This window comes from Pelobates fuscus, chromosome 4 (genome assembly GCF_036172605.1).
Source record: "Pelobates fuscus isolate aPelFus1 chromosome 4, aPelFus1.pri, whole genome shotgun sequence".
Classification (NCBI taxonomy): Eukaryota; Metazoa; Chordata; class Amphibia; order Anura; family Pelobatidae; genus Pelobates; species Pelobates fuscus.
The window spans coordinates 176,918,996-177,040,635 of record NC_086320.1 but is presented as its reverse complement, the minus strand read 5'-3'; the positions used below and the strand labels follow the sequence as shown (position 1 = coordinate 177,040,635).

The window sequence follows — 121,640 nt, the reverse complement described above, 5'->3', positions numbered from 1 at the left end:
ACACAGCACACACACACACACACCAGTGTGTGTATATGTGTGTGTGTGTGTGTGTGTGTGTTTGTATATATATATATATATATATATATATATATATATATATATATATATATATATTCAAAAACAGGGCCGGACTGGCCCACCGGGATACCGGGAAATTTCCCGGTGGGCCGTCGGCACCTGGGGCCGGGCAGACATGTGGGTATGCTGGCGGCCGCTGGAGGAACTTTTCTGGCGGCCGCAGGGGAAGCTGTGCTGTGTCTGCTCTCCAGCGCGCTACTGAATGAGACCGGGGCCGGAATATGACGTCATATTCCGGCCCGGTCTCATTCAGTAGTGCATGAGGGCGGGGGAGCAGACACAGCACAGCTTCCCCTGCGGCCGCCAGAAAAGTTCCTCCAGCGGCCGCCATCCCGAGAATCCGAGGTTCTCCCTCTCCCCTGCCGGCTAATGCAGGGCTGGCCTGTCCAAGCGCCAGCCCTGCAATGTGCCTTCATGGACCGGAGGGGAGATCAGAGATCTCCCTCTCCGGTCCGCAGGCACTGTTTGCTGGCCGCCGGCAGGGGAGGGAGAGAGAGAGGACCCGGGGGAGCTCAGTCTGCAGCTCCTCTAGGTCCCTCTCTCGCGAGCATGGAGCGTTGCCACGGCAACGCTCCGGATCTCGCGAGAGTGAACTCTAGCCCTGGAGACCGGGGCTAGAGTTCACTCTCACCACATGGACCACCAGGGATTCCCCCCGGACCACCAGGGATTGAGAAATGTCCCCCCTCCTCCCTTAACAAAGGTAAGAAGGGAGGGGGGACATTATGTATATTTAAAAAAAAAAAAAAAAAACATTTTATCAAATTAAGAAACAAACATTAAAAAAGCCCCACATCCTTATCACACACACACACACATTGTCCCCCAACTACATAGACTGCCCACATACACACACATACACTTCCCCCATACACACACATTGCCCACATACACTGCCCCCAATACACACATTGGCCCCCCACACACATACACTGCCTCATACACACAAACTTCCCCCCATACACACATTGCCCCCCACTCACACTGCAACGCACACACACACTGCCCCCTAACACACACTGCCGTCCTCACGTACACACTGCAACTTTCACACACACACACTGCTCACACAGTCCTTCTTACACAAACACACACACTGCACCCCTGCTCCTATGCCCTACTACAGCCCCATTTCGAAGCAGACCTCATGTAAGTTGTCAAACTGTTCTTAAACGGTTTGACTACTTACTCTGGGAGGGTGTACTGGCACCATAACCACTACACTGAGCTGTAGTGGATATTGTGTCTTGATTATTTCTCTAAATAATCTGCAAGTGCCCCTCCCGAGGTCAGGCTCTGGATCCGCCACTGCATCCCTGCTCCTCCAGCGGCCGCCATCACACTCAGCTCTCTGCCCTGCATGACCCCCCTGGCCGGTCACCCACAGGTAATATGTGTTATGCTGTCAGTGTGTGTGTGTGTGTCTGTCTGTGTCATGGTGTGTGTGTGTCTGTGGCATGGTGTGTGTGTGTCTGTCTGTGTCATGGTGTGGGTGTCTGTGTGTCATGGCGTGTGTCTGTGTGTCATGGCGTGTGTCTGTCATGATGTGTGTGTTTGTGTCTGTGTCACGTTGTGTTTGTGTCTGTATCATGGAGTGTGTGTGTCTGTCTGTGTCATGGTCTGTCTGTTGTGGTATGTGTGTGTGTCTGTGTGTGTTTTAAAAATAGTGTTTTTACTCACCTTCTTTTTTTTTTTTTTCCACGCTATGCTGGTCTCCCCTCGACTGGCCCTGCCTCTATGGCTGAGATCATCAAGCTTGCCATAGGATTGGCTGTAAAACGCTACACCATCAGCATCTTCTCATAGAGATGCATTGAATCAATGTATCTCTATGGGGAACCTTCAGCGTCTCCAAAGCGTGGAGGACCTGAATGTAGGTGCTGCACACTGTGCAGCACTGACACAGGAAGCACCTCTAGTGACCGTCTGAGTGGCTGTCACTAGAGGTGTCACTTGGAAGCAATGTAAACACTGCCTTTTCTCTGAAAAGTCAGTGTTTACATTGAAAAGCCTGCAGGAACAGGCTATAGACACCAGAACCACTACATTAAGCTGTGTGTTTGCGCGCCTGCTAGTGAGCTTGCTTGCTTGCATGTGTGTGTGTGTCTGCTACTGAGTGAGCTTGTGTTTTTTTTTTTTTTTTTTTTAATTCTTTATTTTATTTGTGCATGGTTAGACAGTGAGTATGCAGAGCCACGACAGCTGCTGCAGACAGTTTCATAGTATCACATTACGTGGCAGATTAAACAGCACAGTTTTTCTTTTTTCATCATGAAGTTAACAAGCTATAAGACAATTATGGTTTGTGATAAACATGCTAGGCTAAGTGTGTGCATAGTAGAGTCGTAATCGTTTGGTGTTACATTGTGGTAGGTGTCTATGCTTTACTTGTGAAGGAAGATGATTATAACTAGGGCAACATTGCAAGTAGACCTCGCTTGGTGGATTACATGAGCTAGGCTTTGTGTAGACAAGCTTTGTGTAGACAAGCATTTAGAAACTTAGATATTACATGCAGTGTGTCTACATCTAATGTGCTGCATCGCTTTCTCTGTTAACAGCGCTAGTGGAGCCTCTGGGGCAAGCCAAAATTTGCATACACAGGTTATGTGTGAGATACCACCAGGGAAACAGACAGGCTAGCTAAACATGGGGATATATGTATAGGAAAACCAATTCGGTCTAGCTGTCAACACCCAAACACTTTTGCTTATTTATGTGGAGTTACGTGGTATCCGCCCTTGAATGTGTAAGTAATCTAAATAATATAACATAACAAGGAGACAACAGGTCACCAGAAGTTAGAGACTGAGTCCATGCTGGCGTGAAGCAGTCATCCCCCTTGTTAGGGTGGATTATTTTGACTTGTGTCCTCAGCGTAGCCCGAAGTCAGCCAACTCCCGATCTGCCGAGCCGCAGTGGTTGCAGGTAAGCCGGGTGGGAGTTTCTGTGCCCATACGCTCTGTCCTTTGGTGCCCCTGCGGTGGTTGTTGTTTGCACCGGCGTCCGCCGACTGCTATAAGCTTGCAGGAACGTGGAGGCAAAGTCCTTCTGGAGGCTGGTTACGGCTGAGTAGTGCCATAAGCGGGTGATGCGCCGATATGCCTTCCTTGCGACTTCTGCCGACGGCCGTGTATAGGTCCGTCGGGTGTGTTTCCTTTGTAGTAGCGTGCTGTGGGGAGGTGATCTCCGAACCTGGCGGTGCTCGGGCTGATGATGTCGGGTAAGCGATGTGCGGCTTTGAGGTCCGGGCTGAGCCCTCTTTGCCCCCTGCTGTCGCACTCTGGTTGGTGGCTTGGCTGTGCGTTTTAGCGCCGGGCCATGTGCAGGTAGGATGGTGGACATTTGGGCGGCCTGTATTGCTGTTCGGGGCTGTGTCCGTGCGATATTTTCGAGTGGGGGCTCCTGCTCTGTGGGCCACTGGAGCGCCTCCAGCTTCTCCCAAAAGGAGCTGAATATGCCGTTGAGTCGTAGCTCTGTGGCCTTCCAGGCTGTGCACAGGGTTGCGTTGTGTGAGCCTTCCGCCATTTTGTAAGTTGCACTGTTGCCCTCCGAACTCGGTAAGCTTGTCGCTTGGGCGTCTCTTAATGTGGGGATCGTGTGGGGGTGGCCCGGGATAACCCCCGCCGGTCCAGAGGGGGGGGAACGAGGGCTCCAGGGCAGGATTCCAGCCGTATCCGGCGGCAGGAGAGCGGCCGTCTCTCCCGCGCCAGCCATGCTGGTAGGCCTCTCCAGGGTGGTCGGTGTGTGCCGAGGCAGGTGTCGCTTAAAGGGTATCATTGTGTGCTGCTCGGTTACTCCTTTCCCCAGGAGGCCTTTCGTCGCTGTTTTAATAGCTTTTCTGGGTTTTATTCTCGCTTTTTTTGCCCCAGTATGCAGGAGCCGTCGCGGTGAGCGTCCTCTTGGCTCGGCTGTCAGGCCCCGCCCCCGAGCTTGTGTTTTTATGTCAATGAGCTTATGTATATCAGTGAGATTGTTTGTCTATGAGTCTGTGTATCAATGAACTTGTGTGTGTCAGTGACATTGTCTGTGTCTGTATGTGAGTATGCTTACTGTATAATTAAACATTTTACTATGAAAGGACCAATATTTTATATTAGAAAAAGCAATATATATATATATATATATATATATATATATATACATATATATATATATATTTACTCAATCATCTGTGGTGGCAAGACATAGCCTTACATATTACATGCGACAATATATGGCGCATTGACTTATGGGGCTGGCATATATTTTTTTTCCAGGGCTGCTTTGTATCCCCAGTCCGGCCCTGTTCAAAAATAGTAAGTTCGGCACTCAACCCATATATAGCAAAAAAAGGACTTCAGCCAGGGTGCAAACCCGATATATATATTGAACAAAGGTGCACTCCTAGTCTAAATAACGTATTTATCTATTTACTGTGAAAAAAGGAACGACCAACGTTTCGACTTATTCAGGTCTTTCTCAAGATCTTGAGAAAGACCTGAATAGGTCGAAATGTTGGTCGTTCCTTTTTGCACAATAAATAGATAAATACGTTATTTAGACCAGAAGAGCACCTTTGTTCAATTTTATTTTATATATATATATATATATATATATATATATATATATATATATATATATATATACACACGCGGCGTGTGTTTGTGCTTTAGGGTGCACACCCTAATACAATATGCTGCACATGCCTATGCACACACACATACAGTTACAGACCGTTTCACAGACAGTCACAAACATACATACAGTTACCGGTAGTCACATACAGTAACACACAGTTACAGGCAGACAGTCACACACAGGCACACACATACATATTAAGAGGCAGACAGCCACAAGTCACACACACACATACATAGTTACAGGCAGACAGTCACACACATACAGTTACAGACAGTCACACACACACACACACACACACACACTTACAAGCACACATACATAGTTACAGGCACACAGTGAAACACAGTTACCTGCATTATAGGGGTGCTGTGTGTAGTCCCTTACACCTGTCACCTGAGGCATGTACAAACTTTGTCGGCAGCATTTCGGTCCCTTCTGGCATGGCACCCTGTGCACAGCTCGCAATCCCCTAAGGATGGCCCTTTGGGTGTATTACTTTATATGTTTGGTATTTATAATTTACATGTTAGTGACATTATTACATAATTTATGAGAGAGTCACTATAATTCATCATATTTGAAGTTAAAGTAACAAAATAGTCACCATAACAACTACAGCTTAATGTAATTGTTCTGGTTAGTATATTTAGTCCCTGCAGGATGTTTACATTACTGCTTATGAACACCTCTAGTGGCAGTCACTCAGACTGGCACTAGAGGTGCTTCCTGGGTCAGCGTCTCCACGCTCTGCAAGGAGATGCTGAACACCCCTCATAGAGATGCATTGATTCAAGCAGCGTTTTGACGCTCATGCACAATAGTCTCCCAATGTTTTCTTATGGGAAACAATTGGATTCGCTAAGTGTGTCAAATTTGATGATCTCAGCCGAGGAGGTGGAATGGTCCACCACAATTATGATGATATTGTATTCACGTGAGTTCAGAGGCTGCTGTTACATGACTCCAAACTGTTGTGAGACACTAAATTCACCCAAGCCGCTTCATCTCAATTAATTCAGTGGCCCTGTCTTTTTAATCCTGCAATGTAAAGCAGTTTTTTGTTTTTTTTAGGGAGGGTGACCTGGACCACTGGAATATGGGCGTGAAGGATATATGCACAAGGGTGTGGCATGGACAGAGGCGCTTGGGGTTTAGAGGAGAGTCATAAGTGGGGTGATATGAGACATGGACTCATTGGGCAAAATGTGAGAGATAAACAAGAGGGTGACATGGACCAGGTAAACCTAGGGGGAGATGAAGAAATAAAAAAAAGGGAGTGACCGGGGCAAGAGTAAGTAAAGGGTAATGGAGACAAAAGAAGGGTATGGTGGGAACAAACGTGGTGGTTCCGGAAAAGGACATAAGAGGGCGGGTGGAGTAAGGAAATTGAGAGTTATACATACTAGAGAAGACAGAGAAAGATACACAGAGGGTGGAGGAGTATAAACAAAAAAGAAAACTTTCAGAAACACATGCTGACACTGTACACATATATTCTTACATTCACACACACTATAACACTTTCTGCATCTACATACAAACACAGACTGACACTCTGTACAATTCCATTTCTCCATTTACACAATCTCCAATACACACTAACACACTGACACTTAATTATACCTAGACTCTAAAAACAAATGCACCTGCACTCCAACTCAAGTGATATAACTAGTAATGACTTTTTATTTTTTTAACCATGAAGGAAAATTATAATTTCTTCAATGACTCTGTGTCGCATATTAAGTGTTTCCTGGCAGTTCATTCTGCATTTGATGACTTCTCAGGCAGGTTTATTGAGGCATACAGTGCAACATTTTAGATACACAGAGCCTTTCTCAAGCTCTTCTCTCCTAGTAGTGAAGGGGTTTTTCGTCCAACATATCACAATAATAGATAATGTAGGTACATTGCAGAAGAAAGTGATATAACATATTATACAGAGTATACTTTAAAACTAATTGACATGTATTGATAACGGAGAAACTGACGGAAGCCAAGCACAGAGAGATGGACACAGGTTTCTTCAGGAAGGAAGAGATTCTTTATTGGATCACCGATCGGGACTCAGAGGGACTAATGTCACCAAAATACAGCAAGTTCTGAGCCCCGGACAATAGTGCAGGCTCCTGATATAGGCACATAACTCCTCCCATATTAAGCTCCACCCGCACATTCTCTTGACCAATCAATACAAATAAGAATTAACTTCCTGCTTGACCGCATGGCCTGTCCAGCACAATGGAGGAGGGGAATACTACATCCTGTATTCTTGCACATGCTCCGTACACTACTGATCGTATCTTGCCTCGTGCAACCAACTGATCGATACGTCAGCATATGCACGTACACATGCCACGTGGTAATCTCGGCCTACTAAATTTATTTTTACCGAGATTCCACCACAGTATATTTTGTGTAATTGACTATACATGATATAACTACTAGACACGTGCTTTTTAAGGGTGGTCTTCCTTAAAGAAATAAATTTGTTGGTAATTAATCATTTCTCCCTGCATTAAACCTCTTTCAATTGGTTGATTGCTCATTCTATGTAGGAATCCAAAGGGGTTTTATGCCAGACCAATTGATTCACCAGTGAATGGATCTATTATTTTAATGAAGAGTGCTCATGTTTACAAACCACCAACTGAAATATTTATTGGAACTGTCTAAGACCACGTTTTGTCTTAAAGAAAACTTGAGTTTAATTGTTGGCTAAATGTTGGCTTTTTTGCTAAATAATATAGAAACTGTTTAGTCAATAGTTAAGCAAACTTTTTAGTGGAAATATCTACCCATGGTGTGTATAAATAGTTTGGGGTTTTTTTCAGGGAGTCAGGATACCCTTTTAATTGTTTGCACACTGCCCAATGTATTTAATTATAAATTAGGGCATTTGTTTTTGAACTCAGATTTGGTGCTAATGCAAGGTAATTTAGATGGCAAAGAGATTTCTAATGCAAAATTATAAATATGGTTCAACTGAATTTTCATGTGATTCAAGAAAAAACAGCATTAGAGCTAATTGAACTTATGGCCAAGACCTTCATGGTCAAACAATCATTACTAAGACCTCTATATCCCCCTGCAAACAAAAATGTGGGGTTTCTCAGTGATCCCCTAATAACAAGATGGCCAAATTGAGCTTCCCAAAGCCCCCACCCCTCCCCCAGTCTTTAGGGTGCCTGGTAATAAGGTTTATGATGATCTAGGATGCATGGTAATAAACATCCAACGTAATATATATCAACTTGGGCTAAAGATTCTCAAAGCCTCTATTCCTAATACCAAGAAAGCAAACAAAAAAAGTCATTCCAATACATCGATCTGCAACATACCTATTAAAAACAAAATTCTGTTCTGATTCTGTTCTAAGTAATTATATGAGGACTTCCGTGCACAAAGAAAGAACTGAAAAGATTTTAAGTCTACGAATCCCAATTTGTTTACCACAAGACTTATACAATGCAATTACACATTTTCTGCTTATGTGATTGAAGTTAGATGGAAGCAGATGTTTTTGAGAATTTATAATTGGGGCAGAGTTGGTATTTTCTGTCAGGTTATTCTACATTTTTTAGCCTTTTAGTACAGAAAGCTAAAAAATGGAACAGAGGTTGTATAGGGGTGGAGACAGGTGGCGTGTGTATACTGCTAAAAATGTTTATTCTAACATATGCAATTTCCCCTCACTGATGTTTGCTTGGTGTCATACTTATGTAGGGTACGTACTCTCAAGAGTGACACAAATCTCCATCCATCAACATCATACCCAAATAGTCACACACTGCCAGTAGAATCTCTACTTAGATAAGTCAATCCTTGTGTACCTTGATTGCATAAGCAAGCTATATTAAATTCTGCCTGTCTATTGCTTTAATGGGACACTATAGTCACCAAAACAACTTTAGTTTAATGAAGAAGTTTTGTGCTCAGTTCTCTGAAATTTAGGAGTAAAACCTCCCCCGCCTGTGACTCAAACAGCCTACATTAAACAAAAATCAATCAGATGTTAACTTACTTAAGAAGTAAATTGAACTTTAATCACATACTGGGGGCTCCTGCAAGGTATAGTAAGCCTCTAACTGAGCAGGAGATAATAAATTCTAAATTAAACAGAATTTGCAGTAAAGGAAGTGTAAATATTAGCTGACTCTTTACAGGAAGTGTTTAGGAAGGCTGTGTAAGTAACATACAGGGAGGTGTGACTAGGGCTGCATAAACAGTGATGTAACTCATAAATTAAAGAGAACTGAGCAGTGAGACTGCAGGGGTGTGATCTATACACTAAAACTGCTACATTAAGGTAAAGTTGTTTTGGTGACTAGAGTGTCTCATTAATACATTTCTAAAGTTTAAGTTCCTTGATTGTAAAAACACAAAAATCAAAGAACCACCCTTATTGTTATTGGTTTGATGCATGTTTCAATGTTCCAATACACCATCATCAGGCACCCATATTGACCCCTTATTACATAGTTACATAGCTGAAAAGAGACATGTGTCCACCAAGTTCAGAAATTCTCACATCTGTCTTTGATCCAAAACAAGGCAAAAATCCATCAGCTGATATATATATATATATATATATATATATATATATATATATAATAATTCTACGCATATATTTATGTAATCATTTTACATAATTAGGTCATTAATTACAATTTGCGGGACCTGCCTGACAACCCAGGCCAAAAGTCCAGGGAATTTAATTTGCTAGCACTATATTTAACCCTGTAACTTTCCAAGACACCATAAAACCTGTACATGGGGGGTACTGTTTTATTCGGAAGACTTCGCTGAACACCAATATTAGTGTTTCAAAACAGTAAAATGTATTACAACGACAATATCGTCAGTGGAAGTGAGATTTTCTGCATTTTTCACACACAAATGGCTCTTACACGGACGATATAATTGTTGTGATACGTTTTACTGTTATGAAACACTAATATTTGTGTTCAGCAAAGTCTCCCGAGTATAACAGTACCCCTAATGTACAGGTTTTATGGTGTTTTCAAAAGTTACAGAGTCAAATATAAGGCTTGCGTTTCAGTTTTTTCACATTGAAATTCGCCAGGTTGGTTATGTTGCCTTTGTGACCGTACGGTAGCCCAGGAATGAAAATTACCCCCATGATGGCATACCATTTGCAATAGTAGACAACCCAAGGTATTGGGTCACAAACACTGGCCAAAATTGGCGTTCAAATTTGTTTTTTGCATTTTTCACACACACAAACAAATATTAACACTAACTTTGGCCAGTGTTTGTGACCAAGTGGCTACTAAAAAAGACTGGACATACCCCATTTGCAATACATTGGGTTGTCTACTTTTGCAAATGGTATACCATCATGGGGGTAATTCTTATTCCTGGGCTACCATATGGTCTCAAAGGCAACGTAACCAATCTGACGAATTTCAATGTGAAAAAACAGAAAAATGTAACCTGCTATATTTGACCCTGTAACTTCCCAAAACACCATAAAACCTGTACATAGGGGGTACTGTTTTACACACGAGACATTGCTGAATACAAATGTGTGTATTTTATTGCAGTAAAAGCAAACAGTATTATGACATTCACAGTTAAAATGTAGAACTAAAATATTTTTTTTAAATTTCTTATTTTCTCCTATTTTTTTTATATTTTATTCATATTGAATTATGTTTCATACCTAAATATTTGATGTTAAATGAAAGCCCTGTTTCCCCTGAATTAAATTATATATAATAAGTGAGGAATATGAAAGAGGCGAATTCCGCTTGAACAGACGTATAGCGCGTATAGTTTTTGTTTACGTTTTGTTTTTATCACATTGTGTACATTTGGCTCAGTACTTAAGGGTTTAACCCTTAAAAAAATATTTAGCCTACCTTCACCTGCTCTTGCTATTCCAATTATTTCCAATTTACTTTTTCCCAGTTTAGCAATGATCTGTCTTCTCCTCCTCTTTATTTCCTCCTTCTCACTCAGTATAAAAATCGCTCTTTACACCCACTTCACTCATCCCCCACCCACATTTACATATGCCCATCACTGCTACACTCCCCCCCCCCCTTCATTCATCTCATAGCTTGCACTCATTTTTCTACTCTCTCACTCCTACCCACAATTGATCTCATCCTAGACCCCATGCATACAAAACCCTTCACACCACCTGTCACTTTCTCTTCTTCTGCTTCTAGCAGCTGGTGATGTCTCTCCCAATAAAGGGCCATTCACCTTCTCTACACATATTCTTAGAAAACCAGAAACCCCACAAACCTCATCACAATATCCTGCTCTTTATCCTCACTTACCAACATTCAGTGTGCACTCTGGAACGCCTGCTCCGTGTGCAGTAATTTAAAATCAACAGCCATACACAACTTTTTAATTTCAAACTCACCCACACTACTTGCACTTACAGAGACCTGGCTGTCCCCTCTGATAGCGCTGCTCCTGCCTCTTTATGTTTTGGTGGGCTACAATTCTCTCACACAGGTGATAATTCCTCTCTTGCAACTGTCATTAGTCAAATACTATCCTTACCTTTTGTGTCACTTTACCCCACTCCCTCTAGCATGTAAGCTCATTCAGCAGGTTCCTCAACCCCTCTGTTCCTCTGTGTCTAACTTGTCTGGTTACAACTACAACTACATGTTTGTTTGTCCACCCAATGTAAAGCGCTGCGGAATTTGTTCGCTATATAAATAATAACATAATAATAATATTGGCCTGAATATATTTGTATAATGCTATCATATCCCCTCTGAGGCAAAGTTTTATCAAACTAGATGGATTTAAATTTGTTAACCTTTCTCCATAACAAAAATTTTCCATTCCATTTATTAATTTTGTAGCCCTCTGTCTGCACTTTTTCGAGTGCCATAATATCCTTGTTTAGAACAAGTGCCCAAAATTGCACAGCATATTAATAGTCTTACATAGTCTTACCAGTGATTTATAAAGAAGCAAAATTATATTCTCATCCCAAGAATTAATGCCCCTTTTTATACATGACAATACCTTACTGACCTTAGAAACGCTGATTGACATTGCACAGTGTTGCCTTGTTTGTTGTCTATAACAATTTCCAAATCCTTGTTTTTTATTCTACCTATTGGGGCTGATAATCAGCAATCATGGGGTTAATGCTGCTGCAGTCTGCCTTGGCGTTCAAGACAGAAGGGCAGCAGCCAACCCTGCGGTCCCTGCATATGTGATCGCTCTGACAGCCTGTGCGGCAGGGACTGCTAACCAACCTCCCTGCAATTCTGTGTTCAATGTGAAGTGCAAGGAGACGGATCAGCACTGATCCATTTCTGCCTGCAAAAAATCACAACCCCCCCCCTTGCACCTTTGCAATAAAGTTTAACCCTTTCCCTGCCCTTTGTTCACTATCTGCAGTGATCAAAATATAGAAAACACCTAATCTTGCCTGCTACTGCTATTATGGCACTGCAGACATGTCTGTCAAACTTTTCTGCACAACAAAACTAAAGAATTAAAAATAAAAAAAAATATAGAAAACAGTATTTTAGTGTGATCTACTTTTTTTAACTTCTGTGGGTTAGCTTTTATTTATTTTTTTATTAACCCTCAGGGGTTAGATTATTTATTTAGCTAGTGTGGGTGGAAATTAGTAAATTGCGGGATTTAAGGTTTGGTTAGTTAAAAGTAAAAAAGGGGGGCAGAGCTTGCAAGCAACCTGTGCAGATGCCATTTCAAACAACTACCCATGATTATCCTAAAATCTACCTTTTTCCCAAGCCCATCCAGCTCTACAACCCTCAATATTGCCTCTCAAGAACGGGCTGCATCAATAGATGCCTTTCTTTCATTCCCCGAAGCAGCACAAGCTCAGGCGCAAAATAGGGGCCTTCCTAATGCCGACCATACCCTACCTGGAGACACTCCTTGGTGGACCAGCTGCGGCAGGCCTGCCAGGTACGTCACCCACATCGCCTACCCTGCTAAATCACATGCCGGCCATGGGACGTCATTCACAGAAACCCGGCACAGGTCAGTACCGGCTAGAGGCCACAACAGACTCGCAGACTGGACAAACTCAGCCCACCAAGCCATTTGATCCACCACCAAAAACGACTTAAAAGCCCTGCTGACAGACATCCATAAAGTATGGGCAGCTGACCTGGCGCTTATTAAAACTAAAACAAACATCTAGGCTGTTACGGGCAGGGCCGGCCTTAGGGGTGTGCGAGCTGTGCGGCCGCACAGGGCGCCATGGAGCAGGGGGCACCGTGGATTTAAAAAAAAAAAATTTTATTTTTTTTTATTTGCAGCGGGGGCGGAGCTTACCGTGCGGCGGGGGCGGAGCTAAAAGCGCCGGAAAACTGCTGCAGGGGAAGCAGGAAGGAGTCCCTGCTTCCCCACCAAACAGTCACCAGGAGCTGCACTGCCTCAACAATGAACTCCACAGGTAACTGTGGGATTGTCAGGTGAGTGTGACTCTCTGCCTTTGTTTATTACTGTCTGTGTGTGTATGACTGTCTGCCTGTGTGTGTCTGTGTGTATGACTGTCTGCCTGTGTGTGTGTGTCTGTGTATGACTGTCTGCCTGTGTGTGTGTGTCTGTGTATGACTGTCTGCCTGTGTGTGTGTGTGTGTGTGTATGACTGTCTGCCTGTGTGTGTCTGTGTGTGTGTGTATGACTGTCTGCCTCTGTGTGTGTCTGTGTGTATGACTGTCTGTGTCTGTGTGTATGACTGACTGTCTGCCTGTGTGTGTCTGTGTGTGTGAGACTGTCTGCCTGTGTGTGTGTGTGTGTGTGTGTGTGTATATGACTGTCTGCCACTGTGTGTCTGTGTGTATTACTGTCTGCCTCTGTGTGTGTGTCTGTGTGTATGACTGTCTGCCTCTGTGTGTATGACTGTCTGCCTCTGTGTGTATGACTGTCTGCCTCTGTGTGTATGACTGTCTGCCTCTGTGTGTGTGATTGTGTGTATGACTGCCTCTGTGTGTATGGCTGTCTGCCTCTGTGTGTATGGCTGTCTGCCTCTGTGTGTATGGCTGTCTGCCTCTGTGTGTCTGTGTGTATTACTGTCTGCCTCTGTGTGTGTCTGTGTGTATTACTGTCTGTGTCTGTGTGTATGACTGACTGTCTGCCTGTGTGTGTCTGTGTGTGTGTGTGTGAGACTGTCTGCCTTTGTGTGTCTGTGTGTGTGTGTATGACTGTCTGCCTGTGTGTGTGTGTGGATGTCTTCCTGTGTGTGTGTATGGCCGTCTGACTCTGTGTGTGTGTGTGTGTGTCACATACAACCAATACACGCATATCACACACTGTTAATACACCCATTACAAATATCACACATAGCATACATATCACACACAGTCATCACACCTACTATCACATACACAGACAACACAAACATTACAGCATACATGGATGACGGGGGGGAGAAGGGGGGGGGGGGGCGCTGTGAAGATTTTTCGCACAGGGCGTCAAAATGCCTAAGGCCGGCCCTGGTTACGGGCAGAGTTAGAACCTCTGAGGGAGACATTGTAGATATCCAGACCGATCTTAAAGCTGTTAAAGAATCGGTGAAACTACTCCAAACCCACCAAATGACTACCATGGAAGACCGACAACGCCGCCACCACATAAAAATGTGCGCAATCCCAACCATTATTTCGGCTGAGGAGCTTACTCATTATATTAGGAGGATACAGTCAACAATCCTACCTCACACGGCTGCCAAAAAAATAACAGTTGGAGTCTACCGTGTGGCATGCCCAGCCAAATCATCACCTGCTCTAATCCGGGACGTTATCCTCCGTTGCATGACATCCCAAGACCAGTGCTAAATCCTGCTAGCCGTACGGGGCGAAACCTCGCTAATCTTAAGGCTCATCTCTGTCTTTCTTCCAAGACCTCACACGGGCCACTCTCCTTTGGCACAAGTCCCTAGGGCCATAGTGCCAATCACCTCCCAACTGAGCGCAGTGGGGGTGGCCAACAGATGCGGGACACCCGGAACCTTGATGGCAACGCACAACAAAACTATGCAAACACTCACATTTGGTGGCAGAAGCACCCACCTTCCTCACATCTCTGGGACTAACTGCTAACAATGCAAGTTCTTAGGGGAGCCTGGGACCCTGCCAACGTCGTCCCAATTATCCCGAGAACTGGGGGTATGCAAGCCTCAGGAACCTGACTGAAGGGGGTGGGGGGTGGGTGGTAGTGCTACTCCTATACAGTTGCATTGCTATCAGAGACCAACTTGTTGTTGCACGGATCATTTGACATGCAAATGATCTTCTGTTGCCTAAAATTCTGAGCATAAGTATAGTTATGTTTATATTATTTGTTACACTTCACTAATCGGCTACAGAGCTGGATATATCATTTGTATCTTCTGATAAAAACATATTTTTTTTTTACTTTTCATTTTGAACCCTCTTACTTTCCTGTACTTTTAATGCGGTCAAAATATGTATTCATGCAGACTGTAAATGGCATCAACTCCTTCACCCCCCTGCTGCCCCGTTGGTTAGGGGCACCAACACCAATAATGAGACATAACCCTGTTTTCTAGCCTAGCAGGTATCATCACCCTCACTTGTTCTAGTAAGTCAACCTAATAGGCATAGCTCCATCTTGTCTCATATTAGCACTCTAAGTCCCGTAAACCGGGGTTAATTACCCATGCAACCATAATCTCTGTGGCGAAAATGACCTCGCCACTGCTCTCTAGAGGGGCCTGGTTGCCAGCCTCCCACCCTGGGACTATGGGCCCTGTGATAACCATGTTCAAAAGTACTGTTTCTGTAACTGGAACAGATTTGAACACGTGGCGGGGGCCATCTTAAATTGTCGAACGGCCAGTGATGTTTTGTCGTCGAGTGTATGGAACTGTTTTGGGCATGGGACCATGTGCACGGTGGGTCAAAAGAGACTTCCAGGAATTTCCTGAACCCCTGCTCTGATCTAAGTGATTTTTGGATATGTTGTTCACCCAGATCAGGGCTATCCGTGGATGTGGGGATTTGTGGTGTTTTGAGGTGTTTTTCAGACTTTGTAAAAATTTATGTTTTTTCTGCTTAGAGTTAATTGAGTTAGTCTTAGTCCATTGTCTTTGTTAATTATATCACAGGCAGAGGGGAGGGATTGTGTACAGTGTATGGGAGTGACTGAATGTAAAACTACCGTATATACTCGAGTATAAGTCGACCCGAATATAAGCCGAGGCCCCTAATTTTACTCAAAAAAACTGGGAAAACATATTGACTCGAGTATAAGACTAGGGTGGGAAATGCAGCAGCTACTGGTAAATTTCTAAATAAAATTAGATCCTAAAAAAATCCTATCAATTTAATATTTATTTACAGTGTGTGTATATAATGAATGCAGTGTGTATATAATGAATGCAGTGTGTGTATGAATGCAGTGTGTGTGTATGAATGCAGTGTGTGTATGAGTGCAGTGTGTGTGTATGAGTGCAGTGTGTGTGTATGAATGCAGTGTGTGTGTGTGTGTTGCAGAGCCTTGGTGGGGGGGTGGGCATTTTTATTATTATTATTTTTTAAATTATTTTAATTTTTTTGTTGTATTATTATTTTTTATTTTATTATTATTAATATTTTTTTCATCCCCCCTCCCTGCTTGATACATGGCAGGGAGGGGGGCTCTCACTCCCTGGTGGTCCAGTGCATTGGCAGTTCAGTGGAGGGGGGCTGGCAGGAAGCACTTAGTGCGGCTCTCGCAAGACTTACACTGGGAGCTGACAGAGGTGCTGACCGGACCGGCGCGGAGGAGAAGGGAGCTGACAGGAGCTGCAGGAGAGGTAAGTAAGCGCACACAGCCCCCTGTCTTTATTATGGCAATGTAAATTGCCATACTACAGACCTTGACTCGAGTATAAGTCGAGTTGGGGTTTTTCAGCACAAAAAATGTGCTGAAAAACTCGACTTATGCTCGAGTATATACGGTATGTTTTCATTTGCTTGTTGTTCCTGTGTCCCTGTGCCGCACAAGGTCCACCTGGGTGGCAACCTTTTGGGGAAAACTGCATAAAAGGCAATGTGCCACAATATAAAAGTGGGTTCAGTCTCCGCATCAGTGGGTTCAGTCTCCCAGCCAAAACGGCTGCAAACAGTTTTGCGTCCGTGTTTATAAGGGATATCGGTCTATAGTTGCCCATCTCCTCACCTGGTTTGCCTTATTTGGGTAATAGGGTGATATTTGCTAGATTTGTGTCATCGGTGAATGGTGTGCCCCTTTTCACTATGTTAAAGAGAGTAGTCAGGTGTGGTACTAGTAATTCGCTAAAGGTTTTTTAATATCCTCCACTGAATCCATCAAGCCCCGGGACCTTGGAGCTCTTTAGGGCAGCTATCGCTGCTTGGATCTGATCTGGGGCAAAGTCGGATTTTAGGATGAGTTTCGATACCCTTGTGAGTGCTGGGAGTTTTAAAGAGGCAAGGAAAGTTTCCAGGTCTGTCCTATATTCTGGGTCAGCTAAAGTTTTAGTAGTCGAATGAATATAGAGTTTGGTGAAGTATTCCTGAAAGGCCAGGTGAATCTCCCTGGGGGTCGTGACCATGTGTCCCTTTGTTGTCTTTATGGCCGCTATAGGTTCCCGATGCATTCTGGGTTTTAATGCCCTTGCTAGGTGAGAGTCCATTTTGTCGCTCTTTTCAAAGAAAAAGCGCCTGGACCAAAGTAGGTGTTGTGCCATGTCCTCTAAGAGGGTGTCTTTATGCGAGTGCCTGGTTGCGTTAAGTTGAGCCACAATGGCCGTGGCGCTGTCTTGTGTGTGTTTTCTAGTCGACGTAAGGTCTCCTGTATTTCCCTAAGTTTTTGTCTTTTGAGGCGTTTCTTATGGGTCGCTACTTTTATGAAGTGCCCTCACATGACTGCCCTCACAAGTGGCATTGCCACTTCAGGAGATATGTTTTCTGAGAAAAATGTTGTACATGTTCGTGATGTTTCAGCTACTATCTGACTATTTCTCAAGAGGGAGGTGTTCAGCCTCCATGTCCAGTGGGAGTTGACGTTTGGGGCTTTCAAAGAGATCACCATGTCTGCATGATTCGACCAAGTGATCGAACCAATATCAGTAGACTGGACTGATCTCCTCAAAAGGGGGTTAACTAGGAACATGTCGATGCGGGAATAGTGTCAGGGTACTTGTGGTTACTGCCCTGGCAGGAATCCAGCCTGTGGGTCTTCTCGGCCATCCAGACGCCGGCAGCGGTAGCTCCGCCCCTTTTTATGACGCAGCGAAGGCCCACCAAAACCTTCGAATTAGGACGTTTTGGGGGCGTGATCATCACTTAAAGAGCCAAACTATAAAAAAGTACTCCTTTGCAATTAATCATTGCCCTGTCCTGGTTCTAGCTTGACTGTTCCTGTAGTGCATACTCGGTTTGATTTATTGGTATTTGACTTGGCTCTGATTTTGACTATTCTGTGTTCTCCTTCCCTTTGACTCGGCTTGTATATTCACTTACCTGTTTTCTGGCTCCCTCGACCTGTCCCTGACTATTCTCTATTCTTTCCTACGTCAGTCCGGCCATTCTAAGGCCCGGTATACGTTCTTCTATTTTTGCATTTCTGCGTATTGGATCCCTGTGGCGTTCCTGACAAATGGCTGCCGTGGGGTGCAGAATAAAAGGTGTAGTCGTGGGTTCCTGGGTGCTGGAGTCATGCATCCAGCAGGCCAGATCGCCGCAAAAATCCATGTAGCAATTTATCCTGTCCCCCCAAACCGTGTGAGTGCTGGAGCCCTGGCCTTGTCCCCCTGTCGATCCCAGGACATGGTGCTGCATTGAAGTTGCCGCCCATGAGAAGGAAGTCGTGTGCCCTAGACTGGCCAAGAGGAAGGAGTGACTAGAAGAAGTGAGGTCGTACCGATTTGGTGGGTAAATGTTAAGGAAATGGTACATGCGACTGTCCAGTGTGCCAGTGAGGAGTATGTGCTGTCCATCCTGACCATAGAGGCAGTTACACCTTTAAGGGGCAAGTTTTCCACAGTAAGATTGTACATCATTTTGTTTTCATAAGGAGCCAGAGAGGTAGGTCCTGTCAAATGTGTGATCAGTGAGCCTTAGGTGGGAGGATGTGTGTTTCTTGTATAAAGACTAGATCGTCCTTTTGTCTTTTTATTTCTCTCAGTAAGAGCCTCTGTTTTCGAGGGCTATTCAGACCTTTGGCGTTGATTGAGACAATTTTTAGAGTCTTAGGATGTGCCATGGTGGATGGGGGTCAAGGCAGCGGGGATCTACAATGGAGGTGCGGGTCGCTGCAGGCGTGCCGCATGGTATAAGGGTATGCTTATCCGCAGGGCCCCGCAAAGAAAAACACAACATATATACAAAAGAAGCCTGGTCTTACTCACTGCCAGGTCAAAAATGGAGAGGTTGACACAATTCCTCCTCTCTCTGTCCGACCCCATTCGCATAGCAAAGAGGGACAGCCAAGTGAAGGTAAGTGTGGTCCCTCCAGCACCCATTTGTTTGATTTGTACCATAATCTTAAAGGCAATCTGTATAGAGCGCACTCCAGGGAGCTAGATCAGTAAGAATCAACATGCTATATGGCTGTTTTTCTTTTTCCCCTCATTTATTTATATCGATTTTTTTTTTATATATATTTTGCAGATTTTGCTCCAATGATCGATAAACCACTTTTGATCTCAACCAAGTCCACCTGAAACCTAAAAAACATGGGTACATGGGTATGGTGCCGTCCCAGTTCACAGGGCCCCCCCTGCAATCCCGCCCAAAGGGGGTCGAACAGTCCAGGCCTCCCGTAGTGACAGAGGCTCTGTCTGGTGGCCTCTGACCCTTGTGCCCCGTGGCATTGGAGAAGGAGGGTAGCAGAAGGAAGGGGGTGGGCCCAAGAGGACCCGGCATGGGAATGGGACCTGTGTAGGCCGTCTACTCCCCCAGGAAGTCCCTGGGTTCCCCCTGTCTTTGGCAGCCCCGTCAGGGTATCCCCCCAATCCGTGGTCCCTAGCCCCCCCAAAGCCCTGGTGACTCCCCCAAGGAAGGGGCCCCACAACTTTCAAGGGTAAGGGACCCACTCAGTTTCGGAGGTGCCAGTTCAGGCCGGTCTGCCCTCTGTGGCAGTGTCTTCTGCCTCCTGACGCCACTCTCGGGGCAGGCACTGGATAGTGCACGTCGGCGGGTCTGGCAGTTTGAAGCCTTCCAGGGGCTCTATGTGCAGTGCCGCTAGCAACTTGGCAAGCAGGGTCGTGGGTAGCATTACTACCATGTTCCCTCTGTAGAAGGCCATGACTTTAAAGGGGTGACCCCATTAACTGGATTTCAGCTTTTATCTCCCTGGTGCTTTGGGAGATCACCTGGGTGAGGTAAGTCTTGAGGCCTCCCATGTGGCGTAGTAACCCTTCTGAGTCCTCTGGCTGCGGGGACAAGTCATCCAGATATACTTCACATGCCGGGGAGGGGAGCTCTCCATCGCGGGAGCCATCTTGAGAGCTCAGTCGAGGCCTGCTAGTCAGAGCAAAGAGGGTCGCCACTGACGCCTCTTTCGGTTTCTGTTTTTGGAGGGGGGTTTTGTAGACATCTAGTAGGCGTGTGTTGCAGGCTGATCTTGGCGTGTGGATGAGTGTGCCAGATCGCAGATTGGTGCAGATTATGGATGCTTGGAGCGGAGCCACAGAATCAAGCCACCATTCAGCTCGACGGCCAAGCCACGCCCCCTCTGATTATTATTATTATTTTTGTAAAATTAAAAAAACATGTATCGATGTATAATATTTTGAATACATTTTCTTACATGTGGTAAGTAGAGATGTCCCGAACAGTTCGTCGGCGAACATAGCTTGTTCGCGGTCTCTGCGGCGGGCGAACATATGCGATGTTCGGTTCACCCCCTATTCGTCATGGAGGTGGGAGGGTCTGGGAGGGAGGGTCTGCTGCTGATTGGCTGGAATGTGTCTGCTGACTGTGAGGTACAGGGTCAAAGTTTACTCAATGATGACGAATAGGGGGCGGACCGAACATCGCATATGTTCGCCCGCCGCGGCGACTGCGAACAAGCTATGTTCACTGGCGAACAGTTCCTGGCGAACTGTTCGGGACATCTCTAGTGGTAAGTTATTCACTGGGTTTTTAAAAAATAGTCATTTTTGGTGATGTCACTAGGGGTAACAAGAAATTCTAAAAAACAGGTTTGTTTTTAAGATAACATTTATTACATTCCTTATGAAGTAAGGCAAATACAATTTTTTTGAGTATGAGGAATATTTTAATTAATTTCCAGATTTCTTGTCATGCTTTGTGTTCTGTTACAATGGGCAAACACTAACATATATATTTTGCACGTAAATAGTAAAACTGACAACATACAGGGAGTGCAGAATTATTAGGCAAGTTGTATTTTTGAGGATTAATTTTATTATTGAACAACAACCATGTTCTCAATGAACCCAAAAAACTAATTAATATCAAAGCTGAATATTTTTGGAAGTAGTTTTTAGTTTGTTTTTAGTTTTAGCTATTTTAGGGGGATACCTGTGTGTGCAGGTGACTATTACTGTGCATAATTATTAGGGAACTTAACAAAAAACAAATATATACCCATTTCAATTATTTATTTTTACCAGTGAAACCAATATAACATCTCAACATTCACAAATATACATTTATGACATTCAAAAACAAAACAAAAACAAATCACTGTCCAATATTGCCACATTTCTTTGCAAGGACACTCAAAAGCCTGCCATCCATGGATTCTGTCAGTGTTTTGATCTGTTCACCGTCAACATTGCGTGCAGCAGCAACCACAGCCTCCCAGACACTGTTCAGAGAGGTGTACTGTTTTCCCTCCTTGTAAATCTCACATTTGATGATGGACCACAGGTTCTCAATGGGGTTCAGATCAGGTGAACAAGGAGGCCATGTCATTAGATTTTCTTCTTTTATACCCTTTCTTGCCAGCCACGCTGTGGAGTACTTGGACGCGTGTGATGGAGCATTGTCCTGCATGAAAATCATGTTTTTCTTGAAGGATGCAGACTTCTTCCTGTACCACTGCTTGAAGAAGGTGTCTTCCAGAAACTGGCAGTAGGACTGGGAGTTGAGCTTGACTCCATCCTCAACCCGAAAAGGCCCCACAAGCTCATCTTTGATGATACCAGCCCAAACCAGTACTCCACCTCCACCTTGCTGGCGTCTGAGTCGGACTGGAGCTCTCTGCCCTTTACCAATCCAGCCACGGGCCCATCCATCTGGCCCATCAAGACTCACTCTCATTTCATCAGTCCATAAAACCTTAGAAAAATCAGTCTTGAGATATTTCTTGGCCCAGTCTTGACGTTTCAGCTTGTGTGTCTTGTTCAGTGGTGGTCGTCTTTCAGCCTTTCTTACCTTGGCCATGTCTCTGAGTATTGCACACCTTGTGCTTTTGGGCACTCCAGTGATGTTGCAGCTCTGAAATATGGCCAAACTGGTGGCAAGTGGCATCTTGGCAGCTGCACGCTTGACTTTTCTCAGTTCATGGGCAGTTATTTTGCACCTTGGTTTTTCCACACGCTTCTTGCGACCCTGTTGACTATTTTGAATGAAACGCTTGATTGTTCGATGATCACGCTTCAGAAGCTTTGCCATTTTAAGAGTGCTGCATCCCTCTGCAAGATATCTCACTATTTTTGACTTTTCTGAGCCTGTCAAGTCCTTCTTTTGACCCATTTTGCCAAAAGAAAGGAAGTTGCCTAATAATTATGCACACCTGATATAGGGTGTTGATGTCATTAGACCACACCCCTTCTCATTACAGAGATGCACATCACCTAATATGCTTAATTGGTAGTAGGCTTTCGAGCCTATACAGCTTGGAGTAAGACAACATGCATAAAGAGGATGATGTGGTCAAAATACTCATTTGCCTAATAATTCTGCACTCCCTGTAGTGTCCAAAGCTGGGTACAGCTTGTTTTAGGGGCAGGTGTGTCCGGCACCATCTTACTTTCAGAGGTTAAACCATTTTGTAACATTTTCCCCCAAAGTTGGGGCTTTGATTTGTGACATTGTTGCCCCCCAGCTTCCTTCCTCTCTGCCCTGCAGTATGAAGAAGGTTGGGCCAGAAGGCCAGTGATAGTCTGTCAGGATCGGGACAGGGATCCAACACGCAGAGTACGAACAGGAGAGGAGTACGTATACCGGACCTTAGAATGGCCGGACTAACGTAAGGAGAAAGCAAAGAATGGTCAGAGACAAGCCGAGGTCGAGGGACCGAGAGAACAGGTAAGCGAGAGACAAGCCGAGGTCAAAGGACACGAGAGGTAAACAGGAACGATAGTACAAGCCGAGTCAAAACCAAATAGAACAATAGACATAAGAGCACTGAGGAACCAGACAAGCTAGAACCACGACAGGGCAATGAACCATTACACACATCCCTCTTTTATACCCTGGTTCTCTAATTGATGACTCCGCCCTTGCCGAGGCCTGATTCGTTGTTCCGAACTAGATTGACAGGTCGGGATGTGATTGCCGTCATGACGTCGGCTCCTGAGCGTCGTGTCATAAAAGGAAGCGGGGCTATCGCGGCCGGCGTGGGAATGACTAAGAGAGCTGTGAGGATTGGATGAATCAGCCCCCCTGAGAGAACGGCCGTCGGGAAGTCTAACCTCCTCCGAGGTAGAGACTTCAGGTACCCTGACAGTACCCCCCCCCCCCCTCAGAAACGCCCACCGGGCGGAAGGAACCGGGGCGAGACGGAAAGCGAGCATGAAAAGCCCTGAGAAGGCGAGGAGCATGCACATCCTCCTGGACCACCCAAGATCTTTCCTCAGGACCATATCCTTTCCAGTCAACAAGATATTGCACCTTCCCACGAGAAATCCGAGAATCGAGGATGGAATTGATCTCATACTCCTCCTGACCCTCAACCTGGACAGAACGAGGGGAAGGCACAGTGGAGGAAAATCTGTTACACACCAAAGGCTTCAATAAAGAAACATGAAAGGAGTTCGGGGTGCGTAAAGCAGGCGGAAGAGCCAGACGATATGCAACAGGATTTATACGACACAGAACCCTGTAAGGACCTATGTAACGAGGAGCAAATTTCATGGAAGGAACTTTCAAGCGGATGTTCCTGGTACTCAACCATACCCTATCACCCGGAGAGAATACCGGAGCCAGCCTTCTGCGTTTGTCAGCGTGTCGTTTGAACACCATGGAATTATGAATAAGAATTTGTCGAGTCTGATCCCACAACTTTCTCAGATTGGCAACATGAATATCAACCGACGGTATCCCCTGGGAGGGGGAGGCCGACGGAAGAACGGAAGGATGAAAGCCATAATTCATGAAAAAGGGGCTAGAACGAGTAGAATCGCAAACACTGTTGTTGTGCGCAAACTCCGCCCAAGGAATCAGACCGACCCAATCGTCCTGGTGTTCAGAAACAAAACAACGCAAGAACTGTTCAACCTTTTGGTTGGTGCGTTCGGCAGCCCCATTGGACTGGGGATGATAGGCAGAGGAAAAATTTAATTTGATACCAAGCTGAGAACAGAAGGATCTCCAAAACCGGGAAACAAATTGGGAACCTCTATCAGAAACGATTTCAGAAGGAATCCCATGTAAACTAAAAATCTCCCTCGTGAAAATTTCAGCCAATTCGGGAGAAGAGGGCAATTTGATCAGAGGTACAAAATGAGCCATTTTGGTAAACCTGTCAATTACTGTGAGGATAACCGTATGTTTTTTAGAAACCGGTAAATCAACGATGAAGTCCATAGCCAGACAAGACCATGGTTTCACAGGAATTTCTAGGGGGTGCAAAAGCCCACATGGAAGCGTATGAGGTTGTTTAGTCCTCATACAGACATCACATGCCCTGACGAATTCCTTAAGATCCTTACGTAATGAAGGCCACCAGAAATCTTTAGAAATCAGAGAACATGACTTGCGTATGCCAGGATGTCCGGCAAATTTACTGTTATGAAAACACTGCATAAGTTCCAGTTGGAGTTTAGGAGGAACGAAGTAACGGTCCCCCGGAATAGGTCCGGGTGCCAGATGTTGTAACTTCTTGATCTCATCCAGCAACGGAGAGTGAATCTTGATGCTAGTGCTGGCAATAATATTACGCTTGGGAACTATAGAAGAAAAAACCACATCAGGCATAGTAGAAGGTTCATGTTGGCGGGACAATGCATCGGCCTTAGAATTCTTAGAACCAGGTCTATAAGTGAGAACATAGTTGAAATGAGTAAGGAACAAAGACCAACTAGCCTGCCTGGCAGATAATCGCTTGGCTTCCCCTATATATGACAAATTCTTGTGATCCGTCAAAATGGTAACCGGGTGTAAAGTCCCTTCCAACAGATGTCTCCACTCCTTTAAAGCCAAAATTACCGCTAACAGTTCCCTGTCACCAATATCATACCTGCTCTCAGGCCCAGACAATTTCCTGGAAAAAAAACCACAAGGATGCAGTGGTTTATTCAAACTTAACCTTTGGGTCAGAATAGCGCCTACACCTGTCTCTGAGGCGTCTACCTCGAGTAAGAAAGGCAAAGATGTGTCTGGATGAACTAATATCGGTGCTGAGGCAAACTGTTCCTTGAGAGTACTGAAAGCAACAAGCGCCTCCGGGGACCATGTCTTAGTATCAGCACCCTGTTTAGTCATGTTGGTAATAGGAGCAATAATAGACGAGTACCCCTTAATGAAGCGCCTGTAGTAATTCGAGAATCCGATAAACCTCTGAATGGCCTTGAGTCCCTTGGGCAATGGCCAATCCAAGATAGATTAGAGTTTAACAGGATCCATCTTAAACCCCTCACCAGAAATAACGTAACCAAGAAAGTTTACCTGAGATTGGTCGAAGCTACACTTCTCCAATTTGCAATACAACCCATGCTGTAGGAGTTTGTGCAATACCCTTCTGACTTGTTTGTGATGAACCTCAGGCTCTTTAGAGTGTATTAGTATATCATCCAAATAAACTATAACACATTCATGTTGAAATTCCCTAAGAACCTCATTAATCAAGTCCTGGAATACAGCAGGGGCATTGCAAAGCCCGAAGGGCATTACGTGTACTCGTAGTGGCCATACCGGGTATTGAAAGCCGTTTTCCATTCATCGCCCTGCTGAATTCTCACCAAGTTATAAGCTCAGGATCGGGACAGGGATCCAACACGCAGAGTACGAACAGGAGAGGAGTACGTATACCGGACCTTAGAATGGCCGGACTAACGTAAGGAGAAAGCAAAGAATGGTCAGAGACAAGCCGAGGTCGAGGGACCGAGAGAACAGGTAAGCGAGAGACAAGCCGAGGTCAAAGGACACGAGAGGTAAACAGGAACGATAGTACAAGCCGAGTCAAAACCAAATAGAACAATAGACATAAGAGCACTGAGGAACCAGACAAGCTAGAACCACGACAGGGCAATGAACCATTACACACATCCCTCTTTTATACCCTGGTTCTCTAATTGATGACTCCGCCCTTGCCGAGGCCTGATTCGTTGTTCCGAACTAGATTGACAGGTCGGGATGTGATTGCCGTCATGACGTCGGCTCCTGAGCGTCGTGTCATAAAAGGAAGCGGGGCTATCGCGGCCGGCGTGGGAATGACTAAGAGAGCTGTGAGGATTGGATGAATCAGCCCCCCTGAGAGAACGGCCGTCGGGAAGTCTAACCTCCTCCGAGGTAGAGACTTCAGGTACCCTGACATAGTCTTATATCGTCAGTATACACTCTTAGCCTATTGCTAGCCTCACATTGAGAGAAATAGTAGGAACAATTCTGGTAAAATCTTTTACTGCAGCACAGAGATAAAGGAAGCAGACAAGCAGTAATTTAGGGTGTGGAAACCCCAGCTCAGGGGTTAAACCGTTTCAAAACAGTTTAATTCCAGAAGGAAAGACACCCCTGCCTCCATAAACGCTTAGATGAGTTTAAACTGTTATGGAGATGACCATGTTCACTTGAATATTCAGGATACAGCCCAGGACTCATTACACATGACAAACTGGTCAGACATCAGGAAACTGTACAAAAATTCACGTTATCGGAATTAAGGTCAAAATCAATATGACAACACATTTTTTTGTAACATAATACATTAATTCTGATTACAGATTGAGAATTAACAAACTCTGATAGCTATTAGCTGTAACTCTGTCATTAGTTTTTACCTGTATCACTAGTCTATGCATAGCATGTCTCTTCTAGTGCCTGTAATGGGCATCTGATGACACTCTTTGCTTTTTTCACACAGTAGGGAATGTGTATAATCTTTAACCATAGAACAATAAGCAAAATGCTGCCAGACTGGGTAGAAGGCTTTATTAATTTGCTGCTTATAAGAAAGAAAGAGCAAGAGAGTGTGCGTACGTGCGTGTATGTGTGTCTTGATTTGAGAGCAGAAATTATACTCCTTCATGCTTTCCATATATTTACTGTGTAGCCAAGGAATCCCTAGAATGTTACAAATGCATATTTTGAAAGGATCTATTTATATCATAGACGTTTATTACATTATGAGAGCCTGCTTGTGATAGGAGAGGTCCACATGAGATTTACTTTAAGTAAATATTTAACAAGGTAATGTATGGAAAAAGTCTTGTTATAAACCAAATGCATTTGGGAAAACAGTAGTAGATTCCAGAATGAATAGTTATATAGAGGGGTGACTGATATAAATATTATGCAGGTTTGCCATTTTAACCCCTTAAGGACGGAGGCAAATGGCAATTGTACAGGTTCTGATCTAAATATGTTAACAAAACCTGGAACCTTTGACTATATGTCTGTTCAACCATAATTTACCTCATTCAAACTAAGTGCACCCACACTTATTATATCTCATTTGTATTTATTTATTTATATTTTCTGGAGAAACAGGGCTTTAATTTCACATCAAATATTTATATATGAAACAATTTAATACGAATATAAATTGCAATAAACTACACATATTTGTTTTCAGTGAAGTCTCTCAAGTACAACAGTACCCCACATGTACAGCGTTTATGGGGTTTTGGAAAGTTACAGGGTCAAATGTAGCATGTTCCATTTTTCAGTTTATACACATTGAAATTTGCCACATTGGTTATGTTGCCTTTGAGACCGTATGGTAGCCCAGGAATAAAGATTACCCAAATTATGTCATTTGCATACCATTTGCAAAAGTAGACAACCCAAGGTATTGCAAATGGATTATGTCTAGTCCTTTCTTAGTAGCCACCTAGTCACAACACTGGCCAAAATTGGCGTTCTAATTCGTTTTTTGCATTTTGCACACACAAACAAATATTAACCCTAACTTTGGCCAGTGTTTGTGACTAAGTAGCCACTTAGTACCCCCAATGTACAGGTTTTATAGTGTTTTGGAAAGTTACAGGGTCAATATAGGGCTAGCCCTTTTCAGTTTGGTTTGTGATCCTATACTGCCTTTGAGAACATATGGTAGCCCAGAAATTTGAATTATCCCCATCATGGCATACCCTTTGCAAAAGTAGACAATCCAAGGTATTTGATATGCGGTATGTTCAGTCTTTTTTAGTAGCCACTTAGTCACAAACAATGGCCAAAGTTAGCGTTCATATTTGTGTGTGAAAATCCTATGTTCATCTCTGTAACTTTCCAAAACACCATAAAACCTGGACATGGGGGGCATTATTGTACTTGGGAAACTTCCCTGAACACAAATATGTGTGTTATAAAACAGTGAAACTTATCACGAAGATAATATCACCAGTAAAAGTTCAGTTTTTGTGTAAACAAAAATGCAAAAAACAAATATGAACGGTAAATTTGACTAAGTGGCTACTAAAAAAAACACTGGACATACCCCATTTTGAATACCCTGGGTTGTCTAATTTTTCAAATGGTATGCCATGGTGGGGTTAATTTTCATTTCTGGGCTGCCATTCCGTTTTAAAGGCAAATCTGGCAAATTTCAATTCGCAAAAACAGAAATTGGCAAATCTTATATTGGACTCTGTAACTTTCCAAAGCACCATAAAACCTGTACATGAGGGGTACTGTTGTACTTGTGAGACACTACTCTACACAAATATGAGTGTTTTAGAGTAGTATAATGTATAACACTGATGATATCGGTGAAAGGGCAGTTTATTTGTGGATAATGCAGAAAAACAAATATAAACGCTAACTTTGGCCAGGGTTTGTGACTAAGTGGCTACTAAAAAAGACTAGACATTTTGAATGCCCTGGGTTTTCTACTTTTACAAATGGTATGCCAATATGGGGTTAATTTTCATTCCTGGGATAACATCTCAAAAGCAACATAGGCCCAGCAAATTTCAATGGAAAAGGGGAAAGCCCTATATTTGACCCGTGTAAGTTTCAAAAAACTCATAAAAACCTGTGGGGTCCTGTGGTACTCGTCCGACATTGATGAATACAAATGTTTTTTTTTATTGCACTAAAATCTAACAGAATTATGACACTCACAGTTAAAATGTCATGCAGAACTTGAAAAATAACATTTTTCTTAATTTCACATACTTTTTCAGATTTTAATCACATTCAGTTAAGTTTCATATATACATATTTGATATGAAATGAAAGCCCTGTTTCTCCTGAACTAAATTATATATAATAAGTGTGGGTGCACTTAATATGAAAGAGGTAAATTACGCCTGAACAGACATATAGCGCAAATTCCAGGTTTTGTTTACATTTTGTTTTGATCACAACTTGTACAATTGGCTCTGTCCTTAAGGGGTTAAACTAACTACTTATGTTGCCAGTCCCCTTCCAATCCCATGGGAAAGTTACTTTTTCTTTTTACTCATCTTTTTTCCAACTCCGAGCTTTTCTCACAGTGGCCTCTGCCTCCATGGGTTATCTCATCAATCTTATTGGTTTCAGCCAATCCAATGCTTTCCCTTTGGACTCATAGGATAAAGTGTAAATAGAGTACATAATTTCAATATAATAATAGCAAATATGTACAGCCTTAACACAAGCCAAAGAAATTTCTTACATAAAATTTTAAATAAATTAGGTACCCCTTACTCAGCCCAGATAATCATTTGTGGCGATTTGAATCATACTTTTGACCATAAACTAGATCTTCTCACCCCTTGAAAATTAGATGTAATACTGTTAAAATACAATGTAAAGCTATGCTTAAACTTCTTACTGAATTTAACTTATATGATGTTTGGAGAACTCTTCATCCCTCTGACCGAACTTACTCGCATTACTCTTCTGCACATAAGCCTTATGCTGAGTCAGAGCCCCAGCAAACACATTTAAAGGTTGCCCAGGACTCACAGTCAGCAGGACTTCCAGCACAAAAGCCTTATGCTGAGGTAACATTTCTGGAAAATCTTCACAAGAATATCTGCACTTTTAGTCCTGTTTAATTTACTTTTGCTTTTCTATTTGCCTCCCTCCCCTATAGTCTATCTGCTTAACTGATAACTTGAATTTTATTTTGTATTGATTTTGTTAGTGTTTGGTTATTGAACTTACTGTCCTGTTAATTTATGTCCAACATTTGTTACTTTCACATATTTGAACTTTACCATGCCCTCCTATCTTTGAATCTCAAATGTCCTCTCCTCTGCTTTCTTCCCTTAATTGCCCTCTTTCACTTCAATACCTGCATGTGTCGCTCCACCATTGATGTTTTTTTTTTTTTTTCAGTCAGAGCCCAACAGACACATTTAAATGTTGCCCAGGACTCACAGCCAACAGGACCTGCAGCACAAAAACTTAAAGGGACACTCCAGGCACCCAGACCACTTCTGCTCATTGGAGTGGTCTGGGTGCCAACTCCCACTACCCTTAACCCTGCAACTGTAAATATTGCAGTTTTTCATAAACTGCAATATTTACATTGCAGGGTTAACTCCACCTCTAGTGGCTGTCTATTAGACAGCCACTAGAGGTCACTTCCTGGGTTCTAGCACAGGTTTCCTGTGCTAGAGCGTCGCTGGACGTCCTCACGCTGTGTGAGGACCTCCAGCGTCGCTCAAAACCCCATTGGAAAGCATTGAAATGATTTTTCAATGCTTTCCTATGGGGAGACGTAATGCGCATGCGCGGCATTTCCGCGCATGCGCATTAGGTCTCCTCGGCCGGTGAGCGAGATTAGTCTCGCCCACCGGCCGACGTAATCACTAGGAGGAGCGTCGCGGAGGCGGAGACAGCGGCGAGGGACATCGCCGCTGTCCCAGGTAAGTGACTGAAGGGGTTTTCACCCCTTCAGTAACCGGGGATTGGTGGGTGGGAGGGAGAGGGACCCTCCAGTGCCAGAAAAACGGATCGTTTTTCTGGCACTGGAGTTTCCCTTTAATATCAACAGATATTAAATGAACACCTGACTGCTTCAGCCAGAAAGCTTAAATTGGGCAGTGGTTGGACTTGAACCTGATGGAAAACCTGTGGGGTGAACTGAATTGCTAACCTTTTTGTGTTTCATATCCCCTCTTTTGAATGTCTTACCCCTTAATGTATCTTATCCCCCTTTGTGTGTTACACCACCCTTTAGTGTATCTTATCTCCCTTTTCCACCCTTATGTGTATTTTACTACCCCCCGTGTGTATCTCCTCCCCCAGCCCCTCTGTTTATCTCTTTCTCCCACACAGCTCCTCCGTGTGTCTCTTTTACCCACACAGCTCCTCTGTGTGTCTCTTTCCCAGGCCCTCTGTATATCTCCTTCTCCCCCCAGCCCCTTTTGTGTGTCTTTCTCACCCCAGTCCCCTGTTTGTCTTTTTCTCCCCAGCCCCTCTGTCTGTCTCTTTCTCCCCGTCCATCCCTTTATGTGTATCTTTCTCCCACAGAACCCCTCTGTGTGTCTATTTCTCCTCCACCAGCCCATCTGTATGTCTCTTTCTGCCCCCAGCACCTTGACTTTTTCTCACCAGCCCCTCTGAGTGTCTCTTCTCCCTCATCCAATTTTGTGTGTCTCTTCCACTCCCCCTGCAGTCTATTTGTAGTCTCCTCCCACCTATCCCCTCCTGTGCCTGCTCACCTCCCTCCTTGGAGTGTAACTGTGCGGGTAGTGGTAGAGGGTTTTCTACACGGTCTGACAGGAAGTTCAGCAGCTTCCTGTCAGACCAGGTACAGGATACAGAAGGTCTACAATATTGTCCCTGACATCCTTGGAAAGCTCTTTGGTCTTGGCCATGGTGGAGAGTCTGGAATTTGATTGGTTGCTCCTGTGGACAGAGGGAAGGAAGTTCTTTCACCTCTTATGGCCTGGGCGGAAATGAACTTGGAAGGCTTGAAGGCAATTTATCTACCAGGGAAGATGAATCAAATTGCGGACTTCCTGAGCAGAGTATCCCTGTATCCGACAGAATGGTCCCTCTCTTCAGAGGTTTTCCAGAGCATCATTCAACATTGGGGACTCCCTCAAGTAGACCTTATGGCGACCTGCCTGAACAAAAAAGTGACAAGGTTCTACTCGCGGTTCTTCGACCTTTTGGCGGAAGACAGGGATGCCCTGTCCTGCGAGTGGAGGTTTGTCCAAGGATATGTGTTTCCCCCAACCCTTTCTGATTTTTCCTCTATTAAAGAGGATTCAACTAGAACCAGTGATCACCATTGCGATCATTCCCCTTTGGCCGACGTCCATGGTTTCCACTTCTGAAGAAGCTATCCCAGGAACCTCCTTTAGATCTATCAGGCCATCCTCAACTTCTCCATCAAGGTCTGGTATTCCACCCAGCAGCCCAATTGTTAAAAAAAATTGGCATGGAAATTGAGAGGCAACGACTCTTAGGAAAGGGGTTTTCTGCCTCAGTCACTGATACCCTTCTTAAAGAAAGAAAAAAGTCTACTTCGTTAGCTCATCATCGGATATGGGGTATTTTCAGTGAGTGGTGTACAGGGTCGGACTAGGGATACAAAGCAGCCCTGGAAAAAAAATCTATGCCAGCCCCATAAGTCATTGCGCCATATATTGTCGCATGTAAGATGTAAGGCTATGTCTTGCCACCCCAGATGATTGAGTAATATATATATATATATATATATATATATATATACATATATATATATATATATATATATATATATATATATATATATTGCTTTTTCTAATATAAAATATTGGTCCTTTCAGAGTAAAGCGTTTAATTATACAGTAAGCATACTCACATGCAGACACAGACAATCTCACTGACACACACAGCCTCATAGACAAACACTCTCACTGATATATATAAGCTCATTGACATAAAAACACAAGCTCACTCACTAGCAGGCACACACACACACACACATGCAAGCAAGCCCACTCACTAGCAGGTGCGCACACTCAGCTAGTGGTTCTGGTGTCTATAGCCTGTCCCTGCAGGCTTTTCAATGTAAACACTGACTTTTCAGAGAAAAGGCAGTGTTTACATTGCTTCCTAGTGACAGACACTCAGACGGTCACTAGAGGTGCTTCCTTTGTCAGTGCGGATTGGCAAGCTTGATGATCTCAGCCATAGAGGCAGGGCCAGTCGAGGGGAGACCAGCACGACGTGGGAGGAAAAAAAGGTTAAAACACTATTTTTTTTTTCAATTCTTTATTTTTGAACACTCAGCATGTTGATAAGGCAATACGGCACAATATATGGGCTAAAGCCCTAAGAGTTCACATTTAACAATACATGTATAACTAGTGGTTGGGTTACTGTCTCATGCTGAGTGGGTTTTAGTTTTTTTTTAAAGTAGGACAACATTAAAGTGCAATAAATTGACAATCCCTTGAGCGCAGAAGTAGGGTAAAGGTAAAATGAGGGCATCATAAGTTGTAAACGCTGAAGTGCATCAGGGGAAGAGGAATCCCCTCCAGGGATTTATCACATTGAGTCATCTCGCGTTCTGGGATAAGGAGTTAGAGGAGGGGGGGGGGGTGTATCAGAGCTCGTGCCTCTACAAAACTCTCTGATCTGGGGCCTCTTTATAAGTGGGCACAATCACTATGGCTGCGTGGTATTTCCTGAGTTGCTGATACTATGGGGCCTCAGTCCCCTCTGGCATGCCTGGATGTGTACATTAATAAGGCTTACCATCTTGGGGACAGCATGCCAAAGAAATACTTATTAAACATAAAGAAAAAAGAACAACAGTAAAACAAATTAACTTGGTGAATATAGTCACAATTTTTTGTTGTGGAGTTTATGGCATCCTAAAGGGTTGCATTAGCATTGCTATCAGACGCCTCATATAGTGTGGGAGGTCTGCTAGCCCTATATCATCAGGCACCCCTCTAACCTTTAAGTTGAGTCTCCTTCTGTGGTCCTCCAAGGCCTCCACCCTCTCTGCTGTGCCCACTTGTTGTTTCTGGAGGTCGGACATTCTGTGTTCCAGGGTGGTTAGACGTGTGTCTTGGGAGGTAGCTTTGGTTTCCAAGTGGGTGAGCCTCGTGGTGGCCCCCTCCATTGCCTCTTTGAAGTGTGCTCGGTCGGCCGCCAGGTCTTGTCTGAGCTCCATAAACATTTTCGTTAGTAGGGCTGCAGTGACTGGTTCTCCTACCTGGGAGGTTTTGATTGTGTGCCCTGTGGGCTGGCTGAGCGATGCACCTGCTTCTGGGTCTGGGTAAAAATCTCCAGATGAATCAGAGTACCCATCGTCTCCCAGCGCCATTTTCCCCCATGCGGCCTTCTGTGAGTTCCGCAGGAGTTCGCCGATATCTTGGCTGAGCGGCGTTTTTTATTTTTCTTGCCCATATTCTTTGCCACGACCTGTGGGTCGGATTTGGGAAAGATAGGTGCCGGATTTCCACCGTTAATTCAGGTTTTTGCTCGTTTCGGCACGGAGCGTTGCACTATGCGTCCGTGCTGGTCTGCAGCTAGCTCTGCCCCCCCAAAACACTATTTTTAAAAACACACACAGACACACATGCCATGACCGACTCACACATACTATGACTGACACACACACACCTTGACTGACACACACACACCTTGACAGACACACACACACCATGACAGACAGACACACACACACCATGACAGACACACACCATGACACAGACAGAAACACACACACACCATGACACAGACAGACACACACACCATGACACACACACCATGACACAGACAGACACATACCATGACAGACACACACACACACCATGACACAGACAGACCGTGACACAGACACACACACCGTGACACAGACAGAAACACACACACCATGACACACAGACACACACCTTGACACAGACAGACACACAAACCTTGACACAGACAGACACACACACCGTGACACAGACAGACACACATTACATGACACAGACAGACACACACACACCATGACACAGACAGACACACACACCATGACACAGATACACACACACACACACCATGACACAGACAGACAGAAACACACAATGACACAGACACACCATGACAGACACACACACACCATGACACAGACACACACACACACCATGACACACACAGACAGACACACACACACCATGACACAGACAGACACACACACCATGACAGTCAGACAGACACACATACCATGACACAGACAGACACACACACACCATGACACAGACAGACACACACACACACACCTCATGACACAGACAGACAAACACTCACACTGACGCACATAATTGCTACCTGTGTGCAGACAGCTGTCTGTCCTGGCGGCCGCAGGGGGGAGCTGGCTCTTCTGGCGGCCGCTGGCTCTTCTGGTGGCCGCAGGCTCTTCTGGCGGCCGCAGGGGGAGCAGGCTCTTCTGGCGGCCGCAGGGGGAGATGGCTGTGCTGTTTCTGCTCCCCAGTGCGCAGCTTAATGATACCGGGGCTGTCTTATTAGATAGCGTGCGAGGGCGGGAGAGCAGAGACAGAACAGCCAGCTCCCCCTGCGGCCGCCAGAAAAGCTCCCCCTGCGGCCGCAGGTCAGCCAGCTGTCTGCACGGCCCCAGGTGCCGACGGCCCACCAGGAAATTTCCCGGTTTCCCGGTGGTCCAGTCCGGCCTTGGTGGTGTACTTGTCACGAAGTTCCGTTTTAAACCCTGAATATGAGCAACATTCTGCAGTTCCTACAGGATGGATTTGATAAAGGTCTAAGTGTGAGTTCTTTAAGAGTGCAGAATTCCGCGCTCTCCATTCTTTTCGACAAGAAGCTGGCCTTTGATCCTGATATAGGCAGATTTTTCCAAGCAATTCTGAAAATCCGTCCTCCGATTAAGTCCTCTGCACCTCCTGGGATCTGCTTCTGGTTTTTCAGGCTTTATCTATTCCTCCCTTTGAACCTCTGGAAGGAATTTCTATGGCTACATTGACTTTAAAAACAGTTCTTTTGGTGGCCCTTACTTCATGGCAAAGAATTTCGGAACTTCAAGCTCTCTCATGTAAACCTCCTTTTGGATTTTTCAAGAAGATAGGGTAATTTTAAGGACTATTCCAGCCTTTCGACCTAAAGTTATTTCTTCCTTCCACATCAATCAGGACATTATTCTTCCTGCCTTTTTTTTCCAATCATTCAACAGAGATAGAGGAAAAATAGCATTGCCTGGATTTAGTGCATTGTTTATCTTCTTGTGTACAACGTACTTCTGCAATCAGAAAATCCTCCAGACTTTGTTATTCCATCAGGTCACAAGCTGGAATAAGCGGCTTCCACTTCTTCCATTGGGCGTTGGATTGTATCAGCCATCTCCCAGGCCTACCTGGGATCTTGAGTTCCTATCCCATTGGGTCTTCGGGCTCACTCGACTGAAGCTCTAGCCTCCTCTTGGGCAGCTGCAGCTAATGTTTCCCCTGACCAAATTTGTTCGGCAGCAACCTGGAGGTCCTTTAATACATTTATTCATCTCTACTGGTTGGATGTTGCCAGAGCTTCTAATTCTGCCTTTGGTCAAAGTGTTCTTTCTTCAGCTTTATAATAAAATTTTCTTTTTGCATTCCAAATCTTGACAGTTTTTTTGTTTTTTGTTTTTTCCTTCCCTTTTGTCTTTAGCTTGGGTATTACCCATCTGTAGTGCTGCCATGGATATATCTGGGAAAACAGAAAATTAATTCATACTTACCGATATTTTATTTTCCCGGATATAGGCCATGGCAGCACTACGATCCCGCCCTTCTTTTTTTGTTTGTGGCTAGGGACTAAGACTGAGGACTTAGGGGAGGTAACTCTCTTTTATTTGCTAAATTAGGAGGTGTTCCAATCTAAGAGTGGGAGGAGCTATACCCATCTGTAGTGCTGCCATGGCCTATATCCAGGAAAAGAAAATATCGGTAAGTATGAATTAATTTTCTATTTTCACTCATTGAAATGCAAATCAATTCATAACTTTTTTGACATGCGTTTTTCTGGATTTTTTTTTTTTTTTTTTGTTATTCTGCCTCTCACTGTTAAAATACACCTACCATTAAAATTATAGACTGATCATTTCTTTGTCAGTGGACAAACGTTCAAAATCAGCAGGGTATCAAATACTCTTTTCCCTCACTGTAGATTTCTTACTTTACACAGGTGAGTGGACTGATCGTGCTCATTACTATCATATGAATCTATAATTAATAACCATCAACCTTTTTTAGGGTACATTTAAAAGATAACCTGCAGAGCAAGTCATCTTCTCTTTTAGGTGAGAAAATAGGTATGATTAGGAGTTGGCAAAACAAATCTGTAATTAATTCAATAGACAAAGCAGGTTAGTGCAGGCTGTAATTTTACGTCCACAGTAGTTGCTGTATGCAAATATTAAATATTTCTATGAATCCTTTGTATTCAGTGGGGTGCATTTTTATGTGCATGCTGTAAAAGGAACATTTAAATGTCCATTTAGTTGCTGCATCTTTTTGTATACTTTGTCACTGGTCGTATCTCTGTGTCATTTCCTATTGTTGAGGTTTTGGATGAGAGCCAACAACACCTACTTTCTGTTTGAGCTGTTATAAATAAGGACTAGAGTATCTCCCAGCACCATTCACAGCTTAGACTGAGGCACGTACTTTCCTCATCACAGCACAAACCAAGGTAAGATAATAGTACATTATTTACAAACAATATACCTAGATAAAAAGGAGCGTACAAATACCTGCAACAATCATTCTATTAATACTGAATTAATGATGCAATTTACTTCTTTTTACCGAGATTTCACTTTTACAAAAAAAGTATTTGTAGCATATTGATCTACACATGATGCATTTTTGCTTTGTTTCAATAATATCTTATGATTTATCAACTAATCATTGAATTGTGATAACTGAAAAAACAAATTGCAAAATGTACACCTTACAGTATGCCTTTAATGCTGTACTTCCATGTTGGTCATTTATGTATAATAATTTTATTTACAGCGTAATAATTATTGGAAACTATATGGATGCACATTTGCAATTAAAATACACTTAATTAACATTATAAGCGCTATTCTTGGCTAGATTTGTTTGATTTTTTTGTTTTTTGTTTCCTGGTTTTGCCATTTACAGGGGAATATAAAGGATGAGATATCTTGAGGTGTAAAACATTGGGGGCCTCCCACTCCCACCCCAATTTACAGGGATTTACTAACTAAATACCCAATTGTAGTGAATTGAAAACAGAATTACAAAATTTAGGATAAAATAGCCGTTTTAGTTGATCTGCATTTTTTTTTTCTAAATTGCAATTGTTTTGCTGAATTTTGAAATTCAGTTTCTTGTTTAGTGAAAACAAACCTGTAGGGTAATCACACCGGCTAGTTTGTGTTCAAGTGGGTTACCCATGGATATCTGTTCCCTGATATTTTGGGAGTTTGCTCACGTAGTTAGGGTTATATAGACAGTTGAGTTTAAAAAGTGCGCTAGAATGCCAATACTTATGACATATCGGGATGTGGTTACAATTAGGAATGGGGACAAATGTAACCTAACTGCAATTTTGATTCTGAAACTTTAACTGAATGCAATAATTATGGGATTATTTAATTATTTTGAGTATGTATAAACACAATACATGAAGATGACTATGTGGTCAGCCTAGTTAATCACCTCGGAAGTGAGATAACCTAGAGACAGCATTTAAAGAACTATATAATTCTGGAGAAAAAACTTTGAAGCATATCTCACATTTGTATCTTTTTTAAATTTGCCCTGACACGCTACATCTCTCATTCAGAATATGATGCCTACATTCACACAATAACATCTGTCATTCAGAATATGATGCCTACATTCACACAATAACATCTCTCATTCAGAGTATGATGCCTACATTCACACAATAACATCTCTCATTCAGAATATGATGCCTACATTCACACAATAAAATCAACCTGTTTATTGCAAACTACCTGTTGTGCGAGTTGTATACTGCTGTAAAATATTAGTACTGTGTTTTTAAAAGCTACATTTTGTAAATAATACTCATCACACTGAAAGTGGTCAGAATTATTTTAGTCATTTCTGCTTGAGATGGGGAAATCTAGCTACGTGACTGTTTGCACAGCACCAATGAGGTTAATATATGCAGTTTTTCTCCTATGCAAACTTTTTCTAGCAGACAAATCAGATGACTTAAAAGGATTTGTAGTATAATGTGACTGTTGCCTTAAGGCTTCTTGCACAAAAATATATTTCATCATTGCCATGGTATCAAGGAAACAATGTACAAGGAAGGAATATATATATATATATATATATATATATATATATATATATATACATAGATATATACTTTATACTACTCCAATATTTGGGAGTTCATGAACAAGCTTTTTTACTAGCAGCAATACATTGAATTACTATTGCATACAAGAATTTATTGGCAAGAATAAAGTTTACAATATGGCTACAAGTTGATATATGAGTATCTATGTATGTGTGGAAGTGCATGTCTGTCTGAGTGAGTGCCTGTATGTGTAACATTTCTGTATGCAAGTATCTGTTTGTCTATGTGTGTGAGTGCAAGTATCTCTGTGTGGGTGAGTGCCTGTGTTTATGAGTAGCTATATGTGTTTAAAACTTGTGTTTGTGTGTGACTGGACGAAGTCTTTATTGTGACATCTGAAATATCTGGAAGATTCCACGATAGTCCACGTACAATCAGTGCATGTGCAGCAGAGAAAGAGACAAATTCAAAAGTTTTTCTCAATGTTTTTTTTTTTTTTTTTACCCTATGAAGGACCTTCATATTTAGATGGAAATCATGTCCTTCAAAGGCTAAGGAGGGAGGTCCAGGTCAAGGTTAACCGAGAGAATGGACATTTGGTAGCTATTCCTCTAGGCACTAGCTGTATCAGTTCAAACATATTCAGTAGTTATAAAAACCCTTTATCAAATGACTTTCGTTCAATTGAGCCAGGCACAACAGGAAATAACAGCAAGCAAAACTACAGGGATACCATCAGAAATCATGGGTCCCACTGTATCTTTCTTGAGCCTGAGCCAGTCTTCCACTTTTGCTTCCTTACATTCACAGCCATCTTATTTCCCAATCAAGTTTAGTTTGTCTCCTTGTGTCCCATGACAGACTAATTTTATTTCCTCATTCCATACCCTAACTTTAATTTTATAATTCTTGGTGTTATCCCTCATTCATCCAGTGCTTGTGCTCTCCCCATCCACCATCTGTGATTCTCCCAATTCCTCTCCTGTGTCTCCTCTGGCAAATGTGCAGCACCCCTACCCACTCTTATTTTCTTCTCCCCATGCACTCTCAAGTGTCTAATATTCTTATAATAAGTCTATAAAAACAAAACTGTACCGTGCGCCACCAGAGCCCAATCAATTAACATTTTAGATGGAAAGCTCAATAAAAAGCAGCTTGACAGATACACTTTCTAATGTTTCTGCTATGCTAGATAGGATACGTCACACATGACACTGCTTTGCATCACTACTCAACCACTCAATATGAAAACAATATGGTTACACTTCGTGAAAAGTCTTGCCATTTCTCGGTCACATTACTTGCTTAGCCAAAGCGCTGTATTCTTCAGTTCCATGTTTTGATGTTTGCATTAGAGTATAAGTGACACTCTTGTCCAATATTGTTATGGAAAGAGAGGTGAATGAATAATCTGTGTACCTGTAGAACATGTTAAAGTAATGAACTGGAATATATTGTAACAGACCTAATGACATTGAATAATTTTTAGCAGTAAAAATTGATTACATATGGCCTGATAAACACAACCATGCTTTTGAGAATTGCCATTTTTACTAACAAAAATTAAAAGTCCGTCATAATTAATTAGTAATTACTCAATAAACACACACTGTTTATTCACTAAAGTGTGAATTGCCAAAACTGAATTTCAGATATTATGCCAAAATAGCCATATTGGAAAATGTTGTATTTTTAATTCAGCTAGTATGGCCTGAAATTTTAAATTCTCGTTAGTAAATAATCCTGGCAGTGAGTGACCAGACACACAGGTTGACGAAAAGTAAAGGCACATACGCCGCCACCCATTATTTGCAACCAACGGCACCTTAGCAATAGTCGCTCTCATAGGTTTTGTTAGTGTAAATTGTCAACTGAAAGTTAATAATCAACCGCAAATATATGGTCTCTCCAGTATATAGTTAATCGTATTAACTTTTATGATTCACACAGTTTGCAACCAGGAAATCCCAGCCTACACCTGCTCTCCTGAATAGCACTGAGACAAATAATGCATTACTTTATTCAGTATTATCCCCCTGGTCAAAAATGTAGTTCATGTTTTAGCAGTTAAGACTTATTATTATTTACATGTCATTGATTGTGGCAATATCATGTTTAACTTTCAAGGATGGAGGCAATTGTCCAAGTTCTGAACAAAAACAAAACTTTGAATTTGTGCTATGTGTTTCTTTCACCATAATTTTAGTTCCCCACCATACATACTAAACATTGTTTTTTAAAGGACAGAAAGGGCATTTTTAACATCCTATATGTGGACGGAATTATTTTTTCAAATTTTTCTAGTGCAACTAAGTAAACAGAACTCAAAATAAATGAGTGCATCACTCTTAACTGTTAAATGCCACATATGTCTAGTATCTAAATTAACTCACTATCCGTAACCTTAAAACAGCAATAAAGCGGTACTGTCACCTCTCCTCTCCCCCCTCTCCTGAAAAATTTGTATTTCATAAAGATAAACTTTTTATGAAATATTAATTTTAACTGTGTTGGATTTTCACTGAAATACCAACCCAGTCAAGAAATATACAGAGACAAAGAAGGGACTACTTTGTCTTTCTTTCCTCCGCCTGACTGAGCTACAGAAATGGCTGCTGGAAATTGACTGTTTACGGGGCAGCAGTAAAGTCGGCTCCTAGCACTGAAGAGGACCCACTGGAACAAGATGTTCATGTCCGCAAGAGACCGGTTCAGATAAGTAAATCTCACCTTTACCTGCCCCTCCTGGCGACCAGACCCACCAATGGTGATGTCACTGTCGGGGGTCTTTGCAAATTCAGCATTTCCCCAGACTATGACAGTGCCATTTAGACCTAATCCACCATTAAACCTTACCTTACCCTAACACTAATGCTAATCCTGCAACTGATTCTAACCCTACCCTGACATTAAATATAACCCTAACTTTAAACCTATAGAGGTCTTCAGTTACATAAAATGGTAGACAGAAGTATGTTGCCACAATCTACTAGCTGTTCTCTGTATTTCAGGGACAATTCCCAGTAATACTGAAATCAAGCATGCTTTCCCAGCCAATTACACTGTGATAAGTTCTCTGAAGCACTAATTTTGCATGAGTGCATGCAATGAGAGTCCCTGACCTGGGGGTCTCCCATGAGGAGCTGGCAGCTGAGTATCAACATGGTTGAGTGCGTTCTGCTCACCTTCAGTGTTCTCAATGGATTTAAATGGCTATAAGCAGCGCTGGCTTTGAGCACCCCGGCTGACAGAGTGGAGCCCCAGGTAATGATGGATACCAGGGCCCCCCTAGTGTAAAGTAGTGATTTAAGTAAGTAGTGATTGTAGCCATAGACCATTAAATGCCTATTTGAATAGTTGTAGCAGGGATTACTTTGATTGCAGCATGCAGCGTATCTCTCTTGGACCACTGAAAAGTAACCCTGCCAACGGAGGGGAGCTCCAAGTAGCTATTGATGCCTGGGCCTCCTAGTGTGAGCAGAGATTTAACTCTGCTCATCTAACATTGCAATCAATGGGGATTTCAAATGGGCTGTTTGCAGAACACAATTTGAGTGCTGCATACAGAGCACCTGACAGTCAGAAGCCACTGAAAATGGCCCCAGTTGACAGAGGGGAGACCCAGATATCGGTTGATCCCTGGGTCTTTCTGTCGTAAGCAGGGATTTACCCCTACTCAAACCAAAACTTTACTTGCAGTTCTTCAAACTTCTTCCAAAGGACTCTTGCATTAGATGTAATTATGATTTAAAGAAACAGTCTAAGCAACATAGCCACTACAAACACTGTAGTAGTTATGGTGCCATCCTGCCGTAAGATGTCAAATCAGCTATGTGCAGTTTAACTACTTAACTGTTTCACTGGACCTCATTCTGTCTTGTCTTCTCATGGAGGAAAAGCCAGATGTCGATGTAGAGTAAAGCACGACTGATGCAGGACCATGCTTACTGGCTGAGAGCATTCAACTGAAACTCCTGGCCAATGAGCATGGACCTGATTTACTCTTCAGAGCAATATAAATTATTCTGCTGCTGAAGACTGGATGCAGAGGTTGAAGCAGTAGGTATCTGGCAGGACTCCATATTAAAAAAGTTTGACATCTTACTCCTGGCGCCATACCTACCACAGTGGCTTGTTTTATGATGTTTGGAGTATTCCTATAAAGGACGGCTGCTATAATTTTCTATCAATGTTGAAAGTAAAAGATTAACTTGTTACACACATGGTGTGTGTTATTTTGCAACGCATATTTGTAAGTAAAAACCTTTTTTGAGTGTATCCCTTTGTCTCGCCTTGCTATTTGATGGCAGATGTCTTTATGTAACCTTAGATTAAAAGCACAACATTTCTGGTCATAAATTCTGCTGATAATCAAGAGCTAATGTGCTTTAACGACTTGGCTTGTGCAAGTGTGAGACATCTAAAAAATGCACTCTGGAAATGTCGTCAGTATGTGGATTAGTGCCTTTAAAACATAGACTCTATCAGGGATAATACAACAAAAATATTAGACGTACATTTTTACACATTCTATATGTATGTGCGTGCCCTTGCTATTTCAGTATAAGTCTACGCCTCATAACCTAGCACAACACTTTACCACCTCTATATAGTGGTTATGTATTTATTTATTTATTTACTTGTTTGCCAATACTTATATAATGAGTAGTCCCGGGGCAAAGTTCTAAAAGTGGAGCAGTCACAATGGAATCCAATGGAATGTCTCTGATGTTTGCTCCATTTTTAGAACCTTGGCCATGAATTACTCTTTATACATAAAACCCCTATGTGTCTGAGGGGTGGATAGCAGCATTTAATTAATCTAAGGTTGATGATTTGACTAGACAGGACAAAGCTAATGAGCAGGGGTCACGGCCAGCAAATCATAAAGGAGGAGATGTGTCCAACAGCCAATCATAAAGGATCTGAGCTCATGGACAGCAAAGCTTAGCCCACTCCCGATGATTACATGGGGAAGTATATTCATAAGAGGTGGGGATTAGGCTGCACTGGGTTCAATACTGATGATTGCACATGTTGTTGCCACACATTTGGATTGTGTCTGTGTCTTGAGCACTACTACCTAACATGAATAAATAAATAAGACATTATTTTTTAAAAAAAAATGGACATAGAATGGCTACACCTGGAGTTTAAATAATGTGTATCTAGTAGCCTGAGATGGTCTATATATTTATTGTAAAACTCCCACTCATGTTTACTGCTTGTGGTTTATAGCTAATTGTCTGCCAATGGTAACTTAGAGAGTTTCTTTAGTGGCATGTCATAAGGATTTTTTTTTTTTTAAATTCTTTATTTTTGCGTGCTGTTTAACATAGGGTAAAGTAACCACATGCAATAGTGGACATTAACATGTATATATCAGTTTCAGAGTTACAGCGCATATGTTGTAATTTAGCACAATTTTTATATTTTAGGAAACGTCGTAAGACCTAGGAAGTGGGTTGGTATAATACTAGGTGTGGTGTACTATTTGGTTTGTGGGCATCCATTCCTAGGGCCTAGATTAGAAGAGAAGGGGTGCTCCATATTGGGTGGTTTGTACCAAGTCAGCGTTAGGCTTGGAGTCGAGGTTTTATAAGGAGGGAATGTCCCCTGAATGGATCTGTGGTTCTGGTAAGTGGTCTGTGGTGACGGTCGGGTCGTCTTGGGAGTAGTTTGTCTAGAGGTTACTGTTTGATCTGTTTAAACTACTCTTGAGGTGTAGTAGCCCTAACCTAGGGGCTGTCGGGGGGGAAGGTGTGTGCCCTGGTGCAGCACACATTCTCCTGGTGCACTAGCGTGCCGGCGCCATCCCTGGCATGCTCTTAGGTCGTCACTAGGGTTGCGGTACTTAAGTCGTGGAGAAATCAACAGAACATTAACATTAGAAGGTAAAAAGTAGTAGAGGAAAAAGGAGAAAAACCATAGGTAAACGGCAAATTACAATTTTTAGCCTGTGAGCAGGTTGGGGTAGGAGACTTCTCCCCCCCCATCCTGTCAAGTGGCCTGGGTGTCCATTCTCTGTGTCCTCGGGACGAATGGTTCGATCGTCTCTGGGTCCCAAGCGGGAGAAGCGATCTGGGTGGTCTTGGTTGGTATACCCAGTTTTGATAGTAGCGAGGCAGCTTCAGTCCCTGAAGTGATTTTGTACGTGTGTCCTTGGTGTGTAACCAGGAGGTGGCGTGGGTTTCCCCACCGGTATGGTATGTCCACTGAGCGTAGCTGGCTGGTGTAGTCGTTGAGGGTTTTTCTCCATTGGAGAGTGGCTCTAGTTAGGTCCTGGTAAAAAGTCAATTGGGACTCTTCAAAGTCGAGTGGCATCTTGCCCTTGAGTGCCGACATTATGTGTCCCCTGTCTTGGGGAAGGGCGCAGCGGAGTATTACGTCTCCAGCGAGGAGTGTGGATGCCCGTGTTGGAGTGGGTAGTCGGTATATTCCAACAAAGGTGAGTTTCGTTGCCACCCCGGGGGGAAGTATGGACTGCATGAGACGTCGCACATAGTGAGGTAGATCTTCCCTGGAGACTGATGCAGGGATACCACGTATTTTGATGTTGTTGCTTCTGAGTTTGTCTTCTTGGGCTGCCATCTGTACCTCCAAGTTTCTTTGAGTATGTTGCATTTGGGAAAGGGATTCCTGCAGCGAGGTGAGTTCTTTTTGGATCCCTTTTACTTCTCCCTCTGTGTGTAATACTTTGTCAGTGATTTGTTGCATGCTGGTTTTGAGGGTGGGCAGATCTGCAGCCAGTAGGCTTTGTATTTCTTGCAGCATGTTTTGCATGTGCTGTAGGTCTTGTTTAGTGGCAAGTTCAGTGGTAACCTGCTGGGGTATGAGGTTTGACTGTTTAACCCCTTGAGGGCTATGTTCCACTGAGTGAGGCTCTGGAGGGGGAACAGGGCCTTGTACGGCTGCCATTTTGGCGGGTGTTTGTTTTAGTAGCAGTGTGCTGATATCAGGCTGTGCTGTACCTGGTTGGGGTTTCTGCGATCTGCGCCCCATTCCGAAGGTTCCGTGGTCGGAGTTGTGCTGGGACGTGTCCCACGCGTCGTCCAGGAAGTCCCCGTCAAACAAATAATCCATGTCGTGGTGGTTTGATGGGAGGTAGGCCCGGGTTCTAGTTTTGGGCTTTGCCTGCTTCGGGGTGTACCGGAATGGCATCGGTCGGTTCCGGGGGTTCCCCTCCGTGAGATGGTGTTATTTGCGCCGGTGGATGGTGATGCTTTTATCCGATAACCGTCGGATTGAGCCCGTGGTTGTAGGAGCTTGCGGCAATGGCGACCGGCCCGTTTCGCTGCCAGGCTCCGCCCCCGTCATAAAGATTTTATGTAGCAACTCATTAACTGTGATAGGAAAATGGTTCAAATACTAGACCTCCTGGAAACCCAAGATGATACACTTATAATTGCATTATTTGCAGTTAAACAGGGATTGTCACTATGATATACTATACTGACAACTGTATTAATTAGAATTCTGAAGTATTGTCTCATTATTTTAAGGAAACTTTTCAATAGTATTTAACCCTGATAATCTGCCCAATAACAGATTGATTAATTATGTTATTCACTAAAAAGCAATTTATATTGTATTGAAATATTCATTGCAAAACTTAGGCCAAAATAATTGAATGTTTAACAAAATTTGGTATCATTAATACCGTGACATTATATTCTTTATTTGTGTTTTGTCTGTGAGCACTAGTGATGTCGCGAACATAACATTTTCGGTTTGCAAATGCGAACTTCCGCAAACTCCGCAAACCATAGACTTCAATGGGCAGGCGAATTTTAAAACCCACAGAGACTCTTTCTGGCCACAATAGTGATGGAAAAGTTGTTTCAAGGGGACTAACACCTGGACTGTGGCATGCCGGAGGGGGATCCATGGCAAAACTGCCATGGAAAATTACACAGTTGATGCAGAATCTGGTTTTAATCCATAAAGGGCATAAATCACCTAACATTCCTAAATCACAATGGATATGGATTGACACCTGACATATGACATATTGACACCTTGACATATGGATTGACACCTGTCCTCAGAGACCCTGATACACACTGACACAGAGCAGAATAGGGACTGTTCCCCCTACATAGGGTCACTTGGCAGATATGGATTGACACATATCCTACGGATCCCTGATACACACTGACACAGAGCAGAATAGGGACTGTTCCCCCTACATAGGGTCACATAGAAGATTAGTGTTCAAACTCAAGGAAATCGGTCTAGATGAAAATGCTTGTTCTTGGGTAGAACATTGGCTTAAAAACAGAGTACAAAGAGTTGTCGTTAATGGTAAATTTTCAAGCTGGACAGAGGTGGCAAGTGGTGTCCCTCACCCTCAGTGGTCTGTTCTGGGACCCCTTCTATTTAACATGGTTATAAATGATCTTGAAGACAGCATTGAAAGTCATGTTTCAGTGTTTGCAGATGACACAAAACTTTGTAAAATAATACAATGTGAGCAAGATATTACTTTGCTGCAGAGGGATTTAGATAGACTGGAGGACTGGGCACTCAAATGGCAGATGAAATTTAATGTTGAAAAATGCAAAGTTATGCACTTCAGCGTAAAGAGTACACAAGCAACGTATACCCTTAAAAGGACTTGGGAATTGTTATAGACAACAAACTATGCAACAATGTGCAATGTCAATCAGCAGTGGCCAAGGCCAGTAGGGTATTATCATGCATGAAAAAGGGCATTCATTCTCGGGACGAGAATATAATTTTGCCTCTTTATAAATCACTGGTAAGACCACACATTGAATATGCTGTGCAATTTTGGGCACCTGTTCTAAAGAAGGATATTATGGCACTAGAAAAAGTGCAGAGGCGGGCTACAAAATTAATAAAAGGAATGGAACATATCAGCTATGAAGAAAGGTTAACAAATTTAAACCTATTTAGTTTAGAAAAACGTCGCCTGAGAGGGGATATGATAACATTATACAAATATATTCGAGGCCAATACAAACCATTGTGTGGAAATTGTCAGGATCGGGACAGGGATCCAACACGCAGAGTACAAACAGTAGCCAGATACGTATACCGGACCTTAGAATGGCCGGACTAACGTAAGTAGTACAGTATAGAATGGTCAAAGACAAGCCGAGGTCGAGGGTAACAGAAGACAGGTAAGCGAGAGACAAGCCGAATCAAGGGTAACAGAGATAAGCAGAGTAAGGTAAACAAGCCGGGTCAAAACCAAAAGGGATAATAGAATACACAAGCACTGAGTGACTAGAACAAGCTAGAACCACGACAGGGCAATGAGCTAATGAAAGAAGCTCTGTTAAATACCCTGTTCAGAGCAGTAACCACGCCTCCGAGGCTTCCTGATTGGTCCTGCAGCAATTGAGTGACAGGTCGTTCCGGAGGAGTGTCCTGATGACAACTTCCTGCCTAGATGCTGTAAAAGGCAGTCACTCCCTCGCGGCCGGCCTTGCATGACCGGATAGACCGTGGGGAAGGGTGCCATCAGGCCGTCTGGATGGAGGAACAGCTAAGTCTCTCCCTCTTTCGGAGGTAGAGACCACAGGTACCCTGACAGTACCCCCCCTCTCAGATACGCCCACCGGGCGGAATACACCAGGGCGAGAAGGGAATCGAGAGTGAAACGCCCTGCGGAGACGGGGAGCATGCACCTCCTCCTGAGGTACCCAACTTCTCTCCTCAGGACCATAACCCTTCCAATCGACCAGATATTGCAGTTTCCCCCGGGAGATTCGAGAATCAACGATGGAATTGACCTCATACTCCTCCTGACCCTCCACCTGAACTGAGCGGGGAGGGGCGATCGTGGAGGAGAACCTGTTACATATTAATGGTTTTAGCAAGGAAACATGAAATGAATTAGGAATGCGTAAGGCATTAGGCAACGCTAAACGATACGCAACTGGGTTAATTTGAGACAGTACCCTGTAAGGTCCAATATATCGAGGAGCAAACTTCATGGACGGCACTTTTAACCGAATGTTTCTAGTACTTAACCATACTCTATCGCCTGGAACAAACACCGGTGCTGCCCTTCTACGTTTGTCAGCGTGTTTTTTAACCAGCGTAGAATTGTGCAGAAGGATTTGTCGAGTTTGATCCCACAACTCTCTTAAATTGGCAACATGAACATCCACCGACGGTATCCCTTGAGAAGAAGACTCCGAAGGAAGGATGGAAGGATGAAAGCCATAATTCAAGAAAAAAGGGCTAGAATGCGTAGAATCACAAATGAGATTGTTATGTGCAAACTCCGCCCAAGGAATCAAACCGACCCAATCGTCCTGGTGTTCTGAAACGAAACAACGTAAATATTGTTCAACTTTTTGGTTAGTGCGTTCAGCAGCTCCATTGGACTGAGGATGATAGGCAGAGGAGAAATTCAATTTGATGCCTAGTTGGGAGCAGAATGATCTCCAAAAACGGGAAACAAATTGGGAGCCTCTGTCAGAGACAATCTGGGAAGGTATCCCATGCAAACGGAAAATCTCCCTGGCGAATATCTCCGCTAATTCGGGCGAAGATGGAAGTTTAGGTAAGGGAATGAAGTGAGCCATTTTAGTAAATCTGTCTACCACAGTGAGGATGACAGTCTGCTTTTTAGAGATAGGCAAATCAACAATGAAGTCCATTGCCAGGCAGGACCAAGGCTTTTCAGGAACCTCTAAAGGGTGTAGAAATCCGCATGGAAGCGAATGGGGTAGCTTGGTCTTGGTACAAACTTCACATGCCCCGATGAATTCTTTAATATCCTTGCGTAAGTCAGGCCACCAAAAATCTTTAGAGACCAGCGCATAAGTCTTGCGGATGCCAGGATGCCCAGCCACCTTACTGTTATGGAGACAGCGTAGCACCTCCAGTTGGAGAGCGGCAGGAACGAAGTGTCGATCCCCAGGGGTCTGTTTGGGTGCCAAATGCTGAAACTTCATGATCTCAGAAAGCAATGGAGAGTGAATCCTGAGATTCGTGTTCGCGATGATATTCCCCTTAGGAACTATGGAGGACAGAAGTGGTTCAGTTATAGTGGATGGTTCATATTGACGAGACAATGCATCGGCTTTAGAGTTCTTAGAACCAGGTCTATACGTAAGTACATAATTAAAGTGAGTGAGGAACAAGGCCCAGCGAGCCTGCCTGGCGGACAAACGCTTCGCCTCCCCAATATAAGACAAGTTCTTATGATCCGTTAGAATAGTAACAGGGTGTAGTGTCCCTTCCAGTAAATGTCTCCACTCCTTTAAAGCCTTAATGACCGCTAACAATTCCCTCTCCCCGATGTCATATCTGCTCTCAGGCCCAGAACATTTTTTAGAGAAGAAACCACAAGGGTGTAACGGTTTATCCACCCCTAACCTTTGGGACAGAACAGCCCCAACTCCTGTCTCAGAAGCATCGACCTCGAGCAAGAAAGGCAGAGTCGTCTCAGGATGAACTAGAATGGGAGCTGAGGCAAAAAGTTCCTTGAGAGTCTTAAAAGCACCAAGAGCTTCCTCAGACCAGAACTTAGTATCAGCCCCTTGTTTGGTCATATTGGTAATAGGCGCAATGATAGAGGAGTAACCCTTAATGAAGGGCCTATAGTAGTTGGAAAACCCAATAAACCTTTGGATAGCCTTGAGTCCTTTGGGCAAAGGCCAGTCTAAAATAGATTGGAGTTTACCAGGATCCATTTTAAAACCTTCCCCAGAAATCACGTACCCAAGAAAGTCTACCTGAGCCTGATCAAAACTGCACTTCTCCAATTTGCAGTATAGACCATGTTGCAGAAGTTTGTGTAACACCTTTCTGACCTGTCTATGGTGAGTCTCAATCTCCTTAGAGTGTATTAGTATGTCGTCCAGGTAAACAATAACACAATCATGCTGAAACTCCCTAAGTACCTCATTAATCAAATCTTGAAATACTGCAGGAGCATTGCATAGTCCAAATGGCATAACAGTGTATTCGTAATGGCCATACCGGGTATTGAATGCCGTCATCCACTCGTGACCTTGCTGGATTCTCACCAAATTGTAAACCCCTCTGAGATCTAACTTGGTGAAGATTTTGGAGCCCTTAAGACGATCAAATAACTCGGTAATCAGTGGGATAGGATAGGCATTTCTGACAGTTATTTTATTCAAGCCTCGGTAATCGATACAAGGTCTCAGCGTGCCATCCTTCTTCTTAATTAAAAAGAACCCCGCCCCAGCCGGAGAAGAAGACCACCTGATAAATCCCTTTTCTAAATTCTCCTGAATATACTCCTCTAGAACCGAGTTTTCCTGAACAGACAAAGGATATACATGGCCCCTCGGAGGCATAGTCCCGGGTAGAAGCTTAATTTTACAGTCAAATGACCTGTGTGGCGGCAAAGAATCGGCATTCTTCTTGTCAAACACTGCCCTTAAGTCTAGGTAAAGGTCCGGTATTTGTCTCTCCGTGGACTGAGTAGGATTCTCCTGTATGTTAATATTAGCTAATGGAGAAACCTTGCACAGACACCGATCCTGGCAGCCCTGGCCCCACGAGAGTATCTCCCCTAACTCCCAATCGATAATAGGGTTATGTTCTTTCAACCATGGGTACCCCAGAACTATGGGAACGGAAGGAGACGAAATGAGCAGAAGAGATAAATTCTCCACGTGTAGGACACCAACACCTAACTCAATGGGTATGGTTTCACGAAAGATAACAGGATCTAGTAGTGGTCTACCATCTATGGCCTCAACGGCCAAGGGTGTCTCCCTTAGCTGGGATGGGAAATTGTTTTTACTAGCAAAGGCTTCGTCGATAAAATTCTCAGCAGCACCGGAATCTATCAAAGCCATAGCCCTTACTACTTCCCTCCCGCAAGTTAAGGAAACTGGTAGCAGAAGCCTGTGATCTTTATAATTAGGAGTAGAGGACAAAATAGAAACACCCAAGGCCTGTCCTCTAGAGAGACTTAGGTGCGAGCGTTTCCCGGGCGGTTAGAACAGTTCGAGAGTAAATGACCCTTAACTCCACAATACATACACAAACCCTCTCTTCTCCTGTACTGTCTTTCCTCCTCAGAGAGGCGGGTATACCCTATCTGCATAGGTTCAGGAAGCAAAGATACCGTGGAGTCAGGACTTGGAAAAGCGGGGGCTAACCTAAAAGAAGGTCTCCGGTTCCTCTCTCGAGTGTTCTGTCTCTCTCTTAAACGTTCATCTATACGAGAGATGAACGAAATTAAATCCTCTAAATTCTCAGGGAGTTCTCTGGTAGCAACCTCATCAAGGATTACTTCAGATAAGCCATTCAAAAATACATCCATATACGCCTGCTCATTCCACTTGACCTCCGACGCCAGAGACCTGAACTTTAGTGCATAATCCACCAGTGTTTGGTTCTCCTGTTTCAGACGCAACAGTAATCTGGCGGCATTAACCTTTCTACCTGGAGGGTCAAATGTTCTTCTAAAAGCAGTTACAAAGGCGTTATAGTTATAAACTAATGGGTTATCGTTCTCCCATAATGGGATGGCCCATCTCAGAGCTTTCTCAATAAGTAGGGTGATAATAAATCCTACCTTTGCCCTATCTGTAGGATAAGAGCGAGGTTGCAATTCAAAGTGGATACTAATTTGGTTTAAGAAACCACGACACTTCTCAGGAGCCCCACCATAGCGTACTGGGGGGGTAATGCGAGAAGAAGCACCCACTGTGGCTACCTCTAGACCTGAACCGACAGGAGAAACAGGGGTATTACGTATCTCCTTCTGGTGGGTTATTGGCACGAGATAATAGAGCCTGTAGCGCAAGCGCCATCTGATCCATTCTGTGATCCATGGCCTCAAACCTAGGATCAGGAGAAGCCAGCTGACTGTTTGTACTTGCAGGATCCATTGGCCCTGTCGTAATGTCAGGATCGGGACAGGGATCCAACACGCAGAGTACAAACAGTAGCCAGATACGTATACCGGACCTTAGAATGGCCGGACTAACGTAAGTAGTACAGTATAGAATGGTCAAAGACAAGCCGAGGTCGAGGGTAACAGAAGACAGGTAAGCGAGAGACAAGCCGAATCAAGGGTAACAGAGATAAGCAGAGTAAGGTAAACAAGCCGGGTCAAAACCAAAAGGGATAATAGAATACACAAGCACTGAGTGACTAGAACAAGCTAGAACCACGACAGGGCAATGAGCTAATGAAAGAAGCTCTGTTAAATACCCTGTTCAGAGCAGTAACCACGCCGACGAGGCTTCCTGATTGGTCCTGCAGCAATTGAGTGACAGGTGGTTCCGGAGGAGTGTCCTGATGACAACTTCCTGCCTAGATGCTGTAAAAGGCAGTCACTCCCTCGCGGCCGGCCTTGCATGACCGGATAGACCGTGGGGAAGGGTGCCATCAGGCCGTCTGGATGGAGGAACAGCTAAGTCTCTCCCTCTTTCGGAGGTAGAGACCACAGGTACCCTGACAGTACCCCCCCTCTCAGATACGCCCACCGGGCGGAATACACCAGGGCGAGAAGGGAATCGAGAGTGAAACGCCCTGCGGAGACGGGGAGCATGCACCTCCTCCTGAGGTACCCAACTTCTCTCCTCAGGACCATAACCCTTCCAATCGACCAGATATTGCAGTTTCCCCCGGGAGATTCGAGAATCAACGATGGAATTGACCTCATACTCCTCCTGACCCTCCACCTGAACTGAGCGGGGAGGGGCGATCGTGGAGGAGAACCTGTTACATATTAATGGTTTTAGCAAGGAAACATGAAATGAATTAGGAATGCGTAAGGCATTAGGCAACGCTAAACGATACGCAACTGGGTTAATTTGAGACAGTACCCTGTAAGGTCCAATATATCGAGGAGCAAACTTCATGGACGGCACTTTTAACCGAATGTTTCTAGTACTTAACCATACTCTATCGCCTGGAACAAACACCGGTGCTGCCCTTCTACGTTTGTCAGCGTGTTTTTTAACCAGCGTAGAATTGTGCAGAAGGATTTGTCGAGTTTGATCCCACAACTCTCTTAAATTGGCAACATGAACATCCACCGACGGTATCCCTTGAGAAGAAGACTCCGAAGGAAGGATGGAAGGATGAAAGCCATAATTCAAGAAAAAAGGGCTAGAATGCGTAGAATCACAAATGAGATTGTTATGTGCAAACTCCGCCCAAGGAATCAAACCGACCCAATCGTCCTGGTGTTCTGAAACGAAACAACGTAAATATTGTTCAACTTTTTGGTTAGTGCGTTCAGCAGCTCCATTGGACTGAGGATGATAGGCAGAGGAGAAATTCAATTTGATGCCTAGTTGGGAGCAGAATGATCTCCAAAAACGGGAAACAAATTGGGAGCCTCTGTCAGAGACAATCTGGGAAGGTATCCCATGCAAACGGAAAATCTCCCTGGCGAATATCTCCGCTAATTCGGGCGAAGATGGAAGTTTAGGTAAGGGAATGAAGTGAGCCATTTTAGTAAATCTGTCTACCACAGTGAGGATGACAGTCTGCTTTTTAGAGATAGGCAAATCAACAATGAAGTCCATTGCCAGGCAGGACCAAGGCTTTTCAGGAACCTCTAAAGGGTGTAGAAATCCGCATGGAAGCGAATGGGGTAGCTTGGTCTTGGTACAAACTTCACATGCCCCGATGAATTCTTTAATATCCTTGCGTAAGTCAGGCCACCAAAAATCTTTAGAGACCAGCGCATAAGTCTTGCGGATGCCAGGATGCCCAGCCACCTTACTGTTATGGAGACAGCGTAGCACCTCCAGTTGGAGAGCGGCAGGAACGAAGTGTCGATCCCCAGGGGTCTGTTTGGGTGCCAAATGCTGAAACTTCATGATCTCAGAAAGCAATGGAGAGTGAATCCTGAGATTCGTGTTCGCGATGATATTCCCCTTAGGAACTATGGAGGACAGAAGTGGTTCAGTTATAGTGGATGGTTCATATTGACGAGACAATGCATCGGCTTTAGAGTTCTTAGAACCAGGTCTATACGTAAGTACATAATTAAAGTGAGTGAGGAACAAGGCCCAGCGAGCCTGCCTGGCGGACAAACGCTTCGCCTCCCCAATATAAGACAAGTTCTTATGATCCGTTAGAATAGTAACAGGGTGTAGTGTCCCTTCCAGTAAATGTCTCCACTCCTTTAAAGCCTTAATGACCGCTAACAATTCCCTCTCCCCGATGTCATATCTGCTCTCAGGCCCAGAACATTTTTTAGAGAAGAAACCACAAGGGTGTAACGGTTTATCCACCCCTAACCTTTGGGACAGAACAGCCCCAACTCCTGTCTCAGAAGCATCGACCTCGAGCAAGAAAGGCAGAGTCGTCTCAGGATGAACTAGAATGGGAGCTGAGGCAAAAAGTTCCTTGAGAGTCTTAAAAGCACCAAGAGCTTCCTCAGACCAGAACTTAGTATCAGCCCCTTGTTTGGTCATATTGGTAATAGGCGCAATGATAGAGGAGTAACCCTTAATGAAGCGCCTATAGTAGTTGGAAAACCCAATAAACCTTTGGATAGCCTTGAGTCCTTTGGGCAAAGGCCAGTCTAAAATAGATTGGAGTTTACCAGGATCCATTTTAAAACCTTCCCCAGAAATCACGTACCCAAGAAAGTCTACCTGAGCCTGATCAAAACTGCACTTCTCCAATTTGCAGTATAGACCATGTTGCAGAAGTTTGTGTAACACCTTTCTGACCTGTCTATGGTGAGTCTCAATCTCCTTAGAGTGTATTAGTATGTCGTCCAGGTAAACAATAACACAATCATGCTGAAACTCCCTAAGTACCTCATTAATCAAATCTTGAAATACTGCAGGAGCATTGCATAGTCCAAATGGCATAACAGTGTATTCGTAATGGCCATACCGGGTATTGAATGCCGTCATCCACTCGTGACCTTGCTGGATTCTCACCAAATTGTAAACCCCTCTGAGATCTAACTTGGTGAAGATTTTGGAGCCCTTAAGACGATCAAATAACTCGGTAATCAGTGGGATAGGATAGGCATTTCTGACAGTTATTTTTTTCAAGCCTCGGTAATCGATACAAGGTCTCAGCGTGCCATCCTTCTTCTTAATTAAAAAGAACCCCGCCCCGGCCGGAGAAGAAGACCACCTGATAAATCCCTTTTCTAAATTCTCCTGAATATACTCCTCTAGAACCGAGTTTTCCTGAACAGACAAAGGATATACATGGCCCCTCGGAGGCATAGTCCCGGGTAGAAGCTTAATTTTACAGTCAAATGACCTGTGTGGCGGCAAAGAATCGGCATTCTTCTTGTCAAACACTGCCCTTAAGTCTAGGTAAAGGTCCGGTATTTGTCTCTCCGTGGACTGAGTAGGATTCTCCTGTATGTTAATATTAGCTAATGGAGAAACCTTGCACAGACACCGATCCTGGCAGCCCTGGCCCCACGAGAGTATCTCCCCTAACTCCCAATCGATAATAGGGTTATGTTCTTTCAACCATGGGTACCCCAGAACTATGGGAACGGAAGGAGACGAAATGAGCAGAAGAGATAAATTCTCCACGTGTAGGACACCAACACCTAACTCAATGGGTATGGTTTCACGAAAGATAACAGGATCTAGTAGTGGTCTACCATCTATGGCCTCAACGGCCAAGGGTGTCTCCCTTAGCTGGGATGGGAAATTGTTTTTACTAGCAAAGGCTTCGTCGATAAAATTCTCAGCAGCACCGGAATCTATCAAAGCCATAGCCCTTACTACTTCCCTCCCGCAAGTTAAGGAAACTGGTAGCAGAAGCCTGTGATCTTTATAATTAGGAGTAGAGGACAAAATAGAAACACCCAAGGCCTGTCCTCTAGAGAGACTTAGGTGCGAGCGTTTCCCGGGCGGTTAGAACAGTTCGAGAGTAAATGACCCTTAACTCCACAATACATACACAAACCCTCTCTTCTCCTGTACTGTCTTTCCTCCTCAGAGAGGCGGGTATACCCTATCTGCATAGGTTCAGGAAGCAAAGATACCGTGGAGTCAGGACTTGGAAAAGCGGGGGCTAACCTAAAAGAAGGTCTCCGGTTCCTCTCTCGAGTGTTCTGTCTCTCTCTTAAACGTTCATCTATACGAGAGATGAACAAAATTAAATCCTCTAAATTCTCAGGGAGTTCTCTGGTAGCAACCTCATCAAGGATTACTTCAGATAAGCCATTCAAAAATACATCCATATACGCCTGCTCATTCCACTTGACCTCCGACGCCGGAGACCTGAACTCTAGTGCATAATCCACCAGTGTTTGGTTCTCCTGTTTCAGACGCAACAGTAATCTGGCGGCATTAACCTTTCTACCTGGAGGGTCAAATGTTCTTCTAAAAGCAGTTACAAAGGCGTTATAGTTATAAACTAATGGGTTATCGTTCTCCCATAATGGGATGGCCCATCTCAGAGCTTTCTCAATAAGTAGGGTGATAATAAATCCTACCTTTGCCCTATCTGTAGGATAAGAGCGAGGTTGCAATTCAAAGTGGATACTAATTTGGTTTAAGAAACCACGACACTTCTCAGGAGCCCCACCATAGCGTACTGGGGGGGTAATGCGAGAAGAAGCACCCACTGTGGCTACCTCTAGACCTGAACCGACAGGAGAAACAGGGGTATTACGTATCTCCTTCTGGTGGGTTATTGGCACGAGATAATAGAGCCTGTAGCGCAAGCGCCATCTGATCCATTCTGTGATCCATGGCCTCAAACCTAGGATCAGGAGAAGCCAGCTGACTGTTTGTACTTGCAGGATCCATTGGCCCTGTCGTAATGTCAGGATCGGGACAGGGATCCAACACGCAGAGTACAAACAGTAGCCAGATACGTATACCGGACCTTAGAATGGCCGGACTAACGTAAGTAGTACAGTATAGAATGGTCAAAGACAAGCCGAGGTCGAGGGTAACAGAAGACAGGTAAGCGAGAGACAAGCCGAATCAAGGGTAACAGAGATAAGCAGAGTAAGGTAAACAAGCCGGGTCAAAACCAAAAGGGATAATAGAATACACAAGCACTGAGTGACTAGAACAAGCTAGAACCACGACAGGGCAATGAGCTAATGAAAGAAGCTCTGTTAAATACCCTGTTCAGAGCAGTAACCACGCCTCCGAGGCTTCCTGATTGGTCCTGCAGCAATTGAGTGACAGGTCGTTCCGGAGGAGTGTCCTGATGACAACTTCCTGCCTAGATGCTGTAAAAGGCAGTCACTCCCTCGCGGCCGGCCTTGCATGACCGGATAGACCGTGGGGAAGGGTGCCATCAGGCCGTCTGGATGGAGGAACAGCTAAGTCTCTCCCTCTTTCGGAGGTAGAGACCACAGGTACCCTGACAGAAATCTATTCACAAACCGGACTTTACATAGGACACAAGGTCATGCGTTTAGACTAGAAGAAAGAAGATTTCGTCTAAGGCAAAGGAAAGGTTTTTTTTACTGTAAGAACAATCAGGATGTGGAATTCTCTGCCTGAAGAAGTGGTTTTATCAGAGTCCATACAGATGTTCAAACAGCTACTAGATGCATACTTGCAAAAACAGAATATTCAAGGATATAATCTTTCAATGTAGGGTAATAACGGCTTGATCCAAGGATAAATCTGACTGCCATTCTGGGGTCAAGAAGGAATTTTTTTCCTAGCTTGTTGCTAAATTGGAAGTGCTTCAAACTGGGTTTTTTGCCTTCTTTTGGATGAACAGCAAAAAACATATGTGAGGAAGGCTGAACTTGATGGACGCAAGTCTCTTTTCAGCTATGTAACTATGTAACTATGTAACTTGGCAGATATGGATTGACACCTATCCTAAGGATCCCTGATACACACTGACACAGAGCAGAATAGGGACTGTTCCCCCTACATAGGGTCACTTGGCAGATATGGATTGACACCTATCCTAAGGATCCCTGATACACACTGACACAGAGCAGAATAGGGACTCTTCCCCCTACATAGGGTCACTTGGCAGATATGGATTGACACCTGTCCTCAGGGACCCTGATACACACTGGGAGGGGGGACCAACTGTCCTCCCGCCCGCCCCCACCCCTGCGCGGTGGGTGGGGGCCATAAAAATAATGAGGGGGGACACCTACTGTCCTTCCTCCGGCCCCCACCCCTGCGCGGTGGGGGCCATAAAAATAATGAGGGGTGGGACCTACTGTCCTCCCCCCTTGGCCCCACCCCTGCGCGGTGGGTGGGGGCCATAAAAATAATGAAGGGGGAACCAACTCCCCACCCCCCCCACCCCAAAAGAAGTTACCCCTACCTACCCCCCTCACCCTAAAAATAGTGAGGGGGGAATAAAATAACTAACCTGTAAAGAAAAATTCAACTTACCATTTGACGTCTTCTTTTTTCAGCCCCAAAAAAGGGCAAATAAAAAGCCATAAGAACCGACGCAATTAAAAAAAAAAAAAAAAACAAGCGCAAAAATAAATTATCCATCTTCACCCATGGAGGGCTCCGCGCAGACTGAGCTCTGCAGGGCGGGGGAAGGCTTATAAAGCTTTGCCGCGCCCTGCAATTAGGCTAAGAACACTCTGATTGGCTGGTTTAAGCCAATCAGAGTGCTCTTTGTCATTTTACAGAGCGTGGGAAAATTCCAAAGAACTTTCCCATGCTGTGTAAAATGACACAGAGCACTCTGATTGGTTAGATTCCAGGCCCACCAATCAGAGTGCTCTTTGTAATTTTACAGAGCGTGGGAAAATTTCAAAGAACTTTCCCACGCTGTGTAAAATGACAAAGAGCACTCTGATTGGTGGGCTTGTAATCTAACCAATCAGAGTGCTCTGTGTCATTTTACACAGCGTGGGAAAGTTCTTTGGAATTTTCCCACGCTGTGTAAAATGACAAAGAGCACTCTGATTGGTGGGCTTGGAATCTAACCAATCAGAGTGCTCTTTGTCATTTTACACAGCGTGGGAAAATTCCACAGAACTTTCCCACGCTGTGTAAAATGACACAGAGCACTGTGATCGGTGGGCTTGGAATCTAACAAATCAGAGTGCTCTGTGTCATTTTACACAGCGTGGGAAAGTTCTTTGGAATTTTCCCATGCTGTGTAAAATGACAAAGAGCACTCTGATTGGTGGGTGTGGAATCTAACCAATCAGAGTGCTCTGTGTCATTTTACACAGCGTGGGGACGTTCTTTGGAATTTTCCCACACTGTGTAAAATGACAAAGAGCACTCTGATTGGCTTAAACCAGCCAAACAGAGTGTTCTTAGCCTAATTGCAGGGCGTGGCAAGGTTTTATAAGCCTTCCCCCGCCCTGCAGAGCTCAGTCTGCGCGGAGCCCTCCATGGGTGAAGATGGATTATTATTATTTTTTTTTTTCAATTGTGTCGGTTCTTATGGCTTTTTATTTGGCCTTTTTTGGGGCTGAAAAAAGAAGACGTCAAATGGCAAGTTGAATTTTTCTTTACAGGTTAGTTATTTTATTCCCCCCTCACTATTTTTTAGGGTGAGGGGAGTAGGTAAGGGGTAACTTCTTTGGGGGTGGGGGGGTGGGTGACTAGGGGCTTGGGGACTCCTAGTCACCTTTGATTGGGGGGGGGGATTTTTATTTAGGGCCCCCACCCACCACTCAGGGGTGGGGGCTGGGGTGGGACAGTAGGTGCCCCCCCTCATTATTTTTATGGCCCCCACCCACCGCGCAGGGGTGGGGGCCGGGGGGAGGACAGTAGGTCCCCCCCTCATTATTTTCATGGCCCCCACCCACCACGCAAGGGTGGGGGCCACGGGGGGAGGACAGTAGATCCCCCCCCTCATTATTTTTATGGCCCCCACCCACCGCGCAGGGGTGGGGGCCAGGGGGTGAGGACAGTAGGTCCCCCCATTGTAATTTATGGCCCCCACCCACCGCGCAGGGGTGGGGGCCGGGGGGGAGGACAGTAGGTCCCCCCTCATTGCCCCCCCATACACACATACACTGCAACTGTCACACACACATACTGTAACACACACACTGCACCCCTAACATACACTGCCGCCCTCACTCACACAATGCAACCTTCACACACTGTCCCCCTCACACACACACACACTGCACCCCTCACACATTGCACCACTCACACACACCACTGCTCCTATGCCCAATGACAGCCCCATTTCCCAGCAGACCTCAGGTACGTTGTCAAACTGTTCTTAAACGGTTTGACAACTTACTCTGGGAGGGGGTCCCGGCACTATTGGCACCATAACCACTACACTGAGCTGTAGTGGTTATTGTGTCTGGATTATTTAGTTAAATAATCTACAAGTGCCCCTCCTGAGATCAGGCTCTGGATCCACCGCTGACCCAGTGGGCATATTTGGAGGCGGGCCCCAGGGGGCCCAGACCCTGAGCTGAGCCCTCATAAAAAAAATTAAATTCCACTAAACTTACCTTTAATCCAATTTCACTGCAGCCCAATCCTCCTTTTGTGAGATCATCACGTGATCCTCCAATATAATTCTCCTACAAACAGCACTGTGCTTATCTGTAATAAAACAGGCCAGCATCTATTCCTCCAAATCACTTCATTAAGATGAAGTTATTGCATTTCTTAAAGGTATGTGCTCCAAGTTATAAAGAGCGCACAGAAAGCCGTGCCTTGCCTTAGTCACCACAAGCAAAATGTACACACAATTGAGAGAAAAGAGAAAAAAGTGCCTTTTAACCTCTGATAATGGGTGTGCAAGGTTCAAACATTTTCAATAAGTCTTTGAAATAGTAGAACAAACGTGAATTGTGTAATTCACCATTAAAGTCCGAATGTATGTGAAAACATACACCAAAGTTTTTGATGAAATGGCCAAATTGATCTATATTAAATTTCTTAAGTTGTTTTTATGCTAATACACACATCCCAAAATTTCAAATATATAAAGAGGGACACTTTAATGTTAAGGGTGTGAGAAGGGATGTGGACAGAGGCAGTCACATTTATTCTAGTTTAAAAGACACATTACTGGGAGTATTATTGCTGTGGAGCGCTGTTATATACTCGGACTCACGAACAATAAAGAGAGATTTGTGACCAGAATAGGGACTGTCCCTATAAATGGAGGTAGAGCAACCTTAGGGGATACTAATTTGTAATTTATAAACTGAAATTGGCATGTCTGTAATTTTACCCAATAACTTCTCAAAAATTAAAGTTCTAGATGTAGGACACATTCGTAGTGGGGGCAGTAGAAGAACAAAAATCTTCATTTTTTACAGTCTTGGTCTGAAATTCCCATGCAAATGAAATGTATGTGAAAAACACACAAAAAAACAGTATAACAGTCAGATATGTCAGAAATTGGTGGAAAATGGGTTAAATGGAAAATGTCACAATACTCTTAGCTAAACTCTTGGGAAGTTCTTCTTTCTATAAGTATATACCTTTTGTCTTGTGATTTTGAAGTCTGTGACTGCTAGTAAATTTAATCGTCTTATCAGACCAGAATGCATTAAATTGTGGCAGAATAAACACATAGCAAAAGTTACAAAAAGGCCTTGGTCTCAAATGCATAGAATCTTGGACAAGGCCACTAAAGGGTTAAATATACTTCCTTATTGCAGGTTTAATGAAATACAAACCCACAATTTGTAATTTCAGATATACCGTAGATTACATTTCAAAAACATGCTGAGCACCAGCAGATAAGAGCTGTATGTAGACAGCAAAAAAACAAAAAAGCAGGTTTATTAAAATGTGTTGATATAAATGAACACGACATAACATGAATTGAAGTAGCGAGGGATGCAAACTCTATCATCTTCAGTGCATTGCCATAGGTTTAGATTTAAAAAACAAACAAACAATGAGTAAAAACATGTTTTTTTTTTGTCATCTTTTAAAATGATACTGTTTTTTAAGAGTGGTTTGGGGATTTTTAGATTTAAAATACGAAGAGTTGTCATCGTTTAGATGGAAATTGTTTTGTTTTTACTCACAGTAGTTACTGTTATTGAAACACAGAAATTGCGAGGAGCTCAGCAGATATAATATTCAATTGCAAGTACCTACGCAGCTCTTCTGGGTACCAAAGCCATTATCTTCCCAAATAAGCATCTTCTACAACAAATAAAGCTTGCAGTCTGGGTATATTTCAATCTTAAAAACATAGCCCGCATCCGCCCCTTTCTTGCACCAGATACTACCAAGGAGCTTGTCCATGCTCTAGTAATTTCCCGCATGGATTATTGTAACCCTCTCCTGATTGGTCTTCCCAAAAGCCGTACTGCACCCCTACAGTCCGTAATGAACGCTGCTGCTAGACTGATTTTCCTCTCTAGTCGTTTCTCTCACACCTCACCCCTCTGCCAGTCCTTACATTGGCTTCCTGTATGCTATAGGAGTCAATTCAAGGTACTAACTCACACCTATAAAGCACTGAACAACTCTAGCCCCTCTTATATCTCCTCACAGATCCATAGGTATGTCCCTCCTCGGTCTCTCCGCTCTGCCCGTGACAACCTCCTGTCCATTGTCCGCACCCGTAAGGCCAACTCACGCTTGCAGGACTTCCTATGGAATAGCCTGCCTACCGCCATCAGACTCTCCCCTAGTCTTGCATCTTTTAAGAAGTGCCTTAAAACCCATCTCTTTAGGAAAGCTTATGGCCTCCAAGACTAACCCCTACCTCACATACCTGTCTATTGCCCTCTCCTAGAGGGTAGCCCACCTTATTTGACTGCAAATTCCTGTCCTAATGTGTTTTTCACCCCATCACCTATAGAATGTAAGCTCGATTGAGCAGGGTCCTCTTCAACCTATTGTTCCCTTAAGTTTATGTGTAATTGTCCTATTTATAGTTAAATCCCCTCTCATAATATTGTAAAGCGCTACGGAATCTGTTGGCGCTATATAAATGGCAATAATAATAATAAATAATAATAATGTGTGTTCATGAGCCCAGAGCATAGCATCATGAAGGTGAACAAGGATGTACACTACATGCCAAGCCGTGCCTTGACAGCCCAGGATTTGATGTAAATATTATTTAAAGTATTTAATATTGAAACCCAAGGCAACAATCTATAATTCACTTTATTTTGTGCAACATTCATAAGAGTTCCTGTTTCTTGACTTACTTTCCTTTGGGCATATCGCCTACCTGTCTTACCTTTCCTGCATATTTCTATTCAATAAAAACTACACATGGGGGAAAAAAAGAAGCAAACACATTTAATAGACAAGCTACCATTTGTCATTCCAGCGATATGATAGCTAAGGGAATAAAGGAATGGTATTCTGCCAGGAATGGATACACAGAATTATTTTAAGGAACTGGTTTATAATGACTTTCATATTTTATGTTTCTGCAAACATTATGGCTCATTAGTGCTCAGAAGTATACAAATTCCATTGTTTTAACTGTGATGCCATTGCAGCTATATTTTCTGATTTACAAAATAGCTTTTTCAATTTACAATGATGGCACTAATTGTAAAACTTTGCCAATGTGAGTAATGGGTAAACTTGGTGTCAAAGTCAGTGGGTTTGTCAGATGAGCTGTCAGAAAGAGCTTGACAGATAGCTACACACTTACAATGTGTGTTCTAAATTCAATAAGTCACGTTTGGTCTCACAATAATTCTGTATTCACATAAATGATCTGGCCCGGTCTCAAGAGATCAGAATCATCTGTACATAAGTATATTGATTTTGTAATATATTAACAATTACACATACAATCGGAATTCTTGCGCACTCTCCCCCAGTCCCACTCCCAAGAATAGAAAAGTGAACCTGAGACCTAAAAAGCGCTCCTTGCATGGTCCTGGAGACAGAGGGCTGGCTAGGCAGACTTTTAGTAAGTAAGCCCAGGAAGAAGTCACAAACTGTGAGTGTGTCTTCATGGTGGGTTTCTATGGTAAGAAATTATACATATAATATATACTGTGATTACCTTGAATAAAATATCTTATTGACAGGCTCTTCTTTCTTTAGATGCTAACTTCTGTTGCTCGTGCCCTGAAAGGGACAAGGTCCATCGCCTGGAGAAGCTTGTCTACCACCAGCTCTCAATCTGCAACTCAGGGATATGGTGAGGAAAAAACCCCAATATAAATATAAAGCTACATTATAAATTAATACTGTATTGTAATCTGAAGTTCAAACAGGCTATGTCACCAGAAAGATTCATTTTCTAATCTGTTTCTACAAATCATCCTATGTCTGAATATCTTTTTTTTTCCCGACTGCTCGAGTTTCCATAAAATACATAATGAAATGTAAACTACTTATTTGTGTACATCAGTGAGGTTGACAAAACGTGGATGGCTGGAGCTAAAAGCAAGGTTCTGTTTCAATTGTCAATCCATCAGTAAAATCAATCCCACAGAAGGGCAAATAGTAGACATCATTGGCATTGTGATCTGTCACATAAAGGAAAATATAATAAATATAAATAAAGTCAAGTGTCTCTGGCAGGGTGGCGGTTGGGGGGGTGGAGTATAATCATTAAGATAAAGGGGGCATCCAGCTAGATAGAATAGGGTCATATGCCACAGGGTATGACGCAGCCCACCTGTCTAAATAAGGTAAATCTTGAGTCCAAGTCACAAGTGAACATACAAAGTTGGATAGGAAGCAGAATGTTATACCCTTTGACACACATCAGAGGGAAAGGAGGGTGAAGAGAAGGTAACTGAAATGTTGACCGACGGAAAACTTTAGGCTATGACCCAGCCCCAGGAACATAATTACACCAAAGTTCCTTGTGACAATACTTACCACACGAGTTTTGTATTCATGTTCTCTTTCTGATGAGGACCTGCGTATCCCATGTGAAAAACGTTGTTATCTATTACCTATGTTACCAAAAACTTCAATAAAAACTGATTTACAAAAAAAGATAAAGGGGTCATAAGGAAATTTAAATAAAAAGTTTTTTTAAAAAGCATGACAGGGTCGCTTTAAAGAAAAACAGTCATCAGATATTCACTTACAAAAAGAGAAGTCCTGCGCTTAGTCCCATTACTGCTGGGCCAGCTGCAATGACTACAATACACATCAGCCCCAATATGTAGTAAAAACCAAAGTAAAGAAAATGTTACTTGCGCTTTCTCCTTAATCCCTATGTATATTTAGACAAATGGAGGTCATTTAGTTGCTCCAATGGCCATTGGAGGTAAGGCCCGCCTGCCAACGTCAAGGCAGACCCCCCCTAAGCGGGTCCTAACACTGACCCTTCAGCCTGCTTCCTTGAGCTTCTGGCAAAAATATCTCTAATGAGACAGAAAGGGGTATTTTTTATATACACCCCTATACTTATTAACCCTTAATAGGGAACACATGGGATGGGCAGCAGCATTGTAACCAGGCTGTGTGATACAAAGTAAATACAAATACAAAAAGAGAAGTCCTGCGCTTAGTCCCATTACTGCTGGGCCAGCTGCAATGACTACAATACACATCAGCTTCTTCTTGTGAATTAATGCTATATTGAAAATTTCACTTTTTATCTGGTAGAGTAGCATGCCTTCCAAATTTCCAAATGAACAAAGAGGGACACCTTACTTTTAGAGGTGTGAGCGGAGGAGTGGCCAGGGACTGGACTGTTCTCAGAAATTATAGATGTGTTACTAAAAACAATTCATGGAACTAAAACTGTGTATAGTGGTGTCGGATTGTATGTTTTGTGTAATGAATGTAATGTTTGTATGCATTAGATGTGTATGTGTTTGTGTAGAGTGTGTGTTTGTGTAGTAAATGTAGATGTGTATAGTTAATGCAGATGTGTATAGTAAATGCAGAGTGTGTTTGTATAGTGGATATAGTGAGTGTATAGTGAATGCAGAGTGTGTGTTTGTGTAGTGGTTGTAGTGTGTGCGTAGTGAATGCAGCGTGTGTGTTTGTATAATTATTGCAAAGTGTGTATTTGTGTAGTGGATGTAGTGTGTACATAGTGATTGCAGAGTGTGTATAGTGAATGTAGTGTGTGTAGTGAATGTAGTGATTTGGCTTGCTGAGCATCATGGTAAATGTAGCCCTAAAACAATAGATGCAGGTATTCGTGGACTGAATTTCCATTGATGCACAGCAATCCTAAAACCATCCCACATTCTCCCCCCCACATGTGCATGTGTTTCTCTGTCTTTCCCAATCTCTACATGTGTGTATCTTTTGGGATTCATCAGCAGAAGGTTCATTTTAGCAACTTGTATTGCAAGGTTGCTCCGGTTTAGATTCGAGCACTCTCACAGTTAGAATTGCACCTACATAATCTGGTATTAGTGACAGAAAACTGGCTAATAATTTGAGCCTTTTAAGGTTTTAGCATAATTGGATTTATAGATATAACAGTCCTCTGGAAGGAATTTCTTGATCTCAATGACAGAATATATATTCCTTTATCCATTCCTGAGAGTAGTCTGCAAGAATATCCTATGGATTTTAAGTGCTTAAAGGAAAGTGTTTGAGAGGCAGTGGCCTTATAGAGGATAGTAACAGGAAGCAAAGATGAAAAACTAATTGCACACACTATCATGACTTCCAAACTTCACTTCTCTCATATTTTTATTATCAATATTGTTACTTGCAACTCTTGCTAAACCAAAATTATTTAAGGATACAGAATCAGGGCCATTCTGCTAATTTCCTGTTATGGACCTTTTTGTCACAAGACCTATATCTCATCACCTTTTTAGCTACTCTCAAAGACTTCAAAGACCTTATTATACCAACATGTTAGCTCCATTCATGGTATTATTAGAATCTGCAATCTAATTCTACCCCTTCAACACCCTCACTCTGATTTTTTTCTTCTGAATTTATTTGTGAGTGAGTATTCGTGGCTAGAGACTGGAGACCTCCTAGACCAACATTATTGATACTCTAAATGTTATTCAGAGGCCCCAACCCAATAAGATACACCCTTTCCTGTATTTATAGATCTCCACCACCACATATGGGTTGGAGCAAGAATAGCAATTATTTGCTAGGCCTTCTGGGACCCATGGTCATCTTTTATTAAAATCCCTCACACACCATGCATCAGGTGGTGATGCACGACCTTGTATTGCCCATTGCTATGGCTGCAAAACAGAAGCAATGTTTACTCACCATTTCCACCAACCTTTATCTAACATTGATCTAATTCAGCACTTGTGCCAGCAACAAAATATATGTTAGAAGTTCTAAAATATATTGAAAATTATATAAAAAGTAGCTTTTTTCTGATTTCCAAATATCTTATTTTCTCATTCCTTTCTGCAAATCAGATCAGTTTATCACCTCTTGTTAGCTTCCCAATTGTTAAATAATACACACTCTCATATATCCCTTGGAATCCATGTGTACTAAATGTCTAATTACATATTGTTCTCAGTGCAACCCCTTATTTACGAGCAAGTGCTGAACTTTGTAAAGCTCTACAAGACATATGTAATAACTAAAGGGAAATAAAGATATGTAAGAAAATGTAAAAACAAACTCTTATCAATGCTCATATTTTATAGGGCTCACAATTTCTCAAAATCTGACCCAGTGACTGATAGTTAAGATTAAAGGTGAAAAACTTTACAGCATAGAGATGCATTAGTACCTTTTACAAGAAAGTATTTACTATCCATATAAACAATGATAAACTCAAGGTTTGTCATAAAAGACATTGTCGTGAAGTTCAATTGCTACAAAGGTTGAACACCAATTTGTCGATGACGAGCATGTGATGGTGGAGAACAAATAGTTAGGTACTCAAAAAAGGCCTCCACTGGACAATCAAGGTTAGGTGTGTGTGTGTGTGTATGTGGTACATGAAAGTTAGGTACCAATTAAATACATTGTTAATGTTTTACCAAATTTTGTTCCCTCCCAAAAAAGTTTATCCTTTTGATAATATATCTGCTGCTTATTTAACTAAGCTGTCCCTTCAGAATGAAGAATAAATACAAACAGTAGGAATTATTTAATTCTGTCCTCTTGTCTCAATTACATATTCTTTCACTGAATAGTCCTCAATAAATGCACAAGGAAGGAAAGAACAGTGTCCCAATTGCTTTTCTTCCACTGATTCATTAAAAGAAATGGCATACTGTAGATGTGGGGCCTGTATTTGAAAAGGGGTAAAAACTCAGAAATTACAGATTTGGGATTAATATTCAAGCATTCGTTTTGAACAGTACTGTCATTATAAATAATTAAACTGATTTTACAGCAGATCTTGTAAAACTGGCTTAATAGATCAATGTGCAGCAGTAGATTTTGCTAAAATGTTTGATAGTTACTGAAAAGTAATGTTCTTGGTCTGAAAATTGCCTCAAGGATAGCAGCGTGAAGGGTGCACAGAGTAGTTTTAATGGAATTTTTTTTTAGTTGGGCAAAAGTGGTGAGTGGAGTAGCTCAAGGTTGGTCTTAATTTCTCCTTAACCTCTTCATTAGTGATCTTGCAATGAAGAAGCCACGTGAAAGTATTTGCACATTATACAAACTACGCTAATTCAGCCTGTGCAGTATATTAAACTTCTATGAGGGAATTTGGGTAAATTAGGAGACTGAGACATCAAGTGGAAGATGATAGCATTACATGGTGGAATATAGACATTTCAATACCCAGAATGTAGACAGTGCTAAATATTATATGACATGTAGCACAAAATAAATAAGCAAAAGTGACAAATCCAGCTGCAGTCCCCCAAAGAAGTGAAATAAAGTCCAAAACCAACAAAATGGCATTGCACTTAAGGTTATTAAAACATAATTAATGGTAATACTTCACTATAAGTAATATTTGTATGATATTACACAAATATCTTGCTTAGAGTGGTTGTTTTATCAGAAAATCCCAGCTAACATGCAAGGTATAGACAGGTTATTCATTTGAGAAGAAGTCTAATTGGCACTGTAACTGACACTTTAATTTTGGCTGCAGCAATTCTAACAGGTTCATATTGGGTTAATGCAACGGAACAGGATAAACTGCTACCCAGCTTTGGATAGAGACCTGTCTCGCTACATCATCTATTCGTTTTCCAGTGGCATCAGGGGCCACCACAATTCTTCAGGATAAGGTCATGTCTCTGCCAACTAAATAGGCAGATATCACCTCTTCTGACCGCTTCTTCTTAAAGGAAAGAATCAGTTCCTCTGAGTGTTCCTAAACAAGGTCTTTACAAAGATGTGTTTGGCTGACTGGTCCTAAGACTGTCAAAATGCCTCCAAATAGCAGAAACAACATTTAAAGCTAATAAAAAAAAATCCTATTACACTCCATTAAAAGGGAGAGCAAAAGGAATGAGCTCAATGAGAAAAAGTTAACTTAAAAGGAACCCTAGCTTTTATTGCAAACTAATGTGAAAAAGGAAACAGACCAACAATAGCTCAATATTATGGGTGTAAGCCTAATTGGGTCTAGGGAATGAAGGAAAAAGGTGGAGTCCAACAGTTACTCATCCTGCTGTATAGAATGCCATCTCATGATATCATATCCACCACTGGGAAGGTAGGTTTTACCGTAGGGTAAACCAGCAGAACCCCCCTATATAATATCCCACCTTCTAGAGAAAGGTACACGGTCTTAATTGTAAAATCTAGGAGAGAAAATGCTCTAATAGGACTCCCCCATCTGTAAAGAAAGAGAGACTCCACCACCCAAGCGAGGAACACCTTATAGGGAGCAAAGTGGAAAGAAGAGAGAACAGATCCCTAAATGTATCAAGGGAGGATACACTACTGTGCCCTGTTTAGCCCCTCTGCCCTGTTTAGCCCCCCTCCTGTGCACTTCTTTTGCCCCTTCCCTCCTGTGCCCTTCGTTTGCTTCCTCCCCTCCTGTGCCCTTCTTTGACCATTTTCTGTTCCCTCTTTAGCCCTCCTACCCTTCCGTTCCCTCTTTAACCCTTCTACACTTCTGTGCCCTTCTTTCCTCCCTCCTCTCCCTTGTTCTTCTTTGTTCCCCCTCTTGTGCTCTCTTTATCCCCCATTCCATCCTGCGCCCTTCTTTCTCCCCCCTCCTGTGCTCTCTTTATCTCCCCTTCCATCCTGTGTCCTTCTTTGTCCCCCCTCCTGTACCCTCCTTAGCCCCTCTTCCCTGTGCCCTTCTTTCCCCCCTCCTGTGCCCTCGTTAGCCCCCCTCCTGTGTCCTTCTTGTCCCCCTCCCTCTTTAGTCCACCTCATGTGCTCTCTTTAGCCCCCTCCCCTGTGACCTTCTTTGTTCCCCCACCTCTGGGCACTCTTTAGCCCCCCTCCCCTGTGCTGTGCCTGCTCAGCCTCACCTGCTCAGTGGGCAGTCCGCGGCAGAGGAGCCTCTGTTTCCTGTAGCCAGTCTGACAGGAAACAGTTGTGTTCTCTGTGAGCACTTCCTGTCTGACCGGGTAGGGAAACAGAGGCTCTTCTACTGTGGTCCACCTCCTCGGCCATGTTACATTCAATGACCAGCAGGAGGAGAGTGCTGTGCAGTGCACTCCCCTCCTGCCAATCACTGGGTGATCCGGCACCCCCTGATGAGTGGCACTCGGGTGGACCATCCAACCCCCACCTCTCACCCCCCGCTTAGTACGCCACTGCTTCAGCATATGGTCTTATACTCTGTCCTCAAAGTAGGTAGATATCACCCCTTATGAACCTTTTTTCTTGTAGGAAAAAACAGTTGCTCTGAGTGCTGCTGACACCATCTTTACAAAGATGATTTTGGATCACAGGCCCAAGTGATTTAGCTTTCAGCACACAGGTCCACAGACTGTGTCCTTGTGCCGCACAAAATAACAGAACCAACAATTCTGTTCAAGGGGTAAGGGGTGCAAGAATACCCAAATCACTTTATTCACCACAAGCACTAGCCTCCAGCAACATGTCATTCAACTTACAGTGAGACATACATACAAACAGATGCAAATATATGCAAATTCCCTAGCTTATCATTATTACAACAATGATAATAGAATACACATGATCCAGCACACTCACTCATCCACTAAGCAGCAACTTCAAAGCTTACAGTTTTTAATAGTTTGTTGTTGTTTTTTTTTTTTTTTTTTTTAAAAACCTAATCTAGGCAAAAATGGGGGTTTAGTTACAGTTACAGTTTTGGTAGCCTTTTCTTTTCTTGGTAATAAGCTACATGTATTCTGGATATATCTGTATGCCTAGGGGGGTAAGAATTTTTTTCTTTTTTTAACCCCTTGCACTAGCTGTACCTATGAACCGGCACTAGCAACTACTGTGCTCCCCTTAGGGGTACCTTAACTACCAAGGTTCACTTTATGCATATCTCTATCTGCAAATACCCCCTGCCTATTTTTTCCAGACTTCTGGTGAGACTTATTGGATAAGACCAGATCTCTGGTAGTTTCACTTTCTAAGCCTAAAACACTATATTTTGCTATTTAATTACGACCTGTTATTCGGTCCTTAGTACTTTGCAAACTGTGTGGGCTTAGACCCAATTTCCTGTGAAGTTATACCTCACTTCCCTAGATACAAGGGATATTCTCTCTCTTTTGGCTACTTATTGAGCCAGTTGACATTTTTTTACCATTATTATTTTTTGTTTTATGTATCCCTTGTCCTATTAAAGGTACAATACCCACATTTTACTTATTTCCTTTTTCCCTTTTGTTTTTCTTTCTGTTTTGTCTATTTCTTTTGTGTATTTGATCTTTTCCCTTCTTATTACAAGTTCATCTACTCTAGGGGCATAGACCACTGAATGAGCAGGTTTATACCTTCATACTTGTATGTAAGGTGGACTTTTAGCTTATTCTCCCTTTTTTTGTTTAGTTACACTATATGATCATACATTGCATAATCCTGCCACAACGTCGATCTACCCCATCTTTGGCAAGTCCTACTCAAACAGCCTACGGTTTGCTCCCACTTACTTGGGAAAGAACTTCCACATGGGGCTCTCTGCAGTACAGTGCTAAAAAGGGCCCTGGAATGAGGTGCCTGTTATAGGAGGGATGCAAAACCAGGGAGTTGGTAATAATAAATGATAAGAGCTGCAAAGGCAGTGACTGTCAGAAAACTTAACTGTTAAATTTTTTTTGGTTTTGGCATCAACAGAAACTTGATTGAATTTGATGGACTTTTATTGATCAAATGGGTGGAGTTTTTTTTCCTCTTTCAACCTATTTAACTTGATCAATATGTAACAGTATTCACTGGGAGAATTTACTCTTGTTCTTTTTGTAAATGATATTGTATAGGTAATTATAATATTATTAAATAGAAATATCATAAATTGTGACATTCATGTACAGTCATCTGTGGCAACATTCATAGAGACAATTGATAAATAATGGTTTGGTAGATAATCGATTTGATAATTATACAGATGGTATTGGCTCAACAAACAAAATTAAACATATCTAAACAGTAAGCTTTATGAGTCATGGAGAAACTATGCAATGAGTGACATATTGTGTAATGGGGAGGGGAGAGGGGGGTAATGTTCGACCAAGAAGGAGGAAATGGGGGCAGGGTATGATAAATTATGTCGTTCAGATTCTGATACAAAGGGGAGAATAAACTTACATAGAGGTTAATGTACAATTCCCTAATCTTTAGTCTACATTGAAGACACTATCGGGCCAAGATTATAGTATTGGTCAGGATTCGCCCCAAAGTTCGTCCATTGTTCTCAGTTCTTCTATTTCTATGAACCAGAACCTTAGCGCTGAGGATACTGGTTTCTCCAAGTTTCAAAATAAGGACACAATATGCTTAGCTACATTCAGATTTTGCATAGTTAGGAACTTTTTACATGATGATAAAATTTTACATGATGTTTCCTTTGATGTGACTGCATGAGATGCCAGTTCATCTTCTACCAGAATATTAATGTTTTGGCATTACACGTACACGTTCTAACGGGGTGGCACTGTGGGATCTACTAGATGTATTTGTATAGCTTTACAAAAATGGAAGACTTGTAAATGTTAGCAATGATCAGTAAGATATTTAGTGTAAAAATAGAGATTATTTAACGTTTTTGTGAGAAATGTGTAGCAAAGTTGCAATATCATGCTAAATTTTAGATCATTACACCCATTACTCCTGTGTTACTGTGTACAGCCCACACTTAATTTATACATCTCCTATAATGGCTGTATACATGTTTTCCATTACTTTCTTGTGCTTTTTTTTTTACCAGGTTTTCCCAGTAATTACCCAATTGATTATTCTAAAACAATGTACTGTGACCGACGGGAATACCCCTTGCCTGATGTACCGTTTTTAACTGAACTGACCAAAGAGCAGAAGGCTCTGAAAGAAAAAGAAAATGGACCCTGGAACCAGCTTACCAAAGAAGAAAAACTAGCTTGTAAGTAATTCATATTTTAGATCCCGATTTTCCACTCAATGTTCTAAAACTAATTAATAGAAATAATATAAATATTTCTATTGCTTTAGGAACTTCTTTCACTTAAACTGAATTTGAATCTTCAATTATATACCTTTAAAAATTAAATTACAAATATTTAGTGCAGACCAACAAAAAAAAATGGAAATGAGAAATTTAAACAGAATGTAATAAAAAATTAGATGAAGACCGGTTAATAGAAATTAAAAGATCCCTATATAATTTATTATATACAGGGAATATGCTGGGATTTAAAATTGTAATGGATATAACTTCTAAATGTTAAATATCTAAGAAAACCCACATTTTATATTCTTCCAAAAGTCCATAAGAAGCCCCCAGGATATTTTCTAGTATCTAGGATAACTTACATTTCTGCAAACATATCTTATTATGTGTATACTTTTTTTACACTCTTTCTACACAATCGTATCTTAATTAAACAAGGGATGTTAGAAAAAAAGCATGCAACGGTCATTATTTTTTAGTCTCCTGTGGTGTATCTTCTCCATATACATATATAGCAACATGATAAAGGCTATATGGCTGTAAAATATATTTTTTTTACAAAAATAGTAAAATATGAAAGAAAAGAAAATATTTTTTTCTAATGAGTTGGTCTGTATTAATACATTGGTGTGCAATATTACACAATATCACTGTTATTGTAGCACCAGTATACATAAAAAGAATAAAAGTTAATATAAATGACATGATAACATATAATATGTATCAACAAATAATGATAAGTGCAAACAGTGTATATTCTGCAGCCACTTATAAAATACTTTTTCCAAGTACCATAAACCATGGTACACTCCTATTATGAGAATATAGGACAGTGTTGACAGTGGTCAATATTCTTTCACAATTTTAGCACATAATGTTGGGTGATTTTACCAGTGCTCCTTTCTGCTGTTATTGCACCTGTATATATCATGTGGATATTTTAATTTGTATTATCCTTACACGTGTTGGGAATCTATGACGGGCTTTCATTTATGAAATGCTGAGCAGCCATTGATATCGAGTACTCTTTCATGTTGCTATCCCTCTCTGCAGTATATCGGATAAACTTCTGCCAGTCCTATAAAAAGATGAATGCAGGATCAGGATCAGAGTGGAAAACCATCGTGGGCGGCGTGATGTACTTCTTGGCTTTTGGTGGATTATATCTCTGGTGGCACCGAACATACGGTCAGTTGACATAAGTTTACTTCATTTACTGGAACGCAGAAACATAAAATATTAATTTGTGAAAAAGTATAAAAAGTATTGAATAAAATATCAGTAAAAAAGTGAACACCGAGGGTCAGATTTATCAAAGTCTTCTGTTTTAAAAAGATCTAAAGTACTAAAAGTGGGGCAATTACCATGGAAACCAGTGAAACCATCAGGCATATTCCATTGGTGATGGCTCATCTTCTACATTTTTTTTTTTTTTCAATTCTTTATTTTTGGTTTGACAGTTACATAGTAATACATATGCTTTGTTTGGCTTACGCAGAAGCCCATTGTTTCCGTCATGGTAACCGTCCATTTTTCTTTTTTGTAATGAAATAATACAAGAATTTAACAAATAACATAAATTTGGTTAACATATGTCACATAGTTGCGCATTACAGGGTTGTTTGGCTCAGCATTATTATCCAAACCATTGGTTTTACCAGTTGAGAGTTAAGTCCCCTAAATCATGTGTCAAACTGTTCCCATGGTTCCCATACTTTTCGGTAGGTAGATGAGGTGTTTCGCACCTGGGCCGTCAACCTGTCCATCAGACAGTTATCTCTAATTTTCGTCCGTACAAGCGTGATAGGTGGGGTGTCTGTTTTATTCCAATGTTGTGCTAACGCCCTGCGGGCTGCCAGATTTAGTGAGTTTAGTAATTTCTGATTGTGTTTGTCTAACCCCTCAGTCGGTCTGGACAGGAGGCAAGCCCATGGGTCTGCGGTCAGAGGTCTCTGCAGTATGCGTGAGTTTTGGTCTGTCACCTCTTTCCAGTATATTCTAACCTTGGGGCATTCCCACCACATGTGGATGTAAGTGCCTTTTTCCCCACATAGTCTCCAGCATGTGTCTGATGAGCTCAGGCCCATATGGCATTGTTTTGTCGGGGTGGTGTACCACCTGAATAGGATTTTGTGCATTTGTTCCTGTAAGGTGGTGCATATTGAAATCTTGGAACTTGCGTCCCATATGTCTCGCCACTCCTCCCCCTCTAGCTTCTCTCCCAGATCCATTTCCCACCTGTCCGTGTAGGTTAACGTACCCCATTCTCCTGATTCCTCCCCTATATGGTTATACAGTGTTGTTATCATTTTCGTGGGCATGTGTTCCCTAAGGCACATGCTCTCGAAAAAAGTTTTGCGTTTGTGTATTGCTGTTCTGACTTCTGTTGTTTGTGCGAAGTCTCTGATTTGAATGTATCTGAAGAAATCATGGTTTGTCAGGGGTGCTAGAGTTTTTAGTTGGTCAAAGGTGATTACCTGGTTATCTTGGTACAGATGAGCATATCTGTGTGTCCCTGTGGCTTTGATTCCTAGGAAAGCTTCTGTACATAGTCCTGGTGGGAACGCTCTGTTACGGAGTATCGGTGTCATGGGGGAGGGGTTGTTCATGAGTTGGTATTTTATGGCTGTTTTGTCCCATATGTCTATAGAGTTTAGAATTGCTGGGCAGGTGGTTCTGAGAATTACCCTGTGGTTTTTAGGGGTCCATATGAGTAGTTGTGGTGGGTCTTTGCCCATGAGGGTGGTTTCTATATCTACCCATTGATGTTGTCCCTCAGGGCTGTGCCAATGTGCTATTTGCGCTATCTGTGCTGCTAGATAGTAGTGGTGTAAGTGTGGTAGTCCTAGGCCCCCCCTCCACTTTGGATTGTATAGTACCGCTCTGGCTATCCGGGGTCTTTTTCCCTGCCATATAAATTCGTCTATTGCCTTTTGGATGTCGGCTATATCCTTTTTTGTGACTTTAACGGGTAATGCTTAGAATAGGAAAAGGAGTCTGGGCAGGACATTCATCTTTATGGAGTGCAATCTCCCTATCCAAGAAATTGGTTTGTCCGACCAGTTCTCCAGATCTTTTTTCAGTTTGTGCATTAGTGTTGTGTAGTTTTGCCTGTATAGCATAGAATGTTTTTTTGTTAACTGTATCCCTAGGTACGTGAATTGTTCTTTAGCTAGTTTAATTTTGTATGTGTTGGTTAGATGAGTGTTGTCCTCTTCAGTGACATGGAAGGAGAGAGCCACCGATTTGGTGAGGTTTACCCTGTATCCCGACACCTCGCCATACTCCAGTAGGAGCGTATGCAGGTGTGCCAGTGACTGTTTTGGATCGGACAGCGTGAGCAGAACATCGTCTGCGTACGCCGCCACTTTGTATTGTTGTGTTCCTATTTGTATCCCTTTGATGTTAGGGTCATTTCTGATGGCTTGCAGCATGGGTTCTAACACCATCGCGAAGAGGAGCGGGGACAAGGGGCAGCCCTGTCTCGTTCCATTACTTACACTGAAAGGTGTTTTTTGGGCACCGGTTATAAGTGTTTGGGCTTGTATGTCCGTGTAGAGTGCTTTGGTAGCTGTTATGTATTTTTCTGGGAATCCCTGCTTTTCCATGAGTCGGAACATAAAGGGCCACTGTACCCTGTCAAAGGCCTTCTCTGCGTCCAGTGACAGGGCCAGTGATGGGGATTTGGTCTGTCCCATGTGCCATAGTAAGTCTACCCCTCTACGGGTGTTTTCGTATAACTGTCTGCCTGGGATAAAACCCACTTGGTCTGAGTGTATTAGTTTAGGCAGTAGTGAGGTTAGTCTTGTCGCCAGAATTTTTGCGAATATCTTTAAATCCGTGTTGATAAGGGAGATTGGTCTATAGTTGGCGGTCTGAGTGGTGTCTTTGTTGGGTTTTGGCAGCAGTACAATGTTTGCTGTGGCCATGTCTCGGTCTGGGGTTCCTCCAGTCATAAAATGATTATATAGTTTGGTCAGTTGTGGGATCAGTTCTGTTTTAAATGCCTTGTAGTATTGGATATCGTAGCCATCAGGGCCTGGGGCTTTGTTGCCTTTGAGTATTGAGATCGCTGCTGCGATTTCCTCTGGTGCGATCGGTTCATTTAAGAGGTCGGCTTCTCCCTCTGTTACTGTGGGCAGATCCGAGTGGTTAAGGAAGGTCTCTATGTTTGTCAAGTGTTGGTGGAGTTCGCTGTCGCTGTGGGGGGAGTGGTTATATAAGTGACTGAAGTAGTTAGTGAACTCTTTATTGATATCTTCAGGTGTGCTAGCTATAGTGTTTGTATGTGTTTTTATGGTCGTGATTGGTCGAAATCCGGGCCTGGGTTTCAGGGTCCTGGCCAGTAATGTGTCCATTTTGCCCGCTTTTTCATAGAAAAAGCATTTAGACCACGTAAGGGCCTTGGCGATCTCGCCTATGGACATTTCCTTCAGGGCATGTCTAAGGTCTTGGAGTGATTGGAAGTTATCTGCGGTGGGGTCCTGTTTATGTCTAGTTTCCGCTTTCCGTAACTTAGTCTGTAGCTCTAAGAGCTGCTTCGTTTTGGTTTTCTTTTTATGGGTTGCAATTTTAATGAAGTGTCCTCGCAGAACTGCTTTGTGCGCTGCCCATAGTGGTGTTGGGCCTATATCCTCCCCCTCGTTAGTGGTGAAGTAGTCTGTTATAGCTTTTTTGGTGTCATTGAGTATGGTTTCGTCTTGCAGAAGTGATGTGTTTAATTTCCATGTCCAGCTACTGTGGTGCTGTATTTTAGTCAGGGTCGCTGTTACTGCTCCGTGGTCTGACCATGTGATGTTATGTATTTCTGTTTGGCTCAATTTGGACATTCCAGCCCCGTTTAAGTATATGTTGTCTATCCTTGAATATGTGTTGTGTGGTGCTGAGTAGTACGTGTAGTCTTTTGTGTGTGGATGTTGTATGCGCCAGGCGTCTAATAGCCCTGTGTGTGTAAGAAAAGCGTTGAGCAGTTTGTCTTGTCTCCCCCCCCCCCGCGCGCGAGTCATTCCTGGTTTGCTACTCCTGTCTATTGCCGGGCAGGGGACCGCGTTGAAGTCTCCCCCCATCACTAAGATGCCACCTGTGAGGTGCGTTAATAGCGTTTTCAAAGAATCCCAGTATCCTGTCTCAGGAGTGTTGGGGGCGTATATATTTACTATATGTATCCTCGTGGAGTGTATGGTGCCGGTGAGAGCTAAATATCTGCCTTCTGGATCTATATGTGCTTTAGTCAGGTTAAATGGGCATCGTTTGTGTATCAGGATGGCCACTCCTGCTTTTTTCCTCAGAGCCCTCGCTTCGTGGACTGTATTGTAGATATGATTTTTCAAGTGTACGCGTGCCGACCTGGGTAAGTGGGTTTCTTGTATTAGAGCGATATCCGCTTGTTTAGCCTTAATGTCTCTGTGTAGGGTCCTGCGTTTGTTGGGCGTGTTTAAGCCCTTGGCATTAATTGTCAGTATGTTCAGAGTCATGGCGTCAGTCGTCTGATATGCGGACCGCATGGGTATAGTCCCCAGTGATCTAGTGATGGGTGGGGTGGGTGTTGTAAAAGGTCAGTCTCTTCCGTTTGTTTCGTAACATCCTGTGACTTTGTGACATCATTCAAAACAAATAAAACGTTAACATAATAACTAAGTACATAACAATAAACAGATTTGCATATATACATTTGCACATTTTCTCTGGTCTTACAAGTCGCCAGAGTAACTGGTGAGCGCGCACCTATCTCACGGGTGTTTCCGTTAATACCCGGGAAGGTGCGGATGCTCCTCGCATCTTTCGAGCCTTGGTGTCGTGAGCCCCGTGTTCGGTTGTTTGTCCCCCCCTCTGGTAGTTTCACCATGTGGCCCTCCCCCCCCCCATTCGCTCCAAACATCGTATGGGTGGGTACCACCTCCCCTCCCCCCCCATCCTTCTATTGTGTGGTGTGTGTGTTGTGCCTCCTGTCGTGCAGTCTCGCTACCAACCGGGTAGTAGTAATAGTGGTTACAAGACATTCCCTTCTCTCTATTTGCTCTTCCCTAGGGAGTGCCGTGTAACCTTTGCTCGTAGTGAGTGAGCGTTTGTCCCACATACCAAATGGCCTATGTTGTCCTCCACTTTGTAGGTCGGAGTAGGGAGTGGCTCTCTGGTGTCTGTTTGTCCCTTACTCATTACTCATTATATTTACATTTGCACACACATTTATTTTTTTTTTTTTTTTTTAAATTGTACATACTGTTTTTCTCTCTTTGGGGTGAAAGGTCATGGGGTGTTGGGCTTTGGGCGTAGGATCCCCCCCCCCCCCCCCCCTAATCTTTAAGTCCTTCCCTTCAGGGAAAAATGAGCGGTACTTAGCTGCAATACGTTGCTGCGGTCTGTACCAGATCGGTCTCAGTGTCCCCAGTTGTAAAGTTATCGTGTCCGTTATGCCTACTTGTGACTTAGGCGTCGGTCCATTCACTTTGGAGCGTTGAGAGTTCTGGCATCTGGTCCGTTTGTAGGTTGAGGGTCGGTGGGGGTTCTATGCGTAGGTTGCGAAGAAAGCGCTGTGGGTCGTACCCTGGCAAGAGGGTGTGAGTGGCTCCCTCTTTGAATGCCACCAGCTTGAAGGGATGGCCCCACGTGTATTTTATTGTGTGTTGTTGTAGTAGCGCCGTCAGTGGTTTCCATGCTTTTCTTCTCTGTAAAGTCGTCGGTGATAAGTCCTGGTATGCAGTGATGGTTGCACCCTGGTATTGCAGGGCGTTTTGGCGTGTGTATTGCATGACCGCCTCTTTTGAGGAATAATAGTGGAACTTGATGATAATGTCCCTTGGCGGCATCCCCTCTGCTCTTCGGGCGCGCAGTGCCCTGTGCGCCCTGTCTATCGCCCATTTGTCTTTGGGGATGTCGGGTATTAGTTGGTGGAAGAATAGCTCCATCTTTTTTACCAGGGGGCCTTCGTTTTGCTCCTCCGGTACACCTCTCAGCCTAACGTTATTCCGGCGGGAACGATTTGCCAGATCTTCTATTTCCAGCTCCAGGTCGGCTATTCTTTTTTCAGCGGCTTGTGAGTGGGCCACTATTTGATTGTGGGCTTGTGCAGCAGCGTCAGCTCTGGCTTCCAGTGTTGCGGTTCTGGTGCCCAGAGCGTGTATCTCTGCCGTCAGCGCTTGCGTGCTCTTGGAGATCTCCCCTGCCAGGTAGTGTCTGACTTCTGCCAGTTTGTTCAGGACGCTGGCTATGTCTGGCTGAATGGGGTTGGGTGAGTCCGGGCCCGGTGTGGCTGCCGGTGAGTGATGCGGGCTGCTCCGGCGGCCATCTTGTGCGGCCTGTGAGCCTCGTGGAGAGGTAAGCATATCGGCTACTGAGACAGCGGCTTCTTTCTGCTCACCTTTTTTTTTTCGCTGCGATTTAACTCCGGACTGCGCCCCTGACATGTTGGGGGTAATGTAGCTGGTTTTGGGGGCTCGATGCTGCTGATAGTGGGTAGATTGTGCTCGGATGCTGCGGAGCTCACAGACTACACGTCCGTCTTAGTCTGCGGTCCGGCCACGCCCCCCCATCTTCTACATTTTTGTGTTACTTTGTGGAACAGAACACATTGATCAATCTTCCCTAAGTATCTATTCTAAAGTATGTGTATAGACTTTACTCCAACATATATTAAAGTGCTGTACAGTTGGGCCAACTACAGTACAATGTTCTGGACTGGACCCCCTGCACTACCAGAGTAAGTAGTCAGATGGTTTGACTTCTTACGCAGGGGCCATTATGTGTCACTCCCTGCCTCCACAGTAGCCTGGTTATGAAGGCTTAACTCATTCACTGAGAATAATCAGCTGACACGCAACCAACACGCTAATCCTACACTGCAGGGTTCAGCTCACTAGAGCAAATAGTGTGTTCTAGCAGCAGCTTCCCCCTCTCAGTGTTGCCATCAGACCACAGATACAAAGTCAAACCATTTTAAAAAAAATGTTTGACTACTTATAATGGATGGGGTGCCAGTACATATCAGTTTGCCCAAGTAAGTACAGCATTGTGGGAAATAAGTCTCCAAACATAGCCATAGATTACTCTAAGCACCAAAATCACATCTTAATTTATTAGTTTTGGTGCGCAGATAATGTCCCTTTACTTGGACAATGTAAAACATTATCTTTCTGAGAAACAATACTGTTTACATTTGGCTGACAGGCACACTTCTTCCTTGTAAGAAAACATAGTTTTTGGTTAAAGTAATCCTTGCTATACTATACTCCACCCCCACCCCCATCCCGCCTCTTCCCCCACCAAACAATAAAAGCACAACCTCACCTTGGTTCCAGCATCTAAGCCATGTTCTCCCTCAGTCCGGTCCTCTTCGACTGTCTTCACTCCCCAGTGCTGTAAAAATACTCCAAACATGCACAGAATATTGACATCAGCAAGCCCAGAACTCTTGTTCTTTGCTGGCTAATGATGCCCAAATGATGCTGTAAGAGGTGGAGTTACATCTCTTTCAGAAGATGAGTTAATCAGTATTTCATAGTGAAACACTGCACATACAGACTCCAGGCACCAAAACCACTTCAAACCGCTGAAGTGGTCATGTCACTTGGAGTAATTCATTAAGGTAATTTTTAGTCAGAATTTCAGTAAGACAAACACATGGTAGGGAGATCAACTGCTTCCTTGATGACTACATAGTAATTTAATATATGCACATATTATATACAGTGTTATATGTAATTATAAATATGAATTCCATTACCAGGTGCACTACCTCACATCATATAAATATGCAAACAGAGGGAAATTAATGTGCTATGTTACTATTATTTATGTATAAAGTGCCAACACATTCTGCAGCATCTGGTACAAGTAAAAAGAGAAAGATTAGATACACTACATCTAAGAGAACTCAAAATGTGAGAAACAAAGGAGGTGTTGAGGGACTAGGTATTGTGGGAGCTTACAATCTACATGGACAGGAGGGGTGAGTAACAGGAGGTTCGGACTTCACGGGTGAGAATGGTGTTAATATAGAATCCATACTTGTGGAAGCTCAGATGCAAATGTTCTAAAATGGAACACTATGTCACACAGTCCTATTCTGCTCTTATTAAGCAATACATGATAACAGTTATAATTGAAACATATATTGCTACAAAGTGATTCTAGTATATCTCTTAATGCCATGATTTGTCAAAGGGAATGTTAAGAGAATAGAACATTTGTATTGTTTTAATCTACCCGTGATGCAGATTCTCTAAATATACATACAGTAGGGTGAATTACAATCTCATATTTAATATTTATCACACAATAACATCTCCTGATAAGCTGTTAACAATGTTAAAAGATCAGAATCCCTCTGATATTGTGACATCAGTTTTACCATTATTGGATCAATGAAAATGGATCCTACACATTATGTTAAGCACTCAAGCTGATGACTTATTGTCACTTTAATGGGACCATTGGACACAATGAAATCAGCTCATAAACTGAATTAAAAACACTCTGATAACAAATAACCATTACCCCATAATACTTCTATGTGTTAGCGCATGGAAGAACAAACCTCAAACATCTCCTCTGATTTGATAATATATGCAAGCAATGGTAGGCAATGTTAGGCAACACAATACACGTAAAAAGAAATATAACAAACTGGAAAAGGTTGTTATATTTGTTTTAACGTGTATTGTGTTTTCCCACATTCTTTATTGTTTGCCTTTTTTTGTGGTGTCATTGTGAGGTACACCAGGGATATCACTTTTTTACTTGTATTGTATTTTGTCTCACATATTCGTGTTTATATATTATTTCTCTCTAATGTTAGGAAACCATTTCTTTTTAGTTGCTGACATAAATACATATGTGCACAACAGACTAGTGCACAAATCCTGTTCAGCTGCACTGAACAAATCAAATTGAGCATTCACAGTTTGCTGAACAAAGGGATTAGTTTGTCCAGAAATTAACAAGCTTTGATTTAATTTGATTCGTTCAACACAGCTGAATAGGATTTGTGTACCAGTCTAGTTTGCAATATCAGAAAAACCACATACACTGCAATGCCTCTATGGAACCTAATGGGCTAATTGCATGTGTCCTCTGTTAGCATCATCAATGCACTTGTCTCTCCATAACCTTCAAGCTGTGATGTCATTGAAAGCCCTGCAAAGGCATCCATTTTCTTTTACTCATTGACCTCACAATATCAGCCTACTGAACACAGCATCACAAGATTAAAGGGATACTACAGGCATCCAGATCACTTCATCTTATGACATGGTCTGAGCACAGGGTCCCTTTCCCTTTAACCCTGCAATGTAAAACATTTCAGTTTTAGAGAAACTGCAACGTTCTCATTGCAGGGTTAAGACTGCCTCTAGTGGCTGTCTCCCAGACATTCACTAGAGGCGCGTCCTGCAGTTTCACGGAGTTTAACTCCATGAAACGATACTGGATGTCCTCATGCACAGCGTCCAGCATCTTGCAAATCGCCATAGGAAAGCATTGATTCAATGCTTTTCTTTGAGAAAGGCCTAATGTGTGTGCGGCGTATACCATTCATATGCATTAGGTTACCCCTTGCGCTGACGGCAGAGGAGGCAATGACAGAGGAAACAGGTAAATGGTTTAAGGGTTTTTAATCCTTTCATTGCGCTAGGGGTGGGAGGCTGCGGGAGCAGAGTGACACGGTAGTGTTAGGAATATAGCTTTGTATTCCCTTGTGTTCCTTAACCACTAAATTCTGAGTTATGGTACACTGATATCAATAAGATGGTTTGTGAAATTTGTAGTATGAGTATTTTGATAACTATCGTGTGATTCTGGCTGAAAGTCATAAAAAGATATTGATCAATTAGCGTTGCCAAATTTGAATGTAACCCCGTGTATTTCCAGGAAAGTTTACACAGCCCCATCTCTTCCAAGACAACACTAGGGTTCTTTTCACTAAAAGTTAAACTCATCATCAACACCAAGTGAGCTCAGTTCAGTTGAATTCCAAGAGGAGTGAAAATATGTCATCCAGGATGAGAATTTAATCATTGGCATTGTTAGTCATTAGGCATTGTTAGAGAGATGTGAGTCCTATTTTATCACATCTGCTTATAGATTGCAGTTGGGCTGATCATTTCTTACAATACCAGCCTGCTAAGTTCTATGTCACACTCCTGTGAATAGTTAGCACAAGGACAGGGCTAACTCTGACCACTGTGATGTCAAACAATCGTGATGTATTTCTTCTGTGACAGCTGGGGCCATTCAGTGAATCTGCAACAGTGTGGGAACTCAGTTCATGTAAAACTGGCTTTAACCCTTTCACTACATAAGCTACACTGTTGTTATTATTATTATTATTATTGCCGTTTATGTAACGCCAACAGATTCCGTAGCACTTTACAATATTATGAGAGGGGGGTTTAACTATAAATAGGACAATTACAAGAAAACATACAGGAACAATAGGTTGAAGAGGACCCTGCTCAAACGAGCTTACAGTCTATTGTTTGTTGTTGTGTTTTCCTAGAAAACAAAATGTAGCAAAAGTAAAACTCAAAACAAACCTATTATAGAACTTGTGTATGTCACTTTAAGAAGAGTGATGTTATATTTTTTCTTAGTTTGACCTTTAATGTGACTAAAATGTCCATTTTAGATGTATATCACTCAAATGTATTATTAAGTGTGAACAGCAGATGGCATCAGAGGTTGCTTATTGAAATGGTACACAGCAGACATTCTGAACATTTAAAACATTATTTATTTTATAAGAGATGTATAATATACTGTTCACACTCATTTCAAAGTGTCTTCGCTTGGTCCATACAAGCTGCAGAACAAGATCTCTAAACATGGCATTCACATTTCCCTCTTCCTGTTATTAAGAGGTTTTCTACACTGAATGATGGATTAAAATTGAATTGTAAATGTTAGATAAATATAGGCAAACGGGTACTATAACCTAGTTGGACATTTAAACTTGTAGTTGGGGCAATGGCACCCATCACTGTTGCCCCCAGACTTCCTTCCTTTGTGCCTCTGCAGCGTGAGGAAGCTTTAACCGAGCAGCAGTTATCATTCTCGGCCTATCACTGGCTTCCCATTGAGAGAAACAGTACATATTATTTCTCTCAGTTGGAGGCTACTGATAGGAAGTGCATTGGACATTTAAAATTGGATACACACTTATGTAAAAAAAAAAATATATATATATATATGCACACGTTGATAAGCCACAACCTGCCTGACATTGGGTAGCCCCCCACTCGTGCTGCCAAAACAGCCATGATGCGTTGAGTGTTGACTTCACAAAACATCTGAACATGTCATGTTTGCCCTATCTAGATCCAATTCTTTAAGTCCTGGAGGTTACGAGGTGGGGCTAGCATGGATCAGAACCATGGTTTCCTAGCAGAACATTGCCCAGAGCATAACGCTGCCTCCACTGGCCTGCCTTCTTTCTATAGTGCATCCTGCTGCCATCTATTTCTCAGGTAAATGTACATGTGTGCACATGCACCCGCCCATCCACCTGATTTAAAAGAAAATGCAAATAATCAGACCAGGTAACCTTCTTACATTGCTCCATGGTCCACTTCGGACGCTGTTGTCTCCATTGATGGCACTTTTTGCGGGGGACAGGGGTCATCATGGGCACTCTGACTGATCTGTGGCTATGCAACCCCATGTTTAAACACATTTCTATCATTCCAGCAATTTGAGCTACAGTAGCTCTTCTGTGTGAATGGACCAGACGGACTAGCCTTCACACTCCACGTGCATTACTTACCCTGACTCCGGTTCATCTGTTGTCCTTCCTTACAACACTTTTGGTAGAACTAGCCACTGCATACCAGAAACACCCCACAATACTTGCTTCTTTGGAGATGCTCTGACCCAGTTGTCTAGCCATCACTATTTGGCCCTTGTCAAAGTCACTGAGATCTTTTCACCTGCCAATTTTTCCTGCTTCCAACAAATTAAATTCAAGAACTGACTGCTCACTTGCTGCCTAATATATCCTACACTTGACAGTTGCAATATATAAGTTTTTTATTGTTATTTTGATATGAATGCACATTACTGTTAGGGTTATTGACTAAACTCCAAACTGTAGCAAATTGCCAATTTAAAGGCATCAAATCAACTTTAGCTTAAAGGAACACTATATTGTTAGGAATACAAAGCTGTATTCCTAACACTATAGTGTCTTTCTTCTTTCTGTCCCTTGCAGGTTAATAACCCTTTTTTTCACTTACCCGATTTTAGTGCCTTGGGCTCCTCTCTGACTTCAGCTGATGGGGGAACCTAATGCATGGCTAGTGCAGCATTTTTCACTCAGAGACACATTTACAGACACCCACACTCGCAGCACCTGCTGGCCAACACCGTTACTAAAGATTGTGGAGGACAATTATTACAGTTATCCTGTAACTGCAGTCTGTCCCCTTCACAGGTGATACCTTGTCCCTTCTCTCTTCTTCACGCATGAGGTTTTGATGTTGAGATATGTCATCATAATATAAGTCCTGGCAGCCTTCAGCTCTGTCCTTTGAGAAGAAAGGGATGGGACCAGGGACCAAACTCAGGAAGGGAACTGACACATTTATTTAGCACAATGGCAGATTAAAAAAATATATAGTATATATAGTTCATTTAAACACCCTGCATATGACTAGTATGTGATTGTGTGATACATTAATGTATAGTGCACACAACTATTACTATGAACATTATTACTGTGGAGCTCTATGATACAATTATATGCACTGCAATTTACTGAGAGTTTTATTGCTGTGGAACTTGTATGGCACAACACTGAGAGTTTTGTATCTGGGGATCCAGTGATATATTCAGAACTACTGCCGGTGAAGCTGGTGCAGCCACACAAGGGCCTGCACTTTGAGGTAGTCCATCGGGTGGCCCATGCACTTAAGGCCACTGGATGGGTATTGTTGAACAGGGGCCCGATAAGGCGTGGCAGCTCTTCAAAAGCACAACCAGAAGAGTAGCAACTCAGCCATGAAGTGGAAGACCATGTAAGTTACAGAGATGGATCACCAAGTGCTGAGGCACATGGTGCATAAAAGTCATCAACGCCCTGCTGATTACATAGCTGAAGAGTTATAAACTTCCATTGGCATTAATATCAGCACAAAAACTTTGCGGCGGGAGCTTCATGCTATGGGTTTCCATGACCAAGCAGCTGCATGCAAGTCTCACATCACCAAGTACAAAGCCAAGTATTTGTTCCAGTGGTGTAAAGCACGTTGCCAGTGGACTCTGCAGTGGAAATGTGTTCTGTGGAGTGACAAATCACACTTCTCTGTTTGGCAGTCTGATGTGTGGGTCGGATACCAGGAGAACATAACCTACCTGACTGCATTGTGCCAACTGTAAAGTGTGGTGTAATAGGGATAATGGTATGGGCCGGTTTTTCAGTGGTTGGACTAGGCTCCTTCCAGTGAAGGGACATTTTAATCCTTCTGCACGCCAAGACATGTTGGACAATGCTATGCTTCCACTTTGTGATCACAGTTTGGGGTAAGCCATTTTTCATTCCACCATGACCCAAAGCATAACCATAAACACATGATTGAATGATTGTTATGTGGAAGAACGTGACTGGCCTCAACACCTTTGTGATTAACTGGAACAAAGATTGCGAGCCAGGCCTTCTCGTCCAACATCAGTGCCTGACCTTACAAATGCTCTACTGGATGAATAGAAAGTCTTACAAAAACACTCTAAAATCTTGTGGAAAGCCTTCCCAGAAGAGTGGAAGCTGTTATAGCTGCAAAGATGGGACCAACTACATATTGATGTCTATGTATTTAGAACGCAATGTCATAAAAGTCCCTATTGGTGTAATGGTCAGGTCTCCCAATACTTTTGTCTATATAGTGTATGTGTCGTCTTTTCACCTTATAAAAGAGTTAGACGACAGATCTGTATAAGGTCAGATCTCTTCCAGATGGTGGCAGCAAACACTTGTTGTTGTGCGATGACCCTTGCTTACATTTTGCTGCCATTTTATTTCAGTAGGCAGAATTAAAGATGCTGTTATGCAGGCAGAAACAAGTCAGAAAAGGCCATCAAAAGTCCATACTGTTCATTTTCATAGCATTTATGTGTAGTAGGTTACCACGTACAAAGCAGTGACTGATTGACATAAGGGTAGGACACAGGTAGCAGGACATAACACATTCTTTCAGAATTGTTTTTATTGTAAATCTGGTCCGTGACATTGATAATCAGTGCAGCAAGGCCTGTAGTCTATAAGTGGTATGAAATCATTTTCCACAGCAACTCCCCTTCAATATGTTTAAGGACAATATTTTAAAAAAGTGAGGGAAAAAAGTATTTGATCCCCTGCTGATTTTAAACGTTTGTTCACTGACAAAGAAATGATCAGTCTATAATTTTAAATAGTAGGTGTATTTTAACCGTAAAACACAGAATAGCACAAAAAAAATCCCGAAAAACACATGCCAAAAAAGTTATAAATTGATTTGCATGTCAATGAGTGAAATAAGTATTTGATCCCCTATCAATCAGCAAGATTTCTGGTTTCCAGGTGTCTTTTATACAGGTAATGAGCTGAGATTAGAAGCAGTCTCTTAAAGGGAGTGCTCCTAATCTCAGCTCGTTACCTGTATAAAAGACACCTGTCCACGTAAGCAATCAATAATTCAATCAGATTTCAAACTCTCCACCATGGCCAAGACCAAAGAGCTGTCCAATGAGAAGGTGACACCAGTTGGTGTGATTATTCGCAAATGGAAGAAACACAAAATAACTGTCAGACTCGCTCGGTCTGGTGCTTCATTCAAGATCTCACTTCGTGAAGTTTCAATGATCATGAACTATACGGGAGGATCTTGTTAATGATCTCAAGGCAGCTGGGTCCATAGTCACCAAGAAAACAATTGGTAACATACTATCCCATGAAGGACTGAAATCCTGCAGCGCCCGCAAGGTTCTCCTGCTCAAAAAAGCACATGTAAAGGCCATCTAAAGTTTGCCAATGAACATCTGAATGATTCAGAGGAGAACTATGTGAAAGTGTTGTGGTCAGATGAGACCAAAATCAAGCTCTTTGGCATCAACCCAACTCGCCGTGTTTGGAGGAGGGGGAATGCTGCCTATGACCCCAAGAACACCATCCCCACCGTCAAACATGGAGGTGGAAACATTATGCTTTGGTGGTGTTTTTCTGCGAAGGGGACAGAACAACTGCATCGCATCAAAGCGACAATGAACGGACCATGTACCATCAAATCTTGAGTGAGAACCTCCTTCCATCAGCCAGGGCATTGAAAATGGGTCCAGCATGACAATGACCCAAAACACACAGCCAAGGATACAAAGGAGTGGCTCAAAAAGAAGCAGAACCAGACCTTAATCCCCTAGAAAATCTATGGAGGGAGCTAAAGGTTCGAGTTGCCAAACGTCAGCTTCAAAACCTTAAAGACTTGGAGAGGATCTGCAAAGAGGAGTGGGACAAAATCCCTCCTGAGATGTGTGCAAACCTGGTGGCCAACTACAAGAAACGTCTGACCTCTGTGATTGTCAACAAGGGTTTTGCCACCAGGCACTAAGTCGAAGGGGTCAAATACTTATTTCCTTCATTGATATGCAAATCAATTTATAACTTTTTGACATGCGTTTTTCTGGATTTTGTCTGTTGTTATTCTGTCTCTCACTGTTACACCTATTATTAAAATTACAGACTGATCATTTCTTTGTCAGTGGGCAAACGTTCAAAATCAGCAGGGGATCAAGTACTTTTTTTCCCTCACTGTATATAAACATGTGGCAAAATTATTGGCACCCCTAGGCATTTATATGAGAAAAATATACTTGAAGCATACTCCCATTGGTATTTTACATTTATTTGTACACCTGGGTGACTAGTAACAGGAAATTGTTCAACCACTTCCTGTTTCACAGGGGTATAAATATAAGGTAACACATAGGCCAAATTCCCTTAGTCATTCATCATAGTGGGTAAGACCAAGGACCAAGGAACATAGCTGTGGTGAAGGAGGAAAGGAGCAGAAACCTATTCTGCAGCAGCTGGTGTGAGTGAGCATAGCACAGCAGAGGAGGAAGTATTGAAAGGGGAAGGAGAGAGATGAGAGATCTCGTCCCTGATTGTAGAAATATCAGAGAAATGAGTTGCAAAGTTTGTTGCAAGGAACTAGGAGGAGGAGGAGCAGCAACAGGGAAAAGAAGAGAGTTAAAAGTTTGAAAGATGCGTTTGGGTTCACAGGAGAGCATGGTTATGAATGTATTGAAGTCGTTTTCTTTTGCAGAGTAAAGTTTATAGTGGAGGACGTCAGACGCAGAATGAGACTTTTTGGAGGTACGATCAGCTTGGTGTGCCAAAGTTGCAAATGGGGGCCCTTTTTACATTTCAGTGAAAGAGGTGGCATGATATCTAGTTGAGAGGAGAGGGTGGAGTTGTAGAGGGAGGTTGCAGAGTTAAGGCTGGTGAGGTTTGAGATAGGCAAAAGGATAGCTTGGAGATTGGTGGAGAATCCCTTTAGGTTAAAACCTTCACTTCTTGACCTAAAGCGATTTTTCCACAAACCTCCAACCTCCCTATATATATATATATATGGGTGGGGGCCGGGGGGAGGACAACAGGTCCCCCCCCTTATTATAATTTAGGGACCCAACCCACCACTCAGGGGTAGGTGCCAGGGGGGGGACAATAGGCCCCCCCCCTTTATTGGTATTTAGGGCCCCCACCCACCGCTCATGGGTGGGGTCCGGGGGAAGGACAATATTTCCCCCCCCTTATTCTAATTTAGGGCCCTTGCCCACCGCTCAGGGATGGGGGCCAAGGGGGAGGAAAATAGCCCCCCCCATTATTGGTATTTAGGGCCCCCACCCGCCGCTCAGGGGTGGGGGCAAGGGGAGGACAATAGGTCCCCCCCTTATTTTACTTTAAGGCCCCCACCCGCCGTTCAGGGGTGGGGGCCGGGGGGGAGGACAATAGTTGTCCCCCCCATTTTTCTGATTTAGGGCCACCACCCGCCACCCAGGGGTGGGGGCTGGGGGGCAATAGGTCCCCCCTTTAGTTTAAAAGCCCCCACTCGTGCGGCACAGGTGGGGGGCCGGGGAGGGGGCCCTGTTTTTTGTTTTTTTTCCAGTGAGTTTTTTTTTTTACACCGTTTACGAGACATGCCCCTACTCGCGGTATAGCAAGTAGGGACATAATTTAGTAATACTAAGTAATCCTTACTTAGTATTAGTAAATTTGTCTGAAAGACCAATTTAGGTCTTTCAGCCTTTTAGTAGATAGCTCCCTAATACCATGGGAATTAGGGAGTTATCTACTTATTCATTCCTGTCATTCCATTGACTGGCTAAGTAACATTTTACATGAATGTGTGTTACTTGATAAGTGTTGCAAATGCTTACAGCTAAATCCTGGATATGTTTGTATACTTTTTATTTAAACTTGTACACAGTGTAACATCCTTCATTCTTCCAATGGTTAGGTATATTAGTACTTCGGCAATACTATGCTTCGGAACTTCGGAAATTTCAGAAATTCAGCAATTCGGCACTTCGGCAATTCAGACATTCGGAAGTATCCGAATGTCCAAATTGCCCAAAATTTGTCCAAATTAACATTCGGAACGAAACGAATTGCACATGTCTAGTCTGCAGCTCTGCACCCGGAGGAGCTGCAGACCGTATAGGAAGGCCACTGGACCATCAGGGGGAAAAAAAGGTATTTCTAACCCCCCTACTTCCTTTGCCAGCAGTCACCCGCTGCCTCCCTCTGCCACTAATCACCCCCTCACTCACTCTACCCCCTTACTCTGCAACCAGTCACTCCTTCCCTCTCACACTCTGCCACCAGTCACCCCATCCCTCACTTTACCACCAGTCACCCCTTCCCTCACTCTGCCACCAGTCCCCCCTCCCTCACTCTGTCACCAGTTACCCCTCCCTCTGCCACCAGTTACACCCTCCCTCACTCTGTCACCAGTCACCCCCTGACTCTGTCATCCCCTCCCTCAGACTATCACCTCCTCCCTCACTGTGTCACCTACTCCCTCACTGTGTCACCTCCACACTCTGCCACCAGAAACCCCCTCCATCCCACACTCTGCCACCACGCACCCCCTCACTTACTCTGCCACCAGTCACCCACATCCTCACTGTCACCAATCATCCCCTCCCTCACTCTGCCACCAGTCATCCCCCCCTTAAACTCTGCCACCAGTTACCCCTTCCCTCCCACACTCTGCGACCAGTCACCCCCTCCCTCCCACACTCTGTCACAAGTCACCCAGTACCTCCCTCACTCTGTCACCTCCTCCCTCCCTTTGGGAGAGCCTCTTTTAAAGTTTAAAGCATTTATGAGCAATATCTGAGCAATATCCTGAACCAGCTTGTTTCTGACCTTGAGTATTTCTGGTATCCTGACTCGACTTGTTATTCCATTTATCTGTATTTCTCTTTCTCTGACATAGGCTATACATCACTCTGTCTTAAGCTTTATTAACGTTAAGCAGTGCAGGAGATGGTGCTAGAAGGAGTAGATATAGATATAGATATAGATATATACGTAGGTTGTATACAGGCCTTTATGCATATTCTGGATTCTTGGATGTGAATTCATGCATTCTTAATATGTGTAATTATTTTATTAAAGCGGCACTGTCATGCCGAATTCCGTTTTTTTTTTTAACCCCCCCTCCCGCCTCAACTACATCCAATCGACCCCCTAGTCACCCCCAAATGCCCCTATGCCCCCCACATTACCTATTTTTTATTCTTTATTTTCTGCCCCGATCTATATTCAGGGCGCCGCCATCTTTGTGTGGGTAGGTGAAGTCCCTGTGGGACACGTCATCTACCCACACTAGATAGCCCTGAGATTCCCGCACATGCCCAGTGAAACATCTGGACATGCGAACGGGAATTTCACCTATTCATTCATTCATCAGACAGACGAATGAATGAATAGAAAAAATCAGACGAACAAACTAACACTGTGTATCAGTGTTCGTTTGCTTGTTCGGTTTATTACAAGGAGGGAGCTACCGGCGTGCAGCTCCCTCCTTGCAATATGTAAAGACAGAAGCGGCAGGGAGCAGTGCTCCCCACCACTTCATAAGCCCCCCAGGTCCCCTCCTCACTCTATGGGGGTCAATATGACCCCCATAATAGCACAAGGGAGATTAAAATCTCCCCAATGCCCCTACTCGCTATACCGCGAGTAGGGGCATGTCCACTAAACAGTGAGCAGCCTGTGGCTGCTCACTGTAAAAAAAAAAAAAAAAGGGTAATAAGGGGGGGACGGGGGACCTACTGTCCTCCCCCGCCGGCCCCCACCCCTGGACGGCGGGTGGGGGCCATAATGGGAATGAGGGGGGACCTACTGTCCTCCCCTCAGGCCCCCACCCCTGGGCGGCGGGTGGGGGCCATAATAGTAATAAGGGGGGGGGGACCTACTGTCCTCCACCCCCCGGCCCCCACCCCTGGGCGGCGGGTGGGGGCCATAATATTAATAGGTGGGGGGGGGGACCTACTGTCCTCCCCCCCCGGCCCCCACCCCTGGGCGGCGGGCGGGGGCCATAATAGTAATAAGGGGGGGGACCTTCTGTCCTCCCCCCCCGGCCCCCACCCCTGGGCGGCGGGTGGGGGCCATAATAGTAGTAGGGGGGGGGACCTACTGTCCTCCCCCCCGGCCCCCACCCCTGGGCGGCGGGTGGGGGCCATAATAGTAATAAGGGGGGGGGGACCTACTGTCCTCCAGCCCCCGGCCCCCACCCCTGGGCGGCGGGTGGGGGCCCTAATGGTAAAAGGGGGGGGGACCTACTGTCCTCCCCCCGGCCCCCACCCCTGGGCGGCGGGTGGGGGCCCTAATGGTAAAAGGGGGGGGGGGCCTACTGTCCTCCCCCCCGGCCCCCACCCCTGGGCGGCGGGTAGGGGCCATAACGATAATGGGGGGGACCTACTGTCCTCCCCCCGCCCCCACCCCTGGGCGGCGGGTGGGGGCACTAAGTAAATTCCCCCCCCCCCCATCAAGGTGACTAGGGGTGCCCAAGCCCCTAGTCACCCACCCAAATAAAAAATGCCCCTACCTACCCCCCTCACCCTAAAAAATAGTGAGGGGGGAATAAAATTGCTAACCTGTAAAGTAAAATTAAACTTACCATTCGACGTCTTCTTTTTTCTAAAATCGTCATTTTCAGCCCCAAAAAAGGCCAAATAAAAAACCATCATAGCCGTCGAACTAAAAATAAAATAAAAAACCCGAGCGCAAAAAAAAAACCCGACGAAAAAGAAAAAACCAGAGCGCACAAAAAAATAATCCATCTTCACCCATGGAGGGCTCCGCGCAGACTGAGCTCCGCAGGGCGGGGCAAGGCTTATAAAGCCTTGCCCCGCCCTGCAATTAGCCTAAGAACACTCTGATTGGTGGGTTTAAGCCAATCAGAGTGCTCTTTGTCATTTTACAAGCGTGGGAAAGTTCTTTGGAATTTTCCCACGCTTGTAAAATGACACAGAGCACTGTGATTGGATGGATTTCAAGCCATCCAATCACAGTGCTCTGTGTCATTTTACAAGCGTGGGAAAATTCCAAAGAACTTTCCCACGCTTGTAAAATGACACAGAGCACTGTGATTGGATGGCTTGAAATCCATCCAATCACAGTGCTCTGTGTCATTTTACAAGCGTGGGAAAATTCCAAAGAACTTTCCCACGCTTGTAAAATGACACAGAGCACTGTGATTGGATGGCTTGAAATCCATCCAATCACAGTGCTCTGTGTCATTTTACAAGCGTGGGAAAATTCCAAAGAACTTTCCCACGCTTGTAAAATGACACAGAGCACTGTGATTGGATGGCTTGAAATCCATCCAATCACAGTGCTCTGTGTCATTTTACAAGCGTGGGAAAATTCCAAAGAACTTTCCCACGCTTGTAAAATGACACAGAGCACTGTGATTGGATGGCTTGAAATCCATCCAATCACAGTGCTCTGTGTCATTTTACAAGCGTGGGAAAATTCCAAAGAACTTTCCCACGTTTGTAAAATGACACAGAGCACTGTGATTGGATGGATTTCAAGCCATCCAATCACAGTGCTCTGTGTCATTTTACAAGCGTGGGAAAATTCCAAAGAACTTTCCCACGCTTGTAAAATGACACAGAGCACTGTGATTGGATGGATTTCAAGCCATCCAATCACAGTGCTCTGTGTCATTTTACAAGCGTGGGAAAATTCCAAAGAACTTTCCCACGCTTGTAAAATTACAAAGAGCACTCTGATTGGCTTAAACCCACCAATCAGAGTGTTCTTAGGCTAATTGTAGGGCGGGGCAAGGCTTTATAAGCCTTGCCCCGCCCTGCGGAGCTCAGTCTGCGCGGAGCCCTCCATGGGTGAAGATGGATTATTTTTATGTGCGCTCGGGTTTTTTCTTTTTCGTCTGGTTTTTTTTTTTTTGCGCTCGGGTTTTTTATTTTATTTTTAGTTCGACGGCTTTTGATGGTTTTTTATTTGGCCTTTTTTGGGGCTGAAAAATGAAGATTTTAGAAAAAAGAAGACGTCGAATGGTAAGTTTAATTTTACTTTACAGGTTAGCAATTTTATTCCCCCCTCACTATTTTTTAGGGTGAGGGGGGTAGGTAGGGGCATTTTTTATTTGGGTGGGGGGTGGGTGACTAGGGGCTTGGGCACCCCTAGTCACCTTGATGGGGGGGGGGAATTTACTTAGTGCCCCCACCCGCCGCCCAGGGTGCCACAGGCTGCTCACTGCTTACTAGACATGCCCCTACTCGCGGTATAGCGAGTAGGGGCATATTATTTACTATTCATTTTTACTTAGTATTAGTAAAGTTGGCTGAAAGACCAGTTTAGGTCTTTCAGCCTTTTAGTAGATAGCTCCCTGATACCGTGGGAATTAGGGAGTTATCTACTAAGCGGCTGCAAGATGCAGCCACAGCAATGAATAGGATCGGGGTTTCATTCATCAGAATGAAATTCCGATCCGAACAAAGTACCGAATTGCATCCTAACACCAATGGAGAAACAGTGCTCATTCTGTTAGGATGCAATTCGGCAGTTTTGCCGGCGTTCTGTCTAAGTGACAGGACGTTCGGCAATACTGACAGGAAGCATTGTGGGAACTGGGAGGAAAGCTAGGGATCATGGGAAAATTGCTCTGACCAGCGGAAATGAAGCACACTTTGCTCCTCCGCTGGTCAGAGCTGGTCAAGCGGAGGAATCCTCCATAAGACAGAGTCCCTACTTTGTCTTATGATTTTAAAGAAAACTAAAGAAGACAGGAAGAAAAGAATAACAGATCCTGAGAGAGGGGGAGAAGAGGAAGAGATTGAGGAAAGGTAAGTTCGGCATGACAGTGCCGCTTTAACTCTACTCCTTATAGCACCATCTCCTGCACTGCTTTTATTCTCACTCTCCTCCCTTACTCTGTGATCTTCACACAAGATATTTACAACCCTCTGTAAGAATGGTGTCTATTTTCTATCAGATATGTGTCTAATCTGCACTTATGTCACTCTAACCCCTGTATCACAAATCAACTTTGAATTATGTGTGTCGTTTTTGCGCAGAGATGCTTTAACCCCTTAAGGACACATGACATGTGTGACATGTCATGATTCCCTTTTATTCCAGAAGTTTGGTCCTGAAGGGTTTAAACTTGAGAAAGGAACATTCTCCTTAAAGCTTGTCCTTCCAAAATTCTGTTAGACCAAGAAAAAAGATAAAAGATACTAATTTCATCTGGTTTTTTTTACATCTTGTTACTGGACAAATACAGCTGCAATCGCTCTCTCTCTCGCTACATACTCCTAACATCTCTTTTTATTACCCTATCTGCCCCTTCTTTATAATCACAATGTTTATTTCATTCATCCTCCCAGAACCCATAGCATCCATTTCACCTGCTCATCAATTTGTCTAATCCTGTTTTTATTTTAGCACCTCCCCTCTGATGTTTCAAGTCTACCTTCCCTCACTCCACTTCCTTTATTAGTTCTCCCCCCACTCGACCATCCTCTTTATATAACACTTGTCATTCTCTCTTCTCTTTTATAAAGCCTTCCATTTAATTTTTATCCTTTTCCCTCTCTCTGCTTTACTCCAGTTTGAGCTGGCTGAGGTTTATGTCCCTACCTAAACCTCAGTCATCTCAAACTCTTCCAAAGCCACAGCCTTCATCTGTTTTGTGCAACGTCCCTCTCATCTTAACCCTTCTCCCCAAATGCAACACATCTCCTTCTAGTTCCATTTCCTCCACCTCCAAGCATGTTTAAACTCTCTTCCCATTTTTTTTCTATAGTCCCCTTTCCCTCCCACAGACTTTACCTATTTGATCCGAGTCTTCATATCTATCCTTTCTCTATCTCTGTATCTCTACGGTATATCTTTCTCTGATTTTCAGGGTTATTTATGAATAGTGGAATACAATACACCTTTCCATAATACAGGGACTCTTCCTTTTAACTTAATTGGTTTCAAAATAAATTAGTCTTATTCACCATAGAATATTATCAAAGGATTGGGGCAGAACCCGGCCAGACATCACTTCTTTGGACTCCTCTGTATTATCTATAAATTAGTCTATAATCTAACTTCATGACCATGTGTGTCCTGGACAAGCACTATTGGATTTCACTTGAAGTATGAACTACCATTTACATGAAATACGGTAGCTGGCTTTCCCACTCTGGATTTAATTATGTGATTACAATGCATGGTGTATCTGCCTCTTAATTTCCCCCATATTCCAATATTCTTCTCCCCGCCTTTTGCCCCCTTAGCTCCTTATCCCAAGAGCCCACTTTCTATCTCTATCCTGCAATGTTATGGTGTGTTGTTGTTTTTAGCTATGTTGCCAAACGTACTTGCACAAGTCAATGTCAATCAATGTCATAGTGATTTCTCAAGATAGCAAGACAAGAATCTGCAATCAAGACAATTGTGAGGCATGCTCTTATATCTTACCTCATTTCAAATCCCTCCAGATATTTTGGTCATTCAAAATGGCTGACCACCGAATGTCACTATTCCACCTTTCCATACCATAGTTACTTCACATTAAAAACATTTCTGCTGTTTATAATTGCGATTGTACCCATAGTATATTAATGGCTGTATTCACAATGTGCAGTTTTGTCACTTAATGGTACGAAAATATGTACAATGACACCTTCAAAAGATGTTGTTATGTCCTAAGTGATCAGTCTTTATCACTGACTGAATGATGACTATACACTGTGAATTATACCATTTACAGTCCAAGTGGAACAATACCTCTTCTGGTGAATACCAACCATTAATTTAAAACTGAAATGTACAAATGTTTTGTACATTCAAATACAAAAAATCAATAGACTTGTGCAGAAAATCCACTCAGCTGTGGTGAACAAATCAAATGCCAGTTAAGAGCTGGATGAGCAAATTGATTAGTTTGCGATTTGCCGAACAGGATTTGTGCACAAGCCTAATAATCAAAAACAAAACTGATAGTAATGTACAAATGCATAAAAAAAATCATACAGAGCTGAACTCCTAAATACCAAACAAATATCACATGTATTATATATTCACACGAAATGATGTATATGTACAACATATAGAAAAATGTAAAGTGTCAAAATAATATCAAAGAAAAAACCATGCAATAGAAAAAAAGCTAAAAACGCACTTACCTGGCTGTAGAGGGTCGAGAAACGGTGTACAGTGTTCTATCAACATTCCACAAACCAAATTACGCCCTTTGTTACCTGCTACAAACACTGCATTTGAGAAGAGTTGATTCATTTTTGTTGTGGGCCTTTTTTCATTGATATTACTATGTTCCATGCAATCAAATTAAAAATGATAATTGTATTTTACCCATTTATGTCTAAAAGTTAGCCTTCTGTAGTAGCATGGCATCAGCTCAGTGTGTCAGAATTAAGTTCCATATTATTTAAATATTGTTTCATGCTACCATGCCAAGCTGTGTTGTATCTGTCAGAGTTCTGCTTGTTCAGTGCCAAATAAAGCAGTTTGGTTGCTTTTCTCATGCAGGCTCAGATGAGTTGACTTGTTGACATATATAAGTATTGGCATTATGGGAATACCTGCACGCTATTTAATGCCAAAAGCCTACTTTTCGGTCACCGCACAAACAATGACAAAGATAAAAAAAGGTTTACTAAACAGATTGCCGTACTAAGAGAACGATGCTGGTAGGTCAGGTGAAATGGAGGAAAGCAAAAAGCAATCCAAGAGCGCAATTATTTTGTTCAACAAAGCAAATACCTTGGCACTCATGCCATGAAAATGTTGGCTTGTTTTTGGTATGTGCTATGGCAGAGTGCCCTCTCATTAAGACATAGATTATGTCTCAATAGGAGACTTTGAGTTTTAACCCATTCTAGAATGTGGAAGGCTACAATTCAACACAGCATCAAATATTTATAATACAGGAATAATCTTTCTTTAGTAATACATACAATTTTTTTTTTTTACTATTTTCTAAATGGAACAAAACACAAAGACATACAATTACAGGAGAAAGAGTTAAGGCTTAATTTCTCATTCATTCACCCATTGTTGAAACTAATGAAACCCATATGTTTAAACAATATTACAAAACTCCAAAAATTCAGAAAATGTTCCCAGATATTGTTACTGACATATACAAAGAATGTAGGATGGTGCAAGGATTAACACTTTAGTGCCTGGCCGTTCAAAATAATAGAGGGATCATGCACGTGCATATTTATCACGCAGTTGTGGAGTAAAGGGGGATTAACATGACATGGTTTAGTATAATGCTTCTTATCACAGTTCTTGTGTATCCTTACCTTCCATGATTAATCCATTTCCAATAGGCATTGATTGATAAATATTGGTCTATACAGTGCATGAATGCTGGAATAAAAACACTGCTGTAGTATTTTAACTTCAAAGGATAAATAAGGAACTGGACATACTTCTCCCACTGTAGTCAAGGATCATCAGTTTATAGAATTCTATGTCCATCTCCCTAATACAATGTACCTTCACTAAAATAGATCTCAGCTGTTTTACATATAATTGCTATATTTTTAGCATCACTTGTATACCCTAATTCTCCTAACTCAAAACCAAGTAATCCCGTTTCTCCACCCCACAATCCTAACCATAAATCCTCTCATAATAATTCTTGTAACCCTAAACTCCCTAGCTGTAATTTTACTAAACCCCTCAACTGTAACTCTAACCCAAAACTCGATAACCCTAAATCTACTAAGCCTGGATTCCATATACCACTTAACTTTTTAAGCCTTGGACAGGAAGTGCTCGCTGGGTGCAACGAACAGCTTCCTGTCAGACAGGGTAGATGATACAGAATATCCTCTCCCCGCGGTCCACTCACCCACGTTACACAGGGATGATGAGCAGTGAAAAAGAGAAAAAGATACAGAACAGGGTATGTGTGTGTGTGTGTTTGTGTTTGTCAGGGGAAAGAGGGGGCTAGAGGGAGGGAGGGGGGGCCCCATGGATCAGTTTCGCAACGAGGGCCCCATGGGTTGTGTGTACGCCACTGGTTGGAAACAAATACGAAATGTCGACTAAAACTCTGAAACCATTAATAAATGAAAGCGAAAGCAGGATTATGATTGACGCCATTGTTGTAAAAGTTAGACTAAAATAACAACATGCCAATTTGAAGTTTTTTTCAGTATGGCCTTTTTTATGATTTTGGGTGCCAGTAGTCATCTCACTATTTAGTGAATAGACTCCTAGGTAGAACTGGAGAATCAGTGATGGGTTACTCTGATTTTGCTGGTTCTTAATAATAAATAATAGTAACCATTTATTTCAGGAGAAAGATTGGTTACTACAATGTGCATTTAGCTCTGTGCTTTCCATATTATGTTCATGTTAGCACGCTGTCTAATCAGTGGTGTAAGAGTAAACAGCAGGTGTTGCCATGTGAACACTCTGCTGCAGGCTTTTGGCCATCTTAAATATATTATGTAATTCGCTTTCCCCGGAGGGGTGCAGTGTTTTGTGAACTGCATTAATAAAAAGGTTGCCCTGCTAGGATTCAGAACAAGAACTTAACCCTTAGAGGTTTGTCTTTCAAAAACATGACCTGTTTGATCTATAAGCAGAAAGTGTGATTCTACAACACTATATAGATAACAGTTTTCGACAAACCAGGTATTTGGTTTGTTATTTAACACATCCATATAATGCAAACAGAAATTGTTACATGACTCCCGACAACCAAACCTGTTGGTTAATTTCCTTCTCACACCAGGGAGTCCCGGGTACCTATGTCTGCCGGGTCCAATTTTAGTGGCCTCAGACCTTTCAACTGCTTGCATCTGTCAGCTGACCAGCATCGATCACAGTGTAATCAGCTGAAAAACAGGGCTCCATTCATAATTACACTACAGCCAGTAGATGGTGGTCATAGACCACTATCTACTGTGTTAAATAGGAAGCCCATTTTCTAGTTTAGAATTGATTTTAGACAAGGGTTACACATTAGGGGTAGGGTTAGTGGGGTTAAGGTTATGGTTAAGGGTCGATTTGGGATTAAGAGTAGTGTAGGTTTATGCTTAGCTGTAGGGTTAGGGTAAGTGTAGGGTAAGTGTTAAGGTAAGGTAAGAGTCACTGCTGGTTATAGATTAATGCTGTTTTGGGATTAGGGATAGTGTATGGTTAAAAGTAAGGTTAGGATAGGCATACGGTGATAGTTAGTGTAAGCTTTGGGTAAGGGGTATGGTTGGTATAGCAATAGTGTAGGGGTTGGTTTAGGGTGAGCATTAACTATAAAAATGTATTTAGATCCTACAAGCCATTTAACAATCAGGACTGATATATGAATCTATTTTGATTCTTTTCATTATTTGCACCGGATGTGTAAAATGTATTAAGAGTAAAAAAAAATTTTCAAAAATGTTTCCGTTCTTATGACCCAGTTGTAGAACTAATTGGTCGGTAAGTGAGGATGCGCTACCAAGCATGTGCAAGAGAGCAGGTCTACAGTTGGGGGAATCCCCCCAAAACGTACACCAGTTCACTAGCATAGGGAATACCGTGAATCTATGTTCGCGTAAATTTCCTCGAACATAGATTATTAGCTCACTAGCGCAGAGAATCGCTGAAATCTATGTTCGGGGAAAATTCCCTGCACATGGACCAGCTTTCTAATGTCGGGAATCCCAGTGTGAGCTCTTGTAAAACAGGTAGGTTGTAAAGTGAGGACCACCTGTATATTTTAGTGTCCTGTTGGAGTAGAGGTGGTTGTACCTTAGGAACTAGAAGGATACCATAAACAACAAAAGTCAAGAAGATACCAGATTAAGGTGACGAGTGTTGACTTAAAGCTGCACTGTCACCCCACCCAATATGAGTATTTCATAAAGATACAATCTTTGACTGTGTCGGAATTTCCCCGAAATTTCCACATATTTAAAAGATATACTGAGACAAAGTAGGGACTACTTTGTCTCAGTATTTTCCTCTGCCTTACAAAGTTTGTGCTACCATCGTCAAGCTAGTAATTTGCCCCAGACATAACCAGTGACAACTGTAGAGAAATTAAGCAGTCGTGTGCAGGGCCGTCTTTAAGGAGGGACAAAAGGGGCAGCTGCCCCGGGCCCAGTTACTCCTGGGGGCCCTAAGACAGCTGCCCTATGGGCCCCCTGCAGAACCTGAGGTAATCAGGGGCCACAGCCCTTTAATACTGCTCTGGACCTGGCCCCTGTAATACGGGGGTGGCTGAATACATACTCACAGCTAGCCCGCTCACACACTGTCCTGTTAACCCTTTTTTTCTCCGTGGCATGCTGGGAGGAAGTAAGGTCAGATCCTCCCAGTAAGAACAGATCACTTCCTCCTCCGCTGGGGAGGGGGCACACACAACATGGAGGACGCAAGCATTGTGGGGGAGAGGGACTGAGAAAGCTGATGGCAGACTCCCATCAGCCTGGGCCAGCAAGCTCCCACTGGATCCCAGGGAAGCCACCTTTCTGTACCCAAAAGGTAAGGAGACAGGAGGGTGGCTAAATATTTTTCGTTTTTTTTGTTATGCTAATTTATGATATCACTTTTATTCAAGTGTTGGTGTTTGTAATGTAACACACAGGGAATAAGTACATGTTAAAAATCCAAGAAGAACCTGGCAGTTCTATTAAATATAAATGTAAAAAGTATTTATTTTAACATATTATTGCATCAAGTGTTATCGAAGGCTGTACACCATTTTCAAATGTCACTTTTGCCAAATTCTGGACCAGGGTATGTAATAACAGAGTTGAGACATTATATTGGCCAAGGTTGCTGGGAGTTGCTGTCCAAGAGCTGCTAGAAGGCAGAGATTAAAATATGTAAATGTACACATATATGTGTGTGTGTGTGTGTGTGTGTATCTGGCTATGTGTGTCTCTGTCTGTGTTTGTCTGTGTGTCAGTGTTTCTGTGTGTATGTATACCTGTGTATGTGTACTTGTGTGTCAGTGTGTGTGTGTGTGTTTGTGTGTGTGTGTGTGTGTATGTATGTGTCGGTGTGTGTAAGTGTGCATCTGAGTGTGTGGTAATGCATACATCCCAGCATTTTAATGCCAACACAAATACACTCCTATATTCCATCTCTAGCACTGTACACATATACACCCCTGCATTTATACCTTTATGTATGTGTGTATCTGAGTGTGTGTGTACATACCTGGGTCAGTGTGTGTGTGTGTGTGTGTGTGTGTGTGTGTATCTCTGTGTGTGGATGTCTCAGTGTGTGTGTGTATCAAAGTGCTTGTATCTGTTTGTCAAAGGGTGTGTATCTGAGTGTGTGTGTGTGTATGTATGTGTCAGTATGTGTCAAGGTGTGAGCATGTGTCAGTGTGCTTATGTGTGTATCTGCGTGTTAATGTGTATATGTATATGTGTTATAGAAATCACACAACATGCAAACAGACCCCTGCAAACACAAACATTACATACAAGCACACCAGTTTGCTGAAACACCAATACTACACACAAATGTACATATGCATTTAAAACACAACACTACATCCAAACACCCCCCTGCATTCAAAAGCAAACACTACACACAAGTACACCACTGCATTCCAATGGTAACAGTACATACAAATACACCCCTACATGCACACATACACTCTATACAATAACATGCTGACATTCAATTGCACAAACACTGCTCAAAAATACAACCCTGCAAGGATGGTAGATCCCCAGCTGGCATAGCATCGCAGGAGTTGTATGACAGATGGGGATCTCTCTTTTCTTTACTCTTGTGCTACAGGGCAGGCCTGAATATTTTTTTTGCACCAAGGCACTCTCTACATTAGTTTCGCCTCTAGGTTGGGGTGGAGGGAGTGATTGCATGCCCAGGGGGAACAAGCAAATGCTTGCCCAGGGTCCAATCAATATTAAAGACGGCCCTAGTCGTGTGGGATCCTCCACAGACCTTAATGCTGTACTGTGGTACATGCACGAGAGTACAGCTCTGAGAGTCGGCTCTTGGCATCTAAATCACCAGGAGCTAAAGAGGACCAACAGGAAGAGGATGGCGGCTCCAGCGAGCGACAGTCTCAGGTAAGTAACATTCACCTTTGCCGGCCCCTTGCGGCCTTGGGACCCCAGTGGTGATGTCACCATTGGGAGACTTATGCAAAAACCCCAGACAATGATAGATCAGCTTTAAGTGCAATCTCTTGTGGTAATTTGTCAAATTTAAAGGGACACTATAGTCACCAGAACAACTACAGCTTATTGTATCATTCTTTAGTGTATTAGCATGTTATATATTCACAAATGGCTCTCAGACATTGTAGTAAAATAGAACTTCTCTTTACTTCAGTACACACACATAATGACATAACACCAAAGAGACTAAACACAATAGAACAAGTGCATAACTTCACTATGCTGCCATCTACTGGAAGGTGGACTGCATAAACCTCAATACATAACACTCCTCCCCCCTAGACCTCAAAGTCTTTGAGATAACTGGGAGGTTTAATATTTCGTCTTGGGCGCCCCAAAACCGTGTTTGGAACTGCTTCACCTGGACCTTCAGTTGTGCCCATCCCTTCTTCCTGTGCTCTGTCAGATGGACCGCACAGAACTGGTTCTTCAATAACAACTCCTGGAGAACTGAGACCTGTATCATCCAGTGGTTCCACATCATTTGGTATCACAGAAAACCCAGTATGACTGGGACCGGCAGCAGGCACAATCTCATCACTCCGTTCCCGAATCTGATCGACATGCCTTCGTAATATTCTACCATCAGGAATTTGTACTTTGTATGACAAAGGTCCTGTGGCCATAAGTACTTTTGCAGGTATCCATTTAGGCCCAGAAACATAGTTCCTGACATAGACATCACTGTCAGGTGCAAATACTCTGACAGTAGAAGCATTATAGTTCTTATTGAATTGCAATTCTTGCTTCTCTTGTAACTCAGTTGTCAAATCAGGATGTAAACGATCCAAACAAGTTTTAAGACGCCGGTTCATAAGGAGCTCTGCTGGACTACTACCGGTGCTTGAACAAGGTGTCACATGTTGTTGCAGAAGGAAATTTGCAAGTCTACGATTCCAATCTCCTTCAATAATTCTCTTTAATGAGTCTTTGGTAGTCTGAACCATACGCTCAGCTTGACCATTTGATGATGGGTGAAATGGTGCAATAGTAACATGTCGAATAAGATTACTTGCCATGAACATTTTGAATTCTGATGAGGTAAATTGTGTTCCATTATCAGACACAATTGTATCTGGCAACCCATGTGTAGCAAACAACCTCCTTAGAATCTTTATGACTGTGACTGAGGTAGCAGATGTAACTGGAACAACTTCTAACCATTTTGAAAAGGAGTCAACAACTAAAAAAAACATCTGTCCGTGAAAAGGGCCAGCAAAATCTATATGTAAACGGGACCAAGGTGACCTAGTCACTTCCCAAGGATGTACTGAGGCTTTAGGTGGAGCATGACGAGTAGATTGGCATGGTACACAGTTCTTCACCCACTTTTCAATAACTTCATCCATTTTAGGCCACCAAACATAACTTCTGGCTAAAGCTTTCATGCGAACTATTCCAGGATGTCCTTCATGAAGAGCATGCAATACTCGAGCTTGTCCTGCATTTGGAATTACCACTCTGTTTCCCCATAATAGGCACCCTTTATAGGCAGATAGTTCATGTTGGCGCACTACAAATGGTTTGAACTTGTCTTCCACTTTTGATTTTGGCCACCCCCTCCAAACCCAGTTGAGCACACGGGACAGCAAAGGATCCTTGGCAGACATACAAGCAATGTCACTTGCATGTAACGGAGGGTTTGGAATGGATTCCAACATGAGGACCTCAGACATAGGAGGAACAAAGAAGTCAGGAGAAGGCAAAGGTAATCGGCTTAATCCATCAGCATGTGTGATATCCTTGCCAGGACGATACTTGAACTCACAATCATAGGCATTCAGCAAAAGGGACCACCTGAGCATGCGTGGTGAAATTATTTGAGGAGTGGGAGTATTGCTGGTGAACAGACCCAGTAAAGGTTTATGATCTGTTATAATAGTAAACCTCCGCCCATACAAATAGTCATGAAACTTTTTTACACCGGACACAATAGCTAAAGCCTCCTTGTCAATTTGGGCGTAATTCCTCTCTGTAGTAGATAAAGTCCGTGAATAAAATGCAATAGGAGCCTCAACCCCATTTCTCAAAGTGTGGCTCAATACAGCCCCTATGCCATACGGAGAAGCATCGCAGGTGAGGTTGAGCGGTTTTTCCAAATCATAGTGTACAAGCAAACTGTCAGAAGACAACAGTTTTTTAGCAGCGCTGAAAGCGGTAGTATGAACGTCAGTCCACTTCCATGGAGCATCTTTATCTAGTAGACGATGCAGAGGTTCAGCAACAGTGGCTTTATCAGGCAGAAAAGAATGGTAAAAATTAAGCAACCCTAGGAAAGCTTGCAGTTCTTGTTTGTTTGTTGGAACCGGAGCTCTATGGATAGCTTCAACCTTAGAATCAGTTGGATGAATGCCCTGTGCGTCAACTCGGTAACCAAGGAAATCCACGCTGCTTACACCAAAAACACACTTTTCTTTTTTAAGTTTTAGACCAGCATCAAGAAAACGTTGTAAAACAAGTTGTAACTGTGCAGCCAATGACTGTATAGAATCTGCTCCAATAAGAACGTCATCAAAATAAGGCACTACACCTGGAAGTCCAGATAAGAGGTCCTCCATTAAATTCTGGAATATGCCAGGAGCAATGGAAACTCCAAACTGCAAACGTCTTGCTCGGAAAGCTCCTTTGTGTGTTATTATCGTTTGTGCATCAGCAGCCTCATCATCCACAGGTAACTGCTGGTAGGCTTGAGCCATATCCAACTTGGCAAATACTTTTCCTTTTGCCAAAGTAGTAAGAATTTGATTAACAGCTGGAATTTGATAGGGATGCTCTTGCAACGCTTTATTTATTGTACATTTGTAGTCAGCACAGATTCTGACATCCCCATTTGGTTTCATGACCGGAACTATGGGTGTACACCACTTTGGGTGTGTTATGGGTTCAAGTATGCCTTGTTCCACAAGACGTGTAATCTCAGCATCTATTTTTGGTCTGAGAGCTAATGCAATTTTGCGAGGCTTCATACGAATTGGGGGTACTTTTGAATCTAATACAAAATAAACAGGAGGGCCTTTAAACATGCCAAGACCTTCTTCAAAAACTGCACTAAATTTATCAATCACATTCTGTAGAATATCTGTGGATACATTATTAACTCCAGTTAATGAAATTCCTAAGGGTTCAAACCACTCTCTACCTAGCAAACTTGCTCTTTGTCCCTTAGTAATTATTAAACGTAAATGTCCTCTGAATTTACCATATTTTACTGGTATAAAACAAACCCCTTTAACATCCACAGCCTGTTTGTTGTAGTCCACGAGATGAATATCACAAGGTACTATTGAAGGAGAATTATGAGGCCATAACAATGTAAATGTCTCTTCTGAAATCAAAGAATATGCGCACCCAGAATCTACTTCCATTTTGCACGGAACATCTTGAAGCACAATTTCAGTGTAAATCTTCAGTCCTGATGGTGAATTTTCCACTTTATTCACATAGTCATTTGAGTAAACACCTGCAGTCATTTCACTATCTGAAACGGTTTGTGGAGTATTAAAAGAGTGCGCTGTGGTTTGTATTTTATTCACTTTCTTATATTTGGTCTGAATTCCACTGGCTTGACTTTGGCAAACTGTCTGTATGTGACCTGTACGTTTACATGTGTGGCAAACTGCATTTCGAAAACGACATGTATTACGCCTGTGTTTTCCACCACAACTATAACAAGTTCCTTTAAATGGAGCTGTGACATCAGTATGTGGTGAACAGTGTTTTGATTTAACATCAGTCTTCTTCACTAGATTTACTTCAGGTGAGTTATCTTTGCTGGAGGATTGTATCTCTTTTGAATGGACATATGCAGCCTCATTTGCGAGCGCTTCCTCTTGTGCAATAATAAAAGTTTAATTCTGTCTTGCAAGCAGTCTCCTCTGCAGTGCTTCATCTTGCACCCCACACACAAGCCTGTCCCTTAACAAGGATTCTAAGCTGGTACCAAAATTGCAATTTTCAGACAGCCTGCGCAGTTCTGCAATGTATGCTGCAATGCTTTCACCTGGTTTCTGATTTCTTCTATTGAAATGGAAACGCCTCACTGTTTCAGATGGGGTGGGTGCTAAATGATGTTTTAACAGTGCCAGTATTTCTTCAAATGAGTAGTCTTGTGGTTTAGCAGGAGATATCAGTGAGCGGACAGTATCAAATGTTTTGGACCCAATAACACTCAGTAACACAGCTCTCTTATGAATAGCATCCACCACCTTATTAGCTTCCAGGAAAAACACTAACCTGTCAGCATATGAGTCCCATGAGGCTGGATTAGCCAGATCAAATTCCTCCATGTGTCCCAGAGAAGCCATGCTGGAAATATTTGTAGATAAAAGAATTCCAAAAAAAGTTTTACTTCCTCACTCAGGCTGATTTCATTTCCTTTATATATATTCTGCAGTGTCCATTTATTGGAATCCCATCCTCGTCGCCAGTTTAGTGTATTAGCATGTTATATATTCACAAATGGCTCTCAGACATTGTAGTAAAATAGAACTTCTCTTTACTTCAGTACACACACATAATGACATAACACCAAAGAGACTAAACACAATAGAACAAGTGCATAACTTCACTATGCTGCCATCTACTGGAAGGTGGACTGCATAAACCTCAATACATAACACATTCCCTTCAGTTTTTTTGCAGTAAACACTTAGAAAATGCAGTGTTTACATTACAGCCTAGTGATTACTCCACTGGTCACTCCTCAGATGGCTGCTAGAGGTGGTTCCTGGGGCAGTGCTGCACACTGTGCAGTACTGCCATTCAGTGTCTCGACCCTCTGCATGCAGACACTAAACTTTCCTTGTAGAGCTGCATTGATTCAATTCATCTCTATGAGGAGATGCTGATTGGCCAGGGCTGTGTTTGACTCAAAAACTGGAATGATTTGCATTGCAGAACTAAGTGGGGCAGGCTCGCTGCACCCAGGCCACTTCAATAAGCTTAAGTGGTCTGGGTGCCTATAGTGTCCCTTTAAATAACATGACAATGCATTACAATATTGAACATTTTATTATTTGCGGCTTTAAAACATTATGAGTAAAAATAAAAGAATTGTTTAATGCATGCAGTTTAACAATATGTTTAAAAAGCAAAAAAGTTAAGTCTAGACTAACTGTTATACCAGCATAACATTGCATCCCGGGCTTATTTGCAATGGAAACCTCTGGTTACAGAGTAGGCATTGTTCAGTTATAATAGATTCCAGATTTATCCAGCTCTATTAAAATGGAATAGGCATACAGGTGTTCAGGATGCTTCTGCTGTTGTACAGGTCATCTTTATATTTGTCCTGATTTCAAAACCCATCCAGCATACGGGAGAGCATTAAAATCCAGCTGCTTCATCCTTAGAGAAAATATAGTATGGCCTTCCAGAAATATCCAGAAAAAAAACACAGAAATACAGAATATGTTGGAGATTCCAAACAAGTTGAGCCTTGTCATCTTCCCGCAGAGGAAGGGAGAACATAAAGATTGGAGTTATATTCCGTAACCATCTAAAAATTACATTTACAGGAGACATTGCCATTAGTATAATTTATTGTTGTTTGGGTCAGTAGCATAACAAAGTGCGGTGAATTAAACATTAGGAATTTACTGAGCGGAGGTCAGCTGAGGTGTTCCGTAAAACATGCCTTGCTTGTCCTAGAGTATCCCAGGGTTACAGCTTTAAGGCTGCTCTTTCTGTGAATTTTGTTGCCTTGTTAAAGCAAGCCGCTTTTTGTCAGTTAAACTGACAGCAGAGATTTAACAAAAATATATTCTGGTGTTAGAGACTGTGTTGCACAAGAAAACACCCTTGTCACTGATGAAAGACTTAATGCCTGCCAGCAACTTTTTTTCTTCAACGAATTTCCTCTACAACTGCCAAAAATGAGAATTTATTTAAAATTATCCCCATTCTTTTTTCATCCTTCCTGTTCATTGCTATCCCCTAATTGATGTCTGTCTCACTAACAGCCTAGGATTTCTACTCTGAGGCCTCTATTCGCTGAACAGTGAATTGTGGCAAATTGTAGAAATTTAAAACGTGAGAAAAAATGATTAATTAAAGGGTGTCCCCCCCCCACACACACACTTCTGCCTACTCAATTTGTAGTAAAACCTGAAATAAAAAGTTTTTTCCTAACCTGGAATCCAGCATTGGGCAAAACTCTTCAGCTCCCCCTCCCGACGTCACTGGAGCAACTCAGCATCTTCTCATGGGGAAGCCTGTGATTGGACCAATAGCTGGTTTGAAGCACACGCTTGCGCCCCAGGCTGTCAAGGGGAGGATGTTATTTGTTTAATGATTTTAAAATGACCAATGCTGCAAGAGGGAGGGCAATATGGGAAGGATTGTGGGAGGAGAGTGCTAGCTGATAACATATGTAATTTATGCACAGAATTGCCATTAGCATCTGCAGAAAACTGCATGAGCACTTTACATTCACAGCTTTTGCAATAAAATTATGTTAAGAACATTTGAATCTCAGTTCCAATAAACACATATAAAAAATATCACTAATGTCTAGGCATGGGCAGGTGGCATAGCACTGGTGTCTCCTGCTTTGTAGCAATGATGTCCTGTATATTTGTAAACTACACCTCCTTTTGTGAGGCAACTTTAAAGCTGTTCTACAGAGTGCTAGGCAAAGAATGTTCTTAGTGGTCCATCGCTTCATCTTCTACTGTCTCCGTCTTATTACTGCTAGTTCACATACTTTTACTGGCTTATCATAGACATTTAAAAAGGGGAACCAGGGCAGTACCATTTTTATATTACCACACATATAATTCTTAAAAATGGATATATATTCTAAAATTGTTTTATGATTATGTTGTATGAGAGATCATCTAACTGTCTGTCTATCTCAGATAGACACATATTGTTAATTTGTATACAACAATATTGTTTCAATACCATTATTCCTCCAATTTGAAATATTTAGGTACACAATTATTCATAATAATGGAATGTGTGCTTCCCATATTATTCCAGATCAGACTGAAGTGAATGATTTTATTTGAACTAAGTTTTATCCATGCAATGTGTGCTGATAACACGGTGACTGGAAAACCAAGAAGAAATCCCTTGTTATGAACAGAGAGGTTATTTAGTTGATAAAAGGTTGCCTCAATATCACAATTTTCCTAGATCAAGCTGTTGTTTTTCCTGAATAAACCCAGAGATGAATGCAGATAAACACCTTAATCATTAATGCTGTGTAATGCCAACTAGTTAAGCACTAGGAAAAAAAGGCTGATCCACTCCATTAGTGCAGCCGAAAACACCATCTGGTTTGTTGTCTCAGTGAGAAATATCCCAGCCTTTCTTAAAGAGGCAATGAAGAATAACGCAGAGTAGAACTAGGACAACAGTAGAACTATATTAATAAATACTTAAACACAGAAAATCTCATCAAAAATAGAAAAGGCCAGCTTACTTTATTACCAGAAAAGTAGACGTTAATGTATATGTTTTCACTTGCATACTTTACTTATTGCATTGGAAATGTTTAGGAAACATGCATAAAATAACTCCTTTTATGGCCAGAGTGACGAAGGGGAAAATTTGGACTTCACTTGTCCACTTGTACTTGAAAGTTAGTTGTGGGCTACACACCACAGTCAATGTCTGGCGGTGTGTTCATCACCATACTTTATAACAGGCTTGCACTGTGCACTGCACTCTATGACTGTTTGTGAACTGAGCACCATACATGATGGCTGGTTGTGCACTGAGCACCATACATGAAGGCTGGCTGTGCACACTCGCTGGCTGTGCACAGGGCCGGACTGGGAATTAAAAGCAGCCCTGGAAAAAAATATTTACCAGCCCCATAATGCATCGCGCCAGCATAGTGTGCTCCCCCCTCTGTCTCTTTCTCCCTCCTTTCCCTGTGGCACTCTCCCTCCCCTCTGTCTCTCTATTCTCCCCCCTCTGTCTCTTTCTCCCTCCTTTCCCTGTGGCACTCTCCCTCCCCCTCTGTCTCTCTATTCTCCCCCCTCTGTCTCTTTCTCCCTCCTTTCCCTATAGCACTCTCCCTCCCCCTCTGTCTCTCTATTCTTCCCCCTCTGTCTCTTTCTCCCTCCTTTCCCTATGGCACTCTCCCCCCCTCTCTCTATTCCCCCCCTCTGTCTCTTTCTCCCTCCTTTCCCTATGGCACTCTCCCCCCCCCTCTCTCTATTCCCCCCCTCTGTCTCTTTCTCCCTCCTTTCCCTATGGCACTCTCCCTCCCCCTCTGTCTCTCTATTCTCCCCCCTCTGTCTCTTTCTCCCTCCCCCTCTGTCTCTCTATTCTCCCCCCTCTGCCTCTTTCTCCCTCCCACTCTGTCTCTCTATTCTCCCCCCTCTGCCTCTTTCTCTCTATTCTCCCCACTCTGTCTCTTTCTCCCTCCTTTCCCTGTGGCACTCTCCCCCCCTCTGTCTCTCTATTCTCCCCCTATGTCTCTTTCTCCCTCCTTTCCCTATAGCACTCTCCCTCCCCCTCTGTCTCTCTATTCTCCCCCTCTGTCTCTTTCTCCCTCCTTTCCCTATGGCACTCTCCCTCCCCCTCTGTCTCTCTATTCTCCCCCCTTTGTCTCTCTATTCTCCCCCCTCTGTCTCTCTATTCTCCCCCGCTGTCTCTCTATTCTCCCCCCTCTGTCTCTCTATTCTCCCCCCTCTGTCTCTCTATTCTCCCCCCTTTGTTTCTCTATTCTCCCCCCTCTGTCTCTCTATTCCCCCCCTCTGTCTCTTTCTCCCTCCTTTCCCTATGGCACTCTCCCTCCCCCTCTGTCTCTCTATTCTCCCCCCTCTGTCTCTTTCTCCCTCCCCCTCTGTCTCTCTATTCTCCCCCCTCTGCCTCTTTCTCCCTCCCACTCTGTCTCTCTATTCTCCCCCCTCTGCCTCTTTCTCTCTATTCTCCCCACTCTGTCTCTTTCTCCCTCCTTTCCCTGTGGCACTCTCCCTCCCCCTCTGTCTCTCTATTCTCCCCCTATGTCTCTTTCTCCCTCCTTTCCCTATAGCACTCTCCCTCCCCCTCTGTCTCTCTATTCTCCCCCTCTGTCTCTTTCTCCCTCCTTTCCCTATGGCACTCTCCCTCCCCCTCTGTCTCTCTATTCTCCCCCCTTTGTCTCTCTATTCTCCCCCCTTTGTCTCTCTATTCTCCCCCCTCTGTCTCTCTATTCTCCCCCGCTGTCTCTCTATTCTCCCCCCTCTGTCTCTCTATTCTCCCCCCTTTGTTTCTCTATTCTCCCCCCTCTGTCTCTCTATTCTCCCCCCTCTGTCTCTCTATTCTCCCCCCTCTGTCTCTTTCTTCCCTGAACCCTCTACCTTTCTCCCCCCCACCCACCTGAGCAGGGCTGGTGGAAGGATTTTTCCGACCTAGGCAAAAAAACAATTTGCCCCCCCCCCCCTCTATGTTGTGACGTAACAACCATATGACTCACCCATCTCAGCTTATTTGCCCAGATTACAGTAAAGCCACTACATGCTGCACATAGGGATGTGCACTGTATTTCAGTAGGATGTGTACCCGAAATTATTCCCCTATGTTATTCTTTTAATATTATGTAATGTGAATATTTATTAAAATGTTGAGTGGATGTGTGGTGTGGGTGTGCGTCTTGTGTAGGGTGGCTGTAAGTGTAGTAGCTATGTGTTAGGTGTATGTTGTGGCTTTCTGTGCGTGATGTATAAGGCTGGCTCTGTTTATAGTTGTGCGTGATGTGCGTGGCTGCATGTGGGTAGATGTGAGTGGTATCTTTACGTGTAGCTGTGTGAGTAGCCATGAGTGAAAAGTTTGGGCCACTGTGAGTGATATGTGTGGCAATGTGTGAGGTGTAGGAAAAACATGTAAAAAGTAGAGGAATTTCCATTTAGCATAAGATGGGAAGGGAGAATCAGGGTTAGCTCTAATTGTATTGGGGGTTTGCTGTTGATTGGGATCTCAGGCAGTCCATGGGGGTTAGGGGCTGTAATGGATATAAGGAGCAGTAGGGGTGGGTCAAGACCTGTAGTGTAAGTGTCAGGGGCAGTATTGGTTGATCAGAGGCAATAGTGGGGTGGGGTGTTTTGAGCTGTAATCGTGGTTAGGTGCTGTAGTGGTTGCTTAGGGGCAAGAGTGTTGTTAGGACCTGTAATGGGGGCTGGGGGCTGTAGTGGGTTTACAAATTTGTGGGGGGGGGGGGGGGGGGAATTAGGGGCAATAATGGGGATTAGAATCAGGAAAGAGAGAGCCCTGGACTGTGGCTCTGCCTAAATGAAATGTTCAGCTTTAGGCAGAGCCACAGTCCAGGGCTCTCTCTTTCCTGTGAGTATGTCATCTCTTACTTTGTCACTATCACTCCACTTCCTTCTCTTATCACCCCCTAGCTGGTACCTCTACCTCAATTTACTATTTATTAACCTCTTTCTCCTCAATCCCCCGTTATTTCTGCTCTAACTTACCTCTTTCTGGTGTGTGGTCACTCTCTCCTCCAGCCCCCGAGCAGCATGCCTCTGCAGTCATCTTTCCTCCTGCAGACAGCTCCTCCGTGCAGTGTTTACCAAGTGCTGGGAGGGTGCCCACAGCATGTGAGTAGAAGGAGGAGGGGACATGTTGTTACTCCCTATCCCCTCCTCTTATTCAGGACCGAGCACTCCTCCCAGCACACAGACAGCAAGACCTGGTAGGGAGACTTCTAGTGCTGCCAGGTCTTGCTCTATTAAGGGAAAGTGAGGGGGCGGCCGACACCTCGCCCGGTCAGGGAAATCTTTTTATCTTCCTGCCGGCTTGTTCAGCAGCAGGCTCTCCTCTGCGGCGCCCCCAGGGAGCTGGTGGCCTAATGAAAGCGCCGGCCCTGCACCTGAGAGGAGTCAGGGGGGGCAGCCACGTTCCATGCTGCAGCCTATCTGTACCATGCTCCCTCGCGGTTCCTGTGCTGGGAATTTTGGGAACCTCGAGGGAGCATGGTAGAGAGACATGCTCCTCCCTCCTACTTCAGCCCCCAGCATTAGTGACAGGAGTGCCGCCGGACCGGCAAGGCTGCCACCCGGTCCGGCGGCTCCAGTGTGGAATGGTATGCGGCTGCCGGCCGGCCCCCTCAGAGTGTGTGCCACCGGACCGGCCACCCGGTGGCACATACATTCCCAGCGCAGCCCCCAGGTGCCGCGGCCCACCGGGAAATTTCCCGGTATCCCGGTGGGCCAGTCCGGCCCTGGCTGTGCACTGAGCAATGAACTCGATGGTTGATTGTGCACTGAGCAATGAACTTGATGGTTGATTGTGCACTGAGCAATGAACTCGATGGTTGATTGTGCACTGAGCAATGAACTCGATGGTTGATTGTGCACTGAGCAATGAACTCAATGGTTGATTGTGCACTGAGCAATGAACTCGATGGTTGATTGTGCACTGAGCAATGAACTCGATGGTTGATTGTGCACTGAGCAATGAACTCGATGGTTGATTGTGCACTGAGCGATGAACTTTATGGTTGGCTGTGCACTGAGCAATGAACTCAATGGCTGGCTGTGCACTGAGCAATGAACTCGATGGTTGATTGTGCACTAAGCAATGAACTCAATGGTTGATTGTGCACTGAGCAATGAACTTGATGGTTGATTGTGCACTGAGCAATGAACTTGATGGTTGATTGTGCACTGAGCAATGAACTCAATGGTTGATTGTGCACTGAGCAGTGAACTTGATGGTTGCTTGTGCACTGAGTAATGAACTCGATGGTTGCTTGTGCACATCACACTCGATGGCTGGCTGTGCACTGAGCAATGATTTCAATGGTTCTTTTGAGCACTGAGCAATGAACTTAATGGTTGTGCACTCTGAAATGAACTCAATGACTGGCTGTGAACTGAGCAATGAACTCAATGGCTGGCTGTGCACTGAGCAATTAACTCAATGACTGGCTGTGCACTGAGCAATGAACCCGATAGTTGTTTGTGCACTGAGCAATGAACTTGATGGTTTTTGTGCACTGAGCAATAAACTCGATGGTTGTTTGTGCAGTGAGCAATGAACTCGATGATTGGTTGTGCACTGGGCAATAAACTCAATGGTTGGTTGTGCACTGGGCAATAAACTCAATGGTTAGTTGTGCACTGCACACCATACTCGGCGGCTGATTACGGCAACGCATGCTCATAGTATAGCTGTTGATTAACTAGATTCTGTTAGATAGGTACGTTTATCTCTTTTGACTAAATAACATAACCATTGATTTTATTGGAAAAATACTATTCAATTAAAAGTGTGATACCGATTTCATCTTACATGGGAAATCTAGAGATTTGTCCTAATTGCTCAGATTTGCCAGAGTATTGTATTACCCTACAGAAGAGACTTGTGGAATGTAATATTGCCTCATATACAAATGAATAATGAGTTATTAATTATTAATTACTTCAATTTGCATACTTCTCTTTCTTTACTTGTAGTTAAGAAATCATAGATATTATGGATTATAAATTAACATGTGAATTAAATCATTTGAGCACAGTAATTGTAGGAAGAGTCCAAGCTATAGTCTACATTGGATGAGATCTAAGAAAATGAATAAAATATATTTTTGCTTTGATTATAAAAAAAACAGAGCTTCAGGCATTGCTCATTATATTTCATTATGTTTAGGGGACTGTGTGTGATGCAGAAAGACAAAACTGTGCTTTAGAAGTACCATCCTATTTGCTGTCCTCTTTTCTTGTAAAATTAGTTTTTTAAGAGTTTGCTCACTTTAAGATTGTGTTGAATGTGTCAGAATTACATTTAGAGGCAATTATGCAGTGATTTGGCAATATCTTTTTTTTTTTCTTCCTTTCATTTCTCAAAAAACAACAAATTGTAGAAAGAAATCACATGTCCTTGCAATTCACGTTTTACTTACATATAAATCAATTCAAGGGCACATTTTAGTTAGATTGTAATATTTTTTCAAAAATCTGAGCTATGCATCCAGCAGATTATGAAGGATTAAATCTGCCATTTGTCACTTGCCAATTTGTGTCCCATGTAAACAAATGTATTGTTTAAACCTCAACCTCAGAATTTTCAGACTTGTTCTTAGCAATGAGAACACTTTGTTGTTTTAGAATATATACAGTGGTGTATTTTGGATTTGTGCTGCCCTAGGCACAACTAAATTCGGGCACCACCAAAATCTAAATTTGCCCCTCCCCCCAATTTGTGTCAAGGGCATTTTTTTGACTGACATACACATGCCCTCATTGATACATGCACTGATATACACTCACTGAGTCATTGGCACACACTGTTTAACCAACACACACTTTCACTGACTGACACACCCACTCACTGACGGGCACACACTCTCAGATACACATAAAATGACATACACACACTGACACACACTCACTGGCACACCCATTCACACTCACAGACACATACTGACAGCTACACCCACTCACTCACTCACAGTAAGGTGGACAGCCCCAGAACACGAGGCAAACAAGGCATTTGTCTGGGAGCTTTGGGTGGCATTTTTGGCGCCCCCCCTGAAAGTGCCGCCCTAGGCAAATGCCTTGTTTGCCTTGTGGTAAATACATCCCTGAATATATACAGGAATGCCAGTTGAACAACTATGTTCAAAATAATTGGGTTTGATTTTATTATGTCCCTTCATCTTTATCTGTGTTTTTACTCATATAAAATGTGAATAAACTCATCACTCTTTCTCTATATCTTTTTCAAAACCGATAGGTGGTCTGACTCGTATTCCAACCTAAGTAATGTTAGATGTAGTATTACAACACCTGGGGATTTGCTATTTGTCCATTGATATAAATGATGTATTTAATTTGAATTTATGATTTAAGTTGTTTTTAAATAATTATTCCAGCAATTTTTAACTCAAATCTAAACACAGACAGCCACTGAATACACATATTTTTTAATTTCCAGGTATTGAAATCTGCATTTATTTATATATTTTACTTTTGTTGGGTAGCATACATTATATGTTATATCTCATTCTGTATAAAGGAGCGCACATTTCTTGATAAATAAAGCTGCATTCATAAGAAATAAAGAGGCAGATGTCACAATTCTTCATGGTACATTTTGGTTTAGGGTCTTATAAGGCACCACATATTAAAAGAAATGGTGATACTGAGTCTGGCCTTCAGTAGTAGACAATACAAAATGCTTATATAAATGTTAATATAAAATGCTGATTATAGATTCCCTTATATGATAATACGTCATATAATATAAATATTTATTCAGTTTTGTTCAATATTTGAGATTGATTAATATTGAATGTTCCTTTAAAAAGATCAGAGCTACTCAATGTATTAGGCGAGTGCATACAAAATATTATAACCCTTTATTTCATTGGTGGAAATACAATTTTAATCGGTTTATATAGCATGGTATTAAAACAGAATACCCATCTTTTGTCGTTATTGTTCTCCTCCAACGGGGATTATTCAGACAATCTATATAGTGACAGAAGGCCTAGCTGTAATCTTGTACATTTGCTGACAATCCTACATAACCCACAGTGTAATTTAGATATAAATACTGTATTTTGTGAGCTGTGTCTTACAGATAAGATTAGTCTCATGCCAATGTCAACTCAATCATCGTATACTAGGGCTGGGTCCAAGTCAAGAACTGCTTATGGGTGCTGGGATCTGTATTGTTTTTACTGATACTAGAATGACCAGTAACAACTGCTAAATCAAACTGTATCTTTAATTTATCTAATAATGTATTTTGTCTTCTTTCAGTGTATGGACCTGTTCCCCATACCCTCTCTAAGGAATGGATAGAGGTTCAGTCCAAAAGAATGATTGACATGAGAATTAATCCTGTTACTGGCTTCTCATCCAATTGGGACTATGAGAATAATCAGTGGAAGAAGTAACCTGTAACCTACCACTGAGACAAAACCTAATCAATAAAGAAAATGGATTTAATCATAACAGCATATTATTTGAATGTATCATGTGCATACTTATTAAAAAAAAAAAGAATACTATTCATGCCGTTGATTACTGTGTAGTGCGGACCTAACATTAGCGATACTAATATTGTTTTGTATTTTTAATACTGTACTCATAAAGGATAAAACACATTAAACATTTACTTTTGTTACCATACCCATGATCTCTGCACAGTGTAGGTAGCCCACAGATCCGACAGTTTAGCAATTGTTGGCTAAAATCCAGGGCCGGATTAAGAGCACATTGGGCCTGGTGCTGACAATTATGATAGGCCTAATTACAGAATCTTATCGACCAAAAACACTAAAACAGTCATACCTCCCAAGCGTCATGTATCTAATGGAGATGGTGTTGGAGGGAAACTCATAGGATGCAGCTATAAGAAAACACATACTCTATGCTAATCTCTCTCGAATTTATGCTTTCATCTGTTAAGTAAATCCATAACCCCTAACAGCAGTGTCCAGTGAAGCAGGAAGTCAATGGGTGGGGTAAAAGGGTTGGGCCCCTGGTGCAAATCACGTGACCAGACCTGCCA

At 43.0% G+C, this 121,640-nt stretch overlaps 1 protein-coding gene across 1 annotated transcript; it reads left to right on the top strand.

Annotated features, from left to right (window-relative positions):
- Positions 1-37,524: 37,524 nt before the first annotated feature.
- On the top strand, positions 37,525-121,132 carry LOC134607955 (cytochrome c oxidase subunit 4 isoform 1, mitochondrial-like). The gene is made up of 5 exons (XM_063450556.1): positions 37,525-37,628; positions 65,138-65,234; positions 74,280-74,450; positions 75,552-75,686; positions 120,887-121,132. Exons 2-5 carry the CDS (start codon positions 65,138-65,140, stop codon positions 121,021-121,023), a joined length of 540 nt encoding a protein of 179 aa, XP_063306626.1. The 5' UTR covers positions 37,525-37,628; the 3' UTR covers positions 121,024-121,132.
- Positions 121,133-121,640: the final 508 nt, after the last annotated feature.

Excerpts from the sequence above, each read along its gene's own strand:
- LOC134607955 (XM_063450556.1), top strand. The coding sequence starts at position 65,138 with ATGCTAACTTCTGTTGCTCGTGCCCTGAAAGGGACAAGGTCCATCGCC. Across the intron at positions 74,451-75,551 it reads CAAAGAAGAAAAACTAGCTT|TATATCGGATAAACTTCTGC; the intron begins GTAAGTAATTCA and ends CCCTCTCTGCAG. Across the intron at positions 75,687-120,886 it reads CTGGTGGCACCGAACATACG|TGTATGGACCTGTTCCCCAT; the intron begins GTCAGTTGACAT and ends GTCTTCTTTCAG.